Below are 141,515 nucleotides of genomic sequence, written 5' to 3' on the forward strand. Positions count from 1 at the left end.
GCTCGGATCCCTGGCGCTGCTCGGGACCCCCGCCCGCGCTCAGCTGTGAGACACTGGGGACCCCCGCCCCAAATCCACCCCAATGGGACCCCCAACCCACCCATGGGACCCCCACCCAAAATCAACCCAGCCATGGGACCCCCACCCAACCCAGCCATGGGACCCCCGCCCCAAATCCACCCCAATGGGACCCCCAACCCACCCATGATCAGCCCACCCATGGGACCCCCACCGTTAAACCCACCCCATGGGACCCCCCAAACCCCACCCATGGGACCCCCACCCAAACCCACCCCCAAGGGAATTTTGGGGCAGATTTTGGGGTTTCTGGGTTTCTGAGTTCCCAAGGTGTTTCTGGGGCAGATTTTGGGGTTTTTGGCACGGATTTTTGGGAGTTTTGGGGCAGATTTTGGGGTTTCTGGGTTTCTGAGTTCCCAAGGTGTTTCTGGGGCAGATTTTGGGGTTTCTGGGTCCCATGAGATTCCCAAGGTGTTTTTGGGACAGATTTTGGGCGTTTCTGTGTTTCTGAGGTTCCCAAGGTGATTCTGGGACATATTTTTGTGGTTTTTGGGGGCAGATTTTGGGATTTCTGGGTTTCTGAGTTTCCCAAGATGGTTTTAGGGACAGATTTTGGGTTTTTTGCATCAGATTTTGGGGTTTCTGAGTTACCCAAGCTGGTTTTGGGGCAGATTTTGGGGTTTTTGGGGTTTCTGAGCCTTGTGCCATCCCATTGCCATCCCCAGGGTGACCATGGTGACCCCAGTCATTGCTGTCCCCAGGGTGACCATGGTGGCCCCATCCCATATCTGTCCCCAGGGTGACCATGGTGACCCCACCATTCCCATCCCCAGGGTGACCATGGTGACCCCGGTCATTGGTGTCCCCAGGGTGACCATGGTGACCCCATCCCATATCTGTCCCCAGGGTGACCATGGTGGCCCCATCATTGCCATCCCCAGGGTGACCATGGTGGCCCCATCCCATATCTGTCCCCAAGGTGACCATGGTGGCCCCACCATTCCCATCCCCAGGGTGACCATGGTGGCCCCATCCCGTGTCTGTCCCCAGGGTGACCATGGTGACCCCATCCCATGTCTGTCCCCAGGGTGACCACGGTGACCCCACCATTCCCATCACCAGGGTGACCATGGTGACCCCATCCCATGTCTGTCCCCAGGGTGACCATGGTGACCCCATCCCGTGTCTGTCCCCAGGGTGACCATGGTGACCCCACCATGTCTGTCCCCAGGGTGACCATGGTGACCCCACCATGTCTGTCCGCAGGGTGACCATGGTGGCCCCGGCCGTGCTGCGGCTGGACACAGACGAGCTGGTGCTGCTGGAGGCGCCCGGGCTGAGCGCGGCCACCCAGGCCCTGCTGCTGGTGCACGACTTCCCCCAGAAGCGCCAGGTGCTGTTCCGGACCAACGTGGAGCTGAGCCCCGCGCAGGGCATGATGGCCACGGCCACCATCAAGGTACGGGGTCACCTCCCCTTCTGGTCAGTGTCACCTCCCCCTGGCCACGGCCACCATCAAGGTACGGGGTCACCTCCCCTTCTGGTCAGTGTCACCAACCCCCTCTGGCCACGGCCACCATCAAGGTACGGGGTCACCTCCCCTTCTGGTCAGTGTCACCTCCCCCTGGCCACGGCCACCATCAAGGTACGGGGTCACCTCCCCCTTCTGGTCAGTGTCACCACCCCACCCCGGTCAGTGTCACCAACCCTCTCTGGCCACGGCCACCATCAAGGTACCGGGTCACCTTGTCACCCTGGGCAGTGTCACCTCCCCTTCTGGTAACTGCCACCTCCCCCTGGTCACTGTCACCTCCTCCTTCTGGTCAGTGTCACCACTTCCTGGTCAGTGCCGCCACCCCCTTCTGGTCAGTGTCACCTCCCCCTGGTCAGTGTCACCATCCCCTTCTGGTAACTGCCACCTCCCCCTTCTGGTCAGTGTCACCTCCCCCGCTGGTCACTGACACCATCAAGGTATGGTGTCACCTCCCCCTTCCAGTCACTGCCACCACCCCCTTCTGGTCAGTGTCACCACGCCCTGGTCACTGTCACCACCCCCCTGGTCAGTGTCACCACCCCCTTCTGGTCAGTGTCACCACCCTCTGGTCAGTGTCGCCATCCTCTTCTGGTAACTGCCACCACCACCCTCTGGTCACTGTCACCTCCCCCTGGTCAGTGTCACCTCCCCCTTCTGGTCAGTGTCACCCCCCTGGTCACTGTCACCACCCTCTGGTCAGTGTCGCCATCCTCTTCTGGTCACTGTCACCACCCCCTTCTGGTCACTGTCACCTCCCCCTGGTCAGTGTCACCACCCCCTTCTGGTCAGTGTCACCTCCCCCTGGTCACTGTCACCATCAAGATATGGTGTCACCTTGTCATCCTGGTCAGTGTCACCTCCCTCTGGTCAGTGTCACCATCCCCTTCTGGTAACTGCCACCTCCCCCTTCTGGTCACTGTCACCTCCCCCGCTGGTCACTGACACCATCAAGGTATGGTGTCACCTCCCCCTTCCAGTCACTGCCACCACCCCCCTGGTCAGTGTCACCACGCCCTGGTCACTGTCACCACCCCCCTGGTCAGTGTCACCTCCCCCTTCTGGTCAGTGTCACCTCCCCCTGGTCAGTGTCACCATCCCCATCCAATCAGTGCCACCTCCCCCTGGGCAGTGTCACCTCCCCCTTGTCACTGTCACCAACCCCCTCTGGCCACGGCTGCCATCAAGGTATGGTGTCACCTTGTCACCCTGGTCAGTGTCACCGTCCCCTTCTGGTAACTGCCACCACCCCCCTCTGGTCACTGCCACCTCCCCCTTCTGGTCAATGTCATCATCTCCTGGCCACTGCCACCATCAAGGTGTGGGGTCACCTTCTTCTGGTCAGTGCCACCTCCCCCTGGTCAGTGTCACCATCCCCTTCTGGCAACTGCCACCACCCCCTGGCCACTGTCACCTCCTCCTTCTGGTCAGTGTCACCATCAAAGTACGGTGTCACCACCCCCTTCTGGTCACTGTCCCCTTCTGGTCACTCTCACCACCCCCTTCTGGTCAGTGTCACCTCCCCATTCTGGTCACTGTCACCGCCCCCTGGTCACTGTCACCACCCTCTGGTCAGTGTCACCTCCCCTTCTGGTCAGTGCCACCTCCCCACCCTGGTCACTGTCACCACCCCCTGGTCACTGTCAGCACCCCCTGGTCACTGTCATCTCCGCACCCTGGTCAGTGCCACCACCCCTTTGTGGTAACTGCCACCACCCCTGGTCAGTGTCACCTCCCCTTCTGGTCACTGTCACCACCCCCTGGTCACTGTCACCACCCCCTGGTCACTGTCATCTCCGCACCCTGATCAGTGCCACCACCCCTTTGTGGTAACTGCCACCACCCCTGGTCAGTGTCACCTCCCCCTGGTCACTGCCACCATCAAGGTACGGTGTCACCATCCCCTGGTCACTGTCACCTCCCCCTTCTGGTCAGTGTCACCATCCCCTTCTGGTAACTGCCACCTCCCCCTGGTCACTGTCACCTCCCCCCGGTCAGTGTCACCTCCCCCTGGTGACCATCACGGGTCACTGTCCCCACGGTCACTGTCCGGGACGGGAAACAGGAACTGACCCTGAGCGGGGCTGGGAATGGCCGGAGGGGGACAGCGGGTGGGGACAGCGGGTGGGGACAGCGGCGTGGGGACAGCGGGTGGGGACAGCGGGTGGGGACAGCGGCGTGGGGACAGCGGGTGGGGACAGCGGGTGGGGACAGCGGCGTGGGGACAGCGGTCACTCTGGGGACAGTGGGGTGGTCACTCTGGGGACAGCGGTCACTCTGGGGACAGTGGTCACTCCTGGGGACAGTGGTCAGTGCTGGGGACAGTGGTCACTCTGGGGACAGTGGTCATTCCTGGTGTCCATGGGAATGGTCACCTTCAGGTGTCCCCACAGATGTCCTCAATGTCCCCAACGTTCCCAATGTCCCCACTGTCCCCAGTGTCCCCAATGTCCCTGCCCCAATGTCCCCAATGTCCCCAATGTCCCCAATCCCCTCAATGTCTCCACTGTCCCCAATGTCCCCACTGTCCCCAGTGTCCCCAGTGTCCCCAATGTCCCCAGTGTCTCCTGTCCCCATGGATGTCCCTTGTCCCCAATGTCCCCAATGTCCCCAATCCCCCCAATGTCCCCAATGTCCCTCCATCCCCCCAATGTCCCCAATCCCCCGCTGTCCCCAGTATCCCCATAGATGTCCCCGCTGTCCCCAATGTCCCCAATGTCCCCACTGTCCCCTCGTCCCCAGTGTCCCCAATGTCCCCAATGTCTCCTGTCCCCATGGATGTCCCCTGTCCCCAATGTCCCCACTGTCCCCAATCCCCCCAATGTCCCCAATGTCCCCAATCCCCTCAATGTCCCCACTGTCCCCAATGTCCCCAATCCCCCCGCTGTCCCCAGTGTCCCCATGGATGTCCCCGTGTCCCCAGGTGCCAGCCAAGGCGCTGCCGCAGGTGCCAGGGAAGCAGTTTGTGGCGGTGACAGCGCGGGTGGCCGCGGTGACGCTGGAGAAGGTGCTGCTGGTGGCCCTGCAGAGCGGCCACATCTTCGTGCAGACCGACAAACCCATCTACACGCCGGGCAGCACCGGTGAGGGGACACTGGGGACACCTGGGGACACCTGGGGACACTGCAGGGACAGCTGGGGACATTGGAGGGGATGGGGACACCGAGGGCATGGGGACACTGTGGGGACATTGAGGGGATGGGGACACCTTGGGGGCTTGGAGACACCTCTGGGAGCAACAGTGAGTGACCCTGGGGACAGCTGGGGACACCTGGGGACACTGCAGGGACATTGGAGGGGAGGGGGCCAATACAGGGACAGCTGGGGACACCACAGGGACAGCTGGGGACACTGCAAAGACAGCTGGGGACACTGCAGGGACAGCTGGGGACATTGGAGGGGATGGGGACAGCAAAGGGATGGGGACACTGTGGGGACATCACAGGTGTGGGGACACCTCAGAGGGCTGAGGACACTGCCAGGGCCACTGATGGATGAGTGGGGACACCTGGGGACACTGCAGGGACAGCTGGGGACAGCTGGGGACATTGGAGGGGATGGGGACACCGAGGGCATGGGGACACTGTGGGGACATTGAGGGGATGGGGACACCTTGGGGGCTTGGAGACACCTCTGGGAGCAACAGTGAGTGACCCTGGGGACAGCTGGGGACACCTGGGGACACTGCAGGGACATTGGAGGGGAGGGGGCCAATACAGGGACAGCTGGGGACACCACAGGGACAGCTGGGGACACTGCAAAGACAGCTGGGGACACTGCAGGGACAGCTGGGGACATTGGAGGGGATGGGGACAGCAAAGGGATGGGGACACTGTGGGGACATCACAGGTGTGGGGACACCTCAGAGGGCTGAGGACACTGCCAGGGCCACTGATGGATGAGTGGGGACACCTGGGGACACTGCAGGGACAGCTGGGGACAGCTGGGGACACCCTGGGGACAGCTGGGGACATTGGAGGGGATGGGGACACTGTGGGGACATTGGAGGGGATGGGGACATCTTGGGGGCTTGGAGACACCTCTGGGAGCACCAGTGAGTGACCCTGGGGACAGCTGGGGACACCGCAGGGACACCCTGGGGACAGCTGGGGACACTCTCAGTTCCCTGTGTCCCATCCCAGTGCTGGCTGTCCCCTGTGTCCCCTCACCTTGTCCCTTGTGTCCCCTCACATTGCCCCCTCACCTTGTCCCCTGTGTCCCCACCCTGTCCTTGTCCCCCTTGTCCCCTGTGTCTCCTCCCAGTGCTGGCTGTCCCCACCTGTCCCCTGTGTCCCCTCGCCTTGTCCCCCGTGTCCCCTGTGTCCTCTCCCAGTGCTGGCTGTCCCCAAGTGTCCCCCTGTGTCCCCTCACCTTGTCCCCTGTGTCCTCTGTGTCCCCACCCTGTCCTTGTCCCCTCTCACCTTGTCCCCTCTCCGTCCCCTGTGTCCCCTCCCAGGGCTGGCCTGTCCCCAACTGTCCTGTCACCTTGTCCCCTCACCTTGTCCCCTGTGTCCTCTCACCCTGTCCCTTGTGTCCCCACCCCGTCCTTGTCCCCTCACGTTGTCCCCAAGTGTCCCCTCACATTGTCCCCTGTGCCCCCCTCAGTCCCTTGTCCCTCCTCACCTTGTCCCCAAGTGTCCCCTCACATTGTCCCCTCACCTTGTCCCCTGTGTCCTCTCACCCTGTCCCTTGTGTCCCCACCCCGTCCTTGTCCCCTCACCTTGTCCCCAGTGTCCCCTCACATTGTCCCCTCACCTTGTCCCCAAGTGTCCCCTCACATTGTCCCCTGTCCCCCCCTCAGTCCCTTGTCCCTCCTCACCTTGTCCCCAAGTGTCCCCTCACCTTGTCCCCTTTGTCCCCAAGTGTCCCCTCACCTTGTCCCCTGTGTCCCCTCACGTTGTCCCCTCACCTTGTCCCCAAGTGTCCCCTCACGTTGTCCCCTCACCTTGTCCCCAAGTGTCCCCTCACTGTCCCCCGTGTCCCCTGCAGTGCTCTGCCGCCTCTTCACCGTGAACCACCTCATGCAGCCGGTGGCCAAGACGGTCACCGTGGAGGTCAAGGTGAGCGCCCTGGGGTGACACGGGTGGGTGGCACAGGTGGGTGACACACACACAGGTGACACACACACAGGTGACACACAGAGGTGACACGGTGCCACCCGCGTGTCCCCTCAGACGCCCGACAACGTCATCATCAAACAAGTCCTGGTGTCATCTCCGACCAAGAACGGGATCCTGTCCTTCACCCACAACCTGCCCGAGGTCATCAGGTGGGTGGCGCCGTCCCCCGTGGTGGCCTGGGGACACCCCTGGGTTGTCACCTCCCTGTCACCTCTGTGTCACCTCCGTGTCACCTCCCCAGCTTGGGCACGTGGACGATTTTGGCCAAATTCGAGGATTCTCCGGATCAGGAATTCAGCACCAAATTTGAGGTCAAGGAGTACGGTGGGTGACAGTGGGGGTGGCCTTGGGGACATCGGGGTGGCCGTGTCACCGATGACGTCACCGATGACGTCACCGGTGTTGTCACCCCGCAGTGCTGCCCAGCTTCGAGGTGTCCCTGGTGCCTGAGAAGAAGTTCCTCTACATCGACAGCCAGGAGGACTTCAAGGTGTCCATCCACGCCAGGTGACACCAAAATGTCCCTTTCTGGGGACAGAAGCGTCCCCTCCGAGGCCACAGATGTGTGGGGGGACAGGGGGACAGGTGGGCTGGGGTGGTGGCACTGGGGGTGGCACAGGGGACAGGGTGGAGGGGACATGGGGTGGCATGGGGACATCGGTGGTGGTGGCAGATGACAGGGGTGACAGCATGGGGACATGGGGTGGCAGCATGGGGACACGGGGACAATGGTGGTGGTGGCAGCATGGGGACATGAGGACGGTGGTGGCAGGGACAGGAGTGGCAGGATGGGGACATGGGGACATTGGGGTGACATTGGTGGTGGCAGGGATGGGATGGCAGGGACAGGGTGGGGACATGGGGACATTGGTTGTGGCAGGGATGGGACGGCAGGGACAGGGTGGGGACATGGGTACAATGGTGGTGACAGGGACAGGGGTGGCAGGATGTGGGCACGGTGACAATGGTGGCATTGGTGGTGGCAGGGATGGGGACATGGGGAAAATGGGGACATTGATGGTGGCAGGGATGGGATGGCAGAGACAGGGTGGCAGCATGGGGACATGGGGACAGGCTGGCACAGTGACAGAGTGACAGGGTGACACAGTGACACAGTGACAGGGTGACAGGGTGACATGGTGACACGGTGACAGGGTGACACGGTGACATGGTGAGAAGTTGACAGTGTGACACAGTGACAGCGTGAAAGTGTGACACGGTGGCAGGTGACACAGTGACACGGTGACACGGTGACACAGTGACAGGGTGACACGGTGACAGGGTGACACAGTGACACAGTGACATGGTGACAGGGTGACACAGTGACAGGGTGACACAGTGACAGGGTGACAGGGTGACACGGTGGCACGGTGGCCGTCCCCAGGTACCTGTACGGCAGGAAGGTGGACGGGATGTGCAGGGGACACGGTGACACGGTGACACAGTGACAGGGTGGCACGGTGACAGGTGACACGGTGGCAGGTGACACAGTGACAGGGTGACACAGTGACACGGTGACATGGTGACACAGTGACACAGTGACATGGTGACACAGTGACACAGTGACAGGGTGACACAGTGACATGGTGACACAGTGACAGGGTGACACAGTGACAGGGTGACAGGGTGACAGGTGGCACGGTGACATGGTGACACAGTGACACGGTGACACAGTGACACAGTGACATATTGACACAGTGACAGGGTGACACAGTGACAGGGTGACAGGGTGACACGGTGGCACGGTGGCCGTCCCCAGGTACCTGTACGGCAGGAAGGTGGACGGGATGTGCAGGGGACACGGTGACACGGTGACACAGTGACAGGGTGGCACGGTGACAGGTGACACGGTGGCAGGTGACACAGTGACAGGGTGACACAGTGACACGGTGACATGGTGACACAGTGACACAGTGACATGGTGACACAGTGACACAGTGACATGGTGACACAGTGACATGGTGACACAGTGACAGGGTGACACAGTGACAGGGTGACAGGGTGACAGGTGGCACGGTGACATGGTGACACAGTGACACAGTGACATATTGACATGGTGACAGGGTGACACAGTGACAGGGTGACAGGGTGACACGGTGACACGGTGGCTGTCCCCAGGTACCTGTACGGCAGGAAGGTGGAGGGCATGGCCTTTGTGCTCTTTGGGGTGATGGTGGACGATGAGAGGAAGAGCATCCCCCAGTCCCTGCGGCGCGTCCCGGTGAGATGGCACTGTCATTGTCCCCAACACTGTCCCCAACCCTGGCACCATCCCTGTCCCGGTGAGATGGCACTGTCATTGTCCCCAACACTGTCCCCAACCCTGGCACCATCCCTGTCCCTGTCCCGGTGAGATGGCACTGTCATTGTCCCCAACACTGTCCCCAACCCTGGCACCATCCCTGTCCCTGTCCCGGTGAGATGGCACTGTCATTGTCCCCAACACTGTCCCCAACCCTGGCACCATCCCTGTCCCTGTCCCGGTGAGATGGCACTGTCATTGTCCCCAACACTGTCCCCAACCCTGGCACCATCCCTGTCCCGGTGAGATGGCACTGTCATTGTCCCCAACGCTGTCCCCAGCCCTGGCACCATCCCTGTCCCTGTCCCAGTGAGATGGCACTGCCACTGGCACTGTCACTGTCCCCAACCCTGGCACCATCCCTGTCCCGGTGAGATGGCACTGTCATTGTCCCCAACACTGTCCCCAACCCTGGCACCATCCCTGTCCCGGTGAGATGGCACTGTCATTGTCCCCAACACTGTCCCCAACCCTGGCACCATCCCTGTCCCGGTGAGATGGCACTGTCATTGTCCCCAACGCTGTCCCCAGCCCTGGCACCAGCCCTGTCCCTGTCCCGGTGAGATGGCACTGTCATTGTCCCCAACACTGTCCCCAACCCTGGCACCATCCCTGTCCCTGTCCCGGTGAGATGGCACTGTCATTGTCCCCAACGCTGTCCCCAGCCCTGGCACCATCCCTGTCCCTGTCCCGGTGAGATGGCACTGCCACTGGCACTGTCACTGTCCCCAACCCTGGCACTGTCCCCAACCCTGTCCCAGTGACCCTGGCGCTGTCACTGTCACTGTCCCCAACCCTGGCACTGTCCCCAGTGCTGTCCCCAACCCTGGGACTGCCACTGTCCTTGGCACTGTCCCTGTCCCTGTCCCCAGCCCTGTCGCGGTGAGCTGGCACTGTCACTGTCACTGTCACTGTCCCCAACCCTGGCAGTGTCACTGTCCCTGTCCCGGTGAGCCTGGCACTGTCCCTGTCCCGTCCCTGTCCCCAGCCCTGTCACAGTGAGCTGTCACTGTCACTGTTACTGTCACTGTCACTGTCACTGTCCCTGTCCCGTCCCTGTCCCCAGCCCTGTCCCCAACCCTGGCATTGTCCCTGTCCCCAACACTGTCCCGGTGAGCCTGGCACTGTCCCCAACACTGTCCCCAACCCTGGCATCATCCCTGTCCTTGTCCCTGTCACTGTCCCTGTCCCTGTCCCTGTCCTGGTGTGCCTGGCACTGTCCCTGTTCCCAATGCTGTCCCCAACCCTGTCCCCAACCCTGTCCCCAATGTGTCCCCAGGTGCAGGACGGTGACGCTGACGCCCTGCTGTCCCCAACCCTGTCCCCAACCCTGTCCCCAATGTGTCCCCAGGTGCAGGACGGTGACGCCGATGTCCTGCTGTCCCCAACGTGTCCCCACTGTCCCCAATGTGTCCCCAGGTGCAGGACGGTGACACCGATGTCCTGCTGTCCCCAACGTGTCCCCAATGTCCCCAATGTGTCCCCAGGTGCAGGACGGTGACGCCGATGTCCTGCTGTCCCCAACCCTGTCCCCAACCCTGTCCCCAGTGTGTCCCCAATGTGTCCCCAGGTGCAGGACGGTGACGCCGATGTCCTGCTGTCCCTAACCCTGTCCCCAATGTCCCCAATGTGTCCCCAGGTGCAGGACGGTGACACCGATGTCCTGCTGTCCCCAACGTGTCCCCAATGTCCCCAATGTGTCCGCAGGTGCAGGACGGTGACGCCGATGTCCTGCTGTCCCCAATGTCCCCAATGTCCCCAATGTGTCCCCAATGTGTCCCCAGGTGCAGGACGGTGACGCCGATGTCCTGCTGTCCCCAATGTGTCCCTAACCTTGTCCCTGTCCCCAATGTGTCCCCAATGTGTCCCCAGGTGCAGGACGGTGACGCCGATGTCCTGCTGTCCATGGCTCACCTGCGCGAGCGCTTCCCCAAGCCCCAGGAGCTGGTGGGACACTCGCTCTATGTCACTGTCACCGTCATCACCGAGTCAGGTCTGTCTGGGGACATTGGGGACATGGGGGACATGGGGGACACTGGGGACGTTGGGGACATGGGGGACATGGTGGGACACTCGCTCTATGTCACTGTCACCGTCATCACCGAGTCAGGTCTGTCTGGGGACATTGGGGACATGGGGGACATGGGGGACACTGGGGACGTTGGGGACATGGGGGACATGGTGGGACACTCGCTCTATGTCACTGTCACTGTCATCACCGAGTCAGGTCTGTCTGGGGACATTGGGGACACAGGGGGACACGGGGGACATGAGGGACACTGGGGACATGGAGGGACATGGTGGGACGCTCGCTCTATGTCACTGTCACTGTCATCACCGAGTCAGGTCTGTCTGGGGACATTGGGGACACAGGGGGACACGGGGGACATGGGGGACACTGGGGACATGGAGGGACATGGTGGGACACTCGCTCTATGTCACTGTCACCGTCATCACCGAGTCTGTGTGGGGACACTGGCGACATGGGGGGACATGGGGGACATCAGGACGACATGGGGGGACATGGTGGGACACTCGCTCTATGTCACTGTCACCGTCATCACCCAGTCAGGTCTGTGTGGGGACACTGGGGGACACTGGGGACATGGGGGGACATGTGGGGACATTGGGAACATGGGGGGACAGGGACATCAGGGGGACATGGAGGGACATGGGGGACAGCGACAGTGGGAGGACACAGGGGACATGGAGAGCAAGGGGACACGGGAGGACATGGGGGGACAGTGAGGGGACAGGGACAGCGAGGATGGGGGGACACCTGAGATGGGGACAGGGACCCAGGGGACACGGCCACCGCGGTGTCCCCACAGGCAGTGACATGGAGGGTGGCATGGGGACAATGAGGATGGGGGGACACCTGGGACAGGGACAGGTGACACGGCCACCACAGTGTCCCCACAGGCAGTGACATGGAGGGTGGCACAGGGACAGTGAGGATGGGAGGGACACCTGGGACAGGGACCTCAGGTGACACGGCCACCGTGGTGTCCCCACAGGCAGTGACATGGTGGGTGGCAGGGGGACAATGAGGATGGGGGGACACCTGAGGTGGGGACAGGGACAGGTGACACGGCCACCGTGGTGTCCCCACAGGCAGTGACATGGAGGGTGGCATGGGGACATAGAAGGGACAAGGATGGGGACAGGGACCCAGGTGACACGGCCACCATGGTGTCCCCACAGGCAGTGACATGGTGGACATCCAGGGTGGTGGCAGGGGGACATAGAGGGGACAGGAACCTCAGGTGACACGGCCACCGCAGTGTCCCCACAGGCAGTGACATGGAGGGTGGCAGGGGGACAATGAGGATGGGGGGACACCTGAGGTGGGGACAGGGACAGGTGACACGGCCACCGTGGTGTCCCCACAGGCAGTGACATGGAGGGTGGCATGGGGACATAGAAGGGACAAGGATGGGGACAGGGACCCAGGTGACACTGCCACCATGGTGTCCCCACAGGCAGTGACATGGTGGACATCCAGGGTGGTGGCAGGGGGACATAGAGGGGACAGGAAGGTGACACGGCCACCGCGGTGTCCCCACAGGCAGTGACATGGAGGGTGGCAGGGGGACAATGGGGATGGGGGGACACCTGGGACAGGGAGGTGACACGGCCACCGCGGTGTCCCCACAGGCAGTGACATGGAGGGTGGCAGGGGGACAATGGGGATGGGGGGGACACCTGGGACAGGGAGGTGACACGGCCACCGCGGTGTCCCCACAGGCAGTGACATGGTGGAGGCCCAGCTCGGTGACATCAGGATCGTCACGTCCCCCTACAGCATCCACTTCACCCGCACGCCCAAGTACTTCAAGCCGGGGATGCCCTTCGACCTCACGGTTGGTGACACCTTGGGGACAGCAGCGGTGGCCCGGGCTGGTGGCACGGGGACCCAGGGGGTGTCCTGGGGTGGGGACAGGGCACAGCTGGGGCTGGAGGAGGAGTCGGACCCTGGGTGGTGTCCCTGTGTCACCTGAGAGGGGCTGGGGACCGTGGGCTGTCCCCGCTGTGTCACTGGGGTGGCACTGCCTGGTGCCGGTGTCCCTTTGCAGTGCCACCACCCCTTCCTGGTGCCACCACCCCTTCCTGGTGCCACCACCCCTTCCTGGTGCCGGTGTCCCTTTGCAGTGCCACCACCCCTTCCTGGTGCCACCACCCCTTCCTGGTGCCACCATCCCTTCCTGGTGCCACCACCCCTTCCTGGTGCCGGTGTCCCTTTGCAGTGCCACCACCCCTTCCTGGTGCCACCACCCCTTCCTGGTGCCACCATCCCTTCCTGGTGCCACCACCCCTTCCCAGTATCAGTGTCCCCTCCCAGTGCCACCACCCCTTCCTGGTGCCACCATCCCTTCCTGGTGCCACCATCCCTTCCTGGTGCCACCACCCCTTCCTGGTGCCGGTGTCCCTTTGCAGTGCCACTGTCCCTTCCTGGTGCCACCACCCCTTCCCAGTATCAGTGTCCCCTCCCAGTGCCACCACCCCTTCCTGGTGCCACCACCCCTTCCTGGTGCCACCACCCCTTCCCAGTGTCCCTTCCTGGTGCCGGTGTCCCTTTGCAGTGCCACCACCCCTTCCTGGTGTCACCATCCCTTCCTGGTGCCACCACCCCTTCCCAATGTCCCTTCCCAGTGCCACCACCCTTTCCCGGTGCCACCACCCATTTCCAGTGTCCCTTACCAGTGCCACCACCCCTCCCCAGTGTCCCTAAACAGTGCCACCACCTATTCCCAGTGTCACCACCCCTTCTCCGTGTCCCTTCCCAGTGCCACCACCCACTCCCGGTGTCCCCTCCCAGTGCCACCACCCCTTCCTAGTATCAGTGTCCCCTCCCAGTGCCACCACCCATTCCCAGTGTCCCTTCCCAGTGCCACTACCCCTTACTGGTGTCACCACCCCTTTCCAGTGTCATTGTCCCCAGTGCCACCACCCCTTCCCAGTGCCACCACCCATTCCCAGTGTCCCCTCTCAGTGCCACCACCCCTTCCCAGTGTCATTGTCTCCAGTGCCACCACCCCTTTCTGGTGCCACCACCCCATTCCCAGTGTCCCCTCCCAGTGCCACCACCCCTTCCCAATGTCCCTTCCCAGTGCCACCACCCTTTCCCGGTGCCACCACCCATTTCCAGTGTCCCTTACCAGTGCCACCACCCCTTCCCAGTGTCCCTAAACAGTGCCACCACCTATTCCCAGTGTCACCACCCCTTCTCAGTGTCCCTTCCCTATGTCACCACCCCTTCCCAATATCAGTGTCCCCTTCCTGGTGCCACCACCTCTTCCCAGTGTCCCTTCCCGGTGCCACCACCCCTTCTCAGTGTCGCTTCCCAGTGCCACCACCTCTTCCCAGTGTCCCCTCCTGGTGCCACCACCCCTTCCTGGAGTCCCCTCCAGGTTTATGTCACCAATCCCTGGTGTCCCTTCCAGGTTTCTGTCACCACCCCTGGTGTCCCCTCCAGGTTTATGTCAATGTCAATGTCACCACCAATGGTCAATGTCACCACCAGTTTTATGTCACCACCCCTGATGTCCCCTGTCCCCCCCAGGTTTATGTCACCACCCCTGTGTCCCCTCAGGTTTATGTCCCCACCCCTGGTGTCCTCTGTCCCCTCCAGATTTATGTCCCCAACCTCCGGTGTCCCCTCCAGGTTTATGTCACCCTCAGTGTCCCCTCCAGGTTTATGTCACCACCCCTGGTGTCCCCTGTCCCTCCAGGTTTATGACACCATTCCCGGTGTCCTCTGTCACCTCCAGGTTTATGTCACCAACACCTGGGGTCCCCTTTAGGTTTACGTCACCCTCAGTGTCCCCTCCAGGTTTATGTCACCCTCAGTGTCCCCTCCAGATTTGTGTCAATGTCCCCTCCAGGTTTATGTCACCCTCAGTGTCCCCTCCAGGTTTATGTCACCCTCAGTGTCCCCTCCAGATTTGTGTCAATGTCACCTCCAGGTTTATGTCAATGTCACCTCCAGGTTTATGTCACTCTCAGTGTCCCCTCCAGGTTTGTGTCAATGTCCCCTCCAGGTTTATGTCACCCTCAGTGTCCCCTCCAGGTTTATGTCACCCTCAGTGTCCCCTCCAGATTTGTGTCAATGTCACCTCCAGGTTTATGTCAATGTCACCTCCAGGTTTATGTCACTCTCAGTGTCCCCTCCAGGTTTGTGTCAATGTCCCCTCCAGGTTTATGTCACCTTCAGTGTCCCCTCCAGGTTTGTGTCAATACCACCTCCAGGTTTATGTCACCCTCAGTGTCCCCTCCAGGTTTGTGTCAATGCCACCTCCAGGTTTATGTCACCCTCAGTGTCCCCTCCAGGTTTGTGTCAATGCCACCTCCAGGTTTATGTCACTCTCAGTGTCCCCTCCAGGTTTGTGTCAATGTCACCTCCAGGTTTATGTCACCATCCCTGGTATCCCCTCCAGGTTTGTGTCAATGTCACCTCCAGGTTTATGTCACCTGATGTCCCCCCAGGTTTATGTCACCCCCACTGTCCCCTCCAGGTTTATGTCACCATCCCTGGTGTCCCCTCCAGGTTTATGTCACCTGATGTCCCCCCAGGTTTATGTCACCAACCCCGATGGGTCCCCGGCGCCGCGTGTCACCGTGCAGGCCGATGGCTTCCAGGGCCAGGTGTCCACCCGGGGCGATGGCACGGCCAGGCTGGTCCTCAACATGCCGGCCACCAAGGACAGCGTCCCCATCACCGTGAGTGGGGACACCGCTGTCACCTCGCCGGGGTGGCACTGATGGGGAGGTGACCGAGGGTTGGGGTGGGTGAGGTGGCCGGAGTGACCAAGGTTGAGGTGGCTGAGGTCAAGACCGCCACGATGGCCGAGAACTTTGTGGTGGTCAAGACCACCATGGTGGCCAAGGCCTCTGTGGACCCTCTATGGTGGCCAAGCCCTCCATGATGGCCAAGACCTTTATGTGGCCAAGACTTCCATAGTGGCCAAGCCCTCCATGATGGTCAAGACCTTTGTGGTGGCCAAGACCTCTATGGAACCTTTATGGTGGCCAAGACCTTTGTGGTGGCCAAGCCCTCTATGGAACCTTTATGGTGGCCAAGGCCTTTGTGGTGGCCAAGCCCTCTATGGTGACCAAGCCCTCCATGCTGGCCAAGACCTATATGGAACCTTTATGGTGGCCAAGCTCTCCATGATGGCCAAGATCTCTATGGTGGCCAAGGTCTCTACGGTGGCCAAGACCTCTCTGGAACCCCTATGGTGGCCAAGCCCTCCATGATAGCCAAGACCACCGCAGTGGCTGAGACCTCCATGGTGGCCAAGATCTTCATGGTGGCCAAGTCCTCCATGATGGTTTCTCTATGGAACACCCATGGTGGCCAAGCCCTCCATGATAGCCAAGGCCTCTATGGTGGCCAAGACCTTTATGGTGGCCATGACCTCTATGGAACCTCAATGGTGGCCAAGCCCTCCATGATGGTTCTTCTATGGAACCTCTGTGGTGGCCAAGCCCTCCATGATAGCCAAGACCACCATGATGGCCAAGACTTCCATGATGGCCAAGCCCTGTATGGTGACCAAGTGCCACCATGATGGCCAAGACCTCTATGGAACCTCTGTGGTGGCCAAGCCCTCTATGGAACGCCTATGGTGGCCAAGCCCCCCATGATGGCCAAGAACTCTATGGTGGCCAAGACCTTTGTGGTGGCCAAGACCAAGGTCTATGGAACCTCTACGGACCAAGGTCTATGGAACCTCTACGGTAGCCAAGTCCTCCATGATGGCCAAGCCCTCTATGGTGGCCAAGAGGACCTCTATGGAACCCCTATGGTGGCCAAGTCCTCCATGATGGCCAAGACCTTCATGATGGCCCAGACCTTCATGGTGGCCAAGAACTTTATGGTGGCCAAGACTTCTATGGGACCTCTATGGTGGCCAAGGCCTCTATGGAGCCCCTCTGGTGGCCAAGCCCTCCATGATGGTTCCTCTGTGGAACCCCTATGGTGGCCAAGACCTTTATGCAACCTCTCTGGTGGCCAAGCCCTCCATGCTGACCGAGTGCCACCATGTCCCTCCCTGCTGACCGAGTGCCACCGTGTCCCTCCCCGTGACCGAGTGCCACCGTGTCCCTGTCCGTGACCGAGTGCCACCGTGTCCCTCCCTGCTGACCGAGTGCCACCGTGTCCCTGTCCGTGACCGAGTGCCACCGTGTCCCTGCCCGCTGACCGAGTGCCACCGTGTCCCCTGTGCTGACCGAGTGCCACCGTGTCCCTGCCCGTGACCGAGTGCCACCGTGTCCCTGTGCTGACCGAGTGGCACCGTGTCCCTGCCTGTGACCGAGTGCCACCGTGTCCCCTGTGCTGACCAAGTGCCACCGTGTCCCCTGTCCTGACCGAGTGCCACCGTGTCCCCTGTGCTGACCGAGTGCCACCGTGTCCCTGCATGCTGACCGAGTGCCACCGTGTCCCTGCCTGTGACCGAGTGCCACCATGTCCCTGCATGCTGACCGAGTGCCACCGTGTCCCTGCCTGTGACCGAGTGCCACCGTGTCCCTCCCACTGACCGAGTGCCACCGTGTCCCCATGCTGACCGAGTGCCACCGTGTCCCTCCCACTGACCGAGTGCCACCGTGTCCCTGCATGCTGACCGAGTGCCACCATGTCCCTGTGCTGACCGAGTGCCACCGTGTCCCTGTGCTGACCGAGTGCCACCGTGTCCCTGCCCGTGACCGAGTGCCACCGTGTCCCTGTGCTGACCGAGTGCCACCGTGTCCCTCCCTGCTGACCGAGTGCCACCGTGTCCCTGCCCGTGACCGAGTGCCACTGTGTCCCTCCCTGCTGACCGAGTGCCACCGTGTCCCCTGTGCTGACCGAGTGCCACCGTGTCCCTGTGCTGACCGAGTGCCACCGTGTCCCTGCCTGTGACCGAGTGCCACCGTGTCCCTGCCCGTGACCGAGTGCCACCGTGTCCCTCCCACTGACCGAGTGCCACCGTGTCCCCATGCTGACCGAGTGCCACCGTGTCCCTGCCCGTGACCGAGTGCCACCGTGTCCCTGTGCTGACCGAGTGCCACCATGTCCCTGCCCGTGACCGAGTGCCACCGTGTCCCTCTGTGCTGACCGAGTGCCACCGTGTCCCTGTGCTGACCGAGTGCCACCGTGTCCCTGCCCGCTGACCGAGTGCCACCATGTCCCTGTGCTGACCGAGTGCCACCGTGTCCCTGCCCGCTGACCGAGTGCCACCATGTCCCTGTCCTCACCGAGTGCCACCGTGTCCCTGTGCTGACCGAGTGCCACCGTGTCCCTGCCCGCTGACCGAGTGCCACCATGTCCCTGCCCACTGACCGAGTGCCACCGTGTCCCTGCCTGTGACCGAGTGCCACCGTGTCCCTGTGCTGACCGAGTGCCACCGTGTCCCTGCCCGTGACCGAGTGCCACCGTGTCTCATGTGCTGACCGAGTGCCACCGTGTCCCTGCCCGTGACCGAGTGCCACCGTGTCCCCTGCCCGTGACCGAGTGCCACCGTGTCCCCTGTCCTGACCGAGTGCCACCGTGTCCCCTGTCCTGACCGAGTGCCACCGTGTCCCTGTGCTGACCGAGTGCCACCGTGTCCCCTGTCCTGACCGAGTGCCACCGTGTGCCCGTGCCAGGTGCGGACGGCGCAGCCGGGGCTGCCCGCGGCGCGCCAGGCCTCGCGGCAGATGACGGCCCAGGCCTATCGCAGCCAGGCCGGCTCGGGCAACTTCCTGCACCTGGCCGTGGCCACCACCGAGCTCCAGCCCGGGGACAACCTGCCCGTCAACTTCCACCTCAAGACCAGCAACAACAACGTCCGCAACTCCGTCCCGTTCTTCACCTACCTGGTGGGTACCCGTGGTTCCTCGGTGGTGCCTCCACCTTGAGCACCTGGAGGTCCTTGAGGGACCTGGGAGGTTCTTGAGGGGTTTGGGACCTCCTTGAGGGGTTTGGAAGGTTCCTGAAGGAACTGAGAGATCCTTGAGGGGTCTGGGAGGTTCTTGAGGGATCTGGGAGGTTCTTGAGGAGCTTGGGTGGCCCTTGATGGACCTGGGAGGTCCTTGAGAGGTTTGGGAAGTTCTTGAGGGACCTGGGAGGTACTTGAGGAGCTTGGGTGGCCCTTGATGGACCTGGGAGGTCCTTGAGGGGTCTGGGAGGTTCTTGAGGGGTTTGAGATGTCCTTGAGGGGTTTGGGACCTCCTTGAGGGGTTTGGAAGGTTGCTGAAGGAACTGAGATGTCCTTGAGGGTTCTGGGAGGTTCTTGAGGGATCTGGGAGGTCCTTGAGGGGTTTGGGACCTCTTTGAGGCGTTTGGAAGGTTCCTGAAGGAACTGAGAGGTCCTTGAGGGGTCTGGGAGGTTCTTGAGGGATCTGGGAGGTCCTTGAGGGGTTTGGGACCTCCTTGAGGGGTTTGGAAGGTTCCTGAAGGAACTGAGAGGTCCTTGAGGGGTCTGGGAGGTTCTTGAGGGATCTGGGAGGTCCTTGAGGGGTTTGGGAGATCTTTGAGGGATCAGAGAGGTCCTTGAGGGACTTGGGTGGCCTTGAGCGACCTGGAGGACATTTGAATGAGCTTGGGGTGACCTGGGAGATCCTTGAGGGGTTTGGGAAGTTCTTGAGGGACCTGGGAGGTTCTTGAGGAGCTTGGGTGGCCCTTGAGGGACCTGGGAGGTCCTTGAGAGGACTGAGAGGTTCTTGAGGGGTCTGGGAGGTTCTTGAGTGAACTGAGAGATCCTTGAGGGGTTCGGGAGGTCCTTGAGGTGTTTGGGAGGTCCTTGAGGGGTCTGGAAGGTTCTTGAGGGTTTTGGGAAGTTCTTGAGGGGCTTGGGTGGCCTTGACGTCCTTGAGGTGGCCCTTGAGGGGTCCTGGAGGCCTTGGAGGTGTTCGGAAGGTTCTTGAAGGAGCTGAGAGGTCCTTGAGGGATCTGGGAGGTTCTTGAGGGACCTGGAAGGTCCTTGAGGGACCTGGGAGGTCCTTGAGAGGACTGAGAGGTTTTTGAGGGGTTTGGAAGGTTCTTGAGGAAACTGAGAGGTCTTTGAGGTCCTTGAGAGGTCCTTAAGGAGTTTGGGAGGTCCTTGAGGAGTTTGGAAGGTTCTTGAGGGAACTGAGAGATCCTTGAGGGTTTTGGGAGGTCCTTGAAGGATTTGGAAGGTTCTTGAGGGAACTGAGAGGTCCTTGGTGGGTCCGGGAGGTCCCTGAGGAGTTCGGAAGGTTCCTGAGGGGTTTGGGAGGTCCCTGAGGAGTTTGGAAGGTCCTTGAGGGGTTTGGGACCTCCTTGAGGGGTTTGGGAGGTTCTTGAGGGAACCGAGAGATCCTTGAGGGTTTTGGGAGGTCCTTGAGGAGTTTGGAAGGTTCTTGAGGAGTTTGGGAGGTCCTTGAGGGAACCGAGAGGTCCTTGAGGGTTTTGGGAGGTCCTTGAGGAGTTTGGGAGGTTCTTGAGGGGTTTGGGAGGTCCTTGAGGAGTTTGGGAGGTCCTTGAGAGATCCTTGAGGGTTTTGGGAGGTCCTTGAGAGGACGCCGGTGGACATCCAGGTGCTCACCAGGCTTTGGCTCCCGGCAGATCATGACCAAGGGCCGCATCCTGCGCGCCGGCCGGCAGCGGCACGAGCCCGGCCAGAGCTTGGTGACCATGACCCTGCCGGTGACGCCCGAGCTCATCCCGTCCTTCCGCGTGGTGGCCTTCTACTCCGTCCTGCCCGGCGAGATCGTGGCCGACTCCGTCTGGGTGGACGTCAAGGACACCTGCATGGGCTCCGTGAGTCACCTCCTGGTGGCCCCGGGGTGGTCAAACCGGGGGGTGGTTTGGAGATGTTGGATGGGTTTTGGTGGTGGTTGGAGCGGTCCTTGATGTCCTTGAGAGGTTTGGGAGGTTCCTGAGGGGTTTGGGAGGTTCTTGAGGGGTTTGGGAGGTTCTTGAGGGGTTTGGAAGGTTCCTGAGGGAACCGAGAGGTCCTTGATGGGTCCGGGAGGTCCCTGAGGAGTTTGGAAGGTTCTTGAGTGGTTTGGGAGGTCCTTGAGGAATTTGGAAGGTTCTTGAGGGAACTGAGAGGTCCTTGAGGGTTTTGGGAGGTTCTTGAGGAGTTTGGAAGGTCCTTGAGGGAACCGAGAGGTCCTTGATGGGTCCGGGAGGTCCCTGAGGAGTTTGGAAGGTTCCTGAGGGGTTTGGGAGGTCCTTGAGGGGTTTGGGAGGTTCCTGAGGGACCCGAGTGGTCCCTGGTGGGGATTTGGTGTCACTTGTGCGGTTTTGGACGCTCCATGAGGAGCTTGGACATCTCCTGGGTGACCCTGGTGGCCCTGGTGACCCGGCCACGAAGCCCACGGCCACCAACTTCTCCTGGAGCTCCAAACTTGGTGTCTCCCGTGGTGGGGGTGGGACAGAAGCGTCCTTTGGGGACACCTTGGGGACGTCACGTGCCGTGTCCACGGCAGCTGGTGGTGAAGGCGGCCTCAGAAGGTGACAACCGAGTCCAGGAGCCGGGGGCGCGGATCGAGCTGCGCATCGAGGGCGACCACAAGGCCCACGTGGGGCTGGTGGCCGTGGACAAGGGCGTCTATGTGCTCAACAAGAACAAGATCACCCAGAGCAAGGTGGGTGGCCCTGGCCTCCATGTCCCCAAGGGGTGGTGGCCACCGTGGTTGTCCTTGTCTCCATCATCCCCTGGTGGTGGTGGCCATCATGGTTGTCCCTGATGTCCCCTTATGGTGGTGGCCACCATGGTTGTCCTTGATGTCCCCTGGTGGTGGCCATCATGGTTGTTCCTGATGTCCCCTGGTGGTGGCCACCATGGTTGTCCATGTCTCCATGATCCCCTGGTGGTGGCCATCATGGTTGTCCATGTCTCCATGATCCCCTGGTGGTGGCCACCATGGTTGTCCCTGTCCCCACTGTCCCTGGTGGTGGCCGTGGACAAGGGCGTCTACGTGCTCAACAAGAACAAGATCAGCCAGAGCAAGGTGGGTGGCCCTGGCCTCCATGTCCCCATGTGGTGGCCACCGTGGCTGTCCTTGATGTCCCCACGTGGTGGCCACCATGGCTGTCACTGTCTCCATCGTCCCCTGGTGGTGGTGGCCATCATGGTTGTCCATGTCTCCATGATCCCCTGGTGGTGGCCACCGTGGTTTCCTTGGGCCTGCTGTCCCCTGGTGGTGGCCATCACGGTTGTCCCTGATGTCCTCTGGTGGTGGTGGCCATCATGGTTGTTCTTGCTGTCCCTGATGTCTCCTGGTGGTGGACACCATGGTTGTCCCCATCCCCATCATCTCCTGGTGGTGGCCATCACGGTTGTCCCTGATGTGCCCTGGTGGTGGTGGCCATCGTGGTTGTCCATGTCTCCATGATCCCCTGGTGGTGGCCACCATGGTTGTCCCCATTGTCCCCTGGTGGTGGCCACCGTGGTTTCCTTGGGCCTGCTGTCCCATGGTGGTGGCCACCATGGTTGTCCCCATTGTCCCCATTGTCCCCGGGTGGTGGTGGCCACCATGGTTGTCCCCATTGTCCCCATTGTCCCCGGCTGGTGGTGGCCTTCGCAGCTGTCCTGTCATCTCTGGGTGGTGGCAGTGGTCGTGGCCGTCACAGCTGTCCCCATTGTCCTGGGATGGTGGCCGTGGCCATCTCAGCTGTGGTGTCACCCCTTGGCGGTGTCACAGCCACGGTGTCACCTCTGGATGGTGGTGGCCATCACGGCTGTCCCCTGTGGTGGCAGTGTCACGGTGTCACGGTGTCACAGTGTCACGGTGTCACGGTGTCACAGTGTCCCTGTGGTGGCAGTGTCACAGTGTCACGGTGTCACGGTGTCACGGTGTCACAGTGTCACAGTGTCACGGTGTCACAGTGTCAGTGTCACAGTGTCACGCTGTCCCTGTGGTGGCAGTGTCACGGTGTCACAGTGTCACAGTGTCACAGTGTCACAGTGTCACGGTGTCACAGTGTCACAGTGTCACAGTGTCACGCTGTCCCCGTGGTGGCAGGTGTGGGACACGGTGGAGCGCGGTGACATCAGCTGTGGTGGCAGTGTCACAGTGTCAGTGTCACAGTGTCAGTGTCACAGTGTCACAGTGTCACGGTGTCCCCGTGGTGGCAGGTGTGGGACACGGTGGAGCGCGGTGACATCGGCTGTGGTGGCAGTGTCACAGTGTCACGGTGTCACAGTGTCACGGTGTCCCCGTGGTGGCAGGTGTGGGACACGGTGGAGCGCGGTGACATCGGCTGTGGTGGCAGTGTCACAGTGTCACAGTGTCACAGTGTCACGGTGTCCCCGTGGTGGCAGGTGTGGGACACGGTGGAGCGCGGTGACATCGGCTGTGGTGGCAGTGTCACAGTGTCACGGTGTCACAGTGTCACGGTGTCCCCGTGGTGGCAGGTGTGGGACACGGTGGAGCGCGGTGACATCGGCTGTGGTGGCAGTGTCACAGTGTCAGTGTCACAGTGTCAGTGTCACAGTGTCACAGTGTCACGGTGTCACGGTGTCCCCGTGGTGGCAGGTGTGGGACACGGTGGAGCGCGGTGACATCGGCTGCACGGCCGGCAGCGGCCGGGACAACGTCGGCGTCTTCGCGGACGCCGGCCTGAGCCTGGCCACCAGCGTCCAGGTGACCACGCCCCAGCGCTCAGGTGGGGACAGCGGCGGCGGCACCGCGGGGACAGCGGGTGGCACCGCGGGGAGGTGGCATCTGAAAGGGGTGGCACCTCGGGGATGGTGGAGGTGGCATCTGACATGGGTGGCACCGCGGGGACAACGGGTGGGACCTCAAGGAGGTGGCATCTGACAGAGGTGGCACCTTGGGGATGGAGGAGGTGACATCTCAGGGATGGGGGAGGTGGCACCTCAGGGACAGGGGGTGGCACCTCAAGGAGGTGGCATCTGACAGGGGTGGCACCTCGGGGACAGGGGGTGGGACCACGGGGAGGTGGCATCTGACATGGGTGGCACCTCGGGGACAAGGGGTGGGACCTTGGGGAGGTGGCATCTGAAAGAGGTGGCACCTTGGGGACAGGGGGTGGCACCTCGGGGAGGTGGCATCTGAAAGAGGTGGCACCTCGGGGACAAGGGGTGGGACCTTGGGGAGGTGGCATCTGACATGGGTGGCACCTTGGGGACAGGGGGTGGCACCTCGGGGATGGTGGAGGTGGCATCTGACATGGGTGGCACCTCGGGGACAAGGGGTGGGACCTTGGGGAGGTGGCATCTGAAAGGGGTGGCACCTTGGGGATGGAGGAGGTGGCACCTCGGGGACAGGGGGTGGCACCTCGGGGAGGTGGCATCTGAAAGGGGTGACACCTCAGGGATGGGGGAGGTGGCACTTCAAGGATGTGGCACCTCAGGGACCAGGGAGGTGACACCGTGGGGATGGAGCCGGTGACACCTCAGGGAGGTGGCATCTGACAGAGGTGGCACCTTGGGGATGGAGCAGGGGATGGGGATGGTGGTGGAGATGGCACCTTGGGGATGGGAGAGGTGACACCTCGGGGATGGGAGAGGTGACATCTCAGGAATGGAGCAGGTGACACCTTGGGGATGGGGATGGTGACACCTTGAGGATGGGAGAGGTGACATCTCAGGGATGGTGGAGGTGGCACCTTGGGGATGGGGATGGTGACACCTTGGGGATGGTGGAGGTGACACCTCGGGGATGGGGATGGTGACATCTCAGGGATGGTGACACCTCAGGGATGGGGATGGTGACATCTCAGGGATGGGAGAGGTGACATCTCAGGGATGGGAGAGGTGACACCTCAGGGATGGCGGAGGTGACACCTCAGGGATGGGGATGGTGACATCTCAGGGATGGTGGAGGTGACACCTCGGGGATGGGAGAGGTGACACCTCAGGGATGGGAGAGGTGACATCTCAGGGATGGGGATGGTGACACCTTGGGGATGGTGGAGGTGACATCTCAGGGATGGGGATGGTGACACCTCAGGGATGGGGATGGTGACACCTCAGGGATGGGGATGGTGACATCTCAGGGATGGAGGACGTGACCCTGAACTTGGGGCTGTGACACCTGGGACACCTTGGGGTCCTGACCGGTGTCCCCTCTGTCCCCAGAGCTCCGGTGTCCCCAGCCGGCCAAACGCAAGCGGCGCTCGCTGGCACTCGCCGAGTACAAGGGCACCAAGGGTAGGTGGCACTGTCCCCAAGGTCACCGGGGTGTCCCTTGTCCCCAGTGTCCCCAAGGTCACCAGGGTGTCCCCAAGGTCACTGGAGTGTCCCCAAGGTCACCGGGGTGTCCCTTGTCCCCAGTGTCCCCAAGGTCACCAGGGTGTCCCCAATGTCACCAGGGTGTCCCCAAGGTCACCGGAGTGTCCCCAAGGTCACCAGGGTGTCCCCTCTATCCCCAAGGTCACCAGAGTGTCCCTTGTCCCCAGTGTCCCCAAGGTCACCAGGGTGTCCCCTCTGTCCCCAAGGTCACCAGAGTGTCCCTTGTCCCCAAGGTCACCAGAACGTTCCTTGTCCCCAAGGTCACCAGGGTGTCCCCAAGGTCACCAGGATGTCCCTTGTCCCCAAGGTCACCAGGGTGTCCCCGGGGGTCACCTGAGTGTCCCTTGTCCCCAAGGTCACCCGGATGTCCCCTCAGTCCCCAAGGTCACTGGGGTGTCCCTTGTCCCCAGGGTCACCAGGGTATCCCCAAGGTCACCAGAGTGTCCCTTGTCCCCAAGGTCACCAGGGTGTCCTCTGTCCCTGAGGCTGTCAAAGTGTCCCAGACCTTGAGGGACACCAGTGCCCCATGTCCCTGAGGGCCACCAGAGTGTCCCATGTCCTAAAGGGCCACCACCTATGGTTTCCCATGTCCCAAAGGCCACCAGTCTCCCATGTCCCGAAGATCTCCAGAGTGTCCCATGTCCCCGAGGGCCACCAGAGTGTCCCATGTTCTAAAGAGCCACCAGAATGTCCCACACCCCTGAGGGCCACCACAGTGTCCCATGTCCCAAAGGCCACCAGTGTCCCATGTCCCAAAGAGCCACCAGAGTGTCCCACAGCCCAGAGGTCTCCATGTCCTAAAGAGCCACCAGGGTGTCCCACACCCCTGAAGGCCACCAGCGTCCCATGTCCCTGAGGGCCACCAGAACGTTCCACAACCCCAAGGTCTCCATGTCCTAAAGGGCCATCAGAGTGTCCCATGTCCCAAAGATCTCCAGAGTGTCCCATGTCCCCAAGGCCACCAAAGTGTCCCATGTCCCTAAGTCCACCAGAATGTCCCACACCCCTGAGAGCCACCAGTGTCCCATGTCCCCGAGGGCCACCAGAATGTCCCACACCCCTGAAGTCCCCATGTCCCTCAGAGCCACCAGAGTGTCCTATGTCCTAAAGAACCACCAGAATGTCCCACACCCTGAAGTCCCCACATCCCTGAGGGCCACCAGAATGTCCCAAACCCTGGAGGTCCCCGTGTCCCTGAGGGCCACCAGAATGTTCCACACCCCAAGGTCTCCATGTCCTAAAGAGCCACCAGAATGTCCCATGTCCTAAGGATCTCCAGAGTTTCCCATGTCCTTGAGGGCCACCAGAGTGTCCCATGTCCCAAAGGCCACCAGAATGTCCCACACCCCTGAGGGCCACCAGTGTCCCATGTTCTTGAGGGCCACCAGTGTCCCATGTCCCTGAAGGCCACCAGAATGTCCCACAAGCCCAAGGTCTCCATGTCCTTAAGGGCCACCAGAATGTCCCACACCCCTGAGGGCCACCACAGTTTCCTGTGTCCCTGAGGGCCTCCAGAGTGTCCCACATTCAAGGACCCCATGTCCTAAAGAGCCACCAGAATGTCCCATGTCCCAAAGATCTCCAGAGTCTCCCATGTCCCTGAGGGCCACCAGAATGTCCCACACCCCTGAGGTCCCCATGTCCCTGAGGGCCACCAGGACATGTCCCATCCGTGTCCTGGTGTCCACCAGCGGCCGAGTTCTCGGACAAGCTGGAGAGGAGGTGCTGCGAGGACGGCATGAAGGACAACCCGATGGGAGCAGATGCCACCAGAGTGTCCCATGTCCCTGAGGGCCACCAGAATGTCCCACACCCTGAGGTCCCCACATCCCTGAGGGCCACCAGAATGTCCCACACCCCTGAAGGCCACAAGTGTCCCATGTCCCTGAAGGCCACCAGAACGTCCCACAAGCCCAAGGTCTCCATGTCCTTAAGGGCCACCAGAATGTCCCACACCCCTGAGGGCCGCCACAGTTTCCCATCTCCCAAAGGCCACCAGAATGTCCCACAGCCCTGAGATCCCGATGTCCTAAAGAGCCACCAGAAGGTCCCACGTCCCAAAGATCTCCAGAGTCTCCCATGTCCCTGAGGGCCACCAGGACATGTCCCATCCCTGTCCTGGTGTCCACCAGCGGCCGAGTACTCGGACAAGCTGCAGAGGAGGTGCTGCGAGGACGGCATGAAGGACAACCCGATGGGACCAGATGCCACCAGGGTGTCCCATGTCCCTCAGAGTCACCAGAGTGTCCCATGTCCCTCAGAGCCACCAGAATGTCCCATATCCCAAAGATCTCCAGAATCTCCCATGTCCCTGAGGGCCACCAGAATGTCCCACACCCCTGAGGGCCACCACAGTTTCCTGTGTCCCTGAGGGCCACCAGAGTGTCCCACATTCAAGGACACCATGTCCTAAAGAGCCACCAGAATGTCCCATGTCCCAAAGATCTCCAGAGTCTCCCATGTCCCTGAAGGCCACCAGAACATCCCACAAGCCCAAGGTCTCCATGTCCTAAAGAGCCACCAGAATGTCCCACAACCCTGAGGGCCGCCACAGTTTCCCATCTCCCAAAGGCCACCAGAATGTCCCACACCCCTGAGGTCCCCATGTCTTAAAGAACCACCAGAGTGTCCCATGTCCTAAAGAACCACCAGAGTGTCCCACACCCCTGAGGGCCACCAGAGTGTCCCACACCCCTGAGGTCCCCATGTCCCTGAGGGCCACCAGGACATGTCCCATCCCTGTCCTGGTGTCCACCAGCGGCCGAGTACTCGGACAAGCTGGAGAGGAGGTGCTGCGAGGACGGCATGAAGGACAACCCGATGGGACACGGCTGCGAGCAGAGGAGCGAGTACATCCTGGAGGGGACCTCCTGCGTCCGCGCCTTCCTCGACTGCTGCAGATACATCCAGGCCAGGAGGGAGCAGCAGAACCTCTCGCCCAGCACCGGCCTGGCCAGAAGCAAGTGTTGGGTCACGGAGGGTGGGAGAAGGTCGGGGAGGGTGGAGGAACCTCGTTGGTGGAGGGTCTCAAGTGGGTTTTGGGGGTTTCTTGGTGGGTCTCAGGTGAAGGTGAGCTTGGGAATAGTTTGGGTGGAGGTTGGGTGTTCTTTGGTGAAGGTCAGGTGGACCTTGGGTGTTCCTTGCGTGTTCCTTGGATGTTCCTTGGTGTTCCTTGGATGTTCCTTGGGTGTTCTTTGGGTGTTCCTTGGATGTTCCTTGGGTGTTCTTTGGGTGTTCTTTGGGTGTTTCTTGGATGTTCTTTAGTGAAGGTCAGGAGAACCTTGGGTGTTCCTTGGGTGTTCCTTGGTTGTTCCTTGGTTGTTCCTTGGTTGTTCCTTGGGTGTTCCTTGGGTGTTCTTTGGATGAAGGTCAGGTGAACCTTGGGTGCTTCGTGGATGTTCCTTGGGTGTTCCTTAGATGTTCTTTAGTGAAGGTCAGGAGAACCTCGGGTGTTCCTTGGGTGTTCCTTGGATGTTCTGTTGGTGTTCCTTGGGTGTTCTTTGGATGTTCTTTGGGTGTTTCTTGGATGTTCTTTAGTGAAGGTCAGGAGAACCTCGGGTGTTCCTTGGGTGTTCCTTGGGTGTTCCTTGGGTGTTCCTTGCATGTTCTTTGGATGTCCCTTAGATGTTCTTTGGATGTTCTTTTGATGTTCCTTGGGTTTTCCTTGGATGTTCCTTGGGTGTTCCTTGGACTTTGCCTGTTGGAAGGTCAGGAGAACCTTGGGAGTTCTTTGGATGTTCTTTGGATGTTCCTTGGATGTTCTTTGGGTTTTTCTTGGGTGTTCCTTGGACTTTCCCTGGTAGATGGGTCAGGTGAACCTTGGATGTTCCCTGGATGTTTTTTGGAATTTCCTTGGGTGTTCCGTGGTGAAGGTCAGGAGAACCTTGGGTGTCCCTTGCGTGTTCCTTGGATGTTCCTTTGGTGTTCCTTGGGTGTTCTTTGGATGTTCTTTGGGTGTTTCTTGGATGTTCTTTAGTGAAGGTCAGGAGAACCTTGGGTGTTCCTTGGGTGTTCTTTGGATGAAGGTCAGGAGAACCTTGGGTGTTCCTTGGGTGTTCCTTGGGTGCTCCTTGGATGTTCCTTGGGTGTTCTTTGGATGAAGGTCAGGTGAACATTGGGTGCTTCGTGGATGTTCCTTGGGTGTTCCTTAGATGTTCTTTAGTGAAGGTCAGGAGAACCTCGGGTGTTCTTTGGTTGTTCCTTGGGTGCTCCTTGGGTGTTCCTTGGGTGCTCCTTGGACTTTCCCTGGTGGGAGCTCAGGTGAAGCTCAGGCACTCCTTGGGTGCTCCTCAGGTGGAGCTTGGGAGGGTCTTGGGTGGGTTTGGGCCGTTCCTTGCCTGAAGCTCCAGGGTCCCTCAGACGTTCCTGATGACATCCTTGGAAAACACATCGGGCAACCCGTGGGTGACCTTGGGCAAGACAAGGGGTGGCACTGGGTGGCACTGGGGTGGCACTGGGTGACTCTGGGTGACACTGGGTGGCACTGGGTGGCACTGGGTGGCACTGGGGTGGCACTGGGTGGCACTGGGTGACACTGGGTGACACTGGGGTGACACTGGGTGACACTGGGTGACACTGGGTGACACTGGGTGGCACTGGGTGGCACTGGGTGACACTGGGTTACACTGTGTGACACTGGGTGGCACTGGGTGGCACTGGGGTGACACTGGGGTGGCACTGGGTGACACTGGGTGGCACTGGGGTGACACTGGGGTGGTACTGGGTGACACTGGGTGGCACTGGGGTGACACTGGGTGGCACTGGGTGGCACTGGGTGACACTGTGTGACACTGGGTGGCACTGGGTGGCACTGGGGTGACACTGGGGTGGCACTGGGTGACACTGGGTGGCACTGGGGTGACACTGGGTGGCACTGGGTGGCACTGGGTGACACTGGGTGACACTGGGTGGCACTGGGGTGGCACTGGGGTGACACTGGGTGGCACTGGGTGGCACTGGGTGACACTGGGTGACACTGCGTGGCACTGGGTTACACTGGGTGGCACTGGGTGGCACTGGGTGACTCTGGGTGGCACTGGGTGGCACTGGGTGGCACTGGGTGACTCTGGGTGGCACTGGGTGGCACTGGGTGACTCTGGGTGGCACTGGGTGGCACTGGGTGGCACTGGGTGGCACTGGGTGACTCTGGGTGGCACTGGGTGGCACTGGGTGGCACTGGGTGACGCCGGCTCCGCTCAGGGGTCTCAGCCCTGAGGCCGCGTTCGAGAGGTGCCGGTGCCACCGCCCGCAGGCCTCGAGGACGAGGATCCGTTCCTGGAGGACGACGAGATCGTGGTGAGGACGCTGTTCCCCGAGAGCTGGCTCTGGCAGCTGGAGACGCTGACGGAGCCGCCCGACCAGCTGGGGTGAGCCTGCACCGCCCGTGCCAGCGCCCGTGCCAGCTCCTGTGCCACCTCCCGTGCCAGCTCCCGTGCCAGCTCCCGTGCCAGCTCCTGTGCCAGCTCCTGTGCCAGCTCCTGTGCCACCTCCTGTGCCAGCTCCTGTGCCAGCTCCTGTGCCACCACCCGTGCCACCTCCTGTGCCAGCTCCCGTGCCAGCTCCTGTGCCACCTCCCGTGCCACCCAGTGCCACCTCCCGTGCCACCTCCTGTGCCACCTCCTGTGCCAGCTCCTGTGCCACCTCCCGTGCCACCGCCTGTGCCACCTCCCGTGCCACCCAGTGCCACCTCCTGTGCCACCTCCCGTGCCACCCAGTGCCACCTCCTGTGCCACCTCCTGTGCCACCTCCCGTGCCACCTCCCGTGCCACCGCCCGTGCCAGCGCCTGTGCCAGCTCCCGTGCCACCGCCCGTGCCACCTCCTGTGCCAGCTCCTGTGCCACCGCCTGTGCCAGCTCCCGTGCCAGCTCCTGTGCCACCTCCCGTGCCACCGCCTGTGCCACCTCCTGTGCCAGCGCCTGTGCCACCTCCCGTGCCAGCTCCTGTGCCACTGCCCGTGCCACCGCCCGTGCCACCTCCCGTGCCACCTCCTGTCCAACCTCCCGTGCCACCTCCCGTGCCACCGCCCGTGCCACCTCCTGTGCCACCTCCTGTGCCAGCTCCCGTGCCAGCTCCTGTCCAACCTCCCGTGCCAGCTCCTGTGCCATCTCCTGTGCCACCTCCCGTCCAACCTCCTGTCCCACCTCCTGTGCCACCTCCTGTGCCACCGCCTGTGCCACCTCCTGTGCCACCTCCTGTGCCACCTCCTGTCCCACCGCCTGTGCCACCTCCTGTGCCACCTCCTGTGCCACCGCCTGTGCCACCTCCTGTGCCACCTCCCGTGCCACCTCCTGTGCCACCGCCTGTGCCACCGCCTCTGCCACCTTCTGTGCCACCGCTTGTCCCACCTCCTGTGCCACCTCCTGTGCCACCTCCTGTGCCACCTCCTGTGCCACCTCCCGTGCCACCTCCCGCCCCACCCCACGGACCAGCCTGGGCATGGTCACCCTGTCCTCATCCAGCTTGGACATGTCTGGAGACCAGGGAGGTCCCATGGTGGCTTTGGGACATCTCTGGGGACCAGGAAGGTTCTACTGAGGGTTTGGGACATCTTTGGAGACCAGGGAGGTCCAGCTGTGGGTTTGGGACATCTTTGGAGACCAGGAAGGTTCTACTGAGGGTTTGGGACATCTTTGGAGACCAGGAGAGTCCAGCTGTGGCTTTGGGACATCTTTGGAGACCAGGAAGGTCCAACTGTGGGTCTGGGACATCTTTGGAGACCAGGAAAGTCCCACGGTCGCTTTGGGACATCTTTGGAGACCAGGGAGGTCCCATGGTGGCTTTGGGACATCTTTGGAGACCAGGAAGGTCCAGCTGAGGGTCTGGGACATCTTTGGGGACCAGGAAGGTCCCACGGTCGCTTTGGGACATCTTTGGAGACCAGGAAGGTCCCACGGTGGGTTTGGGACATCTTTGGAGACCAGGAAGGTCCAGCTGAGGGTCTGGGACATCTTTAGGGACCAGAGAAGTCCCATGGTGACACCCCCCGACCATCTTGGTCTCTCCTGTCTTCTCCAGGATCTCGGCCAAGACCGTGCCCGTGTACCTGCAGGACTCCATCACCACCTGGGAGGTCCTGGCCGTCAGCCTGTCCCCCACCAAAGGTAGGTGGGCATGGAGGACCAGGGGGTTCCTGGGGGCAGCAGAAGGTCCCCAAACCTTGTAGGAGGTCCATGAGGCCTGAAGGGTCTCCTGAAGCCTGGAGGGGTTCACCAGGATTTGAGGGATCTCCAGAATCTGAGGGCGTGGAGATGCCCCAAAGCCTGGTGGCCATGCTGGAGATGTGAGGGATCTCCATGGAACTTGAGGGATCTCCTGAACTTTGGGATTCAAGGGGTCTCCTCAACCTTGAGCAGATCCCACAGCTCTTGATGGATCTCCCAAACCCTGGGAGGACTCTGTGGGTCTTGATGGATCTCCTAAACCTTGATGGATCTCCTGAACGTTGGGAGGACTCTGTGGGTCTTGATGGATCTCCTAAACCTTGATGGATCTCCTAAAGCTTGGGATGATCCCACAGTTCTTGATGGATCTCCCAAACCTTGGGAGGACTCTGCTGGTTTTGATGGACCTCCCAAACCTTGGGAAGACCCCGTGGATCTTCAGGGATCTCCCAAACTTTGGGATTCAAGGGGTCTTCTAAACCTTGAGGAGATCCCACCGTTCTTGATGGATCTCCTGAACTTTGTGAGGACTCTGTGGGTTTTGATGGATCTCCTAAACCTTGGGATGATCCCACAGTTCTTGATGGATCTCCCAAACCTTGGGAGGACTCTGGGTTTTGATGGATCTTCTAAACCTTGAGCAGATCCCACAGTTCTTGATGGATCTCCTAAACCTTGGGAGGGCTCTGTGGGTTTTGATGGATCTCCTAAACCTTGATGGATCTCCTAAACGTTGGGAGGACTCTGTGGGTTTTGATGGATCTCCTAAAGCTTGAGCAGATCCCACAGTTCTTGATGGATCTCCCAAACCTTGGGAGGATTCTGAGATCTTGATGGATCTCCTAAACCTTGATGGATCTCCTAAACCTTGACGGATCTCCTAAACGTTGGGAGGACTCTGTGGGTTTTGATGGATCTCCTAAAGCTTGGGATGATCCCACAGTTCTTGATGGATCTCCCAAACCTTGGGAGAACTCTGTGGATCTTGAGGGATCTCCCAAACTTTGGGATTCAAGGGGTCTCCTAAACCTTGAGCAGATGGCACAGTTCTTGATGGATCTCCTAAACCTTGATGGATCTCCTGAACCTTGTGAGGACTCTGGGTTTTGGTGGATCTCCTAAAGCTTGGAATTCAAGGCGTCTCCTAAACCTTGAGCAGATCCCACAGTTCTTGACGGATCTCCTGAACTTTGTGAGGACTCTGTGGGTTTTGACGGATCTCCCCAACCTTGGGAGGATCCCACAGTTCTTGATGGACCTCCCAAACCTTGGGAGGACTCTGCTGCTTTTGATGGACCTCCCAAACCCTGGGAGGACTCTTTGGGTCTTGATGGATCTCCTAAACCTTGATGGATCTCCTAAACCTTGGGAGGACTCTGTGGGTTTTGGTGGATCTCCTAAAGCTTGAGAGGGTCCCACAGTCCATGATGGATCTCCCAAACCTTGTAGGAGGTCCATGAGGCCTGAAGGGTCTCCTGAAGCCTGGAGGGGTTCACCAGGATTTGAGGGATCTCCAAAATCTGAGGGCGTGGAGATGCCCCAAAGCCTGGTGGCCATGCTGGAGATGTGAGGGATCTCCATGGAACTTGAGGGATCTCCTGAACTTTGGGATTCAAGGGGTCTCCTCAACCTTGAGCAGATCCCACAGTCCTTGATGGATCTCCCAAACCTTGTGAGGACTCTGCTGGTTTTTATGGACCTCCCAAACCTTGGGAGGACTCTTTGGGTCTTGATGGACCTCCTAAACCTTGATGGATCTCCTGAACGTTGGGAGGGCTCTGTGGGTTTTGATGGATCTCCTAAAGCTTGGGATGATCCCACAGTTCTTGATGGATCTCCTAAAGCTTGGGAGGATTCTGAGATCTTCATGGATCTCTTAAACCTTGGGAGGATCCCACAGTTCTTGATGGATCTCCCAAACCTTGGGAGGACTCTGGGTTTTGATGGACCTCCCAAACCTTGGGAAGACCCCGTGGATCTTCAGGGATCTCCCAAACTTTGGGATTCAAGGGGTCTTCTAAACCTTGAGGAGATCCCACCGTTCTTGATGGATCTCCTGAACTTTGTGAGGACTCTGTGGGTTTTGATGGATCTCCTAAACCTTGGGATGATCCCACAGTTCTTGATGGATCTCCCAAACCTTGTGAGGACTCTGGGTTTTGATGGATCTCCTCAACCTTGAGCAGATCCCACAGTTCTTGATGGATCTCCCAAACCCTGGGAGGGCTCTGTGGGTCTTGATGGATCTCCTAAACCTTGATGGATCTCCTGAACGTTGGGAGGACTCTGTGGGTCTTGATGGATCTCCTAAACCTTGATGGATCTCCTAAAGCTTGGGATGATCCCACAGTTCTTGATGGATCTCCCAAACCTTGGGAAGACCCTGTGGATCTTGAGGGATCTCCTGAACTTTGGGATTCAAGGGGTCTCCTAAACCTTGAGCAGATCCCACAGTTCTTGATGGACCTCCCAAACCTTGGGAGGACTCTTTGGGTCTTGATGGACCTCCTAAACCTTGATGGATCTCCTGAACATTGGGAGGACTCTGTGGGTTTTGATGGATCTCCAAAACCTTGGGATGATCCCACAGTTCTTGATGGATCTCCTAAACCTTGGGAGAACTCTTTGGGTCTTGATGGATCTCCTAAACCTTGATGGATCTTCTAAACCTTGATGGATCTCCTGAACGTCGGGAGGACTCTGTGGCTCTTGATGGATCTCCCAAACCTTGGGATGATCCCACAGTTCTTGATGGATCTCCCAAACCTTGTGAAGGATCTGTGGGTCTTGATGGATCTCCTAAACCTTGATGGATCTCCTAAACGTTGGGATGATCCCACAGTTCTTGATGGATCTCCTAAACCTTGATGGATCTCCTAAACCTTGATGGATCTCCTAAACCTTGTGAGGATTCTGAGATCTTCATAGATCTCCTAAACCTTGTGAGGACTCTTTGGGTCTTGATGGATCTCCTAAACCTTGAGCAGATCCCACAGCTCTTGATGGATCTCCCAAACCTTGGGAGGACTCTGTGGGTCTTGATGGATCTCCCAAACCTTGATGGATCTCCTAAAGCTTGGGATGATCCCACAGTTCTTGATGGATCTCCTAAACCTTGTGAGGACTCTGAGATCTTCATGGATCTCCTAAACCTTGGGAGGACTCTGCTGGTTTTGATGGACCTCCCAAACCGTGGGAGGACTCTTTGGGGTCTTGATGGATCTCCTAAACATTGATGGATCTCCCAAACCTTGTGAGGACTCTGGGTTTTGATGGACCTCCCAAACCTTTTGAGATCTCCCTGCCCTTCCAGGCACCTCTGAAGCCCTCGGGGCTGCCTTGGGCCCACGAGATGTCCCCAACCCCAACCCCACCCCTGCCGTGTCCCCACCGATGTCCCCACCCCCAGACCTGACGTGTCCCACCGATGTCCCCAACCCAACCCCCACCCCTGCCGTGTCCCCACCGATGTCCCCAAGCCCACCCCCACCCCTGCCGTGTCCCCACCGATGTCCCCACCCCCAGACCTGACGTGTCCCCACCGATGTCCCCAACCCCAACCCCCACCCCTGCCGTGTCCCCACCGATGTCCCCACCCCCACCCCCACCCGTGCCGTGTCCCCACCGATGTCCCCACCCCCACCCCCACCCATGCCGTGTCCCCACCCGCAGGACTTTGCGTGGCCACCCCGTACGAGATCACGGTGCTGAAGCAGTTCTTCATGGACCTCCGCCTGCCCTACTCGGTGGTGAGGAACGAGCAGGTGGAGATCCGCGCCGTCCTCTACAACCACCTGCCGCAGGACATCACGGTCAGCTGGGGGACGTCCTTTTGGGGGGACACCAACCGTCACCTTCTCCAGACCTTGGGGTGTGACCTCCTGGTGGCCGTGCAGGTGCGCGTGGAGCTGGTCCACAACCCCGAGCTGTGCAGCCCCTCCACGGCCAAGCGCAGGTTCCAGCAGGTCCTGAAGGTCAAGGCCCAGTCCTCGCGCGCCGTCCCCTTCGTCGTCGTCCCCCTCAAGCTGGGCCAGCTGGACGTCGAGGTCAAGGCGTCCGTCCGCGACCGCTACATGGGTGACGGCGTCAAGAAGAAGCTCCGGGTGGTGGTGAGTGGTCATCGGTGGTGGCGTCGATGTTCTTGAGGTGTTCCCAGCATGGTGGAATCCCAGCATGGTGGCATCGATGTTCTTGAGATGTTCTCAGCATGGTGGCATCTATGTTCTTGAGATGTTCCCAGCATGGTGGCACCCATGGTGGCATCGATGTTCTTGAGATGTTCCCAGCATGGTGGCATCCATGGTGGCATCCCAGCATGGTGGCATCGATGTTCTTGAGGTGTTCCCAGCATGGTGGCATCCATGGTGGCATCTCAGCATGGTGGCATCGATGTTCTTGAGATGTTCTCAGCATGGTGGCATCCCAGCATGGTGGCATCCATGGTGGCGTCCCAGCATGGTGGCATCGATGTTCTTGAGATGTTCCCAGCATGGTGGCATCAATGGTGGCATCCCAGCATGGTGGCATCAATGGTGGCATCCCAGCATGGTGGCATCGATGTTCTTGAGATGTTCCCAGCATGGTGGCACCCACGGTGGCATCGATGTGCTTGAGGTGTTCCCAGCATGGTGGCATCCATGGTGGCATCCCAGAATGGTGGCATCGATGTTCTTGAGATGTTCCCAGCACGGTGGCATCCCAGCATGGTGGCATCAATGGTGGAATCCCAGCATGGTGGCATCGATGTTCTTGAGATGTTCCCAGCATGGTGGCACCCATGGTGGCATCGATGTTCTTGAGATGTTCCCAGCATGGTGGCATCCATGGTGGCATCCCAGCATGGTGGCATCGATGTTCTTGAGGTGTTCCCAGCATGGTGGCATCCATGGTGGCATCTCAGCATGGTGGCATCGATGTTCTTGAGATGTTCTCAGCATGGTGGCATCCCAGCATGGTGGCATCCATGGTGGCGTCCCAGCATGGTGGCATCGATGTTCTTGAGATGTTCCCAGCATGGTGGCATCAATGGTGGCATCCCAGCATGGTGGCATCAATGGTGGAATCCCAGCATGGTGGCATTGATGTTCTTGAGATGTTCCCAGCATGGTGGCATCCATGGTGGCATCGATGTTCTTGAGGTGTTCCCAGCATGGTGGCATCAATGGTGGCATCCCAGCATGGTGGCATCGATGTGCTTGAGGTGTTCCCAGCATGGTGGCATCCATGGTGGCATCCCAGAATGGTGGCATCGATGTTCTTGAGATGTTCCCAGCACGGTGGCATCCCAGCATGGTGGCATCAATGGTGGAATCCCAGCATGGTGGCATCGATGTTCTTGAGATGTTCCCAGCATGGTGGCATCCATGGTGGCATCCCAGCACGGTGGCATCCATGGTGGCATCCACGGTGGCATCCCAGTATGGTGGCATCGATGTTCTTGAGATGTTCCCAGCATGGTGGCATCCATGGTGGCATCCCAGCATGGTGGCATCGATGTTCTTGAGATGTTCCCAGCATGGTGGCACCCATGGTGTTCTCCTTCAGTGGTTTTGGGTGGTCACCATGGGTGGGTGGGCCAGGTCCACCACAGCAGGAGGGGGTGGGAGGTGGTGGCACGTCCGGTCTGCTGTGGTGGCACCAAGGGGTCGGTGTGAGTGGCCAGGTTGGTTTGATTGCATTATTGATTTGGTGGTTTCAATCAATATCTTCATTGATGATCTGGATGGGATCAGGCTGACCATGGAATTGATGTTTTCAATCAATATCTTCATTGATAAGATCACCAAGGCCGGGATGACCATGGGACTTGATGCCCTCATTGATTTGGTGTTTTTAATCAATATCCTCATTGATATTGATGGGGTCGTGATGACCATGGGACTTGATGCCCTCATTGATTTGATATTTTCAATCAATATCTTCATTGATCACCTGGATGGGATCAGGCTGACCATGGGACTTGATGCCCTCATTGATTTGATATTTTTAATCAATATCTTCATTGATGATCTCAATGGTGTCACCAAGTTCATGGGACTTGATGCCCTCATCGATTTGGTGTTTTCAATCAATATCTTCATTGATCACCTGGATGGGATCAGGTTGACCATGGGATTTGATGTTTTCAATCAATATCTTCATTGATGATCTTGATGGGATGACCAAGCTCAGGTTGACCATTGGACTTGATACCCTCATTGATTTGGTATTTTTAATCAATATCTTCATTGATGATCTTGATGGGGTCACCAAGCTCAGGCTGACCATGGGACTTGATACCCTGATTGATCTGGTATTTTCAATCAATATCTTCATTGATGAGATCATCAAACCCAGCATGACCATGGGACTTGATGCCCTCATTGATTTGTTATTTTCAATCAATATCTTCATTGATCACCTGGATGAGATCAGGATGACCATGGGACTTGATGTCCTTTTTGATTGGAAGTTTTTAATCAATATCCTCATTGATATTGATGGTGTCGTGATGACCATGGGACTTGATGCCCTCATTGATTTGTTATTTTCAATCAATATCTTCATTGATCACCTGCATGGGATCAGGCTGACCATGGGATTTGATGTTTTCAATCAATATCTTCATTGATGATCTTGATGGGATGACCAAGCTCAGGTTGACCATTGGACTCGATACCCTCATTGATTTGGTGTTTTTAATCAATATCTTCATTGATGGGATCGGGATAGGATCAGGCTGACCATGGGACTTGATGTTCTTAATCAATATCTTCATTGATGATCTTGATGGGGTCAGGCTGACCTTGGGACTTGATGTCCTCATTGGTTTGTTATTTTCAATCAATATCTTCATTGATCACCTGGATGGGATCAGGCTGACCACGGGACTTGATGTCCTCATTGATTTGGTGTTTTCAATCAATATCTTCATTGATCACCTCGATGGGGTCACCAACGCCAGGATGACTATGGGACTTGATGCCCTCATTGATTTGATATTTTCAATCAATATCTTCATTGATCACCTGGATGGGATCAGGCTGACCATGGGATTTGATTTGATGTTTTCAATCAATATCTTCATTGATGATCTTGATGGGATCACCAAGCTCAGGCTGACCATGGGACTTGGTGCCCTCATTGATTTGGTATTTGTAATCAATATCTTCATTGATGATCGGGATAGGATCAGGCTGACCATGGGACTTGATGTTCTTAATCAATATCCTCATTGATGATCTTGATGGGGTCAGGCTGACCTTGGAACTTGATGCCCTCATTGATTTGGTGTTTTCAATCAATATCTTCATTGATCACCTGCATGGGATCAGGCTGGCCATGGGACTTGATGTTCTTAATCAATATCTTCATTGATCACCTGGATGGGATCAGGCTGACCATGGGACTTGATGTCCTTATTGATTTGGTATTTTTAATCAATATCTTCATTGATGATCTTGATGGGGTCACCAAGCTCAGGCTGACCATGGGACTTGATACCCTGATTGATCTGGTATTTTCAATCAATATCTTCATTGATGAGATCATCAAACCCAGCATGACCATGGGACTTGATGCCCTCATTGATTTGTTATTTTCAATCAATATCTTCATTGATCACCCGGATGGGCTCAGGTTTACCATGGAACTTGATGCCCTCATTGATTTGATATTTTCAATCAATATCTTCATTGATCACCTGGATGAGATCAGGATGACCATGGGACTTGATGTCCTTTTTGATTGGAAGTTTTTAATCAATATCCTCATTGATATTGATGGGGTCGTGATGACCATGGGACTTGATGCCCTCATTGATTTGATATTTTCAATCAATATCTTCATTGATGATCTCAATGGGGTTACCAAGCTCAGGCTGACCATGGGACTTGATGCCCTCATTGATTTGGTATTTTTAATCAATATCTTCATTGATGATCTTGATGGGGTCACCAAGCTCAGGCTGACCATGGGACTTGATGCCCTCATTGATTTGATATTTTCAATCAATATCTTCATTGATGATCTCCATGGGGTCACCAAGCTCAGGCTGACCATGGGACTTGATGTCCTCGTTGATTTGATATTTTCAATCAATATCTTCATTGATCACCTGGATCAGATCAGGCTGACCATGGGACTTGATGTCCTCATTGATTTGGTATTTTTAATCAATATCTTCATTGATGATCTCCATGGGGTCACCAAGCTCAGGCTGACCATGGGACTTGATGCCCTGATTGATCTGGTATTTTCAATCAATATCTTCATTGATGAGATCATCAAACCCAGCATGACCATGGGACTTGATGCCCTCATTGATTTGTTATTTTCAATCAATATCTTCATTGATCACCTGGATGGGATCAGGCTGACCATGGGACTTGATGTCCTCATTGATTTGATATTTTCAATCAATATCTTCATTGATCACCTGGATGGGATCAGGATGACCATGGGACTTGATGTCCTTTTTGATTGGAAGTTTTTAATCAATATCTTCATTGATATTGATGGGGTCGTGATGACCATGGGACTTGATGCCCTCATTGATTTGATATTTTCAATCAATATCTTCATTGATGATCTCCATGGGGTCACCAAGCTCAGGCTGACCATGGGACTTGATGTCCTCGTTGATTTGATATTTTCAATCAATATCTTTATTGATCACCTGGATGGGATCAGGCTGACCATGGGACTTGATGCCCTCATTGATTTGATATTTTCAATCAATATCTTCATTGATCACCTCGATGGGGTCACCAAGCTCAGGCTGACCATGGGACTTGATGCCCTCATTGATTTGATATTTTCAATCAATATCTTTATTGATCACCTGGATCAGATCAGGCTGACCATGGGACTTGATGCCCTCATTGATTTGATATTTTCAATCAATATCTTTATTGATCACCTGGATCAGATCAGGCTGACCATGGGACTTGATGTCCTCGTTGATTTGGTATTTTTAATCAATATCTTCATTGATGATCTCCATGGGTCACCAAGCTCAGGCTGACCATGAGACTTGATGCCGTTATTGATCTGATATTTTCAATCAATATCTTCATTGTTGATCTCCATGGGGTCCCCAAGCTCAGGCTGACCATGGTGGCCACACAATGAAGTTGACCAAGACACCAGAGTGACCTTGGTGTCTCCAGGACCTCAGCCACCTGTGTGACCCGGTGTGGCCTCCTGGCGCTGTCCCCGTGTGTCACTGGGGGTACTGGTTTCTACTGGGAGGCCTCTCCTGGTGGTCCAGAGGGGTTGGGACGGGGAGGAACCCAGACCCAAACCCACCTTCAGCTCTGGACTCTGCCCTGGACAGCCCGAGGGGATGCGGCTGGAGAAGACGGTGAAGATCGTGGAGCTGGACCCGCAGAAGAAGGGAGTCAGTGAGTGACATCTCTGGGGAGGTCCCATGGTGGCTTTGGGACATCTTTGGGGTCCATGGAGGTGTCACAGTGGGTTTGGGACATCTTTGAGGTCCATGGAGGTCCCATGGTGGATTTGGGAGGATAAAGGAGGTCCCACGGAGGCTTTGGGACATCTCTGGGGTCCATGGAGGTGTCACAGTGGGTTTAAGACATCTTTGAGGTCCATGGAAGTCCCATGGTGGCTTTGGGATGTCATTGGGGTCCATGGAGGACCCACAGTGGGTTTGGGACATTTTTGAGTTCCATGGAGGTCCCACAGTGGGTTTGGGGCATCTTTGGTGACCAGGGAGGTCCCACAGTGGCTTTGGGACATCTTTGGAGATCAAGAAGCTCCCATGGTGGCTTTGGGACATCTCTGGGGATCAAGGAGGTCCCACGGTGGCTTTGGGACATCTTTGGGGACCATGGACATCTCACTGTGGGTTTGGGACATCTTTGGGGATTAAAGAGGTCCCATGGTGGCTTTGGGTCATCTTTGGGGACCAGGGAGGTCCCACGGTGGCTTTGGGACATCTTTGGCGACCATGGAGGTCCTGTGGTGGCTTGGGGATGTCTTTGGGGACCAGGGAGGTCCCACCATGGATCTGGGACATCTGGAGGGATCAAGGAGGAACCTCCAAGCTCAGGTTTGGGACAACTTGGAGGACAAGAGACATCCCACCACGGAACTGGGACATCTCAAGGGACAAGGGCCACCTTGATGTGGGGCGGGGCTGGGCCACCTCAGGAGAGGATTTGGGGTCACCACACCCACACCCACCCCACCCCACAGACGGGGTGCAGGAGGAGCGGGTGAAGGCCGCGGACCTCTCGGACATCGTCCCCAACACCGAGTCGGAGACCAAAGTCAGCATCCAGGGTGAGCACCGCGGAGAAGACGCACGGGGACAACCTGGCGGTGGGGTGGGACACCTCGAGCGTGACGCGCCCTCTCCTGGCCCAGGCAACCCCGTGTCCATCATGGTGGAGAAGGCCATCGACGGGGCCAAGCTGAAGCACCTGATCGTGACGCCGGCGGGCTGCGGGGAGCAGAACATGATCGCCATGACGCCCACGGTCATCGCCGTCCACTACCTGGACAGCACCATGCAGTGGGAGAACTTCGGCATCGACCGCCGCGCCGGCGCCATCGAGCTGATCAAGAAAGGTGGGAACGGTTCCAGGGTGGTGGGGATGTCCTCAGAATGGCGGGAATGGCACCAAATGTGGTAGGAATGTCCTCAGAATGGTGGAAGGTCCTCAGAATGGTGGGAATGGCAAAAAAAAAGTGGTGGGAATGGCACCAAAGTGGTGGGAATGGCAACAAAATGGTGGGAAAGTCCTCAAAATGGTGGGAGTGCCCTCAAAATGGTGGGAACGGCAATGAAAGTGGTGGGAATGTCCTCTGAATGGGGGGAATGTCCTCAAAATGGTGGGAACACCTCTGAAAGTGGTGGGAAAGTCCTCAAAATGGTGGGAATGGCAACAAAATTGGTGGGAATGTCCTCAAAATGGTGAGAAAGTCCTCAAAATTGTGGGAAAGTCCTCAAAATGGTGGGAATATCCTCAGAATGGTGGGAATGGCAACAGAAGTGGTGGAATGTCCTCAAAATGATGGAATGTTCTCAAAATGGTGGGAATGGCATCAAAATGGTGGGAATACGAAAGTGGTGGGGATGTCCTCAAAATGGTGAGAACATCAACAAAATGCTGGGAATGTCCTCGAAATGGTGGGAATGTTCTCAAAATGGTGGGAACGGCTCCGAAAGTGGTGGGGATGTCCTCAAAATGGTGGGGATGTCCTCAAAATGGTGGGAACGGCAACAAAAGTGGTGGAGATGTCCTCAAAATGGTGAGAACATCAACAAAATGGTGGGAATGTCCTCAAAATGGTGGGAATGTTCTCAAAATGGTGGGAATGTTCTCAAAATGGTGGGAACGGCACCCAAATGGTGGTAATGTCAACGAAAATGGTGGGAACGTCCTCAAAATGGTGGGAATGTCCTCAAAAGGGTGGGAACGTCAACAAAAATGGTGGGAACGTCCTCAAAATGGTGGAATGTCCTCAAAATGGTGGAAATATCCTCACAATGGTGGAATGTCCTCCAAATGGTGGGAATGGCACCAAAATGGTGGAATGGCAACGAAAGTGGTGGGAATGTCCTCAGAATGGTGGAATGGCAATGAAAATGGTGGGAGCATTCTCAACATGGTGGGAAAGTCCTCAAAATGGTGGGAAGGGCAATGAAAGTGGTGGGAATGTCCTCAAAAGGGTGGTAATGTCCTCAAAATGGTGGGAAAGTCCTCAAAATGGTGGGGATGTCCTCAAAATGGTGGGATGTCCTCAAAATGGTGGAAACAGCAACGAAAGTGGTGGAGATGTCCTCAAAATGGTGAGAACATCAACAAAATGCTGGGAATGTCCTCAAAATGGTGGGAATGTTCTCAAAATGGTGGGAACGGCACCAAAATGGTGGGAACGTCAACGAAAATGGTGGGAACGTCCTCAAAATGGTGGGAAAGTCCTCAAAAGGGTGGGAATGTTCTCAAAATGGTGGAAATATCCTCACAATGGTGGAATGTCCTCCAAATGGTGGGAATGGCACCAAAATGGTGGAATGGCAACGAAAGTGGTGGGAATGTCCTCAAAATGGTGGGAATGTCCTCAGAATGGTGGGAATACCAACAAAAGGGGTGGGAATGTCATCAAAATGGTGGGAAAGTCCTCAGAATGGTGGGAATGGCACCAAAATGGTGGGAAAGTCCTCAAAAGTGGTGGAATGTCCTCAGAATGGTGGGAATGTCCTCAGAATGGTGGGAATATCAACAAAAGGGGTGGGAATGTCATCAAAATGGTGGGAAAGTCCTCAGAATGGTGGGAATGGCACCAAAATGGTGGGAAAGTCCTCAAAAGTGGTGGAATGTCCTCAAAATGGTGGGAATGTCCTCAAATTCATCATTGCATTGACCAATGGTTGGAGAACATTGGTGGCCTGAGGCCACCCCTCACACTGACCGGTGGTTGGAGAACATTGGTGGCCTGAAACCCACCCAGGCCACCCCTCATGTTGGTCAACAGTTGGAGGACATTGGTGGCCTGAGGGTTCCTCAGCTTGGTGGGTGCTCTTTGTGGTGGCCAATGGTTGGAGGACATTGGTGGCCTGAAGCCACCACTGGCCATCCCTCACATTGACCAACAGCTGGAGAGCATTGGTGGCCTGAGGGTTCCTCAGCTTGGTGGGTGCTCTTTGTGGTGGCCAATGGTTGGAGGACATTGGTGGCCTGAAGCCCACCCAGGCCACCCCTCATGTTGACCAACAGCTGGAGAACATTGGTGGCCTGAGGCCACCCCTCACATTGACCAATGGCTGGAGAACATTGGTGACCTGAAGCCACCATCAGCCACCCCTCATATTGACCAATGGTTGGAGAACATTGGTGGTCTGAGGGTTCCTCAGCTTTGGTGGGTGCTCTGTGTGTTGGTCAATGGTTGGAGGACATTGGTGGCCTGAAGCCACCACTGGCCATCCCTCACATTGACCAACAGCTGGAGAACATTGGTGGCCTGAGGCCACCCCTCACGTTGACCAACAGCTGGAGAGCATTGGTGGCCTGAAGCCACCACTGGCCACTGCTCACATTGACCAATGGCTGGAGGACATTGGTGGCCTGAAGCCACCACCAGCCACCCCTCATGTTGGCCAACAGTTGGAGAACATTGGTGGCCTGAAGCCACCTCATGTTGACCAACGATTGGAGAACATTGGTGGCCTGAGGCCGCCCCTCATGTTGACCAACAGCTGGAGAACATTGGTGGCCTGAGGCCACCCCTCACATTGACCAGTGGTTGGAGAACATTGGTGGCCTGAAGCCACCACCAGCCACCCCTCATATTGACCAACAGTTGGAGAACATTGGTGGCCTGAGGCCACCCCTCACGTTGACCAACAGCTGGAGAGCATTGGTGGCCTGAAGCCACCACTGGCCACCGCTCACATTGACCAATGGCTGGAGGACATTGGTGGCCTGAAGCCACCACCAGCCACCCCTCATGTTTGCCAACAGTTGGAGGACATTGGTGGCCTGAGGCCACCCCTCATGTTGACCAACAGTTGGAGAACATTGGTGGCCTGAGGCCACCCCTCATGTTGACCAACAGTTGGAGAACATTGGTGGCCTGAGGCCACCCCTCATGTTGACCAACAGCTGGAGAACATTGGTGGCCTGAAGCCCAGCCAGGCCACCCCTCGCGTTGACCAAGGGCCATCTCCTCGCAGGTTACACCCAGCAGTTGGCCTTCCGCAAGCCCGACAGCTCCTACGCCGCCTTCATCAATCGCCCCTCCAGCACCTGGTGAGGGACCTCCTCCCACCACCACCACCACCACCACCACCACCACCCAGCCCAGGTGACCCGGCCGCTCAGGTGTCCCCATCTCCAGGTTGACCGCCTACGTGGTGAAGGTGTTCGCCATGGCCAGGAGGCTGACGGACATCGAGCACGGCGAGATCTGCGGCCCCATCAAGTGGCTCATCCTCAACAAGCAGAAGCCGGACGGGGTCTTCCAGGAGGACGCGCCCGTCATCCATAAGGAGATGGTGGTAGGAGGACACCTCCAACTGTCACTGGTGGTGGCCGAAGCTTGAGGGGCCTCGGGTGGAGGGTGGGAGGTTTGGGTGAAGGTCTGGTGAACTTTGGGTGTTCCTTGGGTGAAGGTCAGATGAACTTCAGGAATTCGTTGAGTGTTCCTTGGGTGAAGGTCAGGTGTTCCTTGGGTGTTCCTTGGACATTCTTTGGGTGAGGGTCAGGTGTTCCTTGGGTGTTCCTTGGGTGGTTTTTGGGTGTTCCTTGGACGTTCCTTGGCTGAAGGTCAGGTGAACCTCAGGAATTCGTTGAGTGTTCCTTGGTTGAAGTTCAGGTGGGTTTTGGGTGAAGGTCTGGTGAACTTTGGGTGTTCCTTGGCTGAAGGTCAGGTGAACCTCAGGAATTCCTTGAGTGATCCTTGGTTGGAGTTTGGGTGGGTTTTGGGTGTTCCTTGGGTGAAGGTCAGGTGTTCCTTGGGTGTTCCTTGGGTGCTTTTTGGGTGTTCCTTGGACGTTCCTTGGGTGAAGATCAAGTGTTCCTTGGGTGTTCCTTGGGTGGCTTTTGGGTGTTCCTTGGACGTTCCTTGGGTGAGGGTCAGGTGGACCTCAGGGATTCTTTAAATGGTCCTTGGTTGAAGTTCAGGTGGGTTTTGGGCGTTCCTTGGGTGAAGGTCAGGTGTTCCTTGGGCGTTCCTTGGGTGAAGGTCAGGTGTTCCTTGGGTGTTCCTTGGGTGAAGGTCAGGTGTTCCTTGGGCGTTCCTTGGACATTCTTTGGGTGAGGGTCAGGTGTTCCTTGGGTGCTTTTTGGGTGTTCCTTGGACGTTCCTTGGCTGAAGGTCAGGTGAACCTCAGGAATTCGTTGAGTGATCCTTGGTTGGAGTTTGGGTGGGTTTTGGGTGAAGGTCTGGTGAACTTTGGGTGTTCCTTGGGCGTTCCTTGGGTGAAGGTCAGGTGAACCACAGGAATTCTTGGAGTGATCCTTGGTTGGAGAAGTTTGGGTGGGTTTCGAGTGTTCCTTGGGTGTTTTTTGGGTGTTCCTTGGACGTTCCTTGGGTGAAGGTCAGGTGTTCCTTGGGTGTTCCTTGGGTGTTTTTTGGGTGTTCCTTGGGCGTTCCTTGGGTGAAGGTCAGGTGAACCTTGGCTGAAGGTCAGGTGAACCTCAGGAATTCGTTGAGTGTTCCTTGGTTGAAGTTTGGGTGGGTTTTGGGTGTCCCTTGGGTGTCCATTGGGTGTCCCTTGATTGTCCCTTGGATGTTCCTCCTGTGAAGGTCAGGTGAAGGTCAGATGTTCTTTAGGTGGCTTTTGGGTGTTCTTTGGGTGTCCCTTGATTGTCCCTTGGGTGTTCCTCACCTGAAGGTCAGATGAAGGTCTGATACCCTTTGGATGTCCCTTGGGTGAAGTTTGGGGGTCCATTTGGTGTCCCTTGGATGTTCCTTGTGTGAAGGTCAGGTGAAGGTCAAACACTGCTGAGGTGTCCCTTGGGTGTCCTTTGAGTGTCCCTCGAGTGTTCCTCACCTGAAGGTCAGGTGAAGGTCAGATGTTCTTTGAGTCTCCCTTGGGTCTTCCTTGGGTGTTCTTTGGATGTTCCTTGGGTGTTCCTCACCTGAAGGTCAGATGAAGGTCAGGTGAAGGTCAGATAACCGTTGGATGTTCCTTGGGTGTTCCTCACCTGAAGGTCAGATGAAGGTCAGGTGAAGGTCAGATGACCTTTGAATGTTCCTTGGGTGTTCCTCACCTGAAGGTCAGGTGAAGGTCAGGTGAAGGTCAGATAACCTTTGAATGTCCTTTGGTTTTTCCTCACCTGAAGGTCAGATGAAGGTCAGATACCTTTGGCTGTCCCTTGGCTGTCCCTTGGCTGTCCCTCAGACCGACCAAGGACAGATCTTTGCAATGACCTCCTGGTGGACCACCGATCTCTTGGAGAACCCCAATCCCGAGGTTTTTCCCTCATTTTCCTCCCCCAGGGGGCTACGTGGGCGCCGAGCCCGAGGTGTCCCTCACCTCTTTCGTCCTCATCGCCCTCGAGGAGGCACGGGACATCTGCAAGGACCACGTCAACGTGAGTGACCCCACGGGTGACGCTCCTGAGGTTCCACACCGTCACGGAAGCCACCTGAGATACCAAATTCTCCATCCTCGCTTCTCCAGAGCTTGGAGGAGAGCATCAACAAGGCCGCCGGGTTCCTGGCGCGGCGCTACGAGAGCCTGGCCCGGCCCTACACGGTGGCCCTGGCGTCCTACGCGCTGGCCCTGGTCGGGAAGCTCAAGAGCGAGAGGGTCCTCACGAAGTTCTCCAAAGGTGAGACCTCAGCAGGGGTCAAATTGGGGTGAAAGGAGGTGGATTTGGGTTCTCCGAAGGTTCTCCAAAGGTGACACCAAAGCTGGGGTGGAAATTGGTCAAAATTGGGGTGAAAGGAGGTGGGTTTGGGTCCTCATGAGGTTCTCCAAAGGTGAGACCTCAACAGGGGTCAAATTGGGGTGAAAGGAGGTGGATTTGGGTTCTCCGAAGGTTCTCCAAAGGTGACACCAAAACTGGGGTGGAAATTGGTCAAAATTGGGGTGAAAGGAGGTGGGTTTGGGTTCTGACAAGGTTCTCCAAAGGTGACATCTCAAGAGAGGTCAAATCTAGGTGAAAGGAGGTGGGTTTGGGTTCTCCAAAGGTTCTCCAAAGGTGACGCCAAAACTGGGGTGGAAATTGGTCAAAATTGGGGTGAAAGGAGGTGGGTTTGGGTTCTCCAAAGGTTCTCCAAAGGTGAGACCTCAACAGGGGTCAAATTGGGGTAAAAGAACGTAGATTTGGGTTCTCCGAAGTTCTTCAAAGGTTCTCCAAAGGTGACACCAAACCTGGGGTGGAAATTGGTCAAATTGGGGTGAAAGGAGGTGGGTTTGGGTCCTCAAGAGGTTCTCCAAAGGTGAGACCTCAACAGGGGTCAATTTGGGGTAAAAGAATGTGGATTTGGGTTCTCCAAAGGTTCTCCAAAGGTTCTCCAAAGGTGACACCAAACCTGGGGTTGAAATTGGTCAAATTGGGGTGAAGGGAGGTGGGTTTGGGTCTTCAGGAGGTTCTCCAAAGGTGACATCTCAAGAGGGGTCAAATCAAGGTGAAAGGAGGTGGATTTGGGTTCTCCAAAGGTTCTCCAAAGGTTCTCCAAAGGTGACATCTCAAGAAGGGTCGAAACTGGGGGTGAAGGGAGGTGGGTTTGGGTCCTCCTGAGATTCTTGAAGGTGACACCTCACCTAGGGGTTAAAAGGGATGGAACTGGGGTGAAGTGATGTGGTTTTGGGCTCTCAGAAGGTTCTCCAAAGCTGGTTTTGGGTCCTCCTGAGGTTCTCCAGAACTGATTCCTCACCCAGGCCTGGAATTTGGGCTCAGGGGAGGTGGTTTTGGGTCCTCTTGACATTCTCCAAATCAGCTTTTGGGTTCTCCTGAGGTTCTCCAAATCACGTTCTGGGTTCTCCTGAGCTTCTCCAGATCAGATTTTGGGTTCTCCTGAGGTTCTCCAGATCAGATTTTGGGTTCTCCTGAGGTTCTCCAACCTCACCTTGGAGTTAAATGGATGAAACTGGGGTCAGCGGAGGTGGCTTTGGGTCCTCCTGAGGTTCTCCTGAGGTTCTCCAAATCAGGTTTTGGGTTCTCCTGGGGTTCTCCTACCTCACCTTGCGGTTAAATGAGATGAAACTGGGGTCAGGAGAGATGGTTTTGGGTTCTCCTGAGGTTCTCCAGACCTGCTCCTCACCCAGGGTTGGAATTTGGGGTCAGGGGAGGTGGTTTTGGGTCCTCTTGACATTCTCCAAATCAGATTTTGGGTTCTCCTGAGGTTCTCCAAATCACGTTCTGGGTTCTCCTGAGGTTCTCCAAATCAGATTTTGGGTCTTCCTGAGCTTCTCCAAATCAGATTTTGGGTCCTCCTGAGGTTCTCCGACCTCACCTTGGAGTTAAATGGATGAAGCTGGGGTCAGGGGAAGTGGCTTTGGGTCCTCCTGAGGTTCTCCTGAGGTTCTCCAAATCAGGTTTTGGTTCCTCCTGAGGTTCTCCAGACCTGCTCCTCACCCAGGCCTGGAATTTGGGCTCAGGGGACGTGGTTCTGGGTCCTCCTGACCTTCTCCAGCAGCGACTTAGAACCCTCCTGAGATACCACCTCACCCGGGGCTGTGCCTTGCGGTGGGGCTGAGGTGGCCGTGGAGGTCCCTGGTGACCCCAGGGATGTCCCCGCAGGTGGGGCCAGCTGGGAGGAGAGCAACGCCCGCACCTTCAACATCGAGGGCACGTCCTACGCGCTGCTGGCCCTGCTGGAGATGAAGAAGTCCGAGCTGGCCGGGCCGGTGGTGCGGTGGTTGGCCCAGCAGAACTACTACGGAGGAGGTTACGGATCCACCCAGGTGGGACACCTGGCCACCCCGGGGACATCCCTGGTGGACAGGGGTGGGCCTTGTGGTGCTGGGGACAGCTTGGGTGGCACAGGAGGTGAAGGTCGGGCGGATGAGGTTGGGGTGGTCCAGGTGGTGTCACCAAGGTCTGGTGGGACCGGTGTCACCTGAAGGTTGCTCTGAAGAGGTTGGGGTGGTCCAGGTGGTGTCACCAAGCTCTGGTGGCACCAGTGTGACCTTGAGGCCACTCTGAAGATCTGGTGGGTTCTCCACCAGTGTCACCAAGCCATGGTGACCCTGATGTCCCCTCAAGGCCATCCAGGAGAACTTGTGGCCTCTCCACCAGTGTCTCCAAGGCCTGGTGGCACCAATGTCACCTCAAGGTTATGCAGAAGAGGTTGGGGTGGTCCAGGTGGTGTCACCAAGGCCTGGTGGGACCGGTGTCACCTGAAGGTTGCTCTGAAGAGTTTGGGGTGGTGCAGGTGGTGTCACCAAGGTCTGGTGGCACCAATGTGACCTTGAAGATCTGGTGGGTTCTCCACCAGTGTCACCAAGCCCTGGTGGCACCAATGTCACCTCAAGGTGATTCAGAAGAGTTTGGGGTGGTCCAGGTGGTGTCACCAAGGTCTGGTGGCACCAGTGTGACCTTGAGGCCACTCTGAAGATCTGGTGGGTTCTCCACCAGTGTCACCAAGCCATGGTGACTCTGATGTCCCCTCAGGCCACCCAGGAGAACTTGTGGGTTCTCCACCCAGTGTCACCAAGGCCTGGTGGCACTGGTGTCACCTGAAGGTTGCTCTGAAGAGGTTGGGGTGGCCCAGGTGGTGTCTCCAAGCCCTGGTGGCACCAATGTCACCTCAAGGTGACTCAGAAGAAGTTGGGGTGGCCCAGGTGGTGTCACCAAGGCCTGGTGGGACCAATGTCACCTCGAGGTTACTCAGAAGATCTGGTGGGTTCTCCATCAGTGTCACCAAGCCATGGTGACCCTGATGTCCCCTCAGGCCACCCAGGAGAACTTGTGGGTTCTCCACCCAGTGTCACCAAGCTCTGGTGACACCAATGTCCCCTCAGGCCACCATCCTGGTGTTCCAAGCGCTGGCCCGGTACCAGGTGGACACAGTTGGTGTCCCCAAGCTGTGGTGACCGTGGTGTCCACCCAAAAGTTCTTGTGGGTTCTCCATCAATGTCCCCAAGCCCTGGTGACCCCGGTGTCCCCTCAGGCCACCATCCTGGTGTTCCAAGCGCTGTCCCAGCACACACAGTTGGTGTCCCCAAGCCCTGGTGACCCTGGTGTCCACCCAGAAGATCTCGTGGGTTCTCCATCAATGTCTCCAAGCCCTGGTGACCCCGGTGTCCCCTCAGGCCACCATCCTGGTGTCCCCAAGCCCTGGTGACCCCGGTGTCCCCTCAGGCTACCATCCTGGTGTCCCCAAGCCCTGGTGACCCTGGTGTCTCCTCAGGCCACCATCCTGGTGTCCCCAAGCCCTGGTGACCCTGGTGTCTCCTCAGGCCACCATCCTGGTGTTCCAGGCGCTGGCGCGGTACCAGGTGGTGTCCCCAAGCCCTGGTGACCCTGGTGTCCACCCAGAAGATCTTGTGGGTTCTCCATCAGTGTCCCGAACCCCTGGTGATCCTGGTGTCTCCTCAGGCCACCATCCTGGTGTCCCCAAGCCCTGGTGATCCTGGTGTCCCCTCAGGCCACTATCCTGGTGTCCCCAAGCCCTGGTGACCCTGGTGACCCCGGTGTCCCCTCAGGCCACCATCCTGGTGTTCCAGGCGCTGGCGCGGTACCAGGTGGTGTCCCCAAGCCCTGGTGACCCCGGTGTCTCCTCAGGCCACCATCCTGGTGTTCCAGGCGCTGGCGCGGGTACCAGGTGGTGTCCCCAAGCCCTGGTGACCCCGGTGTCCCCTCAGGCCACCATCCTGGTGTTCCAGGCGCTGGCGCGGTACCAGGCGGCCGCGCGGGCGCAGGAGCAGCTGGAGCTGGACGTGTCGGTGCTGCTGCCGCGCCGCGCCAGCCCCGTCAAATACCGCATCGAGAACCGCAACGCGCTGGTGGCGCGCTCCGCCGAGGTAACGGCGCCGCCAGCTGGCACCTGGCACGGGCACCTGGCATCGGCACCTGGCACCTGTCCCTGGCATCTGTCCCTGTCCCTGTCCCTGGCACCTGTCCCTGGCATTGGCATCTGGCATCGGCACCTGGCATTGGCGCCTGGCACCTGTCCCTGGCACCTGTCCCTGTCCCTGTCCCTGGCACCTGGCATTGGCACCTGGCACCTGTCCCTGTCCCTGGCATTGGCACCTGGCATCGGCACCTGTCCCTGTCCCTGTCCCTGTCCCTGGCACCTGGCATCGGCACCTGTCCCTGTCCCTGTCCCTGTCCCTGACATTGGCACCTGGCATCGGCACCTGGCACCTGTCCCTGTCCCTGTCCCTGGCACCTGGCATTGTCACCTGGCCCTGGCACCTCTCCCTGTCCCTGACACCTGTCCCTGGCATTGTCACCTGGAATTGTCCCTGTCCTTGTCCCTGGCATTGTCACCTGGCCCTGTCTCTGTCACCTGTCACCTGGCATTGTCACTGTCACCTGTCCCCTGGCATTGTCACCTGTCACCTGTCCTTGTCACCTGTCCTCGGCACCTGTCCTTGTCACCTCCCCCTGACATTCTCACCTGGCATTGTCACCTGTCCCTGTCCCTGACACCTGTACCTGGCACCTGGCACCTGGAATTGTCCCTGTCCTTGTCCCTGGCATTGTCACCTGTCCCTGTCCCTGACACCTGTCCCTGGCATTGTCACTGTCACCTGGCATTGTCACTGTCACCTGTCCTTGTCACCTGTCCTCGGCACCTGTCCCTGTCCTTGTCACCTCTCCCTGGCATTCTCACCTGTCCTTGGCACCTGTCCCTGGCATTGGCACCTGTTCCTGTCCCTGTCCCTGCTGTTGTCACCTGTCCCTGTCCCTGGCATTGGCACCTGGCACCTGTCCCTGTCTCTGTCACCTGTCCCCTGGCATTGTCACCTGGCACTGGCACCTGTCCCTGTCCCTGACACCTGTCCCTGGCATTGTCACCTGTCACCTGGCATTGTCACCTGTCCTTGGCACCTGTCCCTGTCCCTGTCCTGCCGTTGTCACCTGTCCCTGTCACCTGGCATTGGCACCTGTCCCTGTCCCTGGCATTGGCACCTGTCCCTGTCCCTGTTACCTGGCACCTGGCATTGTCACTTGTCCTGGGCACCTGTCCTTGGAACCTGGCACCTGGCACATGCACCTGGCACCTGGAATTGTCCCTGTCCCTGGCACTGTCACCTGTCCTTGGCACCTGTCCCTGTCCTTGTTACCTGTCCTCTGGCATTGTCACCTGTCACTGTTACCTGTCCTCTGGCATTGTCACCTGGCACCTGTCCTTGGCACCTGTCCTTGGCACCTCTCATCTGTCCCTGGCATTGTCACTTGTCCTTGTCACCTGTCCCTGTCCTTGTCACCTGTCCCTGTCCTTGTCACCTGGCACCTGTCCATGTCCTTGTCACCTGTCCTTGGCACCTGTCCTTGGCACCTGTCCTTGTCACCTGGCACCTGTCCCTGGCACCTGATACCTGGAACTGTCTTGCCACCTGTCCCTGTCCTTGTCACCTGTCCTTGTCACCTGTCCTTGTCACCTGTCCCTGTCCTTGTAACCTGTCACCTGTCCCTGTCCTTGTCATCTGTCCTTATAACCTGTCACTGTCCTTGTCACCTGTCCTTGTCACCTGGCATTGGCACCTGTCCCTGTCCTTGTCACCTGGCACCTGTACCTGCCACCTGGCACCTGGAATTGTCCCTGTCCCTGGCAATGTCACCTGTCCTTGTCCCTGGCATTGTCACTATCCTTGTCACCTGTCCTTGGCATCTGTCCTTGGCACTCTGTCCCTGTCACCTGTCCCTGTCCTTGGCACCTGTCCCTGTCACCTGGCATTGTCACCTGTCCCTGTCCCTGTCACCTGGCACCTGTCCCTGGCATTGTCACTTGTCCTTGGCACCTGTCTTTGTCACCTGTCCTGGTCACCTATACCTGGCACCTGGCTCCTGGCACCTGGCACCTGGAATTGTCCCTGGCACCTGGCACCTGGCACCTGTCCTTGTCACCTGTCCCTGTCCTTATCACCTGTCCTTGTCACCTGTCCCTGTCCCCTGGCACTGGCACCTGTCCCTGGCACCTGTCCCTGTCCTTGGCACTTGTCACCTGTCACCTGGCATTGTCACCTGTCCCTGTCCCTGTCCCCTGGCACTGGCACCTGTCCCCTCCCGATGTCCCCTCTCCTGTCCCAGTGTCCCCTGTCCCCTCCCGATGTCCTCAATGTCCCCTGTCCCTCCTGGGGACGTCTCCTGTCCCCTCCTGATGTCCCCAATGTCCCCTCCCGATGTCCTCAATGTCCCCTGTCCCTCCTGGGGACGTCTCCTGTCCCCTCCTGATGTCCCCAATGTCCCCTCCCGATGTCACCAACGTCCCCTGTCCCTCCTGGGGATGTCACCTGTCCCCTGCCAACGTCCCCTGCCCCCCTCCCAATGTCCCCTGTCCTCTCCCAGTGTCCCCTACCAATGTCCCTGATGTCCCCGATGTCCCCAATGTCCCCTCCCAATGTCCCCTCTCAATGTCCCCTGTCCCTCCTGGGGATGTCCCCTGCCCCCTCCCAATGTCCTCAATATCCCCAATGTCCCCAATGTCCTCAATGTCCCCAATATCCCCAATGTCCCCAGTGTCCCCAATGTCCCCGATGTCCCCAATGTCCCCAATGTCCCCAATGTCCCCAATGTCCCCAATATCCCCAGTGTCCCCAGTGTCCCCAATGTCCCCAATGTCCCCAATGTTCCCAATGTCCCCAATGTCCCCAGTGTCCCCAGTGTCCCCAGTGTCCCCAATGTCCCCAATGTCCCCAATGTCCCCAGTGTCCCCAGTGTCCCCAGTGTCCCCAATGTCCCCAATGTCCCCAATATCCCCAATGTCCCCAATATCCCCAATGTCCCCAGTGTCCCCAATGTCCCCAGTGTCCCCGATGTCCCCAATGTCCCCGATGTCCCCTCAGACCAAGCACAACGAGGAGTTCACGGTCAAGGCGGAGGGCGTGGGCAAGGGGACAATGACAGTGGTGACCGTGTACCACGTCCCCAATGTCCCCAGTGTCCCCAATGTCCCCTCCCAATGTCCCCTCTCAATGTCCCCTGTCCCTCCTGGGGATGTCCCCTGCCCCCTCCCAATGTCCTCAATGTCCTCAATGTCCCCAGTGTCCCCAATGTCCCCAATGTCCCCGATGTCCCCTCAGACCAAGCACAACGAGGAGTTCACGGTCAAGGCCGAGGGCGTGGGCAAGGGGACAATGACAGTGGTGACCGTGTACCACGCCAAGGTCCCCGAGAGGGAGGACAAGTGTGACAAGTTCCAGCTGAGCGTGGACGTGCAGGACGTCGACCACGGTGGGTCCCCAAGTGTCCCCTCCCTGTCCTGGCGGTGTCACCGCCAGCCCCTCCCCGTGTCCCCTGTGTGAGTGCCTCGTGTCACCTTTGATGTCACCTCATTGTCCCCACCCAGGCAGGGAAGAGCAGGACATCATCAGGACAGTCAAGATCAACATCTGCACCAGGTGGGGACAGTGGGGACATTGGGGACATTGAGGACATTGGGGACACTGGGGACATTGGGGACATTGGGGACATTGGGGACATTGGGGACATTGGGGACTCTGGGGATATTGGGGACAGTGGGGACAGTGGGGAATTGGGGACACTGGGGACATTGGGGACAGTGGGGACAGTGGGGAATTGGGGACAGTGGGGAATTGGGGACATTGGGGACATTGGGCACACTGGGGGCACTGGGGACATTGGGGACACTGGGGAATTGGGGACATTAGGGACATTGGGGACTTTGGAAATATTGGGGACACTGGGGACATTGGGAACAGTGGGGAATTGGGGACAGGGGGGATGTTGGGGACATTGGGGACACTGGGGACATTGGGGACACTGGGGAATTGGGGACACTGGGGACATTGGGGACTTTGGCAATATTGGGGACACTGGGGACATTGGGGACACTGGGGACACTGAGGACATTGGGGACATTGGGGACAGTGGGGAATTGGGGACATTGGGGACATTGGGGACTTTGGAGATATTGGGGACACTGGGGACACTGAGGACATTGGGGACATTGGGGACAGTGGGGAATTGGGGACATTGGGGACATTGGGGACTTTGGAGATATTGGGGACACTGGGGACATTGGGGACAGTGGGGAATTGGGGACAGGGGGGATGTTGGGGACAGGGATATCGGTGAAAGGATGGGGACAGCAGGGACAGTGGGGACACTGAGGACATTGGGGACATTGGGGGATATTGGGGACAGGGAGAAAAATGGGGTCATTGGGGACATCAGGCACAGGGTGAGGACATTGGGGACACTGGGGACAGGGAGGAAAATGGGGACACTGGACAGGGACAGCAGGGAGAGGATGGGGACATTGGGGACATTGGGACACGAGGGACATTGGGGACAGGGAGGAAAATGGGGGCATTGGGGACATTGGAGACAACGTGTGGAATGGGATGGAGGAACACTGGGGACTTTGGGGACACTGAGGACACTGGAGACATTGGGGACACTGAGGACATTGGTGGACACTCGGGATATTGGGGACAGTGGGGACAATGGGGACATGGAGACATTGGGGACACTGGGGACATTGGGGACAGGGACAGCAGGGAAAGGATGGGGACATTGGGGACAGGGTGGGGAATGGGATGGAGGGACACTGGAGACACTGGGGACACTGGGGACATTGGGGACAGGGTGGGGACATTGGGGACGTTGAGGACATTGGGGACACGGAGACATTGGGGACACTGGGGACATTGGGGACAGGGTGGGGACATTGGGGACATGGAGACATTGGGGACACGGAGACATTGGGGACACTGGGGACATGGGGGACAGGGTGGGGACATTGGGGACATGGAGACATTGGGGACACTGGGGACATTGGGGACACTGGGGACAACAGAGATAGAGAGGAGGTGTTGTTGACAGGGACATCAGGGAGAGGATGGGGACATGGGGGACAGGGTGGGGACATTGGGGACATTGGGGACAGGGAAGGGATGTTGGGGACAGGGACATCGAGGACAGGGTGAGGACATTGGGGACATTGGGGACAGGGTGGGGAATGGGATGGAGGGACACTGGGGACATCAGGGACAAGGAGGGGATCTTGGGGACATTGGGGACATTGGGGATCTTGGGGACATTGGGGACACGGTGGGGAATGGGTTGGAGGCACGCTGGAGACATTGGGGACAGAGAGGAGGTGTTGGGGACAGGGACATCAGGGAAAGGATGGGGACATTGGGGACAGGGTGGGGACATTGGGGACAGGATGAGGAATGGGCTGGAGGGACAGCAGGGACATTGGGGACACTGGGGACAGCAGGGACAGAGAGGGGGCGTTGGGGACAGGAACATCAGGGGAAGGATGGGGACACTGGGGACACTGAGGACTTTGGGGACATTGGGGACAACAGGGACAAGGAGGGGATCTTGGGGACATTGGGGACACTGGGGACAGGGTGGGGAATGGGATGAAGGGACACTGGTGACATTGGGGACACTGGGGACAAGGATGGTGAGATTGGGGACAGAAAGGGTGGGTCCTTGTCCCATGGGGACATTGGGGACATCGGGGAGGGACAGGGGGCGTGGGGACAGGCGGGGTGGCCTCAGCTGTGTCCCCACAGGTACCTGGACACCGTGGATGCCACCATGTCCATCCTGGACGTGTCCATGCTGACGGGATTCACACCGGACGTGCAGGACCTCAGAAGGGTCAGTGTGGGGACATGGGGACACTGTGGGGGACATGGGGACACCATCAGGGACATGGGGACACTGAGGGGGACATGGGGACACCATCAGGGACATGGGGACACTGTGGGGGACATGGGGACACCAAGGGGACACCGTGGATGCCACCATGTCCATCCTGGACGTGTCCATGCTGACGGGATTCACACCGGATGTGCAGGACCTCAGGAGGGTCAGTGTGGGGACATGGGACACCACGGGGACACCATCAGGGACATGGGGACACTGAGGGGGACATGGGGACACCAAGGGGACACCGTGGATGCCACCATGTCCATCCTGGACGTGTCCATGCTGACGGGATTCACACCGGACGTGCAGGACGTCAGGAGGGTCAGTGTGGGGACATGGGACACCACGGGGACACCAGGGGGACATGGGGAGACTGAGGGGGACATGGGGACACCAAGGGGACAGTGTGGATGCCACCATGTCCATCCTGGACGTGTCCATGCTGACGGGATTCACACCGGATGTGCAGGACCTCAGGAGGGTCAGTGTGGGGACATGGGACACCACGGGGACACCATGGGGACACGGGGACACTGTGGGGACATGGGGACAAAGACATGGGACCCCAAGTCTTTGTGCCACCATGTGCCACCATGTCCCCTCATTCCCACATGTGCATCCTTGTGTCCCCACATCCTTGTTGTCCCCATGTGTCCCCTGTGCCTGGTGTCACACTGTCCCCGCTGTCCCCAGTGTCACACTGTCCCCAATGTCACGCTGTCCCTGATGTCCCCAATGTCACACTGTCCCCAGTGTCACACTGTCCCCATTGTCCCCCGTGCCCAGTGTCATACTGTCCCCAATGTCACCCTGTCCCCACTGTCTCTGGTGTCACTCTGTCCCCTCTGTCCTGGTGTCACACTGTCCCCAGTGTCCATGTCACACTGTCCCCATTGTCCCCCATGCCCAATGTCACTCTGTCCCTGCTGTCCCCGGTGTCACTCTGTCCCCAATGTCACCCTGTCCCCGCTGTCCCCAGTGTTGCTCTGTCCCTGCTGTCCCTGCTATCCCCAATGTCCCACTGTCCCCACTGTCCCCAATGTCCCACTGTCCCCAATGTCACTCTGTCTCCACTGTCCCTTGTGGCACTCTGTCCCTGCTGTCCCCAATGTCACTCTGTCCCCAATGTCACTCTGTCCCTCTGTCCCCGTGTCCCCAGCTGTCCGAGGGCGTGGACAGGTACATCTCCAAGTTCGAGCTGGACCAGGACAAAGAGCGGAGCAACGTCGTCATTTACCTGGACAAGGTGGGGACACTGGGGACACTGGGGACACTGGGGACATTGGGGACATTGGGGACATTGGGGACACGAGGATGGGGACAGAACTGGGGTGGTGGCAGGGACAAGGTGGGACAGGGATAGGACAGGGTGGGGACAGGATGGGACAGGGACAGGGCCATGGATGGGACAGGGATGGGGACAAGATGTCACAGGACCCAAGATGGAGGTGGGGACATGAGGAGGGACAGGAGGGTGACAAGCGTGATGACAAAGGTGGGGACACGGGGGACACTGGGGACAGGAGGGACATGGGGACAGGGACAAGATGGGACAGGAATGTGAGAGGACAGGGATGGGGACAGGGGTCAGGACAGAGTTGGGGACATGGGCAGGGACAGGAAGGGGACAAGGCTGTGACAGGGACACAGCTGGGACAGGGGTGGTGACAGCAACAGTCCCAAGGTGGTGACAAGGACAGGGGTGGGTGGGGACAGCACGGGGACGTGGCTGGGGACAGGAACAGGTGCGCGTTGTGGAGGTGGCTCGCAGCCTGTCTGAGTGCCACCCCCATGTCCCCTGTCCCTGTCCTGGTGTCCCCCTGTCCCTCTGTCTCTGTCCAATGTTCCCTATCCCCTGTCCCCATCCCTGTCCCTGTTGTTGTCCCGTGTCCCTCTACCATGTCCCATGTCCCCTGTCCTTGTCCCTTGTCCCCTGTCCTTGTCCCTTGTCCCCTGTCCCTGTCATTGTCCCTCTCCCCTACCCCCTGTCCCTGTCCCCATGCTGTTCCCGTCCCTGTCCCCATCCCTGTCCCTGTCCCCTGTCCCTGTGCTGTCCCCTGTCCCTGTGGCTCTCCCTATGGCTTTGCCCTGTCCCCATCCCTGTCCCCCATCCCTGTCCCCATGCTGTCCCCTGTCCCCTGTCCCCTGTCCCTGTCCCCATCCCTGTCCCCGTGTTGTCCCCATCCCTATCCCCTGTTGTTGTCCCTTGTCCCTGTCCCCATCCCTGTCCCTGTCCCCATCCCTTGTCCCTGTCCCCATCCCTGTCCCCTGTCCCTGTCCCTTGTCCTTGTCCCCATTCCTGTCCCCATTCCTGTCCCCATCCCTGTCCCTGTCCCTGTCCCTGTCCCTGTCCCCGCGCTGTCCCCAGGTGTCACACAGGGCCCAGGAGTGTTTCGCCTTCAAGGCCCACCAGAGGTTCCAGGTGGGGCTGATCCAGCCAGCGGCCGTCAGCGTCTACAGCTACTACAGCATTGGTGTGTCACTGTCATTGTCACTGTCACTGTGTCATTGTCACTGTGTCATTGTCACTGTCATTGTCACTGTCATTGTCACTGTCATTGTCATTGTCACTGTGTCATTGTCACTGTCATTGTCACTGTCTACAGCTACTACAGCATTGGTGTGTCACTGTCATTGTCACTGTCATTGTCATTGTCACTGTATCATTGTCACTGTCATTGTCACTGTCATTGTCACTGTCTACAGCTACTACAGCATTGGTGTGTCACTGTCATTGTCACTGTCATTGTCACTGTCACTGTGTCATTGTCACTGTGTCATTGTCACTGTCATTGTCACTGTCTACAGCTACTACAGCATTGGTGTGTCACTGTCATTGTCACTGTCATTGTCATTGTCACTGTATCATTGTCACTGTCATTGTCACTGTCTACAGCTACTACAGCATTGGTGTGTCACTGTCATTGTCACTGTCATTGTCACTGTCACTGTGTCATTGTCACTGTCATTGTCACTGTCTACAGCTACTACATCATTGGTGTGTGACTGCCATTGTCACTGTCACTGTCATTGTCACTGTCACTGTCACTGTGTCACTGTGTCATTGTCACTGTCATTGTCACTGTCACTGTGTCATTGTCACTGTCTACAGCTACTACAGCATCAGTGTGTGACTGTTATTGTCACTGTCACTGTCACTGTCACTGTGTCACTGTGTCATTGTCACTGTCATTGTCACTGTCACTGTCACTGTGTCACTGTGTCATTGTCACTGTCATTGTCACTGTCTACAGCTACTACAGCATCGGTGTGTCACTGTCATTGTCACTGTCATTGTCACTGTCACTGTCACTGTGTCATTGTCACTGTCTACAGCTACTACAGCATCAGTGTGTGACTGTTATTGTCACTGTCACTGTCACTGTCACTGTCACTGTGTCACTGTGTCATTGTCATTGTCATTGTCACTGTCTACAGCTACTACAGCATTGGTGTGTGACTGTCACTGTCATTGTCACTGTCATTGTCATTGTCCCCTCTGTCCCTGTCCCTGTCCCTGTCCCCAGTGCCACCCAGGTCACCTGGGTCACCTCTGTCACATGTGTCCCCATCTCCTTGTGTCCCCCTGGCTGATGTCCTCGCAGTCCCCTGATGTCCCCAGCTGTCCCCACTCTCCCCAGCTGTCCCCTGATGTCCCCTGATGTCCCCGTGTCCCCTGCTGTCTCCTGATGTCCCCGCTGTCCCCTGATGTCCCTGTGTCCCCTGATGTCCCCACATCCCCAGCTGTCCCACCTGTCTTCACTGTCCCCTGCTGTCCCCACTGTCCCCTGCTGCCCCCAGACATCCCCCTGCTGTCCCCTGCTGTCCTCACATCCCCTGATGTCCCTGCTGTCCCCTACTGCCCCCTGCTGTTCCCCACTGTCCCCACATCCCCTGATGTCCCTGCTGTCCCCAGCTGTCCCCAGCCGTCCCCAGCTGTCCCCGCTGTCCCCACATACCCTGCTGTCTCCTGTGTCCTCGCTGTCCCCAGCTGTCCCCTGCTGTCCTCAGCTGTCCCCAGCTGTCCCCAGCTGTCCCTGCTGTCCCCTACTGTCCCCAGCCGTCCCCAGCTGTCCCCGCTGTCCCCACATACCCTGCTGTCTCCTGTGTCCTTGCTGTCCCCAACTGTCCCCTGCTGTCCCTGCTGTCCCCTGCTGTCCCCACATCCCCTGCTGTCCCCAACTGTTCCCAGCTGTCCCCTGCTGTCCTCAGCTGTCCCCTGCTGTCCCAGCTGTCCCAGCTGTCCCCTGATGTCCCCGTGTCCCCACAGACGATCGCTGCACGCGGTTCTACCACCCGGACAAGGAGGGAGGGAAACTGAACAAGATCTGCCAGGGGGACGTTTGTCGCTGCGCCGAAGGTGACACGGGGACACGGGGACACGGGGACACGGGGACGGGGGGGACACGTCCTGGCTATGGTGGGACACGTCATGGTCATGGTGGGACACCATGGTCATGGTGGGACACGGGGACACCCAGACACGGGGACAGGGTGGGACGTGTCATGGCCATGGTGGGACACTTCATGGTCATGGTGGGACACAGGGACACAGGGACACCCGGACACGGGGACAGGGGGGGACACGTCATGGTCATGGTGGGTCACATCATGGTCATGGTGGGTCACATCATGGTCATGGTGGGACACGGGGACACAGGGACATGGGGGCAGGGGGGGACACGTCATGGCCATGGTGGGGACGTGTCCTGGCCATGGTGGGACACGTTGATGTGATGAGTAACTTCATGGTCATGGTGGGACACATCATGGCCATGATGGGAGCATGTCATGATCATTGTGGGACAGGTTGATGTGATGGGACACTTCATGGCCATGGTGGGGACAAGTCATGGTCATAGCGGGACACATCAATGATGAGATGTCACATGTCACCATGATGAGGACGTGTCATGGCCATGGTGGAACAGGTCACGGTCATGGTGGGACACGTCACGGTCATGGTGGGACACGTCATGGCCATGGTGGGACACATCAATGATGAGATGTCACATGTCACCATGATGGGGACAATGGCTATGGTGGAGACATGTCCCTGCCATGGTGGGACACATCACGGTCATGGTGGGACACTTCATGGCCATGGTGGAACACGTCACAGTCATGGTGGGACACTTCATGGCAATGGTGGGACATGTCATGGCCATGGTGGGGACACAATGTGGTGGGACAATTTATGGCCATAATGGGTACATGTCCCTGCCATGATGGGGACATGTCCTGGTCATGGTGGGACATGTCATGGTCATAGTGGGACACATCAGTGATGTCACATGTCACCATGGTGGGACATGATGTAATGGGCCACTACATGGCCATGGTGGGACACGTCATGGTCATGGTGGGGCACATCAATGATGAGATGTCACATGTCACTGTGATGGGGACATGTCATGACCATGGTGGGGACATGTCATGGTCATGGTGAGACACATCATGGTCATGGTGGAACACATCAATGATGAGATGTCACATGTCACCATGATGGGGACGTGTCATGGCTATGGTGGAGACATGTCCTGGTCATGATGGGCACATGTCACGGTCATGGTGGGACACGTCATGGCCATGGTAGGGACATGTCATGGAATGGTGGGACAGGTTGATGTGATGGGACACGTCATGGCCATGATGGGGACATGTCATGGCCATGGTGGGACACGTCATGGCCGTGGTGGGACACTTCAATGATGGGATGTCACATGTCACCATGATGGGGACGATGGCTATGGTGGAGACATGTCCCTGCCATGGTGGGACACATCACGGTCATGGTGGGGACACGTCATGGCCATGGTGAGACATGTTGATGTGATGGGACACTTCATGGTCATGGTGGGGACATGTCACAGTCATGGTGGGACATGTCATGGCCATAGTGATGTCATTGTCATTTCCCCGTGATGTCCCTACGATGTCCCCACGATGTCCCCGTGATGTCCCCACAGAGAGCTGCTTCAAGCGCCAGGAGGAGCCCGTGGACATCACGGTCAACCAACGCATCGAGAAGGCCTGCGAGCCTGGGGTGGACTTCGGTGAGACATGGGGACAGTGGGGACACTGGGGACATTGAGGACAATGGGGGACAGTGGGGGCAATGGGGGCAATGGGGACATTGGGGACAGTGGGGACATTGGGGATAATGGGGGACAATGGGGACAATGGGGGACAATGGGGGCAATGGGGACACTGGGGACACTGGGGACATTGGGGATAATGGGGGACAGTGGGGGCAATGGGGACATTGGGGACAGTGGGGACAATGGGGACATTGGGGACATTGGGGACAGTGAGGACATTGGGGGACATTGGGAGACATTGGGGACAGTGGGGACACTGGGGACATTGGGGATAATGGGGGACAATGGGGACAGTGGGGGCAATGGGGACATTGGGGACAGTGGGGACAATGGGGCCAATGGGGGCAATGGGGACATTGGGGACATTGGGGGAAATGGGGACAGTGGGGACAAAGGGGGCAATGGAGATATTGGGGCATTTGGGACACTGGGGACATTTGGGACATTGAGGACATTGGGGGACATTGGGGACATTGGGGACAGTGGGGACAATGGGGACACTGGGGGAATTGGGAACATTGGGGACATTGGAAGCAATGGGGACATTGGAAGCAATGGGGACATTGGGGACAATGGAGACATCTGCGACATTGGGGACATTGGGGATCTTGGGGGAATTGGGGGACAATGGGGACAATGGGGGCAATGGGGGCAATGGAGACACTGGGGGACAATCCGGACTTTGGGGACATTGTGGACATTGGGAGCATTGGGGACATCAGGGACATTGGGGACATGGGGTGATAAGGGGTCATGGCGGGTGGCTTGGGGACATCGGGGACATGGCAGGACCAGGGGGGACAGGGGACGTGGAAGGGCCACCCTGGCGGGGGTGACTGTCCCCATTGTCCCCAATGTCCCCATTGTCCCCTGGCAGTGTACAAGGTGAGGGTGGTGGCACAGGGGTGACTGTCCCCAACGTGTCCCCAATGTCCCCTGGCAGTGTACAAGGTGAGGGTGGTTGCACAGGGGTGACTGTCCCCAATGTCCCCAATGTGTCCCCAATGTCCCCAATGTCCCCTGGCAGTGTACAAGGTGAGGGTGGTTGCACAGGGGTGACTGTCCCCAACGTGTCCCCAATGTCCTCATTGTCCCCTGGCAGTGTACAAAGTGAGGGTGGTGGCACAGGGGTGACTGTCCCCAATGTCCCCAATGTGTCCCCAATGTCCCCAATGTGTCCCCTGGCAGTGTACAAGGTGAGGGTGGTGGCACAGGGGTGACTGTCCCCATTGTCCCCAATGTGTCCCCAATGTCCCCAATGTGTCCCCTGGCAGTGTACAAGGTGAGGGTGGTGGCACAGAGGAGACTGTCCCCAATGTCCCCAATGTGTCCCCATTGTCCCCTGGCAGTGTACAAGGTGAGGGTGGTGGCACAGGAGGAGACCTCGACCTACGACAATTACGTCATGGAGGTGCTGTCGGTCATCAAGATGGGTACGGCCACCATGGGCTGGGGACAAGGCCACCACGGGGGAGACAAGGCCACCATGGTGGGGACAAGGCCACCATGGGGGAACATGGCCATCATGGGGGTACATGGCCATCATGGGGGGACAAGGCCACCATGGGGGAACAAGGCCACCATGGTGGGGACAAGGCCACCATGGGCTGGGGACAAGGCCACCACGGGGGGGACAAGGCCACCATGGTGGGGACAAGGCCACCATGGGGGAACAAGGCCACCATGGGGGTACATGGCCATCATGGGGGGACAAGGCCACCATGGGCTGGGGACAAGGCCACCACAAGGGGGGACAAGGCCACCGTGGGGGAGCATGGCCACCATGGGGGAACATGGAAGGAGGACAAGGTCAGCCTCAAGAAGGTGACATGGCCACCTCAGGGGGACAAGGCCACCAAAAGGGAGGAGACGGTCACCATGGGAAGGGACATGGTGGGGGTCACCTGCAGATGGGGACACTCAAGTGCGTTGGTTGGGGACAGCCAGGTGGGGTGGTGTCACCTGGGTGGGGTTGGTGTCACCCAATTGTAGTTGGTGTCACCTAACTGCGTTTGGTGTCACCCAGTTGGGGTTGGTGTCACCTAACTGGGGTCAGTGTCACCCAAGTGGGGTTGGTGTCACCCAGATGAGTCAATGTCACCCAGCTGGGGTCAGTGTCACCCAATTGGAGTTGGTGCCATGGTGACACGGTGACACAGTGCCATGGTGCCACGGTGCCGTGGTGCCACGGTGACACGGTGACATGGTACCATGCTGACACGGTGACACGGTGGACATGGTGCCATCATGGTGGCATGGTGACACGGTGCCATGGTGACGTGGTGCCATGGTGCCACGTTGCCATGGTGACACGGTGACACGGTGACAGGCACGGACGAGAACCCGGCGGGCAGCAACAGGACCTTCGTGAGCCACCAGCAGTGCAGGGACGCCCTGAGGCTGCAGAGGGGACAGGACTACCTGCTCTGGGGACAGGCCAGCGACCTCTGGGCCAGCGGCAGACAGTAGGACACCGGCCCAATGTCCCCAATGTCCCCATTGTCCCCACTGTCCCTAGTGTCCCCTGTTCCCAGTGTCCCCACTCTCCCATGTCCCTTGTCCTCCATATCCCCAGTGTCCCCATTGTCCCCATTGACCCCCCATATCCCCACTGCCCCCACTGTCCCCTGAATTCCCACTGTCCCCATGTCCCCCAGTGTCCCCAATGTCCCCAGTGTCCCCATTGTCCCCTGTGTCCCCAGTGTCCCCTATATCCCCAATGACCCCTGTCCCCATTGTCCCCATTGTTGCCGTGTCCCCTGAATTCCCTATGTCCCCATTGCCCCTCTATCCCCATTGTGCCCATTGTCCCCCATTGTCCCTTGTGTCCCCAGTGTCCCCATTGTCCCCTGTGTCCTCATTGTCCCCATTGTCCCTATTGTCTCCTGTGTCCCCAGTGTCCCCATTGCCCCCATTGGCCCCTGTGTCCCCATTGTCCCTATTGTCCCCAGTGTCCCCATTGCCCCCATTGTCCCCTGTGTCCTCATTGTCCCTATTGTCCCCATTGTCACCATTGCCCCCATTGTCCCCTGTGCCCTCGTTGTCCCTATTGTCCCCATTGTCCCCACTGTCTCCATTGTCCCTCTACCCCAATGTCCCCTGTCCCCATTGCCCCATGTCCCCTTTCTCCCCATTTGTCCTTTATATCCCCATTGTCCCCTGTGTCCCCAGTGTCCCCACTGTCCCCACTGTCACTATTGGCCCTATATCCCCAGTGTCCCCATTGTCCTCATTGCCTCCATATTCCCATTGTCCCCTGAATTCCAGATGTCCCCATTGTCCCCCTTGTCCCCCATTGTCCCCATTGTCCCCTATATCCCCAATGTCCCCTGTCCCCATTGTCCCCTGTGTCCCCTATCCCCTCTATCCCCATTGTCCCCATTGTCCCCACTGCTCCTCTATTCCCATTGTCCCCATTGTCCCCTTTGCCCCATTGTCCTGTGTCCCCAGTGTCCCAACTGTCACCACAGTCCCCTATATCCCCTTTATCCCCACTGCCTCCACTGTCCTCACTGTCCCCACATCTGTCCCCATGTCCCTGTGTCCCCACGCTGTCTCCATGTCCCCATGTTTGTCCCCATGTCCCCAGCTGTCCCCACTGTCCCCATTGTCCCCAATGTCCCCATTGCCCCATTGTCCCCTGTGTCCCCAGTGTCCCAACTGTCACCACTGTCCCCTATATCCCCATTGTCCCCTATATCCCCTTTATCCCCACTGCCTCCACTGTCCCCACTGTCCCCACTGTCCCCATGTCCCCACATCTGTTCCCATGTCCCCGTGTCCCCATGGATGTCCCCATGTTTGTCCCCATGTCCCCAATTGTCCCCTGTGTCCCCATTGTCCCCATTGCCCCTATATCTCCATTGTCCCCACTGTCCCCATTGCCCCTCTGTCCCCATTGTCCCCATTGTCCTCTGAATTCCCAATGTCCCCATTGCCCTGTTTTCCCCACTGTCCCCATCGTCCCCTGTGTCCCCTATCCCCTCTATCCCCATTGCCCCATGTCCCCTTTCTCCCCATTTGTCCGATATATCCCCATTGTCCCCATTGTCCCCACTGTCCCCACTGTCCCCACTGTCCCCATTGCCCCCACTGTCCCATGTCCCATTGTCCCCATTGCCCCCACTGTCCCATGTCCCATTGTCCCCATTGCCCCCACTGTCCCATATCCCATTGTCCCCATTGTCCCCTAAATTCCTGATGTCCCCATTGTCCCCACTGCCCCCATTTTCCCCATTGTCCCCATGGTTGACCCCCAGCTGTCCCCGTGTCCCCCTGTCTGTCCTGGTGTCCCCCGTGTCCCCAGCTGTCCCCGTGTCCCCAGGTAGCGGTACCTGATGGGCAAGGACACCTGGCTGGAGGAGTGGCCTCCAAGGGCCACCCCTATGTCCCCATTGTCCCCATTGTCCCCATGTCGCCATGGCTGTTCCAATGGCTGTCCCCGTTTGTCCCCGTGTCCCCAGCTGTCCCTGTGTCCCCAGGTACAGGTACTTGATGGGCAAGGACACCTGGCTGGAGGAGTGGCCTCCAAGGGCCACCCCTATGTCCCCATTGTCCCCATTGTCCCCATGTCCCCATGGCTGTTCCAATGGCTGTCCCCGTCTGTCCCCATGTCCCCAGCTGTCCCCGTGTCCCCAGCTGTCCCCGTGTCACCAGGTAGCGGTACCTGATGGGCAAGGACACCTGGCTGGAGGAGTGGCCTCCAAGGGCCACCCCTATGTCCCCATTGTCCCCATGTCGCCATGGCTGTTCCAATGGCTGTCCCCGTTTGTCCCCGTGTCCCCAGCTGTCCCCGTGTCCCCAGGTACCGGTACCTGATGGGCAAGGACACCTGGCTGGAGGAGTGGCCCTCGGAGGCCACTTCTATATCCCCACTGTCCCCATTGTCCCCTATGTCCTCTCTGTCCCGATGTCCCCCGTCTGTCCCCGTGTCCCCAGCTGTCCCCGTGTCCCCAGCTGTCCCCGTGTCCCCAGGTAGCGGTACCTGATGGGCAAGGACACCTGGCTGGAGGAGTGGCCTCCAAGGGTCACCATATCCCCTCAGTCCCCATGTCCCCCTGTCTGTCCCTGTGTCCCCAGCTGTCCCCGTGTCCCCAGCTGTCCCCCGTGTCCCCAGCTGTCCCTGTGTCCCCAGGTACCGGTACCTGATGGGCAAGGACACCTGGCTGGAGGAGTGGCCCTCGGAGGCCGCGTGCCAGGACGCGTCGCTGCAGCGCCGCTGCCAGGACTTCGTCGAGTTCTCCGAGAACATGGCGTTCTTCGGCTGTCCCACCTGAGTCCCCGAGGTGCCACCACCCCGAGGTGCCACCACCCCGAGGTGCCACCGCCCCGGGATGCCACCACCCCCGAGGTGCCACCGCCTCGAGGTGTCACCAACCCGCTGGTGGCACCCAATTCTGGAGTGTCACCAACCCCCCTCAGCTGGCACCAAGTCCCAGCTGAGTCCCCGAGGTGCCACCACCCTTGGGTGGCACCAACCCGAGGTGTCACCACCCCGGGGTGGCACCCGGTCCTGGGGTGTCACCGCTCTTCTCCTGTCGCTTTTTGTCCCCTCCTCACGTTTTTTTTTTTGGGTTTTTTTTGTTAAAAAAGTCATTTCTGGGCAATTGGCTTTGGTGTCCTTGAAGGGAGGGACATGTGGGGGGAGTGGGGACATCAAGGGGACATGGGGACATCAAGGGGACATGGGGACATGGCAAGGGACATGGGGACATGGTAGGGGACATGGGGACATCAAGGGGACATGGGGACATGGTAAGGGACATGGGGACATGGTAGGGGACATGGGGACATCAAGGGGACATGGGGACATCAGAGGGGGCATGGGGACCCGGTAGGAGACAGGGGGACACCACAGGGGACATAGGGACACGACCGGGGTCATGGGGACATCAGAGGGGGCACGGGGACACCAGAGGGGACATGGGGACATCAGAAAGGACAGGGGGACATCAGAGGGGACATGGGGACATCAGAGGAGACATGGGGACATCAGAAAGGACATGGGGACATCAGAGGAGACATGGGGACCCAGTAGGAGACAGGGGGACACCACACTGGACATAGGGACACGACCAGGGTCATGGGGACATCAGAGGGGACATGGGGACATCAGAGAGGACATGAGGACACCAGAGGGGACATGGGGACATCAGAGGGGACAGGGGGACATCAGAGACGACATGGGGACATCAGAGAGGACATGGGGACATCAAGGGGACATGGGGACATCAGAGGGGGCATGGGGACCCGGTAGGAGACAGGGGGACACCACAGGGGACATAGGGACACGACCGGGGTCATGGGGACATCAGATGGGACACGGGGACACCAGAGAGGACATGGGGACATCAGATGGGGCATGGGGACATCAGAGGGGACATGGGGACACCAGAGAGGACATGGGGACATCAGAGGGGGCATGGGGACATCAGAGGGGGCATGGGGACACCAGAGAGGACAGGGGGACACCAGAGAGGACATGGGGACACCAGAGAGGACATGGGGACATCAGAGGGGACATGGGGACCCGGTAGGAGACAGGGGGACACCACACTGGACATAGGGACATGACCGGGGTCATGGGGACACCAGAGGGGACATGGGGACATCAGAGGGGACAGGGGGACATCAGAGGGGTCATGGGGACATCAGAGGGGACATGGGGACATCAGAGGGGGCATGGGGACACCAGAGAGGACATGGGGACATCAGAGAGGACATGGGGACATCAGAAAGGACAGGGGGACATCAGAGGGGACATGGGGACACCAGAGGGGGCATGGGGACATCAGAGGGGACATGGGGACACCAGAGAGGACATGGGGACATCAGAGGGGACATGGGGACACCAGAGGGGGCATGGGGACATCAGAGGGGGCATGGGGACACCAGAGAGGACATGGGGACATCAGATGGGGCATGGGGACACCACAGAGGACATGGGGACACCAGAGAGGACATGGGGACACCAGAGAGGACAGGGGGACATCAGAGAGGACATGGGGACATCAGAGGGGACATGGGGACACCAGAGAGGACATGGGGACATCAGAGGGGGCATGGGGACATCAGAGGGGACATGGGGACATCAGATGGGTCATGGGGACACCAGAGGGGACATGGGGACATCAGATGGGGCATGGGGACATCAGAGGGGACATGGGGACATCAGAGGGGGCATGGGGACCCGGTAGGAGACAGGGGGACACCACAGGGGACATAGGGACACGACCGGGGTCATGGGGACATCAGAGGGGGCACGGGGACATCAGAGAGGACATGGGGACACCAGAGAGGACAGGGGGACATCAGAGAGGACATGGGGACATCAGAGGGGACATGGGGACACCAGAGAGGACATGGGGACATCAGAGGGGGCATGGGGACATCAGAGGGGACATGGGGACATCAGATGGGTCATGGGGACATCAGAGGGGACAGGGGGACATCAGAGGGGGCACGGGGACACCATACCAGTCAAGGACCCCAAACTCTGCATGCCAAACCCCACACCCAAACTCTGCACCCCAAATTTCCCACCCCAAACCCTGCACCCCAAGTTCTGCACCCCAAACTCTGCACCCCACACTCGGCACCCCAAACTGCACCTCCAAACCCCACACTGAACTGCACACCCCAAATTCTGCACCCCACATTTCTGCACCCCACATTTCCCACCCCAAATTTCACATCCCAAACCCCACACCCCAAATTTTGCACCCTAAACTCTGAACCCACATTTCCCACCCCAAATTTCACACCCCAAACCCCGCACCCCAAATTTTGCACCCTAAACTCTGAACCCACATTTCCCACCCCAAATTTCACACCCCAATCCCGACACCCCAAATTTTGCACCCCACAATTCTGCACCCCACACTTCCCACCCCAAATTTCACACCCCAAACCCCGCACCCTAAATTTTGCACCCCAAACCCTGCACCCCGCATTTCACACCCCAGATTTCACACCCCAAACCCCGCACCCCAAATTTCCCACCCCAAATTTCACACCCCACATTTCACACCCCAAATTTTGCACCCCAATCCCCACACCCCACAATTCTGCACCCCACATTCCACACCCCAAATTTCACACCCCAAACCCCGCACCCCAAATTTTGCACCCCACAATTCACACCCCAAATTTCACACCCCAAATTTCACACCCCAAACCCCGCACCCCAAATTTTGCACCCTAAACTCTGAACCCACATTTCCCACCCCAAACCCCACACCCCAAACCCCGCACCCCAAATTTTGCACCCCGCAATTCTGCACCCCACGTTTCTGCACCCCAAATTTCACACCCCAAATTTCCCACCCCAAACCCCGCACTCCAAATTTCACACCCCAATCCCCGCACCCTCATTTCCCACCCCAAATTTTGCACCCCCAGCCCTGCACCTGGGGCAGTTTTGGGGGGGTCTCTGGGGCATTTCTGCGCTCCTGCCCTCACCTGCTCCTGCCTCCACCTTGGCGCACGAGCGACACAGGTGTGCCCAGGTGTGCCCCAGGTGTGACCAGGTGTGTAATGGGTGCGCCCAGGTGTGTCCAGGTGTGCCCCAGGTGTGTAATGGGTGTGCCCAGGTGTGTCCAGGTGTGCCCCAGGTGTGCTCAGTTGTACCCCAGGTGTGTCCAGGTGTGCCCCAGGTGTGCCCAGGTGTACCCCAGGTGTGTAATGGGTGCGCCCAGGTGTGCCCAGGTATGCCCCAGGTGTGACCAGCTGTGACCAGGTGTGCTCAGTTGTACCCCAGGTGTGCCCCAGGTGTGTAATGGGTGCGCCCAGGTGTGTCCAGGTGTGCCCCAGGTGTGACCAGGTGTGCTCAGTTGTACCCCAGGTGTGTCCAGGTGTACCCCAGGTGTGCCCAGGTGTGTAATGGGTGCGCCCAGGTGTGCCCAGGTGTACCCCAGGTGTGTCTCAGACGTCCCCAGGTGTGCCCAAAGTGTGTCCAAGATGTGCCAGGTGTGCCCAGGTGTACCCCGGGTGTGTAATGGGTGTGCCCATGTGTGGCCCAGGTGTGTCTGAGATGTCACAGGTGTGCCCAGGTGTGCCCTGGTGTGTCCCAGGTACTCCTCAGGTGTGTCCAGGTGTGCCCCAGGTGTGCCCAGGTGTGCTCAGGTGTGTCCCAGGTGTGTAGCTGTATCCAGGTGTACCCCAGATGTGCCCGAGATGTCCCAGGTGTGCCCAGGTTTGTAATGGGTGTGTCCAGGTGCCCCCAGGTATGCCCAGGGGTGTCCCAGGTGTGTCCAGGTGCCCCCAGGTGTGCCCCAGGTGTGCCCAGGTGTGTAATGAGATGTCCCAGGTGTGTCCCAATGTCCCAGGTGTCCCCAGGTGTGTCCGAGATGTCTCAGGTGAGCCCCAGGTGTATCCCAGATATTCCCAGGTGTGCCCCAAGTGTGTCATAGATGTTCCAGGTGTGTCCAAGATATGCCCAGGTGTGTCCCAGGTGTGCCCAGGTGTGTAATGAGATGTCCCAGGTGTGTCCCAGATGTCCCAGGTGTGTCCAGGTGCCCCCAGGTGTGCCCCAAGTGTGCCCAGGTGTGTAATGAGATGTCCCAGGTGTGCTCCAGCTGTCCCCAGGTGTGTCTGAGATGGCCCAGGTGTGTCCCAAGTGCCCCCAGGTATGCTCAGGTGTGTGATGAGATGTGCCAGGTGTGTGCCAGGTGTGTCCCGAATGTCCCAGGTGTGTCTGAGATGTCCCAGGTGCCCCCAGCTGTCCCCAGGTGTGCCCAGGTATCCCCAGGTGTGTCCAGGTCTGCTCAGGTGCCCCCAGCTGTCCCCAGGTGTGTCCCCAGGTGTGTCCCAGGTATCCCCAGGTGTGTCCCCAGGTGTGTCCCCAGGTGTGTCCCCAGGTGTGTCCCCAGGTGCCCCCAGCTGTCCCCAGGTGTGCCCACCTGTCCCCAGGTGTGTCCCCAGGTGTGTCTGAGATGTCCCCAGCTGTCCCCAGGTGTGTCCCAGGTGCCCCCAGCTGTCCCCAGGTGTGTCCCCAGGTGTGTCTGAGATGTCCCAGCTGTCCCCAGGTGTGTCCCCAGCTGTCCCCAGGTGTGCCCAGCTGTCCCCAGGTGTGTCCCCAGGTGTACCCAGGTGTGCCCAGCTGTCCCCAGGTGTGTCTGAGATGTCCCAGCTGTCCCCAGGTGTGTCCCCAGGTGTACCCAGCTGTGTCCCCAGCTGTGTCCCAGGTGTGTCCCACCTGTCCCCAGGTGTGTCCCTCCCCTCCCCCACAGCCGTTCCCATTTCTCTGGCTTTTTTGGTTTTTTTTTTTTTTTAATCTCCAAATTTTTTTCCACGAAAATACAAAAATATCCCGGGGGGGGGGAGGGGCCAGCAGGTGACAGTGACAGTTTGTGACAGTGACAGGTGACACCAGCAGGTGACAGTGACAGTGACAGTGACAGGCTCAGGTGGCACCGGGGGGGGTCCCACAATGGGGGGGGCACAAAGGAATTTGGGGGTCCCCGGGTTCAAAGGGGGGGGGGGGGGCACGGGGAATTTTGGGGTTCGGAATTTGGGGGTCCGCAGGTCCCGGGTGGGGGGGGGTGAGGGGGGCACAGGGAAATTTTGGGGGCTCCCCAGGGGGGGCTCACGGCACTTTGGGGGGGCTCAGGGCACTTTGGGGGTCCAGCAGATTTTGGGGGGTGGGGGGGGGGTTCCAGCTTTTGGGGGGGCTCCCCCCAATTATGGGGATCCCCTTCAATTATGGGGATCCCCTTCAATTATGGGGGTCCCCTTCAATTATGGGGGTCCCCCCAATTATGGGGTTCCACTTCAATTATGGGGATCCCCCCAATTATGGGGACCCTTCAATTATGGGGTTCCCCTTCAATTATGGGGGCCCTCCAATTATGGGGATCCCCCCAATTATGGGGGCCCTCCAATTATGGGGTTCCCCTTCAATTATGGGGTCCCCCCAATTATGGGGGTCCCCTTCAATTATAGGGGTCCCCAATCCCTTGGGGGGGTCCCGGGAGGTTTTGGGGAGTCCCCAGTCCCACAGGCCCCTGGGGGGTTTTGGGGTGTCCTGGGATTTTTGGGGTCCCAGTGGTTTTTGGGGGTCCCGGGGGTGTCCCAGAGTTTTGGGGTCCCCAATTCTGAGGGGTTTTGGGGGTCTCAATTTGGGGGGAACCCAGGGGTTTTGGGGTGTCCTGGGATTTCGGGGTGTCCTGGGATTTTGGGGTCCCCATCAAGTGGGGTCCCAGTGGTTTTTGGGGTGTCCCAGAGTTTTGGGGTCCCCAATCCTGGGGGATTTTGGGGTTCCCCTTTGGAAGGGTCCCGGGATTTTTGGGGTGTCCCAGCAGTTTTTGGGGTGTCCTGGGGAGTTTTGGGGGTCCTGATTTGGGGGGACCCCAGGGAGTTTTGGGGGTGTCCCGGGGTTTTGGGGTTCCCAATCCCAGGGGATTTTGGGGTCCCCATTCAGGAGGATCCCAGACAGTTTTTGGGGTCCCAGACAGTTTTTGGGGTTTCCCGGGGTTTTGGGGTGTCCCTGGGATTTTGGGGTCCCCCATCGAGAGGGGTCCCAGTGGTTTTTGGGGTGTCCCAGAGTTTTGGGGTCCCCCATCCTGGGGGATTTTGGGGTTCCCATTCAGGAGGGTCCCGGGATTTTTGGGGTGTCCCAGCGGTTTTTGGGGTGTCCCGGGGAGTTTTTGGGGGTCTTGATTTGGGGGGACCCCAGGAAGTTTTGGGGGTGTCCCGGGGTTTTGGGGTTCCCAATCCCAGTGGTTTTTGGGGGTCCCAGTGGCTTTTGAGATCCCCATTTGGGGGTGTTCCAGGGTTTTGGGGGTCCCAGTGGTTTTGGGGTCCCCATCATGGGGTGTCCTGGGTTTTTGGGGTGTCCCAGGGAGTTTTGTTGTGTCTCGCGGTTTTTGGGGTCCCAGTAGTTTTGAGGGTCTGGATTTGGGGGGACCCCAGGGAGTTTTGGGGGTCCCAGGGAGTTCTGTAGTGTCCTGGGGGTTTTGGGGTGTCCCGGGGTTTTGGGGTCCCCATCAGGAGGTCTCCCAGAGTTTTGGGGTCCCAGTGGTTTTTGGGGTCCCAGGGACTTTTGCAGTGTCCTGGGGGTTTTGGGGTCCCAGTGGTTTTTGGGGGTCCCAGGCTTTTGAGATCCCCATTTGGGGGTGCCCCAGGGTTTTGGGGTCCTGGGTTTTGGGGTCCCAGTGGTTTTGGGGTCCCAGTGGTTTTGGGGTCCCAGCGTTCTGAGATATTTGGGGGTGTCCCAGGGTTTTGGGGTCCCAGTGGTTTTGGGGTCCCCATTTGGGGGTGTCCCAGGGTTTTGGGGTCCTGGGTTTTGGGTCCCAGTGGTTTTGGGGTCCCCATCATGGGGTGTCCTGGGTTTTTGGGGTGTCCCAGGGAGTTTTGTAGTGTCTCGCGGTTTTTGGGGTCCCTGTGTTTTTGGTGGGTCCCCATCAGGAGGTGTCCCAGGGTTTTGGGGGTCCTGGGGTTTGGGGGTCCCGGGGTTTTTGGGGTCACAGTGGTTTTGGGGTGTCCGGGGATTTTGGGGTCCCAGCAGTTTTGGGGTCCAGTGGTTTTTGGGGATCCAGTGGTTTTTGGGATCCTGAGGTTTTTGGGGTTTTGTGGTTTTGGGGTCCCCATCAGGGAGTGTCCTGGGATTTTGGGGGTCCCAGTGGTTTTGGGGTGTGTCCCGGGGTTTTGGGGGTCCCAGTGATTTTTGGGGATCCCAGGTTTCTGGGGTCCCAGTGCTTTTGTGTGGTCCCAGGTTTTGGGGTCCCAGTGGTTTTTGGGGTCCCGGGTTTTGGGGTTCCAGGATTTTGGGTCCCGCGTGTTGGGGCCCCAGTGGTTTCGGGGGTCCGGGTTTTTGGGGTCCCCATTTGGGGGTGCCTTGGGGTTTTGGGGTCCTGGGTTTTGGGGGTTCCAGGATTTTGGGGTCCGCGTGTTGGGGTCCAGTGGTTTCGGGGTCCCGGGGTTTTGGGGTCCCCATTTGGGGGTGTCTTGGGGTTTTGGGGGTCCCAGGTTTTGGGGTCCCACCCAGGCCGTTTTGGGGAGGGTCCCACCCAGGCGGTTTTTGGGGTCCCAGTTTTGGGGGGCCCCCATTTTCGGGGCTCTCAGCACCGCCCGGCCTTGGCGTCGCCGATGGCGCCCCAGACGTCGAACACGAACTCGTCGGGGAAGGCGAAGTCGCCGAGCTGAGCGTCCAGAGCCTCGGCCAGCGCGTCGGGGTCACGGGCGTCGCGGCCCAGCTCCACCATGGTGGCGGCTGCGGGGACAGCGGGGACATTGGGGACATTGGGGACATTGGGGACATTGGGGACATGTTGGGGACATCAGGGACATTGGGGACATTGGGGACATTGGGGATATTGGGGACATTGGGGACATGTTGGGGACACTGGGGACTTCGGGGACATTGGGGTCACGGGAGTCGCGGCCCAGCTCCACCATGGTGGCAGCTGCGGGGACAGCGGGGACATTGGGGACACATTGGAGACATTGGGACATTGGGGACATGGGGACATTGGGGACACATTGGGACATTGGGGACATTGGGGACATTGGGGACACATTGGGGACACATTGGGGACACATTGGGGACATTGGGGACATTGGGGACATTGGGGTCACGGGCGTCCGCGGGCCAGCTCCACCATGGTGGCGGCTGTGGGGGACAGCGGGGACATTGGGGACATGTTGGGGACACTGGGGGCATCTGGGACATTGGGGACACTGGGGACATCGGGGACATTGGGGTCACGGGCATTGCGCCCCAGCTCCACCATGGTGGGCGGCTGCTGGGGACAGCGGGGGACATTGGGGACACACACACTGTCAGGGACATTGGGGACATTGGGGACATTGGGGACATTGGGGACATTGGGGACACATTGGGGACATTGGGGACAGCGGGGACATTGGGGACATTGGGGACACATTGGGGACATTGGGGTCACGGGCGTCGTGGCCCAGCTCCACCATGGTGGCGGCTGCGGGGACAGCGGAGAACACATTGGGGACACATCGGGGACATTGGGGACATTGGGGACTCATTTGGGACATTGGGGACATTGGGAGCATTGGGGACATTGGGGTCACGGGCATCATGGCTCAGCTCCACCATGGCCACCATCGGGGACACATTGGGGACATGTTGGGGGCACTGGGGGCATTGGGGACATCGGGGGACACATTGGGGACACACACACTGTCAGGGACATTGGGGGCATTGGGGACATTGGGGACACTGGGGGCATTGGGGACATTGGGGACACACACAGTGTCAGGGACCTTGGGGACATTGGGGACATTGGCCAGCACGTTGGGGTCACGGTGTCACGGCCCAGCTCCACCATGGTGGTGGCTGTGGGGACATCGGGGACACATTGGGGACATTGGGACACACTGGGGGCATTGGGGACACTGGGGACACATTGGGGTCACGGGCGTCGCGGCCCAGCTCCACCATGGTGGCAGCTGCGGGGACAGCGGGGACATTGGGGACATCGGGGACACTGGGGACACATTGGGGACATTGGGGACATTGGGGTCACGGGCGTCGTGGCTCAGCTCCACCATGGTGGCGGCTGCGGGGACACACTGGGGACATTGGGGACACACACAGTGTCAGGGACATTGGGGACATTGGGGGCATTGGGGACATTGGGGGACAGTGGGGACATTGGGAAATCATTGGGGACACATTGGGGACACTGGGGACATTGGGGACAATGTAAGTGACATTGGGGTCACGGGCGTCGCGGCCCAGCTCCACCATGGTGGCGGCTGCGGTGACATCGGGGACACACTGGGGACGCATTGGGGGCACTGGGGGCACTGGGGACATTGGGGACATTGGGGACATCGGGGGCATCGGGGACACTGGGGACACATTGGGGAACATTGGGGGACATTGGGGACATTGGGGACATTGGGGACATTGGGGACATTGGGAGCATTGGGGACATTGGGGTCACGGGCGTCGCGGCCCAGCTCCACCATGGCCACCATCGGGGACACATTGGGGACATGTTGGGGGCACTGGGGGCATTGGGGACACATTGGGGACACACACACTGTCAGGGACATTGGGGACATGGGGGACACATTGGGGACACTGGGGGCATTGGGGACATTGGGGACACATTGGGGACACACACACTGTCAGGGACATTGGGGACATTGGGGACACATTGGGGACACTGGGGACACATTGGGGACATTGGGGACATTGGGGACACACACAGTGTCAGGGACCTTGGGGGCATTGGGGACATTGGCCAGCACGTTGGGGTCACGGTGTCACGGCCCAGCTCCACCATGGTGGTGGCTGTGGGGACATCAGGGACACACTGGGGACATTGGGGACATTGGGGACATTGGGGACACATTGGGGACATTGGGGACATTGGGGACATTGTCAGGTATATTGGGGACACTGGGGACATTGGGGACATTGGGGACATCAGGGACACACTGGGGACACTGGGGACACCCTGGGGACATTGGGGACACATTGGGGACATTGGGGACATCGGGGACATTGGGACAGAGATTGAGACATTGGGGGACACTCCAGGGCTCCCAGGGGGTTTTGGGGGGGTCCCCCGGGATTTTGGGGTCTCAGATTTTGGGGTTCCCCCAGATTTTGGGGTGCTCCCCCAACTCAACCCGGGCGGTTTGGGGTGATTGGGGCAGTTTTGGGGCGATCCTGGGAGGTTTTTTGGGGTGATCCCTGGAGTTCTTTGGGGGTTCCCCATGGGGTCCCAGGATTTTGGGGTCGAGGAGGTCCCCTGTGGATTTTGGGGTCCTGTGGATTTCGGGGTGCTCCCCCAGCTCGCTGTCCCGGATCCCCATGGAGCTCTGCAGCAGAACCCAGAGGGTTTGGGGTGATCCCAGGGAGTTTTTGTGGGGTAATCCCTGGGATTTTGGGGTTCCCCTGGATTTTGGGGTTTCCTCAGGATTTTGGGGTCCCTGTGGATTTTGGGGGCCCCGTGGATTTTGGGGTGCTCCCCCAGCTCGCTGTCCCGGATCCCCATGGAGCTCTGCAGCAGAGCCCGGAGGGTTTGGGGTGATCCCAGGGAGTTTTTGTGGGGTAATCCCTGGGATTTTGGGGTTCCCCAGGATTTTGGGGTTTCCTCAGGATTTTGGGGTCCCTGTGGATTTTGGGGTCCCCAGATTTTGGGGTGCTCCCCCAGCTCGCTGTCCCAGATGCCCAGGGAGCTCTGCAGCAGAGCCCGGAGGGTTTTGGGGTGATCCCAAGTGAATTTTTTTGGGGTAATCCCTGGGATTTTGGGGTTCCCCTGGGAATTTGGGGTTCCCCCAGGATTTTGGGGTCCCGGATTTTGGGGTCCCCGAGGATTTCCGGATTTTGGGGTCCCCGAGGATTTTGGGGTGCTCCCCCAGCTCACTGTCCCAGATGCCCAGGGAGCTCTGCAGCAGAGCCCGGGGGGTTCGGGGTGATCCTGGGGGGTTTTTTTGGGGTAATCCCTGGGATTTTGGGGTTCCCCCAGGATTTTGGGGTCCCTGTGGATTTTGGGGTGCCCAGATTTCGGGGTGCTCACCCAGCTCGCTGTCCCGGATGCCCATGTAGCTCTCCAGCAGATCGTCCACCTTGGCCACCGCGCGCTCCTCGAACGCCGACGGCTGCGGGGATTAGGGGGATTTTGGGGGGTCCCCAAAGGGATTTTGGGGGGTCCCAAAGAGATTCTGGGGGTCCCAAAGGGATTTTGGGGGGTCCCAAAGGGATTTTGGGGGGTCCCAAAGGGATTTTTGGGGGTCCCAAAGGGATTTTGGGGGGGTCCCCAAAGGGATTTTGGGGGGGTCCCACGTGGATTTTGGGGGTCCCAAAGAGATTCTGGGGGGTCCCAAAGGGATTTTGGGGGGGCCTGGGGTGATTTTTGGGGGTCCCAAAGGGATTTTGGGGGATTTTGGGGGGTCCCCAAGGGGATTTTGGGGATCCCAAAGGGATTTTGTGGGGTCCCGCGGGGGTTTTGGGGGTCCCAAAGAGATTCTGGGGGTCCCAAAGGGATTTTGGGGGGCCCTGGGGTGATTTTTGGGGGTCCCAAAGGGATTTTGTGGGGGGGTTCTCAAGGGGATTTTGGGGATCCCAAAGAGATTCTGGGGGTCCCAAAGGGATTTTGGGGGGGTCCCATGGGGATTTTGGGGATCCCAAAGAGATTCTGGGGGGGTCCCGCGTGGATTTTGGGGGTCCCAAAGGGATTTTGGGGGGTCCCGCAGGGGTTTTGGGGGTCCCAAAGAGATTCTGGGGGTCCCCAAGGGGATTTTGGGGATCCCAAAGAGATTCTGGGGGTCCCCAAGGGATTTTGGGGGGGCCTGGGGTGATTTTTGGGGGTCCCAAAGGGATTTTGGGGGGTCCCCAAGGGGATTTTGGGGATCCCAAAGAGATTCTGGGGGTCCCAAAGGGATTTTGGGGGGGTCCCAAGGGGATTTTGGGGGTCCCAAAGAGATTCCGGGGGTCCCAAAGGGATTTTGGGGGGTCCCGCGGGGGTTTTGGGGGTCCCAAAGAGATTCCGGGGGTCCCAAAGGGATTTTGGGGGGCCCTGGGGTGATTTTTGGGGGTCCCAAAGGGATTTTGGGGGGGGGTTCTCAAGGGGATTTTGGGGATCCCAAAGAGATTCTGGGGGTCCCCACGGGGATTTTGGGGGGGTCCCACGTGGATTTTGGGGGTCCCAAAGGGATTTTGGGGGTCCCGAGGGTCCCAAGAGGATTTTGAGGGGCTCTGGGGTGATTTTTTGGGGGTCCCCAAGGGGATTTTTGGGGGTCCCCAAGGGGATTTTTGGGGGGGGTCCCAGGGGGATTTTGGGGTCCCCAGGACATTTTGGGATTGCGTGGGATATTTTGGGGTCCCCAGTGGATATTCTGGGGGGTCGCAGGCTGGTTCTGGGGTCTCTAGGGGCTGGTTTTGGGGTGTTTTTGGGGTGTTTTTGGGGTGATTTTGGGGTGTTTTTGGGGTGTTTTTGGGGTGTTTTTGGGGTGATTTTGGGCGGTTTTTGGGATGTTTTTGGGGTGTTTTTGGCGTGATTTTGTGCCATTTTGGGTCTGTACCTGTTCCTGCAGCGTGGCCTGTTCTGGGGCTGTTTTTGGGGTGATTTTGGGGTGTTTTTGGGGTGATTTTGGGCAGTTTTGGGGTGATTTTGGGGTGATTTTGGGGTGTTTTTGGGGTGATTTTGTGCTGTTTTGGGTCCGTAGCTGTTCCTGCAGCGTGGCCTGTTCTGGGGGGGTTTTGGGGCTGATTTTGGGGTGTTTTTGGGGTGATTTTGGGGTGTTTTTGGGTGGTTTTGGGTCCGTACCTGCTCCTGCAGCGTGGCCTGTTCTGAGGTCTCTAGGGGATGCTTCTGGGGTGTTTTTGGGGTGTTTTTGGGGTGTTTTTGGGGTGATTTTGTGCTGTTTTGGGTCCGTAGCTGTTCCTGCAGCGTGGCCTGTTCTGGGGGTGTTTTTGGGGTGTTTTTTGGGGTGTTTTTGGGGTGATTTTGGGGTGTTTTTGGGCGTTTTTGGGTCCGTACCTGCTCCTGCAGCGTGGCCTGTTCTGGGGGTGTTTTTGGGGTGATTTTGGGGTGATTTTGGGGTGTTTTTGGGGTGATTTTGGGTCCGTACCTGCTCCTGCAGCGTGGCCTGTTCTGGGGGTGTTTTTAGGGTGTTTTTGGGGTGATTTTGGGGTGATTTTGGGGTGATTTTGGGCGGTTTTGGGTCCGTACCTGCTCCTGCAGCGTGGCCTGTTCTGGGGGTGTTTTTGGGGTATTTTTAGGGTGTTTTTGGGGTGATTTTGGGGTGATTTTGGGGTGTTTTTGGGGTGATTTTGGGTCCGTACCTGCTCCTGCAGCGTGGCCTGTTCTGGGGGTGTTTTTAGGGTGTTTTTGGGGTGTTTTTGGGGTGATTTTGGGGTGTTTTTGTGGTGATTTTGGGTCCGTACCTGCTCCTGCAGCGTGGCCTGTTTTGGGGTGTTTTTGGGGTATTTTTGGGGTGTTTCTGGGGTGATTTTGGGGTGATTTTGGGTCCGTACCTGCTCCTGCAGCATGGCCTGTTCTGGGGGTGTTTTTAGGGTGTTTTTGGGGTGTTTTTGGGGTGATTTTGGGGTGTTTTTGGGGTGATTTTGGGTCCGTACCTGCTCCTGCAGCGTGGCCTGTTCTGGGGGTGTTTTTAGGGTATTTTTAGGGTGTTTTTGGGGTGTTTTTGGGCTGATTTTGGGGTGATTTTGGGCGGTTTGGGTCCGTACCTGCTCCTGCAGCGTGGCCTGTTCTGGGGGTGTTTTTAGGGTATTTTTAGGGTGATTTTGGGGTGATTTTGGGCGGTTTTGGGTCCGTACCTGCTCCTGCAGCGTGGCCGGGCCCCTCGAGCGCAGCCTCAGCGTCCCCCGGCCCGAGAGCACCTGGGGGGGCCCCCCCCGAGCCGAGACCCCCCCGGAACGGGGCCCGATCCCGTCTGGGGACACACAGGGGTCACACAGGGGTCACACAGGGGTCACAGAGGGGACACAGGGGTCACACAGGGGTCACACAGGGGTCACAGAGGGGTCAGACAGGGGTCACACAGGGGACACACAGGGGTCACACAGGGGTCACAGAGGGGTCACAGAGGGGTCACAGGGGACACACAGGGGTCACAGAGGGGTCACACAGGGGTCACAGAGGGGTCACAGAGGGGACACACAGGGGTCACACAGGGGTCACAGAGGGGTCAGACAGGGGTCACACAGGGGACACACAGGGGTCACACAGGGGTCACAGAGGGGTCACAGAGGGGTCACACAGGGGTCACAGAGGGGTCACAGAGGGGTCACACAGGGGTCACAGAGGGGTCATACAGGGGTCACACAGGGGACACACAGGGGTCACAGAGAGGTCACACAGGGGTCACAGAGGGGTCACAGAGGGGTCACACAGGGGTCACACAGGGGTCACAGAGGGGTCACAGAGGGGTCACACAGGGGACACACAGGGGTCACACAGGGGTCACAGAGGGGTCACACAGGGGTCACAGAGGGGTCACAGAGGGGTCACACAGGGGTCATACAGGGGTCACACAGGGGTCACAGAGGGGACACACAGGGGTCACACAGGGGTCACACAGGGGTCACACAGGGGTCACACAGGGGACAGGGAGGGGACAGAGGGGACACACAGGGTCCCACAGGGGACAGATGAGGACACAGAGGGGACACAGGACACAGGGGGTCAGAGGGGACACACAGGGGACAAACGGGACACCCAGGGGACACAGGGGGGACAGGGGACAGAGGGGATGGGGGGCACAGGGAGGGGACACAGAGGGACAGGGAGGGGACAGAGGGGACACAGAGGGGACACAGAGGGGACACAGGGGACAGAGAGATCAGAGAGGGGACACAGGGGGACAGATGGGGACAGATGGGACACAGAGGGACAGGGAGGGGACACAGGGGACAGAGAGATCAGAGAGGGGACAGAGGGGACACAAAGGGGTCACACAGGGGACACAGGGGCAGAGGGGACACAGAGGGGACACAGAGGGGACAGAGGGGACAGATGGGGACAGAGGGGACACAAAGGGGTCACACAGGGGACACACAGGGGACAGAGGGGACACAGGGGCAGAGGGGATGGGGAGGTCACAGAGGGGCCAGCGGGGGACAGAGGGGACAAGGGGGACACCAGAGACCCTCCCGGGCTCGGTCAGCTCCTGCTCCATCAATCCCAGTCCCTCCCACTCAATCCCAGTTCAATCCCAGCCCATCCCAGTCCCTCCCAGTTCAATCCCAGCCCATCCCAGTCCCTCCCAGTTCAATCCCAGCCCATCCCAGTACCCACCCCACGCGCTCCCGGGCTCGGTCAGCCTCAGCCTGAACTGGTGCCCCCGGGGCAGCTCCTGCTCCATCGATCCCATTCATTCCCAGTCAATCCCAGTCCATCCCAGTTCAATCCCATTCATTCCCAGTTCATTCCCAGTCCATCCCAGTACCCACCCCATGCTCTCTGTGGCTCCGTCAGCCTCAGCCTGAACTGGTGCCTGCAGGGCAGCTCCAGCTCCATCGATCCCAGTTCAATCCCAGTCCCTCCCAGTTCAATCCCATTGATTCCCAGCCCATCCCAGTCATTCCCAGCCCCTCCCAGTCCATCCCAGTTCAATCCCATTCATTCCCAGTCCATCCCAGTTCAATCCCATTCATTCCCAGTTCATTCCCAGTCCATCCCAGTACCCACCCCAGGCTCTCCGTGGCTCCGTCAGCCTCAGCCTGAACTGGTGCCTGCAGGGCAGCTCCAGCTCCATCGATCCCAGTTCAATCCCAGTTCAGTCCCATTCATTCCCAGTCCATCCCAGCCCCTCCCAGTCCATCCCAGTTCAATCCCAGTCATTCCCAGCCCCTCCCAGTCCATCCCAGTCCCTCCCAGTACCCACCCCAGGCTCTCCGTGGCTCCGTCTCGTCAGCCTCAGCCTGAACTGGTGTCCCCAGGGCAGCTCCAGCTCCATCGATCCCAGTTCAATCCCAGTTCAGTCCCATTCATTCCCAGTCATTCCAGCCCATCCAGTCAATCCCAGTTCAATCCAGTCAATCCCAGCCCATCCCAGTCCATCCCAGTTCAATCCCAGTCCATCCCAGTTCAATCCCAGTCCATCCCAGTCCCTCCCGGTACCCACCCCAGGCTCTCCGTGGCTCCGTCAGCCTCAGCCTGAACTGGTGTCCCCGGGGCAGCTCCTGCAGCAGCCGCGCCACCTCGAAGTGCCGCGTGCCCACCAGGCTGCGCCCGTCCAGCGCCTCCAGCACGTCCCCGACGCCCACCTGGGGCGTGCGCGCCATCACCGAGCCTCGCGGATCCTCTGCGTGGGGGGAAACACACCTGGGTCACACCTGGGCACACCTGGGCACACCTGTACAACCTGTGTGACACCTGTATAACCTGTGTGACCTGTGTAACCCAGCTAACCCGGGTAACCTGGGGCGTGCGCGCCATCACCGAGCCCTCGCGGATCCGCTGGGGGGGAGAGACACACCTGGGTCACACCTGAGTTACACCTGAGATACCTGGGACACACCTGTGACACACCTGTGTAACCCCTGTGTAACACCTGTGCGACCCGTGTCACCCAGCTAACCCGGGTCACACCTGGGGCGTGCGCGCCATCACCGAGCCCTCGCGGATCCTCTGCGTGGGGGAAACACACCTGGGTCACACCTGGGCACACCTGGGACACACCTGTACAACCTGTGTGACACCTGTATAACCTGTGTGACCTGTGTAACCCAGCTAACCCGGGTAACCTGGGGCTGTGCGCGCCATCACCGAGCCCTTGCGGATCCTCTGCGTGGGGGGAAACACACCCGGGTCACACCTGAGTTACACCTGAGATACCTGGGACACACCTGCGTAACACCTGTGTAACCCCTGTGTAACACCTGTGCGACCCGTGTCACCCAGCTAACCCGGGTCACACCTGGGGCGTGCGCGCCATCACCGAGCCCTTGCGGATCCGCTGGGGGGAGAGACACACCTGTGTAACACCTGTGTAACACCTGTACAACCTGTGTGACCTGTGTAACCCAGCTAACCCGGTCACACCTGGGGCGTGCGCGCCATCACTGAGCCCTCGCGGATCCTCTATGTGGGGGGAGAGACACACCTGGGTCACACCTGAGATACCTGGGACACACCTGTGACACACCTGGGTAACCTGTGTGACCTAGCTAACCCGGGTAACCTGGGTCACACCTGGGCACGCCTGTACAACCTGTGTGACCTGTGTAACCCAGCTAACCCGGGTCACACCTGGGGCGTGCGCGCCATCACCGAGCCCTCGCGGATCCTCTGCGGGGGAAAGATGCACCTGGGTTACACCTGAGTTACACCTGAGTTACACCTGGGTAACGTGGGGTCTGGGTAACCTGGGTCACACCTGGGGCGTGTGTGCCATCACTGACCCCTCATGGTTACGCTGGGGACACAGACACACCTGGGACACACCTGGGGACACCTGGGTCACACCTGAGGACACCTGGGGACATCTGGGTCACACTGAGGACACCTGGGTCACACCTGGGGACACCTGGGGACACAGACACACCTGGGGACATCTGGGACACACCTGGGGACACCTGGGTCCCACCTGAGGCCATCTGGGGTCGCCGGTTGTTGGTGACGGTGAGCCCCAGCACCGTCCCACTGCCCCCACCCTGCTGTCCCCAGGCGTGTGTCACCTGTCCCAGGTGTGTGTCACCTGTCCCAGGCGTGTCTCAACTGTCCCAGGTGTGTCTCACCTAGCCAGGGGTGTCCCCAGGTGTGTCTCACCTGTCCCAGGCGTGTCTCAACTGTCCCAGGTGTGTCTCACCTACCCAGGGGTGTCCCCAGGTGTGTCTCACCTGTCCCCAGGTGTGTCGTCCCCAGGTGTGTCTCACCTGTCCCAGGTGTGTCTCACCTTGACGAAGGCGTAGCCCATTCTGCTGTTTGTGATGGTGAGCCCCAGCACACACACCCATGTGTGTCCCCAGCTGTCCCCAGGTGTGTCTCACCTGCCCAGGTGTGTCTCACCTGTCCCAGGTGTGTCCCCAGCTGTGTCTCACCTGTCCCTAGGTGTGTCCCCAGGTGTGTCTCACCTTGATGAAGGTGTATCCAGTGCTGTTGTCGGTGATAGCGCCATTGCCCCCACCCATGTGTGTCTCACCTGTCCCAGGTGTGTCCCCAGGTGTGTCTCACCTGTCCCAGGTGTGTCCCCAGGTGTGTCCCCATGTGTATCCCACCTGTCCCAGGTGTGTCTCACCTTGATGAAGGCGTATCCAGCCCCGTTGTCAGTGATGGTGAGCCCCAGCGCCTCCTCGGATTTCAGCACCTGCACTGTCCCCATGTGTCCCACCTGCCCAGGTGTGTCCCCAGGTGTGTGTCACCTGTCCCAGGTGTGTCTCACCTTGATGAAGGCGTATCCTGCTCCCGTTGTCGGTGATGGTGAGCCCCAGCTCTGTCCCTGTGTGTCCCCATGTGTCCCCAGCTGCCCCAGGTGTGTCCCCAGGTGTGTCCCCAGGTGTGTCCCCAGGTGTATCTCACCTGCCCAGGTGTGTCCCCAGGTGTATCTCACCTGTCCAGGTGTGTCTCACCTTGATGAAGGCGTATCCAGCCCCGTTATCGGTGATGGTGAGCCCCAGCTCTGTCCCTGTGTGTCCCCATGTGTCCCCAGCTGTGCCAGGTGTGTCCCCAGGTGTGTCTCACCTGTCCCAGGTGTGTCCCCAGGTGTGTCTCACCTGTCCCAGGTGTGTCTCACCTTGATGAAGGCGCATCCCGCTCCATTATCAGTGATGGTGAGCCCCAGCGCCTCCTCGGATTTCAGCACCTGCACTGTCCCCGTGTGTCCCACCTGTTCAGGTGTGTCCCCAGGTGTGTATCACCTGTCCCAGGTGTGTCCCCAGCTGTCCCAGGTGTGTCCCCAGGTGTGTCTCACCTGTCCCAGGTGTGTCCCCATGTGTCCCCAGCTGTCCCAGGTGTGTCCCCAGGTGTGTCTCACCTTGATGAAGGCGTATCCTGCTCCGTTGTCAGTGATGGTGAGCCCCAGCGCCTCCTCGGATTTCAGCACCTGCACTGTCCCAGGTGTGTCCCCATGTGTCCCACCTGCCCAGGTGTGTCCCCAGGTGTGTCTCACCTATCCCAGGTGTGTCCCCAGGTGTGTCCCCAGGTGTGTCTCACCTTGATGAAGGCGTATCCAGCCCCGTTGTCAGTGATGGTGAGCCCCAGCGCCTCCTCGGATTTCAACACCTCCACGTCCTTCTGGCGCCCGCGCGTGTGTGCGAAGATGAAATCCTCGAGGCCGATCTGCCCGCCCAGGAGCTTCTCCATGTCCACCTGGGGCGTGTTCAGCGTGCAGAACAGCACCTGGGGACAGGTGGGGACATTGGGGACACTGGGGACACAGAACAGCGCCCGGGACAGCACTTGGGGACACTGGGGACACTGGGGACACTGGGGACACTGGGGACAAATCCCCCAGCCCGATCTGCCCCCCCAGGAGCTTCTCCATGTGCACCTGAGGGGTGTTCAGGGGGCAGAACAGCACCTGGGGACAGGTGGGGACAGGTGGGACACTGGGGACATTGGGGACACAGAACAGCGCCCGGGACAGCACTTGGGGACACTGGGGACACTGGGGACACTGGGGACACTGGGGACAAATGCCCCAGCCCGATCTGCCCGCCCAGGAGCTTCTCCATGTCCACCTGGGGCGTGTTCAGGGGGCAGAACAGCACCTGGGGACAGGTGGGGACAGGTGGGGACACTGGGGACACAGAACAGCACCCGGGACATCACCTGGGGACACTGGGGACACTGGGGACACTGGGGACAAATGCCCCAGCCCGATCTGCCCGCCCAGGAGCTTCTCAATGTGCACCTGAGGGGTGTTCAGGGGGCAGAACAGCACCTGGGGACAGGTGGGGACATTGGGGACAGGTGGGGACAGCACCTGGGGGACAGGACAGCACCTGGGGCAGCACCTGGGGACACTGGGGACATTGGGGACAAATCCCCCAGCCCGATCTGCCCCCCCAGGAGCTTCTCCATGTCCACCTGAGGGGTGTTCAGGGGGCAGAACAGCACCTGGGGACAGGTGGGGACAGGTGGGGACACAGAACAGCGCCCGGGACAGCACCCAGGACAGCACCTGGGGACACTGGGGACACTGGGGACAGGTGGGGACAAATCCCTCAGTCCAATCTGCCCCCCCAGGAGCTTCTCAATGTGCACCTGAGGGGTGTTCAGGGGGCAGGACAGCACCTGGGACAGGTGGGGACACTGGGGACACAGGACAGAACATGGGGACATCACCTGGGGACACTGGGGACAGGGGACATGGGGACATGGGCGTGTTCAGCGTGCACAACAGCACCTGGGGGGACAGGGGACAACACCTGGGGACGCCGGTGTGTCCAGTGTGGCATCCCAGTATGTCCCAGTCCCTCCCAGTATGTCCCAGTATGTCCCAATCCATTCCCAGTATGTCCCAGTCCCTCCCAGTCCATCCCAGTATGTCCCAGTATATCCCAATCCATTCCCAGTATGTCCCAGTATATCCCAATCCATTCCCAGTATGTCCCAGTCCCTCCCAGTGCATCCCAGTATAACCCAGCCCAATTTCAAGCCATCCCAGTATAACCCAGTACAACCCAGCCTGTCCCAAACCCCTCCCAGAATATCCCAGTACATCCCAGTATATCCCAGTATATCCCAGTATGTCTCACCTCGCTGGGGGGGATCCCGAAGGCCTCCCCGATTTTCCCGTACAGCTCCCGCATGTTCCCGAACCCCTCCCAGTATAACCCAGTATATCCCAGTTCGTTCCCAGTATAACCCAGTATAACCCAGTACATCCCAGTATAACCCAGTATATCCCAGTATAACCAAGTACATCCCACTATAACCCAGTCCATTCCCAGTATATCCCAGTATAACCCAGTATATCCCAATGCATTCCCAATGTAACGCAGTACATCCCAGTACATCCCAGTCCATTCCAGTATACCCAGTCTCACCTCGCTGGGGGGGATCCCAAAGGCCTCCCCGATCTTCCCGTACAGCTCCCGCACGTTCCCGAAGCCCTCCCAGTATAACCCAATGCATTCCCAGTATAACCCAGTATATCCCAGTCCATTCCCAGTATAACCCAGTATATCCCAGTATATCCCAGTCCATCCCAGTATACCCAGTCTCACCTCACTCGGGGGGATCCCGAAGGCCTCCCCGATTTTCCCGTACAGCTCCCGCACGTTCCCGAAGCCCTCCCAGTATAACCCAGTATAACCCAATGCATTCCCAGTACATCCCAGTCCATTCCCAGTCCATTCCCAGTATATCCCAGTATATCCCAGTATGTCTCACCTCACTCGGGGGGATCCCGAAGGCCTCCCCGATCTTCCCGTACAGCTCCCGCACGTTCCCGAAGCCCTCCCAGTATAACCCAGTATAACCCAGTATATCCCAGTCCATTCCCAGTACATCCCAGTGTATCCCAGTATATCCCAGTATATCCCAGTATATCCCAGTATGTCTCACCTCGCTGGGGGGGATCCCGAAGGCCTCCCCGATCTTCCCGTACAGCTCCCGCACGTTCCCGAAGCCCTCCCAGTATAACCCAGTATAACCCAGTATATCCCAGTCCATTCCCAGTATAACCCAGTATATCCCAGTACATCCCAGTCCATCCCAGTATACCCAGTCTCACCTCGCTGGGGGGGATCCCGAAGGCCTCCCCGATCTTGCCGTACAGCTCCCGCACGTTCCCGAAGCCCTCCCAGTATAACCCAGTATATCCCAGTCCATTCCCAGTATAACCCAGTATATCCCAGTATATCCCAGTCCATCCCAGTATATCCCAGTATGTCTCACCTCACTCGGGGGGATCCCGAAGGCCTCCCCGATCTTCCCGTACAGCTCCCGCACGTTCCCGAAGCCCTCCCAGTATAACCCAATGCATTCCCAGTATATCCCAGTATAACCCAGTATAACCAGTCTCACCTCGCTGGGGGGGATCCCGAAGGCCTCCCCGATCTTCCCGTACAGCTCCCGCACGTTCCCGAAGCCCTCCCAGTGTAACCCAGTATAACCCAATGCATTCCCAGTATAACCCAGTACATCCCAGTATATCCCAATATAACCCAATGCATTCCCAGTATATCCCAGTATATCCCAGTACATCCCAATGCATTCCCAGTATATCCCAGTATAACCCAATGCATTCCCAGTATATCCCAGTATAACCCAATGCATTCCCAGTATATCCCAGTCCATCCCAGTATATCCCAGTATGTCTCACCTCGCTGGGGGGGATCCCGAAGGCCTCCCCGATCTTCCCGTACAGCTCCCGCACGTTCCCGAAGCCCTCCCAGTATAACCCAGTATAACCCAACGCATTCCCAGTCCATTCCCAGTCCATCCCAGTCCATCCCAGTATGTCTCACCTCACTCGGGGGGATCCCGAAGGCCTCCCCGATCTTCCCGTACAGCTCCCGCACGTTCCCGAAGCCCTCCCAGTATAACCCAGTATATCCCAGTCCATTCCCAGTATATCCCAGTCCATCCCAGTATATCCCAGTATGTCTCACCTCGCTGGGGGGGATCCCGAAGGCCTCCCCGATCTTGCCGTACAGCTCCCGCACGTTCCCGAAGCCCTCCCAGTATAACCCAGTATAACCCAATGCATTCCCAGTACATCCCAGTATATCCCAGTATGTCTCACCTCACTCGGGGGGATCCCGAAGGCCTCCCCGATCTTCCCGTACAGCTCCCGCACGTTCCCGAAGCCCTCCCAGTATAACCCAGTATAACCCAGTATATCCCAGTCCATTCCCAGTATAACCCAGTCCATCCCAGTATATCCCAGTATAACCAGTCTCACCTCGCTGGGGGGGATCCCGAAGCCCTCCCAGTATAACCCAGTATATCCCAGTCCATTCCCAGTATAACCCAATGCATTCCCAGTATATCCCAGTATACCCAGTCTCACCTCGCTGGGGGGGATCCCGAAGGCCTCCCCGATCTTCCCGTACAGCTCCCGCACGTTCCCGAAGCCCTCCACGCGCCCGGTGGCGCTGCCGTGCGCCAGCTGCGTGTGGAACACCAGGCGGGGCCGCAGCGGCTGCGGGGGGGGCGCCGCCCCCGGGACCCCCCCCGGGGCCCCCCCGGGCTCCCCCGGGGCCCCCCCGCGCCCCCCGGCCCCCTCCTCGTTCTCCACCAGCGGCGGCGGCTTCTTGCGGCGGCCCAGCCCCAGCGGCATGCCGGGGTTCGGGGGGTCTAGGAGGGGATTTGGGGGGGCTAGGAGTGGGTTTGGGGGGTCTAGGAGGGGATTTGGGGGGTCTAGGAGGGGATTTGGGGGGTCTAGGAGGGATTTGGGGGGTCTAGGAGTGGGTTTGGGGGGAGATTGGGGGGTCTAGGAGGGATTGGGGGGGTCTAGGAGGGGATTTGGGGGGTCTAGGAGGGATTTGGGGGGTCTAGGAGTGGGTTTGGGGGGTCTAGGAGGGATTGGGGGGTCTAGGAGGGGATTTGGGGGGTCTAGGAGTGGGTTTGGGGGGAGATTGGGGGGTCTAGGAGGGATTTGGGGGGTCTAGGAGTGGGTTTGGGGGGTCTAGGAGGGGATTTGGGGGGTCTAGAAGTGGGTTTGGGGGAAGATTGGGGGGTCTAGGAGGGATTTGGGGGGTCTAGGAGTGGGTTTGGGGGGTCTAGGAGGGATTGGGGGGTCTAGGAGGGGATTTGGGGGGTCTAGGAGTGGGTTTGGGGGGAGATTGGGGGGTCTAGGAGGGATTTGGGGGGTCTAGGAGTGGGTTTGGGGGGTCTAGGAGGGGATTTGGGGGGTCTAGAAGTGGGTTTGGGGGAAGATTGGGGGGTCTAGGAGGGATTTGGGGGGTCTAGGAGTGGGTTTGGGGGGTCTAGGAGTGGGTTTGGGGGGAGTTTGGGGGGATTTGGGGGGTCTAGGAGGGGATTTGGGGGGAGTTTGGGGGGATTTGGGGGGTCTAGGAGGGGATTTGGGGGGTCTAGGAGTGGGTTTGGGGGGAGTTTGGGGCGTCTAGGAGGGATTTGGGGGGTTTTGGGGAGATTTGGGGGGTCTAGGAGGGATTTGGGGGGGTCTAGGAGGGGATTGGGGGGAGTTTGGGGGGTCTGAGGGGTCTAGGAGGGGATTTGGGGGGTCTAGGAGTGGGTTTGGGGGCAGTTTGGGGGGATTTAGGGGGTCTAGGAGGGGATTTGGGCGGTTTTTGGGGGGTCTGACGGGTCTAGGAGGGATTGGGGGGTCTAGGAGTGGGTTTGGGGGGAGTTTGGGGGATTCGGGGGTTTAGGAGGGGATTTGGGGGGAGTTTGAGGGGATTTGGGGTGTCTAGGAGGGGATTTGGGGGGTTTTTGGGGGGTCTGACGGGTCTAGGAGGGGATTTGGGGGGTCTAGGAGGGATTTGGGGAGGTTTTGGGGGGTCTCGGAGGTCTGAGGGGGTCTCGGGGGTCTGAGGGGGTTTTGGGGGGTCTCGGGGGGGGTTTGGGGGGTCTGAGGGGGCTCCGGGGGAAGGTTTTGGGGGTCTCGGGTGGTTCGGGGGTAATGGGGGAGTTTGGGGGGGTCTGGGGGGATCTTTGGGGGGGTTTTGGGGGCGCTCGGGGCTTTCTGGGGGGGTTACGTTGGTCCTGGGGGGTTCCGGGGGGTCCCGGTGTAACCGGAGCGGTTTCCGGGGGGGCTCCCGGTGTTGCCCGGGGCGGCTCCCGGTGTTCCCGGGGGTTCTTTGGGGCTCCCGGTGTTCCCGGGCCGGCTCCCGGTGTTCCCGGGGGTTCTTTTGGGCTCCCGGGGCGGCTCCCGGTGTTCCCGGGGGTTCTTTTGGGCTCCCGGGGCTCTCTCGCTGCCCCCTCCCCGGTATTTCGGGGGGGTCCCCGCTCTGCTCCGCTGGGGGCTGAAAGGCGAGACGGGAAACTGAGGCACGGGGGGGGAGATCCCCGAGCCCCGGTTCCCCCCCCCGGTTCCCTCCCCGTTCCCCCCCGGTCCCTCCCGTTCCCCGGGCCCGGTTCCCCCCCGGGACCCCCGGCCCGGCCCCGGTTCCGGTTCCGGTTCCCGCCGGGCCCCGGCCCCGCCCCCTCCCGCACGCGGTCCCGGCCCCCCCGGGCTCGGTCCCGGTCCCGGTTCCGTTTCCGGTTCCGGTGCCGGTCCCGGTCCCCCCTCACCGGCCGGGCGCTGCTGCCGGAGCGGCACTTCCGGGAGGGCGTGGCCAAGCCCCGCCCGCGCCAATCAGCGCCGCCGCCCTGCCCTGCGCGGACCAATCAGCGCGGCCGCCCCGCCCAGCTAGGACCAATGGGAGGCGGGAGGGCAGGAAAGGGCGTGGCTGCTCCCTCCCCTACCCCCCCCAGCGCCGCCGGCAATGGGAGCGCCCGAGCTCGCAGCCAATCAGGAGACAGCGCGGAGCGTTGTGAGGGCGGGGCCTTGAGGGGGCGGGGCTAAGAGGGGCGTGGTGAAAATGGGCGGGGCCAGGAGCGCGGAGGAGCCGAGCTCAAAGGGGGCGGGGCTGGGAGCCCAAAGGGGCGGGGCTCAGACCCCAATGGGGGCGGGGCAGAGCCCAAAGGGGCGGGGCTCAGAGCCCAAAGGGGGCGGGGCAGGCCCCAAAGGGGCGGGGCTCAGACTCCAAACGGGGCGTGGCAAACCCCAAAAGGGCGGGGCTCAGAGCCCAAAGGGGGCGGGGCAGAGCCCAAAGGGGCGGGGCTCAGAGCCCAAAGGAGGCGGGCTGGAACGCAAAGGGGCGGGGCTCAGACCCCAATGGGGGCGGGGCAGAGCCCAAAGGGGCGGGGCTGAAGCCCCAAAGTGGGCGGGGTGGGAACGGAGCCAGTGAGGGGATTGAGGGAGGGGTCACACACCTGGCACAGATGGGACACGCCCATTGCACACCTGGGCACACCTGGGCACAGCTGGGGCACACCCATTGCACACCTGTACACACCTGTACACACCTGTTACATGTTACACACCTGTGCACACCTGTCACACACCTATACACACACGTTACACACCTGCACACACCTATGCACATCTGTGCACACCTGTTACACACCTGTGCACACCTGTTACACACCCATTACACACCTGTGCACGCCCATTACACACCTGTCACACACCCATTACACACCCGTACACACCTGTGCACACCTGTTACACACCTGTGCACACCTGTCACACACCTATACACACCCATTACACACCTGTCACACACCTATGCACATCTGTGCACACCCGTTACACACCCGTTACACACCCTGTGCACACCTGTACACACCTGTTACACACCTGTACACACCTGTTACACACCCTGTGCACACCCGTTACACACCCTGTGCACACCTGTCACACACCTGTACACACCCATTACACACCTGTGCACACACCTGTACACACCCCTTACACACCTGTCACACACCTGTACACACCTGTTACACACCTGTACACACCCGTTACACACACCTGTCACACACCTATGCACATCTGTGCACACCTGTTACACACCTGTGCACACCTGTTACACACCCATTACACACGCGTTACACACCTGTGCACACCTGTTACACACCCGTTACACGCCCATTACACACCTGTGCACGCCCATTACACACCTGTCACACACCCATTACACACCCGTACACACCTGTCACACACCTGTTACACACCTGTTACACACCTATGCACACCCGTTACACACCTGTCACACACCTATGCACACCTGTACACACCTGTTACACACCTGTACACACCTGTTACACACCCTGTGCACACCCGTTACACACCCTGTGCACACCTGTCACACACCTGTACACACCCATTACACACCTGTTACCTGTACACACCTGTGCACACCCATTACACACCTGTGCACACCCATTACACACCTGTCACACACCTGTCACACACCTGTACACACCCATTACACACCTGTTACACACCTGTTCACACCCATTACACACCTGTCACACACCTGTACACACCCATCACACACCTGTCACACACCTGTACACACCTGTACACACCTGTACACACCCATCACACACCTGTCACACACCTGTCACACACCTGTACACACCTGTACACACCTGTACACACCCATCACACACCCGTCACACACCTGTCACACACCTGTACACACCTGTACACACCTGTACACACCTGTACACACCTGTTACACACCCTGTGCACCCCCGTTACACACCCTGTACACACCTGCACACACCCATTACACACCTGTCACACACCTGTACACACCTGTACACACCCATCACACACCTGTCACACACCTGTACACACCTGTGCACACCTGTTACACACCTGTACACACCTGTTACACACCCTGTGCACCCCCGTTACACACCCTGTACACACCTGCACACACCCATTACACACCTGTTACACACCTGTACACACCCATTACACACCTGTTACACACCCTGTGCACACCTGTGCACACCTGTTACACACCTGTACACACCCATTACACACCTGTCACACACCTGTACACACCTGTACACACCCATCACACACCTGTCACACACCTGTACACACCCATCACACACCTGTCACACACCTGTACACACCCATTACACACCCATCACACACCTGTACACACCCATTACACACCCATCACACACCTGTACACACCTGTACACACCCATTACACACCTGTTACACACCTGTACACACCCATTACACACCCATCACACACCTGTCACACACCTGTACACACCCATTACACACCTGTCACACACCTGTCTCACACCTGCAGGGCCCCCCGTGCTCCCTGGGTGCCCCGGGGCCGGTTTGGGGTCGGTCCCGAAGGTTTTGGGGCCGATCCTGGAGATTTGAGGGTCCCAGAAATTTGGGGTGAATTCCCGAGGATTTGGGGGCGAATTCTGAAGGATTTGGGGGTGAATTCCAGAGGATTTGGGGGTGAATTCCAGAGGATTTGGGGGTGAATTCCACAGAATTTTCGGGGTGAATTCCCCAGGATTTTTGGGGCCAATTCCAGAGGATTTCTGGGGCGAATTCCCAAAGATTTTGGGGCGAATCCCAGTGGATTTTTGGGGTGAATTCCCACAGATTTTGGGGCAAATTCGAAAAGATTTTGAGGCCAATCCCAGAAGATTTCGGGGTGAATCCCAAAGGATTTTGGAGTGAATTCCGGAGAATTTTTGGAGTGAATTTCAGAGGATTTTTGGGGCCAATTCCAGAGGATTTCTGGAGCAAATTCCTGAAGATTTTGGAGTGAATCCCAGAGGATTCTGGGGGCAAATTCCGGAGGATTTTTGGGGTGAATTCCCGAGGATTTTTGGGACGAATTCCCGAGGATTTTTGGGATGAATTCCCGAGGGGTTTTGGGATCGCTCGGGGGGATCTGGGGGTCCCGGCCGGGGTTTTTGGGGTCAATTCAAGGAATTTTGGGCTCAACTCGAGGCTTTTTGGGATCCTGTATTTCTGTACAGCAGGGGAGGGCTGCGGGGGAAGGGGGGGTCCCCACAATTGTCCCGGTCTGGGATCCGTCTGGGGGATCCATTTGGGGCCCAGGGGATCCATTTGGGGCCCAGGGGATCCATTTGGGATCTGGGATCCATCCAGGGGGTCCAGGATGTGTCCAGGGGATCCATTTGGGGTCCAGGGGATCCATTTGGGGTCCAGGATGTGCCCAGGGGATCCATTTGGGACCCAGGGGATCCATTTGGGGGTCCAGGATGTGCCCAGGGGATCCATTTGGGACCCAGAATCCGTCCAGGAGACCCAGGGAGATCCAGGATCTGTCTGCGGGTCTGGGATCCATCCAGGGGATCCATTTGGGGTCCAGGGTGTGTCCAGAGGATCCATTTGGGATCTGGGATCCATTTGGGCTCCAGGATGTGCCCAGGGGATCCATTTGGGATCTGCGATCCATCCAGGGGGTCCAGGATGTGCCCAGGGGATCCATTTGGGATCTGGGATCCATTTGGGGGTCCAGGATGTGTCCAGGGGATCCATTTGGGGTCCAGGATGTGCCCAGGGGATCCATTTGGGACCCAGAATCCGTCCAGGAGACCCAGGGAGATCCAGGATCTGTCTGCGGGTCTGGGATCCATCCAGGGGATCCATTTGGGGTCCAGGGTGTGTCCAGAGGATCCATTTGGGATCTGGGATCCATTTGGGCTCCAGGATGTGCCCAGGGGATCCATTTGGGATCTGCGATCCATCCAGGGGGTCCAGGATGTGCCCAGGGGATCCATTTGGGATCTGGGATCCATTTGGGATCTGGGATCCATCCAGGGGGTCCAGGATGCGTCCAGGGGATCCATTTGGGGTCCAGGGGATCCATTTGGGGTCCAGGATGTGCCCAGGGGATCCATTTGGGCTCCAGGGGATCCATTTGGGGCTCCAGGATGTGTCCAGGGGACCCATTTGGGATCTGGGATCCATTTGGGGTCCAGGGGATCCATTTGGGCTCCAGGATGTGTCCAGGGGATCCATTTGGGGTCCAGGGGATCCATTTGGGCTCCAGGACGTGTTCATGGGTCCACGGGGTCCAGGATCCATCCAGAGGATCCGTTTGGGGCCTGGGATCCACCTGGAGGATCCGTTTGAGGTCCCTGATCCATTTGGGGACTCCAGGATCTGTCCAGGGGACCCATTTGGGATCTGGGATCCACTCAGGGGTCCAGGATCTGTCCAGGGTTCCAGAGGGGTCTGGGATCCATTTGGGGACTCCAGGATCCATCCAGGGGATCCATCTGGGATCCGGAATCTGTCCAGGGTTCCAGAGGGGTCTGGGATCCATTCGGGGACGCCAGGATCCGTCCAGGGGATCCATCTGGGATCCGGGACCCACCCAGGGGATCCAGGATCAGTCTGAGGGGTCTGGGATCCGTCCAGGGGATCCATTTGGGGTCCGAAATCTGTCCAGGGGTCCAGGGGGATCCAGGATCGGTCCAGAGGGTCCAGGATCCACCCAGGGGGTCCATTTGGGGTCCAGGATCCACCCAGGGGATCCAGGATCAGTCTGGGGGCCCAGAGGGGTCCGAGATCTGTGCAGGGGATCCATTTGGGATCCAGGATCCACCCAGGGGATCCATGTGGGGTCCAGGATCCATCCAGGGCATCCATGTGGGGTCCAGGATCCATCCAGGGGATCCAGAATCCGTCTGGGGCCCAGAGGGGTCCGAGATCTGTCCAGGGGATCCATTTGGGATCCAGGATCCATCCAGAGGATCCATGTGGGGTCCAGGATCCACCCAGGGGATCCATTTGGGGTCCAGAATCCATCCAGGGGATCCATTTGGGGTCCAGGATCCACCCAGGGGATCCATTTGGGGTCCAGGATCCACCCAGGGGATCCATGTGGGGTCCAGGATCAATCTGGGGCTCCAGGATTTGTTCGGGGGGCTCCATTTGAGATCTGGGATCCATCCAGGGGGTCCAGACTCATCTGGGGTCTGGGATCCACCCAGGGGCTCCATTTGGGGTCCGGGATCTGTCCGGGGGATCCACTCGGGAACCGGGATCCATCCGGGGCTCCAGGGGGGTCTGGGACCCATTTGGGGTCTGGGATCCGTCCAAGGGGGTCCAGGATCCATCCAGGGGATCCATTTGGGATCCAGGATCCACCTGGAGGTTTGGGATCCGCTCAGGGGCTCTGGGATCCCTCCGAGGGGCCCAGGGGGATCCGGGATCCGCTCGGGGGGTCCAGGATCCATCCAGGGAATCCGGAGAGCTCTGGAATCAACCTGGGGGGCTCTGGGATCCATCCAGGAGGGGTTCAGAGCCCGGGATCCACCCGGGGATCTGAGATCCATCCAGAGAGGTCCAGGATCCACTTGGGAGGAGTCCAGAGGGATCTGGGACCCATCCTGCGAGTCCAGAGGGGTCCAGGGTCCATTGGAAGAGTCCGGGATCCGTTTGGGGGTTCTGGGATCCACCCAGGGAGTCCATTTGGGGTCTGGGATCCATCCAGAGAGCCCAGGATCCATTTGGGGGGGTCCAGGGGGATCTGGGACCCATCCAGAAGGCCCAGAGGGATCTCAGATCCATTTGGTGGGTCCGGAGAGATCCAGGATCCACCCGGTGAGTCCAGGGGGGTCCAGAATCCATTTGAAGAGTCCAGGATGCATTTGGGGGGCCCAGGATCCATTTGGGGAGTCCAGGGTCTCTCCAGGGGGATCTGGGATCCATTCAGGGGGATCTGGGATCCGTTTGGGGAGTCCAGGATCTATCCAGGGGGATCTGGGATCCATTCAGGGGGATCTGGGATCCATTTGGGGTGTCCAGGGGGATCCGGTCACACCCTTGTTGGTCCCACGGCATCCAGGAGGGAATCGGGCCTGGGATCTGTCCCTGTCCTGGAATTGTCCGTGTCCCATTGTCCAGCCGTGTCCTGGGATCTGTCCCTGTCCTGGAATTGTCCCTGTCCCATTGTCCAGCCGTGTCCTGGGAGTGTCCCTGTCCTGGGACCTGGCTGTCCAGTGTCCAGCTGTGTCCCTGTGCCTGCCCCTGCCCCTGTCCAGCTGTGTCCCTGTGCCTGTCCTGGCCATGTCCAGCACTGTCCTGGGATCTGGCCGTGTCCCAGGATTTGGCCGTGTCCAGTGTCCAGCTGTGTCCCTGTCCCTGTCCTGGGATCTGGCTGTCATGTCCAGCAGTGTCCCTGTCCCTGTCCCGGCTGTGTCCAGTGTCCAGCTGTGTTGTGTCCAGCTGTGTCCTTGTCCCTGTCCAGTGTCCAGCAGTGTCCCTGTCCCAGGATCTGTCCCTGCTCTGGGCTCCGGCTGTTGTGTCCAGCAGTGTCCTTGTTCCCTGTCCAGTGTCCAGCTGTGTCCCTGTCCCGTGTCCAGCTGTGTTGTGTCCAGCTGTGTCCCTGTCCCGTGTCCAGTGTCCAGCTGTGTCCCCATCCCTGTCCCTGTCCTGGCCATGTCCAGTGTCCCTGTCCCTGTCCAGTGTCCAGCCGTGTCCCTGTCCCTGCTCTGGGATCTGTCCCTGTTGTGTCCAGCAGTGTCCCTGTCCCTGTCCTGGAACTGTCCCTGTCTCAGTGTCTGGTTGTGTCCAGTGTCCAGCAGTGTCCTGGGGTCTGGCTGTGTCCAGTGTCCAGCAGTGTCCTGGGGTCTGGCTGTGTCCAGCAGTGTCCTGGGGTCTGGCTGTGTCCAGTGTCCAGCAGTGTCCTGGGGTCTGGCTGTGTCCAGCAATGTCCTGGGGTCTGGCTGTGTCCAATGTCCAGCAATGTCCTGGGGTCTGGCTGTGTCCAATGTCCAGCTGTGTCCTGGGGTCTGGCTGTGTCCAGTGTCCAGCTGTGTCCTGGGGTCTGGCTGTGTCCAATGTCCAGCAGTGTCCTGGGGTCTGGCTGTGTCCAGCAGTGTCCTGGGGTCTGGCTGTGTCCAGCAATGCCCTGGGGTCTGGCTGTGTCCAGCAATGCCCTGGGGTCTGGCTGTGTCCAGTGTCCAGCAGTGTCCCAGCACTGTCCCTGTTCAGGGATCTGTCCCTGTCCCAGCACTGTCCTGGCTGTATCCCTGGACTGTCCCTGTCCTTTTCCCTGTCCCAGGTGTGTCCCTGTCCCTGTCCCTGTCCCACGTGTGTCCCTGTCCCAGGTGTGTCCCTGTCCCTGTCCCTGTCCCAGGTGTGTTCCTGTCCCTGTCCCAGGTGTGTCCCTGTCCCTGTCCCTGTCCCTGTCCCTGTCCTACGTGTGTCCCTGTCCCAGGTGTGTCTCTGTTCCTGTCCCTGTCCCTGTCCCTGTCCCAGGTGTGTCCCTGTCCCAGGTGTGTCCCTGTCCCCATCCCTGTCCCTGTCCCAGGTGTGTCCCTGTCCCACGTGTGTCCCTGTCCCCGTCCCTGTCCCTGTCTCTGTCCCAGGTGTGTCCCTGTCCCTGTCCCAGGTTTGTCCCCGTCCCTGTCCCAGGTGTGTCCCCGTCCCTGTCCCTGTCTCTGTCCCAGGTGTGTCCCTGTCCCCGTCCCAGGTGTGTCCCCGTCCCTGTCCCCACTCCTGTCCCAGATGTGACCCCAACCCGGGATCCAACGGTGTCCCAGATCCAGCTGTGCCCTGGGATTGTCCCTGTGCCAGGTGTGTCCCCATCCTTGTCCCTTCTTCCTGTGCCAGATGTGTCCCCATCCCTGTGCCAGGTGTGTCCCCATCCTTGTCCCTGTCCCCATCCTGGGATCCATCCCTGTCCCAGGTGTGTCCCTGTCCCTGTGCCAGGTGTGTCCCCATCCTTGTCCCTTCTTCCTGTGCCAGATGTGTCCCCATCCCAGGCGTGTCCCCATCCTTGTCCCTGTCCCCATCCTGGGATCCATCCCTGTCCCAGGTGTGTCCCTGTCCCTGTGCCAGGTGTGTCCCCATCCTTGTCCCTGTCCCCATTCCAGGAGTGTCCCCATCCCTGTCCCAGGTGTGTCCCCATCCTTGTCCCTGTCCCCATCCTGGGATCCATCCCTGTCCCTGTCCCAGGTGTGTCCCTGTCCCTGTCCCTGTCCCCATCCCAGGTGTGTCCCCATCCCTGGTCCCTGTCCCCATCCTGGGATCCATCCCTGTCCCTGTCCCTGTCCCTTGTCCCTGTCCCTGTCCCAGGTGTGTCCCCATCCTTGTCCCTGTCCCCATCCTGGGATCCATCCCTGACCCTGCCCCTTGTCCCTGTCCCCATCCTGGGATCTGTCCCTGTCCCTGTCCCTGTCCCTGTCCCTGTCCCCTCTGTCCCTGTCCTGGGATCTCTCCATGTGTGGGATCAGCCTGGCCAGGGCTGTCCCTTGGTGTCCCCTGGGTGTCACAGGTGTCCCCCAGTGTCCCCTGGGTGTCTCTTGGAGCCTTTTGGGTGTCTCTCAGTGTCCCTCGGTGTTCCCTGGATGTCCCTCGGTGTCCCCTGAATGTCCCTCGGGTGTCCCCTGGCTGTCCCTTAGGTGTCACACTTGTCCCTCAGTGTCCCCTCAGTGTCCTTGGTGTCCCTCAGTGTCCCCTGGCTGTCCCTTAGGTGTCACACTTGTCCCTCAGTGTCCCCTCCTTGTCACAGGTGTCCCCTCAGTGTCCTTGGTGTCCCTCAGTGTCCCCTGGTGTCCCCAAAGTGCCACAGGGACCCGAGACGTCCCCCAGGTGCCACAGGACCTGCAGGTGTCCCATTGTCCCCTGGCCTGTCCCCAGTGTCCCTGTGGGTCCCTGGGTGTCACCTTAGGCTGTCCCCTGGGTGTCACGGTGCCGTCGGTGCCACCTCACTCTCGCTGTCCCCGGTGTCCCCGGTGTCCCCAATGTCCCCTGGGTGTCACGGTGCCGTCGGTGCCACCTCACTCTCGCTGTCCCCGGTGTCCCCGGTGTCCCCTGGGTGTCACGGTGCCGTCGGTGCCACCTCACTCTCGCTGTCGCTGCTGTCCCCAGTGTCCCCAATGTCCCCTGGGTGTCACGGTGCCGTCGGTGCCACCTCGGGCTCGCTGTCGCTGCTGTCCCCGGTGTCCCCAATGTCCCCTGGGTGTCACGGTGCCGTCGGTGCCACTTGGTCTCGCTGTCACTGCTGTCCCCAGTGTCCCCGGTGTCCCCGGTGTCCCCTGGGTGTCACGGTGCTGTCGGTGCCACGTCGGGCTCGCTGTCACTGCCGTCCCCGGTGTCCCCAATGTCCCCAATGTCCCCTGGGTGTCACGGTGCCGTTGGTGCCACCTCGGGCTCGCTGTCGCTGCTGTCCCCGGTGTCCCCAATGTCCCCAATGTCCCCTGGGTGTCACGGTGCCGTCGGTGCCACCTCGGGCTTGCTGTCGCTGCTGTCCCCAGTGTCCCTGGTGTCCCCAATGTCCCCTATGTGTCACGGTGCCGTCGGTGCCACCTCACTCTCGCTGTCGCTGCTGTCCCCGGTGTCCCCGGTGTCGCCGGTGTCCCCCGGGGTCAGGGCGAAGGGCGGCGGTGGCAGCTCCTCGTCCGAGGAGCCCAGCGAGTCCTCGTCCCCCAGGGGCGTCCCCAGGGCCACCGCGCCGAAGGACAGCGGCCCCCGCAGCAGCCGGATCTGGGACAGGGACAGGGACAGGGACAGGGGACAGTGGGGACAGGGACAGGGACAGGGACAGGGACAGGGGACAGTGGGGACAGGGACAGGGACAGGGACAGGGGACAGGGACAGGGAGGGGACAGTGGGGACAGGGACAGGGACAGGGACAGGGGACAGGGAGGGGACAGTGGGGACAGGGACAGGGACAGGGACAGGGACAGGGACAGGGACAGGGAGGGGACAGTGGGGACAGGGACAGGGACAGGGAGGGGACAGGGACAGGGACAGGGACAGGGAGGGGACAGGGACAGGGACAGGCATGGGAAAGGACAGGGGACGGTGAGGGACAAGAGGGGACAGTGAGGGACAGAGAGGGGACAGGGACAGGGGACAGTGAGGAGACAGGGGACAGTGGGGACAAGGATTAGCAGGGGACAGCCAGGGGACAGCAGGGGAGACAGAGAGGGGACAGCAGGGGACAGGGGACAGTGGGGACAGAGGGGGGATAGGGGACAGTGGGGACAGCAGGGGACAGTGGGGACAGGGGATAGAGAGGGGACAGGGACAGGGGACAGTGGGGACAAGGATTAGCAGGGGACAGCCAGGGGACAGCAGGGACAGGGAGGGGACAGCAGGGGACAGGGGACAGTGGGGACAGAGGGGGGACAGCAGGGACAGGGAGGGGACAGCAGGGACAGGGGATAGAGAGGGGACAGAGAGGGGAGGGGACAAGGGACAGGGAGTGGACAGCGAGGGGACAAGGACGGGAATGGGGACAGGGACAGGGACAGGAGGGGACAGGGACAGGAGGGGACAGGGACAGGGACAGGGACAGGAAGGGACAGGACAGGGGACAGGAGGGGACAAAGGCCAACAGAGAAGGGCAGGAGGGAGGACACAGGGGGAACACGCAGTCACCAGCTGTCCCCAGGCCGTGTGGCACTGAGGGACACGGCGGGTGGCACTGAGGGGACATCGCCAGTGGCGCTGGCAATGCCACCAGTGGCACTGAGGGGACATGTCCGGTGGCACCTGGAGATGTCACCGGTGGCACTGGGGCCAGACTGGAGGGGTCCCCCAGGATCTGTGGGTGCCACCTGGGTGTCCCCAACCCCTGTCACACTCCCCCAGCCCCCCCGGGTGCCACATGGGTGTCCCCCCACGTCCCTGGCCCCCAGTGTCCCCAGTGATGTCCCCAACTCCCCAACACCCCAGATGTCCCCAATGTCCCCATTGGTGTCCCCAGTGTCCCCATTGGTGTCCCCAGTGTCCCACCTCGGCCTTGAGCTGCCGGATGTGGCCCTGCAGGTGCCGGATGTACTGCGCCCCCAATGTCCCCAATATCCCTGATGTCCCCAATGCCCCCAATGTCCCCAATGTCCCCAATGTCCCCAGTGATGTCCCCACTGGTGTCCCCAGTGTCCCCAGATGTCCCCAATGTCCCACCTCGGCCTTGAGCTGCCGGATGTGGCCCTGCAGGTGCCGGATGTACTGCGCCGTGTCCGTGTGCTCCAGCTGCCCCTGCAGCCGCCCCTCCTCACGCTGGGGACGGTAAAGGGACACCGAGGGGACACCGAGGGGACACTGAGGGGACACTGCGGCCACCTGGCCCCTCCTGTGTCCCCCATGTCCCCTCCATATCCCCATGTCCTTCATGTCCACCCCCGTGTCCCTCAACTCCTCCATGTCCCCTCCATGTCCCACCCATGTCCCCTCCATGTCCCCACCATCCCCATGTCCCCACACTCCTGTGTCCCCATGTCCTCATGTCCCCATGTCCTACCCATGTCCCACCCATGTCCCCTCCATGTCCCCACCATCCCCATGTCCCCACACTCCTCTGTGTCCCCATGTCCTCATGTCCCCATGTCCCCATGTCCCACCCATGTCCCACCCATGTCCCCACCATCCCCATGTCCCCACACTCCTCTGTGTCCCCATGTCCCCATGTCCCACCCATGTCCCCCCGTCCCCTCCACATCCCTGTATCCCCCATCCCCTCCAGGCCCCCCATGTCCCACTCATGTCCCCGTGTCCCCTCCATATCCCCATGTCCTTCATGTCCACCATGTCCCCGTGTCCCCCAAATCCTCCATGTCCCCCATGTCCCACCCATGTCCCCTCCGTGACCCCACCATCCCCATGTCCCCACACTCCTCTGTGTCCCCATGTCCCCATGTCCCCTCCATGTCCCCCTGTCCCCTCCACATCCCTGTATCCCCCATCCCCCCCATGTCCCCCACGTCCCACTCATGTCCCCGTGTCCCCTCCATGTCCCCATGTCCTTCATGTCCACCATGTCCCCGTGTCCCCCAACTCCTCCATGTCCCCTCCATGTCCCCCATGTCCCACCCATGTCCCCTCCGTGACCCCACCATCCCCATGTCCCCATACTCCTGTGTCCCCATGTCCCCTCCATGTCCTACCCATGTCCCCTCCATGACCCCAGCATCCCCATGTCCCCACATTCCTCTGTGTCCCCATGTCCCCTCCATGTCCCCATGTCCTTCCTCCACTCCATGTCCTCCATGTCCCCAGTGTCCCTGATGTCCCCAGTGCCCCCATGTTCCCCCCATGTCCCCTCCATGTCCCCATGTCCTTCCTCCACTCCATGTCCTCCATGTCCCCAGTGTCCCTGATGTCCCCATCTCCCCCCATGTCCCCATGTCCGCCTGACGTCACCCACAATCCCCTCCATGTCCCCAATGTCCCCCATGTCCGCCTGATGTCCCCCATGTCCCAATGTCCCAATGTCCCCAGTGTCCCCCATCCCCTTCGTGTCTCTGATGTCCCCACTGTCCCCAATGTCCCTGATGTCCCCATACCCCCGTGTCCCTCATGCCCCCATGTCTCCTCCATATCCCCGCTGTCCCCAGTGTCCCCACTGTCCCCATGTCCCTTATGTCCCCAGTGTCCCCAATGCCCCCAGCGTCCCAATGTCTGCATTGTCCCCGCTGTCCCCAATGTCCCCATGTCCCTTATGTCCCCAGTGTCTCCACTGTCCCCAATGTCCCCAGCGTCCCAATGTCTGCATTGTCCCCGCTGTCCCCAATGTCCCCTGATGTTCCCATGTCCCCCCAGCGTCTCCAATGTCCCCACATCCCTCACATCCCCCAATGTCCCCATGTCCCCACATCCCCCCATGTCCCCATTGTCCCCAGTGTCCCCCCGATGTCCCCTCGGTGTCCCCGTACCTGGATCTCCAGCTCGGCCACGCGCTGCCTCATCTCGGCCAGGGCGGCCATGCTGTCGGCCTCGCGCAGCCGCACGGCCATCACCTCCTCCTTGCTCTGGGGACAGCGTGGGGACACCATGGGGACACCATGGGGACACCCCCAGGGACACCCGGGGACAGCCCTGCCACCGTGGGGAGGCCATCACCTCCTCCTTGCTCTGGGGACAGCGTGGGGACACCATGGGGACACCATGAGGACAGCCCCTGGGGACAGCCCTGCCACCGTGGGGAGGCCATCACCTCCTCCTTGCTCTGGGGACAGCGTGGGGACACCATGGGGACACCCGGGGACAGCCCCTGGGGACAGCCCTGCCACCGTGGGGAGGCCATCACCTCCTCCTTGCTCTGGGGACAGCGTGGGGACACCATGGGGACACCATGGGGACACCCCCAGGGACACCCAGGGACAGCCCTGCCACCGTGGGGAGGCCACCACCTCCTCCCTGCTCTGGGGACAGCGTGGGGACACCATGGGGACACCATGGGGACACCCCCAGGGACACCCAGGGACAGCCCTGCCACCGTGGGGAGGCCACCACCTCCTCCCTGCTCTGGGGACAGCGTGGGGACACCATGGGGACACCCCCAGGGACACCCAGGGACAGCCCTGCCACCGTGGGGAGGCCACCACCTCCTCCCTGCTCTGGGGACAGCGTGGGGACACCATGGGGACACCATGGGGACACCCCCAGGGACACCCGGGGACAGCCCTGCCACCGTGGGGAGGCCATCACCTCCTCCCTGCTCTGGGGACAGCATGGGGACACCATGGGGACAGCCCTGCCACCGGGGACAGCGTGGGGACACGCAGGGACACCCACAGGACAGCCCTGCCACCCGCAGGGACACTGTGGGGACACCCCAGGGACACTGCAGGGACACTCAGGGACAGCCCTGGGACAAGTCTGCCACTGGGGACACCCCTAGGGACACCGTGGGGACACCCAGGGACAGCCCTGCCACTGGGGACACCCCTAGGGACACCATGGGGACACTCAGGGACAGCCCCGGGACAGCTCTGTCACCGTGGGGACACTGCAGGGACACCCAGGGACAGCCCTGGGACAGCTCTGCCACCGTGGGGACACTGCAGGGACACCGTGGGGACACCCAGGGACAGCCCTGCCACTGTGGGGACACCCCCAGGGACGCTGCAGGGACACCCAGGGACAGCCCTGGGACAGCTCTGCCACCGTGGGGACACTGCAGGGACACCGTGGGGACACCCTGGGACACCGTGGGGACACCCAGGGACAGCCCCGGGACAGCTCTGTCATCGGGGACACTGCAGGGACACCCCAGGGACAGCCCTGCCACCACTCGGGACACCACAACGACACCCAGGGACACCCCAGGGACATTCGGGGACACTCAGGGACAGTGGGGACATCCCCGTGTGCATCCCAAAGGTCCCCGAGTGTCCCCAATGTCCCAAACACCCCCAATGTCCCTGATATGTCTGATGTCCCCGGTGTCCCTGCTGTCCCCAGTGTCCCCAACAGCCCCGATGTCCCCGATGGTGTTCCCAATGTCCTGAATGTCCCCCGATGTCCCCAATGTCCCCAAGTGTCCCTCAATGTCCCCAATACACTCAATGTCCCAAATGTCCCCAGTGTCCCCAATGCTCTCAATGTCCCCAATGTCCCCAATGTCCCCACCTTGCGCTGTGCCTCAGCGTGTTTCCGGTGTCCCCATTGCTGTCCCCAATGTCCCCAATGATGTCCCCAATGTCCCCAGTGTCCCCAATGATGTCGCCAATCATTGTCCCCAATGCTGTCCCCAGTGTCCCCATTGTCTCCAATCATTGTCCCCACCTTGCACTGCGCCTCCGCGTGTTTCCGGTGTCCCCAGTGATGTCCCCAGTGTCCCCAATGATGTCCCCAATGTCTCCAATGTCCCCAGTGTCCCCAGTGTCCCCAGTGCTGTCCCCACCTTGCCCTGCGCCTCCGCGTGTTTCTGGTGTCCCCAATGTCCCCAGTGATGTCCCCAATCATTGTCCCCATTGCTGTCCCCAATGATGTCCCCAATGTCCCCAGTGTCCCCAATGATGTCCCCAGTGTCCCCATTGTCCCCAATCATTGTCCCCACCTTGCACTGTGCCTCCGCGTGTCCCCGGTGTCCCCAGTGTCCCCAGTGATGTCCCCAGTGCTGTCCCCACCTTGCACTGCGCCTCCGCGTGTTTCCGGTGTCCCCAGTGTCCCCAATGGTGTCCCCAATGATGTCCCCAATGCTGTCCCCAGTGTCCCCAATGTCCCCAGTAATTGTCCTCAGTGTCCCCAATGTCCCCGGTCATTGTCCCCACCTTGCACTGCGCCTCCGCGTGTTTCCGGTGTCCCCAATGTCCCCAATGGTGTCCCCAATGTCCCCAATGTCCCCAGTGTCCCCAATGTCCCCAGTCACTGTCCCCACCTTGCACTGCGCCTCCGCGTGTTTCCGGTGTCCCCAGTGCTGTCCCCAGTGTCCCCAATGGTGTCCCCAATGATGTCCCCAGTGCTGTCCCCAGTGTCCCCAATGTCCCCGGTCACTGTCCCCACCTTGCACTGCGCCTCCGCGTGTTTCCGGTGTCCCCAGTGCTGTCCCCAGTGATGTCCCCAGTCATTGTCCCCAGTGTCCCCAATGTCCCCAATGTCCCCAGTGTCCCCAATCACTGTCCCCACCTTGCACTGCGCCTCCGCGTGTTTCCGGTGGCTCTCGCTCAGCTGCGCCTGCAGCCCCTGGCTCTGGGCGGCCGCGGCGCGGAGCTGCTCCCGCAGCCCGGCACAGGCCTGCTCGGCACGGCCCAGCACCGACCGCTGGATACGGCCCTGAAACCGGGATAGAACCGGGATAAACCTGGGATTGATCTGGGATAGACCCGGGATTAACCTGGGATAAACCCAGCCCTGCTCCTGCAGCCCGGCACAGGCCTGCTCGGCACGGCCCAGCACCGACCGCTGGATACGGCCCTGAACCGGGATAGAACTGGGATTAACCCGGGATTGATCCGGGATTAACCTGGGATAGACCCGGGATTAACCTGGGATAGACCCGGGATTAACCTGGGATAAACCCAGCCCTGCTCCTGCAGCCCGGCACAGGCCTGCTCGGCACGGCCCAGCACCGACCGCTGGATACGGCCCTGAACCGGGATAGAACTGGGATTAACCCGGGATTGATCCGGGATTAACCTGGGATAGACCCGGGATTAACCTGGGATAGACCCGGGATTAACCTGGGATAAACCCAGCCCTGCTCCTGCAGCCCGGCACAGGCCTGCTCGGCACGGCCCAGCACCGACCGCTGGATACGGCCCTGAACCGGGATAGAACTGGGATTAACCCGGGATTGATCCGGGATTAACCTGGGATAGACCCGGGATTAACCTGGGATAGACCCGGGATTAACCTGGGATAAACCCAGCCCTGCTCCCGCAGCCCGGCACAGGCCTGCTCAGCATGGCCCAGCAACGACCGCTGGATACGGCCCTGAAACCGAGAATAACCCGGGACTGAACCGGGATAAACCTGGGATTGATCTGGGATAGACCCGGCACCAACCCAGCCCTGCTCCCGCAGCCCGGCACAGGCCTGCTCGGCACGGCCCAGCACCGACCGCTGGATACGGCCCTGAAACCGGGATAGAACTGGGATTAACCCGGGATAAACCTGGGATTGATCTGGGATTAACCGGGATAGACCCGGCACTAACCCAGCCCTGCTCCCGCAGCCCGGCACAGGCCTGCTCGGCACGGCCCAGCACCGACCGCTGGATACGGCCCTGAAACCGAGAATAACCCGGGATAAACCCGGGATAAACCTGGGATAGACCCGGGATAGACCCGGCACCAACCCAGCCCTGCTCCCTGCTCGGCACGGCCCAGCACCAACCGCTGGATCCAACCCTAAACCGGGATAAACCTGGGATTAACCCGGGATAAACCTGGGATTAACCCGGGATAGACCCAGGATTAATTTGGGATTAACCAGGATAAACCCGGGATTAAACCAGATAAACCTGGGATGAATCCATCAAAATCCCGGGATAAACACAAAGTTAATCTGGGATTAACCTGGGATAAACCCGGGACAAACCCGAGACAAACCCTGGTCCCTGCTCTCCCAGTGCTCCCAGTTCAGTTCCCAGTATCCCCAGTGCTCCCACTTTGGTACCTGTGTCCCACCTGTGTCTCACCTGTGTCTCCAGGTGCAGCACCCTCTGTCCCAGTCCATCCCAGTCCATCCCAGTTTGTCCCAGTTTGTCCCAGTCCCTCCCAGTCCATCCCAGTCCCTCACCTGTGTCTCCAGGTGCAGCACGCGCTGTCTCAGCACCCTCAGCCCCATTCCCAGTTTGTCCCAGTTTGTCCCAGTTTGTCCCAGTTTGGTACCTGTGTCTCCAGGTGCAGCACGCGCTGTCCCAGCGCCCTCAGCCCCATTTCCAGTCCGTCCCAGTCCATCCCAGTCCATCCCAGTTTGTCCCAGTCCCTCCCAGTCTGTCCCAGTTTGGTACCTGTGTCTCCAGGTGCAGCACGCGCTGTCCCAGCGCCCTCAGCCCCATTCCCAGTTTGTCCCAGTCCGTCCCAGTCCATCCCAGTCTGTCCCAGTTTGGTACCTGTGTCTCCAGGTGCAGCACGCGCTGTCCTAGCGCCCTCAGCCCCATTCCCAGTTTGTCCCAGTTTGTCCCAGTTTGTCCCAGTCCCTCACCTGTGTCTCCAGGTGCAGCACGCGCTGTCCCAGCGCCCTCAGCCCCATTCCCAGTTTGTCCCAGTTTGTCCCAGTCCATCCCAGTCCGTCCCAGTCCATCCCAGTCCCTCCCAGTTTGTCCCAGTCCCTCACCTGTGTCTCCAGGTGCAGCACGCGCTGTCTCAGCGCCCTCAGCCCCATTCCCAGTTTGTCCCAGTTTGTCCCAGTTTGTCCCAGTTTGGTACCTGTGTCTCACCTGTGTCTCCAGGTGCAGCACGCGCTGTCCCAGTCCGTCCCAGGCAATCCCAGTTTGTCCCAGTCCATCCCAGTTTGGTACCTGTGTCTCCAGATGCAGCACGCGCTGTCCCAGCGCCCTCAGCCCCATTCCCAGTTTGTCCCAGTTTGTCCCAGTTTGGTACCTGTGTCTCACCTGTGTCTCCAGGTGCAGCACGCGCTGTCTCAGCGCCCTCAGCCCCATTCCCAGTTTGTCCCAGTCCATCCCAGTTTGTCCCAGTTTGGTACCTGTGTCTCCAGGTGCAGCACGCGCTGTCCCAGCGCCCTCAGCCCCATTCCCAGTCCCTCCCAGTTTGTCCCAGTCCGTCCCAGTCCCTCCCAGTCTGTCCCAGTTTGGTACCTGTGTCTCACCTGTGTCTCCAGGTGCAGCACGCGCTGTCTCAGCGCCCTCAGCCCCATTCCCAGTTTGTCCCAGTCCATCCCAGTTTGTCCCAGTCCCTCACCTGTGTCTCCAGGTGCAGCACGCGCTGTCTCAGCGCCCTCGGCTCCATTGCCAGTCCATCCCAGTCCACCCCGGTCTCTCCCAGTTTGTCCCAGTTTGTCCCAGTTTGCCCCAGTTTGGTACCTGTGTCTCACCTGTGTCTCCAGGTGCAGCACGCGCTGTCTCAGCGCCCTCAGCCCCATTCCCAGTTTGTCCCAGTCCATCCCAGTTTGTCCCAGTTTGGTACCCGTGTCTCCAGGTGCAGCACGCGCTGTCCCAGCGCCCTCAGCCCCATTCTCAGTTTGTCCCAGTCCATCCCAGTTTGTCCCAGTTTGGTACCTGTGTCTCCAGGTGCAGCACGCGCTGTCCCAGTCCCTCCCAGTTTGTCCCAGTCCCTCCCAGTCTGTCCCAGTTTGGTACCTGTGTCTCACCTGTGTCTCCAGGTGCAGCACGCGCTGTCTCAGCGCCCTCAGCCCCATTCCCAGTTTGTCCCAGTCCGTCCCAGTCCCTCCCAGTCCGTCCCAGTTTGGTACCTGTGTCTCACCTGTGTCTCCAGGTGCAGCACGCGCTGTCCCAGCGCCCTCAGCCCCATTCCCAGTTTGTCCCAGTCTGTCCCAGTTTGTCCCAGTCCCTCACCTGTGTCTCCAGGTGCAGCACGCGCTGTCTCAGCGCCCTCAGCCCCATTCCCAGTTTGTCCCAGTCTGTCCCAGTTTGTCCCAGTCCCTCACCTGTGTCTCCAGGTGCAGCACGCGCTGCCTCAGCGCCCTCAGCTCCGCCTGGGCCTGGCTCTCGCGGAGCTGCACCCCCAGCACGGCCTCGTGCAGCGCCCGCGGCTCCTGCCAGCGGCCCCCGCACACCTGGGGGGGACAGGGACACACCTGGTCAGGTGTGGGGACACCTGGGGACACCTGGGGACACCCTGGGACACACCTGGGGACACCCTGGGGACACCTGGGGACACCCCGGGACACACCTGGCCAGGTATGGGGACACCTGGGGACACCCCGGGACACACCTGCCCAGGTATAGGGGCACCTGGGGACACCCTGGGGACACCTGGCCAGGTATGGGGACACCTGGTCAGATACGGGGACACCCTGGGACACACCTGGCCAGGTATGGGGACACCTGGGGACACCCTGGGGACACCTGGGGCACCCTGGGACACACCTGGCCAGGTACGGGGACACCTGGGGACACCCTGGGACACACCTGGTCAGGTGTAGGGACACCTGGGGACACCTGGGGGACACCCTGGGACACACCTGGTCAGGTATGGGGACACCTGGGGACACCCCGGGACACACCTGCCCAGGTATAGGGGCACCTGGGGACACCTGGGGACCCACCCTGGGGACACCTGGTCAGGTACGGGGACACCTGGGGACACCCCGGGACACACCTGGCCAGGTATGGGGACACCTGGTCAGGTACGGGGACACCCTGGGACACACCTGGGCAGGTATGGGGACAGCTGGGGACACCCTGGGACACACCTGGCCAGGTATGGGGACACCTGGGGACACCCTGGGGACACCTGGGGACACCCTGGGACACACCTGGTCAGGTGTGGGGACACCTGCCCAGGTATAGGGGCACCTGGGGACACCTGGGGACACCCTGGGGACACCTGGTCAGGTATGGGGACACCTGGGGACATCTGGGGACAGCTGGGGACACCCTGGGACACACCTGGCCAGGTATGGGGACACCTGGGGACATCTGGGGACACACTTAGTCACAGCTGGGGACACACCTGGTCAGGTGTGGGGACACCTGGGGACAGCCAGGGACCCACCCTGGGGACACCTGGTCAGCCATGGGGACACTTGGGACACACCTGGTCTGGTGTGGGGACACCTGGGGGACACCTGGTCAGGTACGGGGACACCTGGGACAGCTGGGGACACCCTGGGACACACCTGGCCAGGTATGGGGACACCTGGGGACACCTGGTCAGATGGCACATGCCTTAGGGACACCTGGGGGACACCTGGGACACACCTGGTGAGGTAAGGGGACACACCTGGGGACACCTGGTCAGCTATGGGGACACCTGGGGACACCCTGGGACACACCTGGTCAGCTATGGGGACACCTGGGGACACCCTGGGACACACCTGGTCAGCTATGGGGACACCTGGGGACACCTGGGGGACACCCTGGGACACACCTGGTCAGGTATGGGGACACCTGGGGACACCCTGGGACACACCTGGTCAGGTATGGGGACACCTGGGGACACCCTGGGACACACCTGGTCAGCCATGGGGACACCTGGGGACACACCTGGTGAGGTAAGGGGACACACCTGATCAGGTATGGAGGCACCTGGGGACTCACCTGGGGACAGACAGGGACAGCTGGGACACCTGCCAGGTGTCCCCGATGTCCCCAGTGTCACTCGGGTGTCCCCGTGTCTCACCTGCCAGGTGTCCCCGATGTCCCCAATGTCCCCGCTGTCCCTGCTGTCCCTTCTCACCTGCCAGGTGTCCCTGATGTCCCCGATGTCCCCATGTCCCCGTGTCACACCTGCCAGATGTTCCCAGGGTCACTCAGGTGTCCCCGATGTCCAAGTGCCACACCTGCCAGGTGTCCCCAATGTTCCCAGGGTCCCTCAGATGTCCCCGATGTCCCAGTGCCTCACCTGCCAGGTGTCCCCGATGTCCCCAATGTCCCTCAGATGTCCCCGATGTCCCTGCTGTCCCTGTCTCACCTGCCAGGTGTCCCCAATGTCCCTCAGATGTCCCCGATGTCCCTGCTGTCCCTGTCTCACCTGCCAGGTGTCCCCGATGTCCCCAATGTCCCTCAGGTGTCCCCCATGTCCCTGTCTCACCTGCCAGGTGTCCCCGATGTCCCTCAGGTGTCCCCGTGTCACACCTGCCAGGTGTCCCCAATGTTCCCAGGGTCACTCAGGTGTCCCCGATGTCCCCAGTGTCCCTCAGGTGTCCCCAATGTCCCCAGTGTCCCCCGTGTCCCCGTCTCACCTGCCAGGTGTCCCCGATGTCCCCAATGTCCCTCATGTCCCTGTGTCTCACCTGCCAGGTGTCCCCAATGTCCCCGATGTCCCTCAGGTGTCCCCGATGTCCCCAGTGTCCCCCGTGTCCCCGTCTCACCTGCCAGGTGTCCCCGATGTCCCCGATGTCCCTCAGCGCCAGCTCCTGCAGCTCCTCCTGCAGCCGAACCACGCTGGAGTCGTCCGGGAGCAGCGGCTGCCGCTGGGGACAGGGACAGACGGACATCAGGGACAGAGGGACAGCGGGACAGGGACAGACGGACATCAGGGACAGAGGGACAGAGGGACAGGGACAGACGGACATCAGGGACAGAGGGACAGGGACAGACGGACATCAGGGACAGAGGGACAGAGGGACAGGGACAGACGGACATCAGGGACAGAGGGACAGCGGGACAGGGACAGACGGACATCAGGGACAGAGGGACAGAGGGACAGGGACAGACGGACATCAGGGACAGAGGGACAGCAGGGACAGCGGGGACAGAGGGACAGGGACAGAGGGACATCAGGGACAGCAGGGACATCAGGGACAGAGGGACAGGGACAGCAGGGACAGATGGACAGGGACAGGGACAGAGGGATATCAGGGACAGCAGGGACAGCAGGGACAGAGGGACAGGGACAGAGGGACAGAGGGACAGGGACAGCAGGGACAGCAGGGACAGAGGGATATCAGGGACAGCAGGGACAGAGGGACAGGGACAGGGACAGCAGGGACAGAAGGACAGAGGGACAGCAAGGACAGGGACAGAGGGACAGCAGGGACAGAGGGATATCAGGGACATCAGGGACAGAGGGACAGAGGGACAGGGACAGCAGGGACAGATGGACAGGGACAGGGACAGGGACAGAGGGACAGAGGGACAGGGACAGAGGGACAGCAGGGACAGAGGGATATCAGGGACAGCAGGGACAGAGGGACAGGGACAGGGACAGCAGGGACAGAAGGACAGAGGGACAGGGACAGAGGGACAGAGGGACAGGGACAGAGGGGACATCAGGGACAGGTACAGGGACAGCAGGGACAGGGACACAGGGGACAAGGACAAGGGCATCGGGGGGACACAGGGGACATCAGGGACAGCAGGGGACAAGGACAGGGACATCAGGAGGGACAGCAGGGACACAGGGACACTGGCAGGGCTTGGGGACATCAGTGGGGACACATGAGGACAGCGGTGGGGACAGACAGACAGAGGGACCTTCACAGGCCACCTGTGACAGCTCCTGTCCCCAGGGCCACCCACAGCACCCTCCCTGTCCCCTCCCTGTCCCCAAGGCCCCTCCTTGTCCCCAGAGCCACCCATGGGACCCTCCCTGTCCCCAAGGCCACCCCATTGTCCCCCTCAGTGTCACCTTCTCCATGTCCAGGACCTTGTCCTGCCTCTCCCTGAGGGCCCCTTGTCCCCAAGGCCCCTCCTTGTCCCCAGAGCCACCCACAGGACCCTCCCTGTCCTTGGTGCCACCCCATTGTCCCCCCGGTGTCACCCTCTCCATGTCCAGGACCTTGTCCTGCCTCTCCCTGAGGGCCCCTGTCCCCAAGGTCCCTCTGTGTCCCCATTGTCACCCCGGTGTCCCCCTGGTGTCCCCTCGGTGTCACCTTCTCCATGTCCAGGACCTTGTCCCGCCTCTCCCTGAGGGCTCCCTGTCCCCAAGGTCCCTCCCTGTCCCCATTGTCCCCCCGGTGTCCCCCTGGTGTCCCCCCGGTGTCACCTTCTCCGTGTCCAGGACCTTGTCCTGCATCTCCCTGAGGGCTCCCTGTCCCCAAGGCCACTCCTTGTCCCCGTTGTCCCCCCGTTGTCCCCTCGGTGTCCCCCTGGTGTCACCTTCTCCATGTCCAGGACCTTGTCCTGCATCTCCTTGAGGGCTCCCAGGGTTTCGCTCTCGCGCAGCCGCGACCGCTCCAGCTCCGTCTCCAGGTGTGCCACGAACTCCTCGCTCAGCCGCGGGTTACCCTGTCACCAAATGTCACCAAATGTCACCAAATGTCACCAAATGTCACCTCAACATTGTCCCTGACTGCCACGAACTCCTCGCTCAGCCGCGGGTTACCCTGTCAGCAATGTCACCAAATGTCACCAAATGTCACCTCAACATTGTCCCTGACTGCCACGAACTCCTCGCTCAGCCGCGGGTTACCCTGTGTCACCAATGTCCCCAAATGTCACCAATGTCACCAAATGTCACCAATGTCACCTCCCCAGTGTCCCCTGACTGCCACGAACTTCTCGCTCAGCCGCGGGTTACCCTGTCACCAATGTCACCAAATGTCACCTCAACATTGTCCCTGACTGCCACGAACTCCTCGCTCAGGCGGGGGTTACCCTGTGTCACCAATGTCACCAATGTCACCAAATGTCACCTCAACATTGTCCATGACTGCCATGAACTCCTCGCTCAGCCGCGGGTTACCCTGTGTCACCAATGTCCCCAAATGTCACCAGTGTCACCACCCAGTGTCCACCATGAACTCCTCGCTCAGCCGGGGGTTACCCTGTGTCACCAATGTCACCAAATGTCCCCAATGTCACCTCCCCAGTGTCCACCATGAACTCCTCGCTCAGCCGGGGGTTACCCTGTCACCAATGTCACCAAATGTCACCAATGTCCCCAAATGTCACCAAATGTCACCTCAACATTGTCCCTGACTGCCATGAACTCCTCGCTCAGCCGGGGGTTACCCTGTGTCACCAATGTCCCCAAATGTCACCAATGTCACCAAAGGTCACCAGTGTCACCAATGTCCCCAAATGTCACCAGTGTCACCAATGTCCCCAAATGTCACCAGTGTCACCACCCAGTGTCCACCATGAACTCCTCGCTCAGCCGGGGGTTACCCAGTGTCACCAATGTCCCCAAATGTCACCAGTGTCACCACCCAGTGTCCACCATGAACTCCTCGCTCAGGCGAGGGTTACCCTGTGTCCCCAAATGTCCCCAAATGTCACCAAAGGTCACCAAAGGTCACCAAAGGTCACCTCCCACCTGCCATGAGCTGCTCCAAGAGTTGGGGGTTACCCTGTCCCCAAATGTCCCCAATGTCACCAAGTGTCACCTCCCACCTGCCACGAAATCCTCGTTCATGCAGGAGTTACCTGTGTCACCAAATGCCACCAAATGCCACCAAATGTCACCAAATGGCACCTGCAGTGCTGTCACTGGGGCAGTGACACAATGAGGTGACACACAGGTGACACAGTGACAATGACACACAGTGACAATGACACACAGGTGACAGTGACACACCTGTAATTCTTGAATTGTGCTCTGTGCCTGTCTCAGGCTCTCGGTGGCCGAGCTGCAGCGCTGCCTCACCAGCACAGTGACACACAGTGACAGTGACACAGTGACACACAGTGACACACAGTGACACACAGTGACACACAGTGACACACACAGTGACACAGTGACACACAGTGACAGTGACACACTCAGGTGACAGTGACACACAGTGACACACAGTGACACACAGTGACAGTGACACACAGTGACACACAGTGACACACAGTGACACACAGTGACAGTGACACACAGTGACACACACAGTGACAGTGACACAGTGACACACAGTCACAGTGACACAGTGACACACACAGTGACACACAGTGACACACAGTGACAGTGACACACAGTGACACAGTGACACACAGTGACACACAGTGACACACACAGTGACACACAGTGACAGTGACACAGTGACAGTGACACACACAGTGACAGTGACACACAGTGACACACAGTGACAGTGACACACAGTGACACAGTGACACACAGTGACACACAGTGACACACACAGTGACACACAGTGACAGTGACACAGTGACAGTGACACACACAGTGACAGTGACACACAGTGACACACAGTGACAGTGACACACACAGGTGACAATGACACACACAGGTGACAGTGACACACCTGCAGCTCCCGGATGGTGCTCTGTGCCCGCCTCAGGCTCTCGGTGGCCGAGCTGCAGCGCTGCCTCACCAGCGCAGTGACACACAGTGACAGTGACACAGTGACACACAGTGACAGTGACACACAGTGACACACAGTGACACACAGTGACACACAGTGACACACAGTGACAGTGACACAGTGACACACAGTGACACACAGTGACACACAGTGACAGTGACAGGCAGTGACACACAGTGACACACAGTCACAGTGACACAGTGACACACACAGTGACACACAGTGACACACACAGTGACAGTGACACAGTGACACACAGTGACAGTGACACACAGTGACACACAGTGACACACACAGTGACACGCAGGGGATACAATGACACACAGTGACACACAGTGACACACACAGTGACACACACAGGTGACAATGACACACACAGGTGACAGTGACACACCTGTAGCTCCCTGATTGTGCTCTGTGCTCTCCTCAGGCTCTCGGTGGCCGAGCTGCAGCGCTGCCTCACCAGCACAGTGACACACCGTGACAGTGACACACAGTGACACACAGTGACACACAGTGACACACAGTGACACACAGTGACAGTGACACACAGTGACAGTGACACACAGTGACACACACAGTGACACACAGTGACACACAGTGACAGTGACACACAGGTGACAGTGACACACAGTGACACACCTGTAGCTCCCTGATTGTGCTCTGTGCTCTCCTGAGGCTCTCGGTGGCCGAGCTGCAGCGCTGGCACCGGGCAGTGACACACAGTGACACACAGTGACAGTGACACAGTGACACACAGTGACACACAGTGACACACAGTGACACACACAGGTGACAGTGACACACACAGGTGACAGTGACACACCTGCAGCTCCCGGATGGTGCTCTGTGCTCTCCTGAGGCTCTCGGTGGCCGAGCTGCAGCGCTGCCTCACCAGCGCAGTGACACACAGTGACACACAGTGACACACAGTGACACACAGTGACACACAGTGACACACAGTGACAGTGACACACAGTGACACACAGTGACACACAGTGACACACACAGTGACACACACAGTGACACACAGTGACACACAGTGACAGTGACACACAGTGACACACAGTGACACACAGTGACACACAGTGACAGTGACACACAGTGACAGTGACACACAGTGACACACACAGTGACACACAGTGACACACAGTGACACACAGTGACACACAGGTGACAGTGACACACAGTGACACACCTGTAGCTCCCTGATTGTGCTCTGTGCTCTCCTGAGGCTCTCGGTGGCCGAGCTGCAGCGCTGGCACCGGGCAGTGACACACAGTGACACACAGTGACAGTGACACAGTGACACACAGTGACACACAGTGACACACAGTGACACACACAGGTGACAGTGACACACACAGGTGACAGTGACACACCTGCAGCTCCCGGATGGTGCTCTGTGCTCTCCTGAGGCTCTCGGTGGCCGAGCTGCAGCGCTGCCTCACCAGCGCAGTGACACACAGTGACACACAGTGACAGTGACACACAGTGACACACAGTGACACACAGTGACACACACAGTGACACACACAGTGACACACAGTGACACACAGTGACAGTGACACACAGTGACACACAGTGACACACAGTGACACACAGTGACACACACAGGTGACAATGACACACTCAGGTGACAGTGACACACCTGTAGCTCCCTGATGGTGCTCTGTGCCCGCCTCAGGCTCTCGGTGGCCGAGCTGCAGCGCTGCCTCACCAGCGCAGTGACACACAGTGACAGTGACACACAGTGACACACAGTGACACACAGTGACACAGTGACACACAGTGACACACAGTGACACACACAGTGACACACACAGTGACAGTGACACACAGGTGACAGTGACACACCTGTAACTCCCGTATTGTGCTCTGTGCCCGCCTCAGGCTCTCGGTGGCCGAGCTGCAGCGCTGCCTCACCAGCGCCAGCTCCCGCCGGATGACGTCGTTCTCCTCGGCCTCCTGCGCCCGCGTCACCTGGCCCTGGGGACAGCGGGGACAGTGGGGACAGTGGGGACACCTTGGGGACACCTTGGGGACATTGGGGACAGTGTCACCTGGCCCTGGGGACAGGGGGGACATTGGGGACAGTGGGGACACCTTGGGGACACCTTGGGGACATTGGGGACAGTGTCACCTGGCCCTGGGGACAGTGGGGACAGTGGGGACAGTGGGGACACCTTGGGGACAGTGTCACCTGGCCCTGGGGACATTGAGGACATTGGGGACATCTTGGGGACATTGGGGACAGTGGGGACCTTGGGGACACTGGGGACAATGGGGACAGTGTCACCTGGCCCTGGGGACAGTGGGGACAATGGGGACACCTTGGGGACAGGAGGGACAGTGTAACCTGGCCCTGGGGACCATGGGGACAGTGGGGACATTGAGGACACTGGGGACATTGGGGACAGTGGGGACACCATGGGGACCCTGGGGACAGTGGGGACATTGGGGACACCTTGGGGACAGTGGGGACAGTGGGGACACCTTGGGGACAGTGGGGACAGTGTCACCTGGCCCTGGGGACACTGGGGACATTGGGGACAGTGGGGACGGTGGGGACAGTGTCACCTGGCCCTGGGGACATTGAGGACATTGGGGACGGTGTCACCTGGCCCTGGGGACATTGGGGACATTGGGGACAGTGGGGACGGTGTCACCTGGCCCTGGGGACAGCGGGGACAGTGGGGACACTGGGGACAGTGGGGACAATGGGGACATTGGGGACAGTGGGGACAATGGGGACAGTGGGGACGGTGTCACCTGGCCCTGGGGACATTGGGGACATTGGGGACAATGGGGACGGTGTCACCTCCAGGGCTGTTTGTCCCCTCCCCCACCCCAAATTCCACCCAAACTCCTCCAATCGCTGCTTTCCACCCCAAATCCCAAAAATCCCAAATTCCCCCCCAATCCCCCAAAATTCCCCCAAATTTCCACAAATTACCCTAAAATTCAAAAGAATCTCTCAAAATTCTCCAAATTCTCCAAATTTTCCTAAAATTCCATCAAAGTTGCCCCAAACACCCCAAAATTTGAAATTCCCCCCGAATTTACCAGAATCTCCCCAAAATTTCCCCCCAAAATTCCATTGAAATCCCCAAAAATTCCCCCAAAATTTCCCAACACTCAAAATCCTCCAAAATTCCCTCAAAATCAAAATCCTCCAGAATTCCCTCAAAATCAAAATCCCTTCAAAATTCCCTCAAAATCCCCCCAAAATTCCCTCAAAATTCTCCAAAATTTGTCAAAATCTCCCTGAATTCCCCAAATTTCCCCCAAATTCCCCCCAGGATGCGCAGGAGCCTCCAGAGAAGCAGAAAAAAAGGTGGAAAAAAAAGGCAGAAAAAGGAAAATCCCCCCAAAAGTGGGGCTGGGGGAGGGGAGGGAGGAAAATTGGGGAAAATTGGGGGAAAAAATGGGAAAATCAGGAAATTGAGAGAATAAATCGGGAAAATAAATCAGGAAAATCAGAGAGGAAAATTGGGAAAATAAAAGTGGAAAAGAAACTGGGAAAAGAAACTGGGAAAATTGGGGAAGAAAATCGGGAAAATAAATTGGGAAAATAAATCAGTAAAATCAGGGGGAAAATTCAGAAATTTGGGAAAATAAATTGGGGACAAGATCAGGAAAATTTAGGAAAATAAATCAGGAAAATAAATTAGGAAAATCTTGGGAAATCTTGGGAAAAATCTCAGGCAAATCTCAGGAAAAACAGGGAAATAAATTGGGAAAATCAGGGAAATTGGGGAAAAATCGGGAAAATAAATCAGGAAAATATCAGGGAAAATATTGGGAAAATCAATCAGGAAAATCAGGGAAATAAAAACTGGGAATATTGGGAAAATCAATGGGGAAAATTGGGGAAGAATTGGGAAAATCAGGGAAAAAATCAGAAATTCGGGAAAATAAATAGGGAAAAAGTGGGGAAAATTGGGGGAAAAGATCAGGAAAATTGGGAAAATAAATATGCAAAATAAATAGGGAAAAATTGGGAAAAATCAGGAAAATTGGGGGAAAATCGGGAAAATAAATCAGGAAAATTGGGGAGGAAAATCAGGAAATATCAGGGAAAATATTGGTAAAATCAATCAGGAAAATTGGGGAAATAAACTGGGAATATTGGGAAAATCAATTGGGAAAATTGGGGAAATATCAGGAAAATACTAGGAAAATTTGGAAAATATCGGGAAAATCAGAAAAATATCGGGAAAATAAATCAGGAAAAACTGGAAAATCTTGGGAAAAATCTCAGGAAAATCCCAGGAAAATCAGGGAAATAAATTGGGAAAATCAGGGAAATTGGGGAAAAATCGGGAAAATAAATCAGGACAATTGGGGAGGAAAATCAGGAAAATATCAGGGAAAATATTGGGAAAATCAATCAGGAAAATCAGGGAAATAAACTGGGAATATTGGGAAAATCAATTGGGAAAATTGGGGAAGAATTGGGAAAATCAGGGAAAAACCCAGAAATTCGGGAAAATAAATTGGGAAAAAGTGGGGAAAATATCAGGAAAATTGGGAAAATAAACAGGGAAAAATTGGGAAAAATCAGGGAAATTGGGGGAAAAATCGGGAAAATCAATCAGGAAAATTGGGGAGGAAAATCAGGAAAATGTTGAGGAAAATATAATGAAAATCAATCAGGAAAATTGGGGAAATAAACTGGTAAAATATTGGGAAAATCAATTGGGAAAATCAGGGAAGAAAATTGGGGAAATATCAGGAAAATACTGGGAAAATTTGGAAAATACTGGGAAAATCTGGAAAATATTGGGAAAATAAATGGGAAAATTGAGGAAAATCAATCAGGGAGATCAGGGAAAAAATAGGGGAAATTGTGAAAATCAGGGCAAAAATCAGGAAAATTGGGAAAGTACCTGGATTACCGGGAAAAGGTTGGGAAAATTGGGGAAATAAATCAGGAAAGTATTGGGGAAAAAAATTGGGAAATTCAATTGGGAAAATATTGGGAAAGTATTGGCAAAGGAAATCGGGGAAATTGGGGGAAAAATCAGGAAAATTGGGGGAAAAATCAGGAAAATTGGGGGAAAAATCAGGAAAATTGGGAAAATAAATCAGGAAAATATCAGGAAAGGATTGGGAAAATCAATTGGGAAAATATTGGGAAAGTATTGGCAAAGGAAATCAGCAAAATTGGGGAAATAAATCAGGAAAATTGGGAAAATAAATCAGGAAAATTGGGGGAAAAAATCAGGAAAATTGGGGGGAAAATCAGGAAAATTGGGGGGAAAATCAGGAAAATTGGGAAAATAAATCAGGAAAATTGGGGGGAAATCAGGAAAATTGGGGGAAAAATCAGGAAAATCAGGAAAATTGGGGGAAAATAAATCAGGAAAATTGGGGGAAAAATCAGGAAAATTGGGGGAAAATAAATCAGGAAAATTGGGGGGAAAATCAGGAAAATTGGGGGAAAAATCAGGAAAATTGGGGGGAAAATCAGGAAAAATGGGAAAATAAATCAGGAAAATATCAGGAAAGCATCGGGAAAATCGATTGGGAAAATATTGGGAAAGTATTGGCAAAGGAAATCAGCAAAATTGGGGGAAAAATCAGGAAAATTGGGAAAATAAATCAGGAAAATTGGGGGAAAAAATCAGGAAAATTGGGGGGAAAATCAGGAAAATTGGGGGGAAAATCAGGAAAATTGGGAAAATAAATCAGGAAAATTGGGGGGAAATCAGGAAAATTGGGGGAAAATCAGGAAAATCAGGAAAATTGGGGGAAAATAAATCAGGAAAATTGGGGGAAAAATCAGGAAAATTGGGGGAAAATAAATCAGGAAAATTGGGGGAAAATCAGGAAAATTGGGGGGAAAATCAGGAAAATTGGGGGAAAAATCAGGAAAATTGGGGGGAAAATCAGGAAAAATGGGAAAATAAATCAGGAAAATATCAGGAAAGCATCGGGAAAATCGATTGGGAAAATATTGGGAAAGTATTGGCAAAGGAAATCAGCAAAATTGGGGGAAAAATCAGGAAAATTGGGAAAATAAATCAGGAAAATTGAGGGAAAAAATCAGGAAAATTGGGGGGAAAATCAGGAAAATTGGGAAAATAAATCAGGAAAATTGGGGGGAAATCAGGAAAATCAGGAAAATTGGGGGAAAATAAATCAGGAAAATTGTGGGGAAAATCAGGAAAATTGGGGGAAAATAAATCAGGAAAATTGGGGGAAAATCAGGAAAATTGGGGGAAAATCAGGAAAATTGGGGGAAAAATCAGGAAAAATGGGAAAATAAATCAGGAAAATATCAGGAAAGCATCGGGAAAATCGATTGGGAAAATGAGGGGAATGAACGGGGAACCGGAGAGGAAAATCCACGGGAAGGTCGGGACGGGATCGTCGCCACACGGCCGTACCTGGATCAGGCGATCGGCCAGGGCCGCGCTCTCCTGGGGACGGACAGACAGACAGACACGGGTCAGGGACGGGGACAGGGACAGACAGACAGACACGGGTCAGGGACGGGGACAGACAGACAGACACGGGTCAGGGACGGGGACAGAGGGACAGACAGACAGACACGGGTCAGGGACAGGGACAGGGACAGACAGACAGACACGGGTCAGGGACAGGGACAGGGACAGACAGACACGGGTCAGGGATGGGGACATACAGACAGACAGACACGGGTCAGGGACGGGGACAGGGACAGACAGACACGGGTCAGGGATGGGGACAGACAGACAGACAGACACGGGTCAGGGACAGGGACAGAGGGACAGGGACAGAGGGACAGGGACAGGGAAGAGAGAGAGGGGACAGGGACAGACAGACAGACACGGGTCAGGGATGGGGACAGGGACAGAGTGACAGGAAGAGAGGGGACAGGAACAGGGACAGGGACACAGTGACAGTGACAGTGACAGAGTGACAATGACAGGGACAGTGACAGCAGTGACAGTGACACAGTGACACAGTGACACAGTGACACAGTGACAGTGACAGTGACACAGTGACAGTGACAGTGACAATGACACAGTGACAGTGACAGTGACACAGTGACAATGACAGTGACACAGTGACACAGTGACAGTGACAGTGACACAGTGACAATGACAGGGACACAGTGACAGTGACACAGTGACAGTGACAGTGACAGTGACACAGTGACAGTGACAGTGACACAGTGACAGTGACAGTGACACAGTGACAATGACACAGTGACACAGTGACAGTGACAGTGACACAGTGACAGTGACACAGTGACACAGTGACAGTGACACAGTGACAGTGACAGTGACACAGTGACAGTGACAGTGACACAGTGACAGTGACACAGTGACACAGTGACAATGACACAGTGACAGTGACACAGTGACACAGTGACAGTGACACAGTGACAGTGACACAGTGACACAGTGACAATGACACAGTGACAGTGACAGTGACACAGTGACAGTGACAGTGACAGTGACACAGTGACACACAGTGACAATGACACAGTGACAGTGACAGTGACAGTGACAATGACAGTGACAGTGACAGTGACACAGTGACAGTGACAGTGACACAATGACAGTGACACAGTGACAGTGACAATGACACAGTGACAATGACACAGTGACAGTGACACAGTGACACAGTGACAATGACACAGTGACACAGTGACAGTGACAGTGACAGTGACAATGACAGTGACAGTGACACAGTGACAGTGACACAGTGACAGTGACACAGTGACACAGTGACAGTGACAATGACACAGTGACACAGTGACACAATGACAGTGACAGTGACAGTGACAATGACAGTGACAGTGACACAGTGACAGCGACACAGTGACAGCGACACAGTGACAGTGACACAGTGACAGTGACAGTGACACAGTGACAGTGACACAGTGACAGCGACACAGTGACAGTGACACAGTGACAGTGACAGTGACACAGTAACACAGTGACAGTGACAGAGTGACAGTGACAGTGACACAGTGACAGTGACAGTGACAGTGACACAGTGACAGTGACAATGACACAGTGACACAGTGACACAATGACAGTGACAGTGACAGTGACAATGACACAGTGACACAGTGACAGTGACACGGTGACAGTGACAGCTCCAGCCCCGCCCCCCCGGCACTCCCGGCATTCCCCACTCCCCAATTCCCGAGGTTTTGGGGCTTTCTGGGTGGAAAATGAGAAATTTTTCTGTCTAAATGGGGGGGGGGCGTTGGACCCAAAATGGGGGGGAAAGGTTTGGGTTCCATGCGGTGTTTGAGGTTTTTTGGGGGAGTTTTTTGGGTTCCATGTGGTGTTTGAGGTTTTTTGGGGAAGTTTTTTTGGGGTTCCATGCAGTGTTTGAGGTTTTTTGGGGAAGTTTTTTTGGGGTTCCATGCGGTGTTTGAGGTTTTTTGGGGGGAGTTTTTTGGGTTTCCATTTTTTGTTTTAGGTTTTTTTGGGGGATTTTTTGGGTTCCATGCGGTGTTTTAGGTTTTTTGGGGGGTTTTTTTAGGGGTTCCATGCGGTGTTTTAGGTTTTTTTGGGGGAGTTTTTTGGGTTCCATGTGGTGTTTTGAGGTTTTCTTTGGGTTCTCTGCGGTGTTTTGGTTCCATGCGGTGTTTTAGGTTTTTTTGGGGGAGTTTTTTGGGTTCCATGTGGTGTTTTGAGGTTTTCTTTGGGTTCTCTGCGGTGTTTTAGGGTTTTTTGGGGTTCCATGTGGCGTTTCAGGGTTTTTTTTGGGGCGTTTTTGGGGGTTTTGGGGAGGATTTTTGGGGTCCTCACCTTCTCCAGGGTCTCGATGCGCTGCTTGAGCAGGCGATTCTCCGAGCGGAGCCGCTGAGGGGACAGGGAGGGGACACGGAGGGGACAGAGGGGACAGGGAGGGGACACGGAGGGGACAGAGGGGACAGGGAGGGGACAGAGGGGACAGGGAGGGGACAGAGGGGACAGGGAGGGGACAGGGAGGGGACGATGAGGGGACGCGGAGGGGACAGAGGGGACAGAGGGGACAGGGAGGGGACAGGGAGGGGACAGAGGGGACAGGGAGGGACAGAGAGGGACAGAGGGGACAGGGAGGGGACAGGGAGGGGACAATGAGTGGTGATCCAGATGTCCCCAGGTGTCCCCCAGGTGTCCCCAGGTGACCCCAGATGTCCCTATGTGTCCCCAGGGATGTCCCCAGGTGTCCCCAGGTGTCCCCAGCTGTCCCCACATGTCCCCAAGGATGTCCCCCAGCTGTCCCTAGGATTGTCCCCAGGTGTGCCCAGATATCCCCAGGTGTCCCCAGGTGTCCCCAGGTGTCCCCAGGTGTCCCTGCAGTGTCCCCAGGTGTCCCCAGGTGTCCCAGGTGTCCCCAGCTGTCCCCAGGTGTCCCAGCTGTGTCACCTTGATCTCGATCTGCTCCTCCATCTCTTTGCTCTTGAGGGCGGCGTATTCCTTCTCCAGCCTGGGGACACACGGACAGCTGGGGACAGGGACAGACGGACGGGGGACAGGGACAGGGAGGGGGACAGGGACAAAGGGATGGGGACAGGGGGGCAGGGACACAGGGGACAGCGATGGGGACAGGGACGGGAAAGGGACAGGGGGGCAGGGACAGGGACAGGGGACAGCGATGGGAACAGGGACAAAGGGATGGGGACAGGGACAGGGATGGGGATGGGAAAGGGACAGGGACAGAGGGACAGGGGACAGCTGGGGACAGGGATGGGGACAGAGTGGGGACAAGGACACGGATGGGAAAGGGACAGAGGGGACAGGGACAGGGATGGGGACACAGGGACAGAGAGGACAAAGGGGACAGGGATGGGAAAGGGACACAAGGACAGGGACAGGGGATAGGAACAGGGGACAGGGACACAGGGACACAGGGACAGGGGGGGACAGAAGGACACAGAGACAGAGGGACAGAGGGGACACAGGGACAGAGGGACAGAGGGGAGACACAAGGACAGAGGGGACAGAAGGACAGAGGGACATGGACACAGGGACAGAGGGACAGAGGGACAGAGGGACAGAGGGACAGAGGGACACAGGGACAGAAGGACAGAGGGACACAGGGACAGAGGGGACAGAAGGACAGAGGGACACAGGGACAGAGGGGACAGAAGGACAGAAGGACAGAGGGACAGAGGGACAGAGGGACAGAGGGGACAGAAGGACAGGGACAGAGGGACAGAGGGACAGAGGGACAGAGGTGCCCTGACCTCTTCATCTTGCGGGGGTTGTACTTGACCTGGCAGGCGCGCAGGATCAGCTTGTCGGGGCACGAGTCGAACTGGTGAGGGATCACCTTCTGGAAGTACTGCGGGGGAACGGGGCACCCCGACATCAGGGGGGCACCCCGACATCAGGGGGGCACTCCGACATCGGGGCAGTCACCCCAACATCGGGGCAGTCACCCCAACATCAGGGGAGTCACCCCAATATCGGGGGAGGCACCCCAACATCGGGGGAGGCACCCCGACATCAGGGGGGCACCCCGACATCAGGGGGGCACCCCGACATCAGGGGGCACCCCGACATCGGCGGAGGCACCCCGACATCAGGGGGGCACTCCGACATTGGGGGGGCACCCCAACATCAGGGGAGTCACCCCAACATCAGGGGAGTCACCCCAATATCGGGGGAGGCACCCCAGCATCGGGGGAGGCACCCCAACATCGGGGGAGTCACCCCAACATCAGGGGGCACCCCGACATCGGGGGGGCACCCCAACATCGGGGGAGGCACCCCAACATCGGGGGAGTCACCCCGACATCAGGGGGGCACCCCGACATCAGGGGGGGCACCCCAACATCAGGGGAGTCACCCCAACATCGGGGCAGTCACCCCAACATCAGGGGGGCACCCCAACATCAGGGGAATCACCGCGACATCAGGGGGGCACCCCGACATCAGGGGAGGCACCCCAATATCGGGGGAGGCACCCCAGCATCGGGGGAGTCACCCCAACATCGGGGCAGTCACCCCAACATCAGGGGAGTTCAGACAAATCGGGGACAATTCACCCCAAAATGGAGACAATTCACCCCAAAATGGGGACAATTCACCCCAAAATGGGGAGCTCAGAAAAAATCGGACACAATTCACCCCAAAATGGGGAGTTCACCCCAAAATGGGGACAATTCACCCCAAAATGGGGAGTTCAGAACAAATCGGGGACAATTCAGACCAAAAATGGGGGAAAATGGCACAAAATAGGGGAAAAAATGGCAGAAAACAGAGAAAACCAGGGCAAAATGGGGATGAACCCATCCTGTTGGCCAAACCCACCCCAAATCCCACCCCAATGACCAAAACCCACCCCAAACCCACCCCAAACCCACCCCAAATCCCACCCCAAATTCCATCCATTGACCAACCCCACCCCAAATCCATCCCAAACCAATCCCATTGATCAAACCCACCCCAAATCCACCCCAAATCCACCCCACTGACCAAACCCACCCAAAATCCCATCCCATTGACCAAACCCACCCCAAATCCATCCCAAACCCATCCCACTGACCAAACCCACCCCAAATCCATCCCCAAATCCCATCCATTGACCAAACCCACCCGAAATCCATCCCAAACCAATCCCATTGACCAAACCACCCAAAATCCCATCCCATTGACCAAACCCACCCCAAATCCACCCCAAATCCATCCATTGACCAAACCCACCCCAAATCCATCCCAAATCCCATCCATTGACCAAACCCACCCCAAATCCATCCCAAACCCATCTCACTGACCAAACCCACCCCAAATCCATCCCCAAATCCCATCCATTGACCAAACCCACCCACTGACCAAATCCATCCCCAAACCAATCCCACTGACCAATCCCACCCCAAATCCATCCCAATCCCATCCATTGACCAATCCCACCCCAAATCCATCCCCAAACCAATCCCACTGACCAAACCCACCCCAAACCCACCCCAAATCCACCCCAACCCCACCCCACTGACCAACCCCACCCCATTGATCAAACCCACCCCACTGACCAGACCCACCCTATTGACCAACCCTACCCCAAACCCACCCCACTGACCAACCCCACCCCACTGACCAAACCCAAACCCACCCCAAGGCCACCCCACTGACCAAACCCACCCCATTGATCAACCCTACCCCAAACCCACCCCACTGACCAACCCCATCCCATTGACCAACCCCATCCCAAACCCATCCCAACCCCACCCCATGGTCACCCCACTGACCAAGCCCACCCCAAACCCACCTTAAGGCCACCCCAACCCCACCCCACTGACCAACCCCACCCCATTGACCAAACCCGCCCCACTGACCAAGCCGACCCCAACCCCACCCCACTGACCAACCCCACCCTATTACCCAACCCCACCCCACTGACCAACCCCACCCCATTGACCAAATCCACCCCAAGGCCACCCCAGGGACCAAAGCCACCCCCTGACCAACCCCACCCCATTGACCAACCCCATCCCAAACCCATCCCAACCCCACCCCATTGACCAAACCCACCCCACTGAGCAACCCCACCCCATGGTCACCCCACTGACCAAGCACACCCCAAACCCACCTTAAGGCCACCCCAACCCCACCCCATGGACCAAGCCCACCCCAAACCCATCCCACCCCATTGACCAGACCCACCCCACTGACCAAACCCACCCCATGGACCAAGCCCACCCCAAATCCACCCCATTGACCAGACCCACCCCACTGACCAAACCCCACTTCATTGACCAACCCCACCCCATGGTCACCCCACTGACCAACCCCACCCCACTGACCAACCCTACCCTATTGACCAACCCCACCCCATGGTCACCCCACTGACCAACCCCACCCCACTGACCAACCCCACCACAAACCCACCCCACTGACCAACCCCACTCTATGGTCACCCCACTGACCAACCCCATCCCAAACCCATCCCAACCCCACCCCAAACCCACCCCAAGCCCACCCCACTGACCAACCCCACTCTATGGTCACCCCATTGACCAAGCCCACCCCAAGCCCACCCCACTGACCAACCTCACCCCAAGGTCACCCCACTGACCAAACCCAAACCCACCCCAAGCCCACCCCATTGACCAAGTCCACCCCAAACCCACCCCAAGGCCACCCCACTGCCCAAGCCCAAAGCCACCCCAACCCCACCCCATTGACCAAACCCACCCCAAACCCACCCCATTGCCCCAACCCCACCCCAACCCCACTCCATTGACCAAACCCACCCCAAGGCCACCCCAAGGCCACTCCACTGACCAACCCCAACCCCACTGACCAACCCCATCCCATTGACCAACCCACCCCACCCCAACCCCACCCACTGACCAAGCCCACCCTATTACCCAAACCCACCCCACTGACCAACCCCAACCCCACTGACCAACCCACCCCACTGACCAAGCCCAAACCCACTGACCAACCCCAAAGCCACCCCAAGGCCACCCCACTGACCAACCCCCCCCCACTGCCCAAGCCCACCCCACCCCAACCCCCCCCCACTGCCCAAGCCCACCCCACCCCAAGCCCCCCAAGGCCCCCCGCGGGTGGGGTGGGTACCTGGGACATGCCCTCCATGTCCAGCTGCACCAGCTCGGCCTGGTTGAACTGCAGCAGCGCCATCCCCACGCGGAACACGATCTCCAGACCCTGCCACCGACACGGCCACACGGTCAGCGTGGCCACCGGGGACACCACGGGGCCACCGTGGTCACCTCGGGGCCACCATGGTCACCCCATCCCTGCCACCAACACGGCCACACGGTCAGCGTGGCCACCGGGGACACCTTGGGGCCACCATGGTCACCACGGGGCCACCATGGTCACCCCATCCCTGCCATCGACACGGCCACACGGTCAGCGTGGCCACCGGGGACACCACGGGGCCACCATGGACACCTTGGGGCCACCACGGCCACCCCATCCCTGCCACCACCACACCTGGTCAGCGTGGCCATTGGGGACACCACGGGGCCACCATGGTCAGCTTGGGGCCACCATGGACACCACGGGGCCACCATGGTCACCTCGGGACCACCAGGGTCACCTTGGGGCCACCGTGGTCACCTCAGGGCCACCGTGGTCACCCCATCCCTGCCACCAACACAGCCAGACGGTCAGCGTGGCCACCATGGTCACCTTGGGGCCACCGTGGTCACCTCAGGGCCACCGTGGTCACCCCATCCCTGCCACCACCACGGCCAGATGGTTGGCGTGGCCACCGTGGTCACCTTGGGGCCACCATGGTCACCTCAGGGCCACCACGGACACCACGGGGCCACCATGGTCACCTCGGGGCCACCATGGTCACCTTGGGGCCACCATGGCCACCCCACCCCTGCCACCAACACGGCCAGATGGTCAGCGTGGCCACCGTGGTCACCTTGGGGCCACCATGGTCACCTTGGGGCCACCATGGCCACCCCACCCCTGCCACCAACACGGCCAGATGGTCAGCGTGGCCACCATGGACACCACGGGGCCACCGTGGTCACCCCATCCCTGCCACCACCACGGCCAGATGGTTGGCGTGGCCACCATGGTCACCTTGGGGCCACCATGGTCACCTCAGGGCCACCACGGACACCACGGGGCCACCACGGACACCTCAGGGCCACCATGGTCACCTCGGGGCCACCCTGGGTCATGTCTGGGTCACCAGGGCCACCCCAGAGCCCATTTTGGGGGATTTGATCCACCCCAAACCCATTTCTGAGGGACCTGGTCAAACCCAAACCATTTCTGAGGGATTTGGTCAAACCCAAACCCATTTCTGAAGGATTTGGCCAAACCCAAACCCACTTTTCTGGACTTTGATCCACCCCAAACCCATTCTTGAGGGACCTCATCAAACCAAATCCATTTTTGAGGGATTTGGTGAAACTCAAACCCATTTTTGAGGAGTTTGATCCACCCCAAACTCATTCTTGAGGGATTTGGTCAAACCAAACTCGATTTTGAAGAATTTGATCCATCCCAAACTCATTTCTGAGGGACTTCATCAAACCAAACCCATTTTTGAGTGATTTGATCAAACCCAAACCCATTTTTGAAGAGTTTGATCCACCTCAAACCCATTCTTGAGGGACCTCATCAAACCAAACCCATTTTTGAGGGACTTGGTGAAACCCAATCCCATTTTTGAACGATTTGCTCAAACCAAACCCATTTTTCTGGACTTTGGTCCACCCCAAACCCAATGTTTTGGGATTTTTCTCCCCCCAGCCCCAGTTTTGGGTCGGATTTGGGGCTACCTCGTACATGAAGATGTTGCAGACGCGCGTGGCCACGGGCAGGGGGAAGGTGGTGAGGAACAGCGCGAGGAACCAGCCCAGATCCTGAGGGGTTTGGTTCCACCCCAGATTCTGAGGGATTTGGCCAAACCCAACCCGTTTTTGAGGAGTTTGTTCCACCTCAAACCCGTTCTTGAGGGATTTGGTCAAACCCAAATTAATTTTTGAGAGATTTGATCAACCCCAAACCCATTTTTGAAGGATTTGGTGAAACCCAAACCCATTTTTGAGAGGTTTGATCCACCCCAAACTCATTCTTGAGGGACATCATGAAACCAAACCCATTCTTGAGGGACTTGGTTCCACCCCAAAACCATTTCTGAGGGATTTGGTTCCACCTCCAATTTTTGAGTGATTTGATCAAACCCAAACCCATTTTTGAGGGATTTGATCCACCCCAAACCCATTCTTGAGGGACATCATCAAACCAAACCATTTTTGAAGGATTTGGTCAAACCAAACTCATTTTTGAGGAGTTTGATCCAATCCAAACCCATTCTTGAGGGACTTGGTCAAAGCCAAACCATTTTTGAACAACCTGATCCACCCCAGACTCGTTCCTGAGGAGTTTGATCCACCCCAAACCAACTCTTGAGAGACATCATCAAACCAAGTCCATTTTTTACTGATTTGGTCAAACCAAACCCATTTTTCTGCACTTTGATCCACCCCAAACCCAATTTTTGAGGGATTTGATCCACCTCAAACTCGTTTTTGAGGGACTTCATCAAACCAAATCCATTTTTGAGGGATTTGGTCAAACTCAAACCCATTTTTGAGGAGTTTGATCCAAACCCATTTTTGAGGGATTTGGTCAAACCAAACTCGATTTTGAAGAATTTGATCCATCCCCAAACTCATTGTTGAGGGACTTCATCAAACCCCAAACCCATTTTTGAGGGATTGGGTCAAACCCAAACCCATTTTTGAAGGATTTGGTCAAACCAAACCCATTCTTGAGGAGTTTGATCCACTCCAATCTCATTTTTGAGGGACTTCATCTAACCAAGTCCATTTTTTACTGATTTGGTCAAACCAAACCCATTTTTCTGGACTTTGATCCACCCCAAACCCAATGTTTTGGGGATTTTTTTCCCCCCAGCCCCAGTTTTGGGTCGGATTTGGGGCTACCTCGTACATGAAGATGTCGCAGACGCGCGTGGCCACGGGCAGGGGGAAGGTGGTGAGGAACAGCGCGAGGAACCAGCCCAGATCCTGAGGGGTTTGGTTCCACCCCAGATTCTGAGGGATTTGGCCAAACCCAAACTCATTTTTGAAGGATTTGATGAAACCCAAACCCATTTTTGAGGAGTTTGATGCACCCCAAACCTATTTTTGAGGAGTTTGGTCAAACCCAAACCCATTTTTGAAGGATTTGGTGAAACCCAAACCCATTTTTGAAGAGTCTGATCCACCTCAAACCCATTCTTGAGGGACCTCATCAAACCAAACCCATTTTTGAGGAATTTGGTCAAACCAAACCCAGTTTTGAAGCATTTGACCCACCCCAAACTCATTCTTGAGGGATTTGGTCAAACCCAAATTAATTTTTGAGTGATTTGATCAAACCCAAACCCATTTTTGAGGGGTTTGATTCACCCCAAACTCATTCTTGAGGGACCTCATCAAACCAAATGCATTTTTGAAGGATTTGGTGAAACCCAACCCATTTTTCTGGACTTTGATCCACCCCAAACCCAATGTTTTGGGATTTTTTCCCCCCCAGCCCCAGTTTTGGGTCGGATTTGGGGCTACCTCGTACATGAAGATGTCGAAGACGCGCGTGGCCACGGGCAGGGGGAAGGTGGTGAGGAACAGCGCGAGGAACCAGCCCAGATCCTGAGGGGTTTGGTTCCACCCCAGATTCTGAGGGATTTGGCCAAACCCAAACCCATTTTTGAGGGATCTGATCCACCCCAAACTCGTTCCTGACGAGTTTGATTCACCCCAAACCCATTCTTGAGGGACCTGGTCAAACCCAAACTTTGTTTTGAAGGATTTGCTCCCCCCCAAACCCATTTTTGAAGAGTTTGATCCACCTCAAACTCGTTCTTGAGGAATTTGATCCACCCCAAACCCATTTTTGAGGTATTTACTCAAACCCAACCCATTTTTGAGTGATTCGGTCAAACCCAAACCCATTTTTGAAGGATTTGGTGAAACCCAAACCCATTTTTGAAGAGTTTGATCCACCTCAAACCCGTTCTTGAGGGACATCATCAAACCAAATGCATTTTTGAGGGATTTGGTCAAACCCAAACCCATTTTTGAAGGATTTGGTGAAACCCAAACCCATTTTTGAGAGGTTTGATCCACCCCAAACTCATTCTTGAGGGACATCATGAAACCAAACCCATTCTTGAGGGACTTGGTTCCACCCCAAAACCATTTCTGAGGGATTTGGTTCCACCTCCAATTTTTGAGTGATTTGATCAAACCCAAACCCATTTTTGAGGGATTTGATCCACCCCAAACCCATTCTTGAGGGACATCATCAAACCCAAACCATTTTTGAAGGATTTGGTCAAACCAAACTCATTTTTGAGGAGTTTGATCCAATCCAAACCCATTCTTGAGGGACTTGGTCAAAGCCAAACCATTTTTGAACAACCTGATCCACCCCAGACTCGTTCCTGAGGAGTTTGATCCACCCCAAACCAACTCTTGAGAGACATCATCAAACCAAGTCCATTTTTTACTGATTTGGTCAAACCAAACTCATTTTTCTGCACTTTGATCCACCCCAAACCCAATTTTTGAGGGATTTGATCCACCTCAAACTCGTTTTTGAGGGACATCATCAAACCCAACCCGTTCTTGAGGGACTTGGTCAAACCCAACCCACTTTTCAGCGATTTACTCAAACCCAAACCCAGTCTTGAGAGATTTGGCCAAACCAAACCCGTTTATCAGGGATTTGATCCACCCCAAACCCATTCTTGAGGGATTTGGTCAAACCCAAATTAATTTTTAAGTGATTTGATCAACCCCAAACCCATTTTTGAAGGATTTGATGAAACCCAAACCCATTTTTGAGGGATCTGATCCACCCCAAATCTGTTCCCGAGGAGTTTGATTCACCCCAAACCCATTCTTGAGGGACTTGGTCAAACCAAATCAATTTTTTTGGGGATTTTTGGCCCCGGATCCCCAATTTTGGGCCAGTTTTGGGTCGGATTTGGGGCTACCTCGTACATGAAGATGTCGCAGACGCGCGTGGCCACGGGCAGGGGGAAGGTGGTGAGGAAGAGCGCGAGGAACCAGCCCAGATCCTGAGGGGTTTGGTTCCACCCCAGATTCTGAGGGATTTGGTGAAACCCAAACCCATTTTTGAGGAGTTTGATGCACCCCAAACCCATTTTTGAGGAGTTTGATGCACCCCAAACCCATTTTTGAGGAGTTTGGTCAAACCCAAACCCATTTTTGAAGGATTTGGTGAAACCCAAACCCATTTTTGAAGAGTTTGATCCACCTCAAACCCATTCTTGAGGGACCTCATCAAACCAAACCCATTTTTGAGGTATTTGGTCAAACCAAACCCAGTTTTGAAGCATTTGACCCACCCCAAACTCATTCTTGAGGGATTTGGTCAAACCCAAATTAATTTTTGAGTGATTTGATCAAACCCAAACCCATTTTTGAGGGGTTTGATTCACCCCAAACTCATTCTTGAGGGACCTCATCAAACCAAATGCATTTTTGAAGGATTTGGTGAAACCCAACCCATTTTTCTGGACTTTGATCAACCCCAAACCCTTTTTTTTGGGGATTTTTTGCCCCGGATCCCCAATTTTGGGCCAGTTTTGGGTCGGATTTGGGGCCACCTCGTACATGAAGATGTCGAAGACGCGCGTGGCCACGGGCAGGGGGAAGGTGGTGAGGAACAGCGTGAGGAACCAGCCCAGATCCTGAGGGGTTTGGTTCCACCCCAGATTCTGAGGGATTTGGCCAAACCCAAACCCATTTTTGAGGAGTTTGTTCCACCTCAAACCCGTTCTTGAGGGATTTGGTCAAACCCAAATTAATTTTTGAGAGATTTGATCAACCCCAAACCCATTTTTGAAGGATTTGGTGAAACCCGAACCCATTTTTGAGAGGTTTGATCCACCCCAAACTCATTCTTGAGGGACATCATGAAACCAAACCCATTCTTGAGGGACTTGGTTCCACCCCAAAACCATTTCTGAGGGATTTGGTTCCACCTCCAATTTTTGAGTGATTTGATCAAACCCAAACCCATTTTTGAGGGATTTGATCCACCCCAAACCCATTCTTGAGGGACATCATCAAACCAAACCATTTTTGAAGGATTTGGTCAAACCAAACTCATTTTTGAGGAGTTTGATCCAATCCAAACCCATTCTTGAGGGACTTGGTCAAACCCAAACCATTTTTGAACAACCTGATCCACCCCAGACTCGTTTCTGAGGAGTTTGATCCACCCCAAACCAACTCTTGAGAGACATCATCAAACCAAGTCCATTTTTTACTGATTTGGTCAAACCAAACCCATTTTTCTGCACTTTGATCCACCCCAAACCCAATTTTTGAGGGATTTGATCCACCTCAAACTCGTTTTTGAGGGACTTCATCAAACCAAATCCATTTTTGAGGGATTTGGTCAAACTCAAACCCATTTTTGAGGAGTTTGATCCAAACCCATTTTTGAGGGATTTGGTCAAACCAAACTCGATTTTGAAGAATTTGATCCATCCCCAAACTCATTGTTGAGGGACTTCATCAAACCCCAAACCCATTTTTGAGGGATTGGGTCAAACCCAAACCCATTTTTGAAGGATTTGGTCAAACCAAACCCATTCTTGAGGAGTTTGATCCACTCCAATCTCATTTTTGAGGGACTTCATCTAACCAAGTCCATTTTTTACTGATTTGGTCAAACCAAACCCATTTTTCTGGACTTTGATCCACCCCAAACCCAATGTTTTGGGGATTTTTTTCCCCCCAGCCCCAGTTTTGGGTCGGATTTGGGGCTACCTCGTACATGAAGATGTCGCAGACGCGCGTGGCCACGGGCAGGGGGAAGGTGGTGAGGAACAGCGCGAGGAACCAGCCCAGATCCTGAGGGGTTTGGTTCCACCCCAGATTCTGAGGGATTTGGCCAAACCCAAACTCATTTTTGAAGGATTTGATGAAACCCAAACCCATTTTTGAGGAGTTTGATGCACCCCAAACCCATTTTTGAGGAGTTTGGTCAAACCCAAACCCATTTTTGAAGGATTTGGTGAAACCCAAACCCATTTTTGAAGAGTCTGATCCACCTCAAACCCATTCTTGAGGGACCTCATCAAACCAAACCCATTTTTGAGGTATTTGGTCAAACCAAACCCAGTTTTGAAGCATTTGACCCACCCCAAACTCATTCTTGAGGGATTTGGTCAAACCCAAATTAATTTTTGAGTGATTTGATCAAACCCAAACTCATTTTTGAGGGGTTTGATTCACCCCAAACCCGTTCCTGAGGAGTTTGATCCACCCCAAACTCATTCTTGAGGGACCTCATCAAACCAAATGCATTTTTGAAGGATTTGGTGAAACCCAACCCATTTTTCTGGACTTTGATCAACCCCAAACCCTTTTTTTTGGG

General features: G+C 58.3%; 5 protein-coding genes across 7 annotated transcripts in view; 1 reads left to right on the forward strand and 4 right to left on the reverse strand.

Moving 5' to 3' along the window:
- Positions 1-1,290: 1,290 nt before the first annotated feature.
- Positions 1,291-70,278, forward strand: LOC134433533 (A.superbus venom factor 1-like). The gene is made up of 40 exons (XM_063182361.1): positions 1,291-1,477; positions 4,473-4,632; positions 6,539-6,609; positions 6,724-6,818; positions 6,911-6,993; positions 7,086-7,176; positions 8,788-8,890; positions 10,844-10,964; positions 12,719-12,834; positions 15,545-15,691; positions 18,599-18,811; positions 20,520-20,714; positions 21,389-21,547; positions 23,441-23,570; positions 25,009-25,080; positions 27,920-28,161; positions 30,391-30,527; positions 32,176-32,261; positions 35,994-36,133; positions 36,218-36,430; positions 41,638-41,704; positions 42,519-42,605; positions 42,690-42,893; positions 46,003-46,078; positions 46,167-46,326; position 46,388; positions 48,273-48,367; positions 48,457-48,607; positions 50,525-50,688; positions 52,591-52,749; positions 55,978-56,128; positions 56,244-56,295; positions 58,447-58,534; positions 59,745-59,831; positions 60,954-61,059; positions 62,856-62,945; positions 64,555-64,641; positions 66,036-66,119; positions 67,016-67,151; positions 69,821-70,278. Exons 1-40 carry the CDS (start codon positions 1,292-1,294, stop codon positions 69,960-69,962), a joined length of 4,947 nt encoding a protein of 1,648 aa, XP_063038431.1. The 5' UTR covers position 1,291; the 3' UTR covers positions 69,963-70,278.
- Positions 70,279-76,177: 5,899 nt separating this feature from the next.
- Positions 76,178-77,448, reverse strand: LOC134433530 (basic salivary proline-rich protein 1-like). The gene is made up of 3 exons (XM_063182358.1): positions 76,972-77,448; positions 76,743-76,925; positions 76,178-76,687 (listed from the first exon to the last, which is right to left on the reverse strand). The coding sequence occupies exons 1-3, from the start codon at positions 77,272-77,274 to the stop codon at positions 76,271-76,273; spliced, it is 903 nt and encodes a 300-aa protein (XP_063038428.1). The 5' UTR covers positions 77,275-77,448; the 3' UTR covers positions 76,178-76,270.
- A 150-nt stretch (positions 77,449-77,598) lies between these two features.
- LOC134433531 (PDZ domain-containing protein GIPC1-like) lies at positions 77,599-93,372 on the reverse strand. 2 transcript variants are annotated; one of them, XM_063182359.1, is made up of 7 exons: positions 93,103-93,372; positions 89,295-89,480; positions 86,562-86,600; positions 86,266-86,407; positions 83,957-84,072; positions 81,195-81,276; positions 77,599-77,896 (listed from the first exon to the last, which is right to left on the reverse strand). In XM_063182359.1, exons 1-7 carry the CDS (start codon positions 93,370-93,372, stop codon positions 77,745-77,747), a joined length of 987 nt encoding a protein of 328 aa, XP_063038429.1. In that variant the 3' UTR covers positions 77,599-77,744. The 2 variants fall into 2 exon arrangements, with proteins under 2 accessions (XP_063038429.1, XP_063038430.1); XM_063182360.1 differs by lacking the exon at positions 86,562-86,600 and adding an exon at positions 87,393-87,431.
- Positions 93,373-101,286: 7,914 nt separating this feature from the next.
- On the reverse strand, positions 101,287-103,598 carry LOC134433535 (putative per-hexamer repeat protein 5). Of its 2 annotated transcripts, XM_063182363.1 has the most exons (3): positions 103,291-103,598; positions 103,029-103,155; positions 101,287-102,947 (listed from the first exon to the last, which is right to left on the reverse strand). In XM_063182363.1, exons 1-3 carry the CDS (start codon positions 103,564-103,566, stop codon positions 101,287-101,289), a joined length of 2,064 nt encoding a protein of 687 aa, XP_063038433.1. In that variant the 5' UTR covers positions 103,567-103,598. The 2 variants fall into 2 exon arrangements, with proteins under 2 accessions (XP_063038433.1, XP_063038435.1); XM_063182365.1 differs by lacking the exon at positions 103,291-103,598 and having other exon boundaries at positions 103,029-103,270.
- Positions 103,599-103,689: 91 nt separating this feature from the next.
- The window catches only part of LOC134433534 (EVI5-like protein), a gene marked incomplete at its 5' end in the record, with an annotated part of 53,195 nt that continues 15,369 nt past the window's right edge, over positions 103,690-141,515 (reverse strand). Inside the window, 14 exon segments of the mRNA XM_063182362.1 lie at positions 103,690-105,066; positions 106,495-106,590; positions 108,243-108,338; positions 110,941-111,087; positions 114,385-114,513; positions 116,773-116,874; positions 118,502-118,630; positions 120,592-120,765; positions 122,509-122,640; positions 127,047-127,079; positions 129,414-129,467; positions 130,017-130,077; positions 130,838-130,935; positions 134,178-134,267. Of these exon segments, the coding sequence (XP_063038432.1) occupies positions 104,869-105,066; positions 106,495-106,590; positions 108,243-108,338; positions 110,941-111,087; positions 114,385-114,513; positions 116,773-116,874; positions 118,502-118,630; positions 120,592-120,765; positions 122,509-122,640; positions 127,047-127,079; positions 129,414-129,467; positions 130,017-130,077; positions 130,838-130,935; positions 134,178-134,267 (1,539 nt within the window).

This window comes from Melospiza melodia, unplaced genomic scaffold (assembly GCF_035770615.1).
Source record: "Melospiza melodia melodia isolate bMelMel2 unplaced genomic scaffold, bMelMel2.pri scaffold_194, whole genome shotgun sequence".
NCBI classification, from domain to species: Eukaryota; Metazoa; Chordata; class Aves; order Passeriformes; family Passerellidae; genus Melospiza; species Melospiza melodia.

Excerpts from the sequence above, each read along its gene's own strand:
- LOC134433533 (XM_063182361.1), top strand. The coding sequence starts at position 1,292 with ATGGTGGCCCCGGCCGTGCTGCGGCTGGACACAGACGAGCTGGTGCTG. Across the intron at positions 12,835-15,544 it reads GGATGCCCTTCGACCTCACG|GTTTATGTCACCAACCCCGA; the intron begins GTTGGTGACACC and ends ATGTCCCCCCAG. Across the intron at positions 64,642-66,035 it reads CGAGCCTGGGGTGGACTTCG|TGTACAAGGTGAGGGTGGTG; the intron begins GTGAGACATGGG and ends GTCCCCTGGCAG.
- LOC134433530 (XM_063182358.1), bottom strand. The coding sequence starts at position 77,274 with ATGGGGACCCCAAAACCACAAAACCCCAAAAACCTCAGGATCCCAAAA. Across the intron at positions 76,926-76,971 it reads CCCCAAAACCACTGGGACCC|CAAAACCACTGGGACCCCAA; the intron begins AAAACCCAGGAC and ends AAATGGGGACCC. Across the intron at positions 76,688-76,742 it reads AACCACTGGGACCCCAAAAC|TCTGGGAGACCTCCTGATGG; the intron begins CCCCAGGACACT and ends GGACCCCAAAAC.
- LOC134433531 (XM_063182359.1), bottom strand. The coding sequence starts at position 93,372 with ATGCCGCTGGGGCTGGGCCGCCGCAAGAAGCCGCCGCCGCTGGTGGAG. Across the intron at positions 89,481-93,102 it reads TCGGGATCCCCCCCAGCGAG|GTGCTGTTCTGCACGCTGAA; the intron begins GTGAGACTGGGT and ends ACCTGTCCCCAG. Across the intron at positions 84,073-86,265 it reads GGAGCCACGGAGAGCCTGGG|ACGGGATCGGGCCCCGTTCC; the intron begins GTGGGTACCGGG and ends GTGTGTCCCCAG.
- LOC134433535 (XM_063182363.1), bottom strand. The coding sequence starts at position 103,566 with ATGGGGACAGGGACAGGGACAGGGACACACCTGGGACAGGGACAGGGA. Across the intron at positions 103,156-103,290 it reads GGACAAGGATGGGGACACAC|CTGGCACAGGGACAATCCCA; the intron begins CTGGCACAGGGA and ends ATGGGGACACAC. Across the intron at positions 102,948-103,028 it reads GGACGGGGACAGGGACACAC|CTGGGACAGAGACAGGGACA; the intron begins CTGGGACAGAGA and ends ACAGGGACACAC.